Source organism: Lygodium microphyllum, chromosome 23, assembly GCF_053477565.2.
Source record: "Lygodium microphyllum isolate KBCC chromosome 23, Lygodium_microphyllum_v1.1.10, whole genome shotgun sequence".
In the NCBI taxonomy this organism is placed as follows: domain Eukaryota; kingdom Viridiplantae; phylum Streptophyta; class Polypodiopsida; order Schizaeales; family Lygodiaceae; genus Lygodium; species Lygodium microphyllum.
The window spans coordinates 22,551,523-22,695,701 of NC_141157.1; the positions used below are offsets into that span (position 1 = coordinate 22,551,523).

General features: G+C 41.3%; 1 protein-coding gene and 1 pseudogene across 3 annotated transcripts; one reads left to right on the forward strand and one right to left on the reverse strand.

Moving 5' to 3' along the window:
• Positions 1–12,129: 12,129 nt before the first annotated feature.
• LOC148015965 (uncharacterized) lies at positions 12,130–12,643 on the forward strand (annotated as a pseudogene).
• Positions 12,644–16,018: 3,375 nt separating this feature from the next.
• LOC148015966 (uncharacterized) lies at positions 16,019–98,593 on the reverse strand. 3 transcript variants are annotated; one of them, XM_087664299.1, is made up of 23 exons: positions 98,039–98,592; positions 97,611–97,673; positions 97,453–97,516; positions 97,280–97,370; positions 84,964–85,051; positions 84,640–84,768; positions 84,430–84,500; positions 84,144–84,236; positions 83,502–83,567; positions 83,320–83,415; positions 81,774–81,824; positions 81,614–81,682; positions 81,425–81,473; positions 63,454–63,545; positions 63,239–63,298; positions 63,079–63,138; positions 62,830–62,892; positions 62,679–62,723; positions 62,492–62,593; positions 62,287–62,400; positions 26,706–26,789; positions 26,444–26,626; positions 16,019–16,460 (listed from the first exon to the last, which is right to left on the reverse strand). In XM_087664299.1, the coding sequence occupies exons 1-22, from the start codon at positions 98,196–98,198 to the stop codon at positions 26,480–26,482; spliced, it is 1,857 nt and encodes a 618-aa protein (XP_087520425.1). In that variant the 5' UTR covers positions 98,199–98,592; the 3' UTR covers positions 16,019–16,460; positions 26,444–26,479. The 3 variants fall into 3 exon arrangements, with proteins under 3 accessions (XP_087520425.1, XP_087520427.1, XP_087520426.1); XM_087664300.1 differs by lacking the exon at positions 16,019–16,460 and adding an exon at positions 16,494–16,997 and having other exon boundaries at positions 98,039–98,593; XM_087664301.1 differs by lacking the exon at positions 62,830–62,892.
• Positions 98,594–144,179: the final 45,586 nt, after the last annotated feature.

Consider the following 144,179-nt stretch of genomic DNA (forward strand, 5'->3'; position numbering starts at 1 on the left):
TATCATTTTAAAAAAATTATGATTTTTCAAGATTTTTTATGATTATTTTTTTCAGGTTACTAAATTAGCATATATTACCACTTGTAAATACCATGCCCAAGTCTCGTAATGATGCGCAACATGTTTTACAAAAGCTTGACATGGACTACAACAGCATTCATGTATGTATCAACGATTGCGTACTGTTTGGAGGAGAATACGACGAGACTATGGAGACATGTTCAAAGTGTGGTGCTCACAGGTATCTACAAGACTTGCAAGGAAAAACCATTTCTCAAATATTTCTTAGACACTTTTCTCTTATACCCCATATGCATCACATGTTTCATATGTCCAGCATGGCGAGCTTGACAACATGGCATGTGCAAAATAGATCCACAAATGGAGTCCAACTAATATCAGCAGATTCACGTGCATGGAGCCACATTGACTCTACCTTTCCAGGCTTTGCCCAAGAGCTAAGAAATCTTCGACTTGGTCTTGCTATGGATGGTGTGAACCCATTCACTCTACGCTCAACTTCTTACAGTATGTGGCATGTAGTCCTTGTTAACTACAACATCCCTCCATGGATTTCTACGAAGAAAGGACACCTCATCCTTAGCTTGCTCGTTCCCGGCCGCTACAAAGTCAAGAATATGGACGTGTATCTTCGTCCATTAGTTGATGAGCTTAGGATTCTGTGGGAGGAGGGGGTTGCGGTGGAAGATATGAGCAAGCGTAATGGTCGACACTCCCCCAATATTCGAGCCATTCTCATGTGGACCATGCATGACTTTCCGGGATTCGGTGAGTGCTCAGATAAGTAGGCTTCCATTTTTGTTGGTAATATCTATCATAGCTCATTCAAGTTTGTATTCACTAGATAGAGGTATTGGGGCAGATCTGGTTACCTCAAGTTATTATGCATGTCCATTGTATGGGCCACAGTTACACTCCCGAAGATCAAAACCATGAAGAAGATGGTATACCAAGGACAGGCCACTTTCTTGCCAGAGGGTCATGAACTGAGGGAAGGTTTTCTTGGACGACCTCCAGCATGAATGAACGCCCAAAGCTAGTATGAGCAAAAAATGATCTACATGGAGTCACATCCAAACGAAATGTGACAGTTCTCAGTTGTCTACAAGTTATTGTATTGGATCCACTTACTACAGATCAACCGCCTGTTGGATCCCATGCATATTTTCAAGAATGTGGGCAACTTACTATGGGACCACATCACAGGAAAGAGAGACACTCAAGGGCACGAATGGATTTGAAGGAGGTAGGCAAGATGGAGGCGCTTTGGCCACAGTCGAGTGCTGATGGTCGCTTGCAGCTACCTCGTGCTCCTTGGGTCTTGTCCACTAAAGAAGAGTACCTTGTAAAGCAAATTATCAAGTCTATACACACTCCGATGGGTATGATGCGTTCTCTTAGGTCCAAAATTTCTAAAGACGATCAATTATCAGGGCTAAAATCCCATGATTAGCATAAGATATGTCAGGTTTGTACTATGAATGGATTGTAAGTGGCCTACGTATTTTGTTATTTGGAGTATAGTCGTTATTCGTAATGCTTCTTCATTTGTGGCAGTTTGTACTATCGATTGTGATCGCAGAATGCCTTACTCCAAAAATACGCGGGGTGATTTACAAGTTGTCAAATTTAGTGCAATGGATCTCACAGAAGGAGATCAATACATTCTCTATTGAATCTGCAAGGTGGGGAGTAGTGGAGTCGGTTTGTCTATTTGAGAAGTACCTACCCACCAGCATGCTCACAATACAAACCCACCTTCTGGTGCATCTTGTAGATGAAGTGGAGATTACTGGACCTGTCCATACGCGATGGATGTTCTTCTTCGAGCACTTCATGAAAACCCTAAAAGGCTTTGTGTGACAACAAGCTCGGCCACAAGGTAGCATAACTGAAGGTTAGTTGATGTCTGAGGTATTAGTATATATTTCACAATGGCTACCAACGGTGGATTCAGACAACAGTATGCTATGGTCACTGAAGGACGATGATAGACTGATCAGAGATGTGGTGGTTGGAAATGGAGTGGAAAAAAGAATGGATACTGCAATGGAGGAGAAAGTGAATCGTTTTTGTATGTTGCACCATGTCTCCATGAAGACGTGGCTCGCTAGGTACGAGCAAACGAGGAAAGATCGAAAAGAAGCGCGATCGGAATTTCGATGTAGTACGCGCCATCGATCGATTCGATATCCCAAGGACATGGAGGAGATGTCACGGTTTATATCAATACGATGGTTGCATGGAGCATTGACCGCAGCGTCTCGTGAAGGGGCGGTCTCAACTGAGGAGTGGGAATTCTCGAGGGGATGTAGTCCAAAGGTGACAACGTGTTTAGCGTTTGTCGTACCTAAATTTTATATGCAACAACTAATTGCATGTTTTAATGTATAGTATAAAATACACAATGCAGTGTGATTGCGCGGATGGCATTTTCGCATGGAGCGTATTGGTAAAATGCGCTCCACAATAGATTGTGATATCATGGCAAAGTTCGAGCAAAAGAGCTGACGATGAGCAATGGATCCAAACACCATTATAGATGAGATGGAGTATTTTGGAAACTTGCAAAGTATTATCACGATGAATTACCATAACTTCTCCATAATCCTATTCGATGTGCAGTGGTTCAAAGTGATACTTGAAAAAGTTGAGACAATAGTTCGACGAGGTCCATCTGGATTTCTTAAAATAGATTCGAAAAAAGATGGACGAATTTACGCGATAAGTTTGTATTGCCAACCCATTGTGAACAAGTGCATAACCTCATTTTTTTTATAATTTTATTATAATATGGTACATGTCACAAAAGTTAAATCTCTCTTGTTCATGATTTTGAACATGTAATTTTCTATACAAACCCTCGACAACCTCGATGGTGATATATTGTACCTTCAGCTCCCTGAAGTGCGAGAGTATATGATCAAAGCAATGTTCCCAGCATAGATGAAGACAGTATACAAATAGAGGGGTTGATATTGCAAAGGGTGGAGACCACCGAAAGCTTAGAGCATATAGAGGATCCAGAATCAGGTAACAATGATGGAAATACAAGAGTCCAAGAATTCTTTGAGGACGAGGTCAACTCATCCTTTTGTGGTGATATGTCTATTGATCTTCCAGTGTATGCGGAGTTGTGTCAAGAGATTGATATGAGACCATAGGGTACTTCATACTTGGAGCATCTACCTACTCAATTCGTTGACGAATCCCTTAGAGAATGTGTTTTGAGTAAGATCATTTTTTGAAGATCTATATTACCGTACTTTGCTTGATTTATATTGATTATGCTAATATCAATTTTTGTCTGTGCAGGTAACCTTTGTGGATATTTGGATCCGCACAATGAGTCGAGGGATGAGCGACGAGGAGCTATAGGAGATCTTCACATGTATGTCTCCAAATCAAATGGCTCGATTTAGAGATATGGCGAACAAAGCTATCTTGGACACCATCATGCAGTTCTGCTAGATCTACTTCGCTACGCTTTGATGCTTCAATTTCCAGTAGACGAGGTCCATGCTCCAAACTTGGGCCGGACGGAGGGAGTGGTTCTGGGGGATGCTACGGAGACATGGATGTAGTGAGCCCGCAGTCGGCTGGGGATATAGGTGCTACTCGCTTTCGTACAGGTTCAAGAGAGAGTGGCTCAGATAGTGGTTGTGGAGGTACCGATGTAGTATCTCCATCTCGTCATTCTGCTAGAGTTGTGTCACCTATGGGATTTGTCACACCTTTGGGGACGTCTACTCCAGTCACTCTAACTTTTTCTCAGCCGTCCGCAGGTGGCACCCCTATGGGTTCTACTCCGAGAGATACTATCCCTATTGGGTACACCAAATGTATAGGGGTCTCCTAGATATGCCTAGGAGCATGGTCGCAAGTGGGAGAGGACACATCTTAGGCATACCCCAAAGGGGTATGAATACCTTGTAGATGATAGGACAGGAGCCATCATCATGAATGATAAGGAAAAAAGGGTGATGGCTCGTATAAGAGAGTTGTGCCAAGAAGTTTTTTGGCACATCTTGGATCATTGAAAGAATATATCGGAGGGGAGCAATGACTACATAGTAGCATCTTTGCATGAGGAGTTTCCGATACCCGCCACAGCAGATAGGTTTTCCATAGGCTGGATGATCAAGTGTATACATGTATACATATCACACAGATGATCGGACACACGCAAGGCACTTAAGAGTGGGGCCTCAAAGCCCGAGCAGCTAGACGCAAATGACTGGCGTCGACTCAGGGAGGAGGCTACACATGCTCTAGAATGTTGGAGATAAGAGCGCGAGACGGCGAGGGCACAATTGGAGGCAAGAGTGGTCCATCATCTTGGAAGTGGCAGTCACAGGACTTATTTGGAGGACTTTGTAAGTTTTTCTTTTGTTCTGCTTGCTTATTTTTTTGCAATATCCCTTGTACTGACAATCATGTTTCTAACAGTTGTATTTTGTTTTCTTTGCAGCACTCCATTACAAAGTGTGATCCCATCGACCTAGAGACTCAATATGTAGAGAGACACGGTCTCACTGCATTGATCGATCGATTGTATGGATGTGGCGGCCTAATAAGTCACTCATCCTTCTTGTCCGTAGTTACTAATTTTAATTAAAATGTATTATTGTATGGTGGACTGATGTATAGTTTTTTTTTTTTTGCACAATCCGTTCGATGCTCCTTTGCGATGGAATGAGGTTTCGAATAGCAAGGAACTATAGCTCACCCTTGGATCCGTGGAGCCCACATCCTCTTCTTTTCTAGTCATGTGATTTATGTAGGTATTTTTTATGCACTATCTTATTATCATCCTTTGTATCTTACCATGATTATATCGTCGCTTTCATTATGCGATCTTATATTTATTTTATGTATCAGTCTTATGGATTTAAATACACTTTGCCTTCATGGAGATGAGCATTGTACACTTTACTGTAACTCTTTTGTATGGCCCAAATAAAGCACATAGTTCTATTTGTGGCCCTGCCACCAAAAAAAAATCCCTGTAACTGTCGCTATAGCGTCGTAAATTTTATTGCACACATCACTATTAGCATCGCAGTTAGCATCACAAATCGTCGCTATATGCGTCGCTATCAACGTCACATATGCGATGCTAATAGCAATGCATATAGCGACGATAATAGTGCATATTCTATTGCGTTGCTAATACCTATGTTTTTTGCGATGACAAGGGTAAATTTTTTTATGACCATTTTCGTCAATTTGAACGTCGGTATGAGGCCTGTATCTTATAACACAATATTAGTGAGTTTGGGAATCTCCCAATTCCCATTTTTTATTAATACTAAAAAGGTGACACCCGAATAACATGCTCAAAAGTTTCTCAAAATCATATGATGTGACGTATCATTGGAAAGCGCTTGAAAAATGGAATCTATTGAGCTATAGAGCGCTCGATTTGGAGTTATAGTGTTCAAGTTATGACAAATCCAAAGATTTGACTACGTGTCCCAAACTTATGGAAAATTCCCATATTCCCTAATATGGTGTTTTATAGTGTTTGTACATATTAGAGATTTACTTCACACTTCAAAATGGGATATTAAGATTAGTCATTTATATTATTTTATATTGTGCTAGATGGTTACGCTCATACTCATAATGTAAGAATAATATTTGCTTAGATTTGCTAGTACTAGTACTTGAAGCTTTAAATCAAACTTCAATTGTAAGTCCAAGTAACAAAATATTTGTTGCTACATGTATTAGAGGCTTGTCTCACACTCTAGGAACATATTTAAACTTTGTGATCCTTATACTTTTGTTTTGTTTTGTAAGAGACTAGTACTCACACTCATAATACAAATGCAAAGTTTGCTTCACCTTTGCTATTGGTTGTGTTTTGAGAATTGTAGTAACACTCAAATAGTACGTATGGACAATAAAAGGTCTGTTGATATGAGTGTTGAGGCTTGCCTTACACTCTAATGATAGATTAAATTGTGGTGCTTAAACTTATGTGTGGGGTTAGAGGCCAATACTCACACTCACACTCATGGATTTGCTATTACTAGTACTTGAAGCTTTAAATCAAACTTCAATTGTAAATCCAAGTAACAAAACATTTGTTGCTACATGTATTAGAGGCCTGTCTCACACTCTAGGAACATATTTAAACTTTGTGATCCTTGTACTTTTGTTTTGTTTTGTAAGAGACTAGTACTCACACTCATAATACAAATGCAAAGTTTACTTCACCTTTGCTATTGGTTGTGTTTTGAGAATTGTAGTAACACTCGAATAGTATGTATGGACAATAAAAGGTCTGTTGATATGAGTGTTTAGGCTTGCCTTACACTCTAATGATAGATTAAATTGTGGTGCTTAAACTTATGTGTGGTGTTAGAGGCCAGTACTCACACTCACACTCATAATTCAAACATAAGATTTTGCTTACTCTTTGCTATTGGATACCTTTTAGCCTCGCACTCATACTCCCAATACTAAATTCGGGTGATAAGGACCTCCACTTTTGTATATGTTGAGGCTTGCCTCATGCTATAAGAATGGAATTACGTGTTAGAGTAGGATGTCCTTTGTGCATGTGTTAAAGGCTTGCCTTAGACTCCAAAAACAGAATTCCATTTTGGATTACTTATATGTGTATTGTGTTAGAGGCTAGTACTCACATACATAGTATAACTTTGTTATCATAGTCCTCGTTATCATTTTTATCTTATTTGAGTCCTATTATAGCTCACTCTATTTATACCCATACATGTGGTTTCACACATATTGACAATATGGTGCACATTTTGAGTTTGCAATGTTTTATACATGTATATGCATGCATATTCAAATATAAGACTAAATAAGATTTGTTTGTTATTTTTCAAATCTTATTCAATAAAACTTTTTCTTGAATGTCCTAGAAATAGCAAGTGGTGAGCCCACCATCTCTAAGAGCCAAAGAAGATATTTAAGCAACATTCTTTATCAATATTAGTACCAACACAACAAAAATTAGCTTCACACCATCTTTGATAATGATGACAAGGGTGTATACAACCAATTTATTGATTGTCAACTTTACTTTTATGATCTTATCTTAGACAAGGGTACAAATAAGAATGTTCACTTTACTTTCATGAGTGTATCTTAGAGTATGGGAAAGTCTCTAGCACATTAAAGTCAACACCTAACTATGACAATTATTTTAAAGCATGAGAAATTCTCTAACACCATATGATAATCAAATCCTCCATATTTTCATAAATTTTAATTGATAGATCTCTAAATATCTAATTAATACTCAAAATCTTAAACTACTTTAAAATTTAAAATTTAATTTTACTAAATATATATAATTATGAAACTCATGTCAAAACTTTTTAGGGTAAATAATCATAAAATAAATAAATTTAATTTCATTTTTTTTCATATTTATGCTTCATCCATTTACATATTTTTTATTAAACATATCATCAATAAATCAAAATTTTTAATTAAACATATCATCAATATATTAATATAAAAGTAATATTAAACTTATATGTATATATATAATGTTTTTAATAATTATTAAATTCAATGTGTTTAATATTTTATATATTTATATTAACTAATTTTTTAATTATAATCTTAAAGTGAGAAAATCTCAAACACAATAAAATGGTATTTAAATATCATGCAAGTGATGCTTGTGTTTCTCTTGACTCTCATTAAAAACCAATATATCATCTAGATAAATCACCACAAGGTCATTTACATATTCACGAAAGATATCATTCATCAAGTGCTAAAAATTTGTTGAAGAAGAGCCAAAAGACACAACAATATACTTGAAGTGACAATACCTTATGTGAAATGTTGTCTTCCATTCATCGCCTTCTCTTATCCTAACAAGGTTGTAAGCTCTATGAAGGTCAATCTTGGTGAATAGCTTTACTTTTCCAAGTCACTCAAGGAGTTTTGGAATCAATAGAGGGTAACGATTCTTGATAGTTATCTGGTTGAGATCTATGTAGTCCACACGCATAGAAAGAAAGCCATCCTTCTTGTTGACAAATAATATTAGAGCACCTATTGGATATTTTGAGAGATGTTCGAAACCCTTGGTGAGATTCTCATAAACATACTTCCATAACTTTACTAATTTGTTCTAAGATAACATATATATTGAGCCAAAAGGAGGCTAAGTTCCTTCTTGGATCTCTATGGCACAATCATAAGGTGAGTTATTTGGTAAAAATTATGTGCTTAAATTCCTTTCTTAATGCATGAAGACTTTAGTTCCAATATATATTGGTAATATGCTTCCCTTTATCACACTAGCCTTGGCACGACCTTTCAAGCTCTCCAATCAACACGAAATTACTCAAGCTAAGGTAACCTCATAACAAAAAAGTAATGTTTAGACAAGCGATGATATTGAACCTAGTCCTCAATGTAAGGTCCTTAAGTGTTACTTCCATATGTTGAGTTTCATACCTAATATGGACAAAACTATTGGTCAACCACAAGTTATATGCCTTGTTATCTTGCAAATTCTTTAGCGAATAAGCATACCACTACACTGGTTGGATGTTAATGTTTGCCAAAGTCAATGAAGCTATCATTCCTTGCACCCTCATCTTTTCCTTGATAGAGCAATATGCCTAAGCTCTCCAAATTACATGTGCAATCCATTGATACATCTTTTTTGTCTTTCTTCTGATAAGAGGAGAGCTTACATCTCCCAAAAATACTGAGTAAGCTGAACTAATTTTGGCCCCCAAAAAGACCTTTTATCACTTTGACCTCCAAGAAAGTAGATTTCATAATCTCAAAAGGTCACCAATCATATTATTGATTAAATTAACTTTTATTGTACTCTATTTTATACTATAGAGCCTTCAAAACCAATATTGCTCTTGAAAATCAATATATACCACCAACTCTTCTACATTTACTAATGGAATCAATAAATACCATCAACTCATTTCCTGATGGAATCACTTATAGACATAACCAATCATACAAGGAAAGTGAACTTGTGTGTTTGTGTGGATGAGGACTATGTTATAATAAAGACCCTTTTCACTAAGTGTTTCTTAGATGCTACAACTTCCCAATGTCACTTTAACGGTGTGAGATGGACTTTGTAAAGCTAAAAGCACATCAACATGGCCTCAACGACTTATATTCATGAATAGGAAACCAAAGATCCACGCAAGTCAAAGTGGTAAACACCATATCACAACAAATTGGACACCTTAGTGTTGTAACTTATACATACTCTCACTTGGGAGTTGACTTTTTGTAAATTGCAAACATAACCACGAGATTCAAAATCATAGTGCTAGAGGGTGTTAAACATCAAACATGCTCGATTACAAAAATGTATTCATGCACAAGCTTATATCGATGGTATCTAGATAAGGCTTGTGTAGAATGACTTCTAAAATAGTAAAAAGAATTATTGCTTAAGCTTTGCTTTTCTCCAACACCATCTTGATGGTCCGGGCTCCATGACGCTCTCCTCTATGCTCTCCAAACCTATTACTATGAAAAGTGCTAGACATTTGCAATTCTATATGACCAAGTTGAATATCACCCTAGTAATCGATCTCTTCATCAATTTTTTGGGTCACTATCCCACTTCCACATGCCTATAGACCCTTGTGTGCACCGTGAAAGTCCACAAATCATTGCAATGAATCCTATGGCTAGCACACATGTCCTTAACGCCATGTAATAAGCCACAAGATTGATGTTATCCTTCCTTTCTCCTACTTGCATCCACCAAATGTCATAGCCACGTGATAGTCAACATCTACATCATTGTCTCATGCTAAAACATCACCACATCTATACTACTTTAGAATTGAAAGAAATACCAAACTTGCCTTCTATCCTATATGGCAATAAAGCATGCACTCCAACCCTATGTAACTAGAATAGCCAAAAGAAAGGACATGTATTTCAACTTAAAATACCTTTTTGAAAGGGACAAACAAAACATTTATATGAAATTTTCATTACAAAAATTTTAAAAATCAATTGTAGAGTGCTCTCAAAGCTGAAAGAAGGAAACATTTATCATATACTTTTTTGCTCATATGTTGCCATTAAATAGCCTCTCTCTCTCTCTCTCTCTCTCTCTCTCTCTCTCTCTCTCTCTCTCTCTCTCTCTCTCTCTCTCTCTCTCTCTCTCTCTCTCTCTCTCTCTCTCTCTCTCTCTCTCTCTCTCTCTCTCTCTCTCTCTCTCTCTCTCTCTCTCTCTCTCTCTCTCTCTCTCTCTCTCTCTCTCTCTCTCTCACATACACAGGTGGAAAAAGGAGATACACATTGTGAATGTCACATTAGAAGAAGAGAGGATGAGATAAGTAAGGTGACTAAACATATGGGTAAACGACACACTCAACAAAGAAGGCTCATTGGCCAAGGAGGATGGTAAGACCTTGTGCACATGCCTTAGATACAAAGAGGAAGAAGCATTCTTGTTTACAAAAACTGGGAGAGTTGGAAAGAAACAACACAAGCACACATTCATCTTGAGGTTTCGAGATGAAATGGAGAGGATGGCCTTCATGAGGAAGAAATTCGTACTACACAAACTCCCAGAGGATCCTATCTACCGTGACGATGACCTTACCGAGATGCAGGTGGAACATAGGGGCGCCAACATGCCCAAATTAAACCAAGATAGGAAGGAGGGCAAGAAGGCAATCTATAAAGATGATCGAGTCATCATTGATAGCAACGCATTTGAATAGGGACACACAACCTATGAGACGGACACCTCAAAGATACGGATGACAGTATGGAACTATAACGACTCATTATGGACACACACAAGGATGATGAAGGAGGTGATGGAGAATCATTAGTTGATTTTGATCACAAAGGCACACTAGAGTCCCGAGAGGCGACTGCCCAGAGCACAAGGATGTGTGTGGCAATCCACATACAAGAGCTACACAAGACATCAAGGCACTATTTGAGGATCAAGAGTGGTGGAAATACTAATCAAGCAAGAGCTACCATCATGGCACAAGATCCTAATGTGCAATACATGCGGATCAAAGTGGAGATCTCCCATGGCCAAATGCTATATATTTCCCTCTACTCCTTTTTCCCACAGGGGTCGATACGTGCTATCGAGGAGCCAAAGCATTAGGAGGGAGAGGGGGATGGAGGAGAAGGGTCCCCTTTCATTGACTTGTTAGATGAGATTGTGCGCTATTCCAAATAGGGATGCTATTAGATGAGATGTTATCAAGGAGCCAAAGCATTAGCAAGAAGAGGGGGATGGAGGAGAAGAGTCCCCTCTCACAAACTTATCAAATGAGAGTGTACATTATTACAAATAGGGAGAGATTCTCCTAGTATGAGATTTTAAGCCAGGACACACAGTAGACAATGTGACACGTGATTTTGAGGATTTAGGGAGACACCAAGTAATGGATATAGAGGAGGCATGCACATGTAGGATATCCAATGGTTTTGGAGGAGATAGTACTCGCTATGGCCTGTACCTACTAGAGCTAGGGTTGTGACACCATGTCGCCACTTACAATGAGATGAAAAAACAGCCTAGAGAAGATAGTACTCACTACGACCAGTACCTACTAGAGCGAGGGTCATAGCACCATCTCGTCATTTACAATAAGATCAAGAAATGGCATGGATTTGAAGCACTAACCTACTTCCAACCCACCAGTTCCAACACAATGGACTATGTACTAGGCTCCATCAAGACGATTGGACTAGTAAAATCTTTCACCATCCCCTCCGTCCGATTGAAGCAAAGCATACCTACTTATCCCTCACCCTATCCTCCTCACCACACCCACTTATCCCAGCTACCATCCATACTGCACCCACCACTTTCTATTTCAAACGCAAGCTAGCAAACATATATAGCCACCACATATGTGATGGGCTCACACAGTTTGAGCATAACAGATCCACCCGATCGGGCACCATGCCTCAAAATAGATCGTGCAATGATGAATGCAAAGCTATACAGACATCTTCAAATTCAAACAAGATTGGGGATCATTACAAGAGAGAATCATGTAGGCGAATGTTGAGCCTAACTCGTGTAAATGGCGAGCATATGAGGTAGCATAATATAAGAATCTATACCGTTTATTCATGAGCAAAGATGTAGCCACAATATGGCATAGATTGCAGGAGCCTCCTCACCCCACACCCATTAGTGACCCAGAGACATGGCACTCCTATGAAGAGGGGCTACATGATGTACCACAATATTTATAGATTCCCCATCCACCAAAGCCCCGCCCTACCACATCCACCCTCTTCACTCGTGATATGGTGAGGAGAGTGATGGAGTGTCTACAACATGGATGATCGATGGACCACACATACATACAAGGTGAACTTCATTTATGCAATAGACATTTTGGCTCCTCTCCTTGCTTTTATGTTCAATAGGGCTCTAGCAAAGGGCTTCCCAAATGAGTGGACCATGCATACCATCATGCCCATCCACAAATTTGGAGACCCACTAGATCCAAGTAGCTATAGAACCATCATGGTAGGCCACACATTGGCAAAGATATATGGAGCAATGATAGAGTCAGAGCTCAGTGCACACATAAAGAGAGGGATATTGAGAGCAATAGAACAAGCTGGTTTCCGATGATTCTCCACACTCGACCATATTTTCACCTTAATGAGCATGATTGAGCATGCAAAAATGAGAAAGAAGAGACTTTATTGCTACTTTGTGGATTTTTGGAAAGCCTTTAATACATTCCAATGAGAGACTATTACAAAGGGTGTAGACACTGGGGATCCCATCAAACATGATTTGGGGCATCTATACACTGTATGAGAGGGTGGTAGGCCAAGTGAAATGCCCACAATGACTTTTAGACAGTGTGTCTAGGACCATTGGAGTGAGCAAGGATGTCCCCTCCCCCCCACACTATTTGGTCTCTCTACATCAACAAGATAGAAAATCACATCACACAAGGAAGCGGCAATGGGGTGGAGATAGCAGGTATACTTGTCTCCATTATGCTTTATGTTGACAATGTTGTTCTAGTCTCTGAATCACAAGAGGGTCTACAAGAACATCTCCACTCCCTTCATGACTTTTGTACACAGCGCGGATTAACATTTAATCTTGGGAAAACCAAGATCTTAATCTTCCACACATTAGCCCCAATGAGGAGATTAATCTTCACTCTAGGAACCGGACAGGTGGAGGTTGTGGACTCATATGTCTACTTAGGGATCACTTTCACTACATCCGCTGGAAGATTCACCATGGCATAGGCAACTAGAGACCCGACTCACATGAGGATATACAGCATTGGCCATGATGAAGACAATGCTACCAGACACACTTACAAGATCCTTGCACACAGAGATGGATATTGAACACACTAGTCACACCAACCATGATGTATGTTGCACCTGTTTGGACTCTTGGCCTAGCTACATACCTATGGACATAGATCAAGAGACCATAGATCGTTATGCTCTCACAGATGATCTACAGCAAACCATTAGTACCACATGAAATTATTAGAGCACAGTTTGCTGCACCCCCCATGATGATGGAGGCCCTCTTTCAAACCATCTATTTCATACACAAATTATGTGGCATGCATCCGGACAAACTACCTAGGAGGACCTTTGAGGTCTCTAGCCAACTAGCTTAGGCAAGACAGGAGACTTCATGGTATGCAGAAGTTGAGTAGTGGCTTACTTGATATGGAATCTACATTGACCATCTCTCCCCCTTTCAGTATGATCCTAACTCCCCCTTTATACACCTCCTACACAAAGAGAAACTTGGCCATGCAAAAGGATCTCTACCAATTGTACATATAGCACACATGGCTATCACCCAAATAGCCCTTCCCCATAAAGATGTCTTACTACAAACATCACTTTATGAAGACTACCATGGATGGCTTCATTGACAAACCTGGATACCTAGATATATAAATGCCACATGAAAAGTAACTAGCCATTGGTCAACTTAGGGTATGCTCCCACCAGCTCAAGATCAAAGCTAGGAGAACAACTGACATCCCTAGGGTGATGCGGATCTATAGATTATGCTAGGAGATAGAGAGCGAGGCGCACTACATTTGCAAATGCAGAGCCTACATCACATATCGAGCTAGATACCCCACACTATTTGGTGACATCCCACTCAAACTAATTATGGAGTCTCCACACCAACCCCACTTGGGGGGCTAGTTTCTAGTTGAGATCCATAAGCTATGCACATTGCTACTACAAGTTGGCACTACACAGAGAGAGAAGCATCAATCATAGCTTACTAATTTCTTCTAGATGTTGACCACACACACGACACCTACATAAAAGAGGGGTGACATCCCAGAGAGCAGAGGAGATCAAAGTAGCACATTGCACATGGATACATTCCAAACATAGATGATACATCAAAGAGAGATGAGGGAGATCCACCACCACCGATATGAGCAATAGCTAACAATTGAGGGCCAATGCTAAATGCTACACTTATACTATTTCATCCTAAAAGTATGACATACACTAACCTCCACCAATCCTACTGGTTGAAACTAGAGATATGAATTTCATTTAGCTAGACGTGTACTACCTCATCGTCTCATTGAATCCCTACATGAGCACTGTTTTGTCTTGTACACCACCTTAGCTTCTTTTATAGTACATCACAAACCATACTCCAACACATCGCATTTTGATGTATAGTGATGATCAACATTGTACATGATTTCATCTCATACGCTGATTTTGGTCTCAAAAGATGTTCACACACACACACACACACACACACCCACACGCACACACGCACACGCACACGCACACACACACACGCACGCACACGCACACATGCACGCACCCACCCACCCACACACATACATATACATATATATATATCTCCCCCCCCAATTATCTTTGTGTAGAACTTGGGGTTCAATAGACTTCTAGCCACAATCCAAAGGTAAGGGCTAAACACAATGTGTGCCCAAAGCTAAATTTTTACAGATCCATGTTGTGCAGAAGTTGAGCAATCTATTTGTATGGGTGGAGCATGTGCAAGGATCAACATCAAGGGATGTGATTGGCGAGAAAGGAAGGGGGCTATCCTCGCCCTATTAAACGTACTACCAAATATTTTCAAACTCACTCTTCCACAAGAAAGCACTTTCCAAAGGAGTCAATGCAAAAATTAGCAAATAACGAGAAGATATCATTATATCTAAATAACTTGCTCCAACATGAGAGCATGTGCACATGCACATAGAGAGACGAGTATAATTTTATTGCACGTGCATGTCACAAAACACTCACACATGTACACACCTTTTATGACATCATGCAACTAGAGACGATTCTAAGAGTGTGAGTACACAATTTTTTAAGCTTTCATTCTTTTCTCGTCATCCATTGTCTAGTTTTTTCTTCTTACAATAAGCCTTTGTTATTATGACTAACTTTACGTGATACAAAACATAAGTATTCAAAGAGCAAGTTCAAACATATCATTCTAACGGCTAGCAGTGGCACATATCCTCTCTCTCTCTCTCTCTCTCTCTCTCTCTCTCTCTCTCTCTCTCTCTCTCTCTCTCTCTCTCTCTCTCTCTCTCTCATATATTAACAAAATACAATCATGTAACTTTTGCATATTGCCTTATATTTATCACTAGAAATGCCATGTTACAACCAAGATGATGACTACTCTGGGATGAACCTCAACGTCTTAAACTAGTTTAGGATTTTAATTCAAGTCACTACATTTCCGTGTTTTTCAAATTCTAATATGCTCAAAATTGTATGGGCATGATGTATCATGATAGGTGTTATTGGTCCTTTGATATATTTTTTAGTTTTCAACACAAAATACATTATAAGGACATGATGTACTTGTGTGTGCGTGCGTGCGTGTGTGGGTGTGTGAAGATAAGCAAACATCTTGCTTTGTCACGCTTACTTGAAACAATAACAATGAAGTTTTTCATAAACACAATAATTACATTATAACAATGCCATTTGATTTACTCATTCTCATGATATATGAGCAACAACAAATACTTCTAAGGCTTCAACATATATACGGAGGCCATCTTTATTATCAAATGCACAAGGAAGCCCTTGGATCATCACCTTCTTTCTAACATCCGGTAGGCTTTTGAGAAAAACCTATTCTACATTATACATATTTTTACATAAATATTAAATCACAAGGGACATGTTGAATGCCATTATGACCATCTAGTTGTGTGATATTATGACCACCTCCTTGATTAAACAATTGTGCCATCATATGCAAATTGGTCCCTCTCTCTCTCTCTCTCTCTCTCTCTCTCTCTCTCTCTCTACCCTAGATCTACCCCTACCCCAGAAATGCCATGCACTGCTCCAAATCCTGATTTGCCAAAGTCTCCTTTGAAGATGGAAGGAGAAGCATCCTTCTTGTAAACTTGGTCATTTAGCTGTGCATAATACAAAAGTGAACATCAGCTGACATTCAAACTAACATGAAGTTAACAAATTGGGCAACAATATAATTTGATGCATGCGATTTAAGTATAATGGGGTGAGCTTATTTAGAAATAGAGTAGTTTGATTATTGTGTGGCTTGGATAAGCTAATGATGGCGAACTCCACGAGTAAATGGCTATTTTCGGCCAACTTAACACATCATCCCCTTAACGAAAAAGATCTTTGAGTTAATGATTGAAATTGATATTTTGGGTACAAATAGAGCCTCTTGTCTTGAAGATGACATTAATTGATACTAGCTTGGGTCTCCATGGTAACCTACAACCATTTTTTACATAACGGAAGGAGCAACAAGTAAATGTTTTGGCTCATATAATTCAAACAGATTATGCAAACTTGCCTTTGGGACTGGTTGAGATGAAGGCATTGGATCACCAATTGTCTCGAAAGTGGTTTGTCTTGTCCCAGCTGAGAGGTAGCCATCCTCTTGAACTAGTTGTCATGATTAGTAAGCGCCATCCTCCAACCTAGCTTTAGGTGAGTTGATGGTATCGTGTATCAAAGTAGACAAAGGAATATGTTAAAGGAGTGGAGTGGAGCTCCATAGAGAGGAATCTCCAAAAAGAGATTACATTACAATAAGAGGAAAAGCAAATCTCCCCTCACCCCCCTCCTTCCCCTTTTTTACGATTTTATTGAAACAAGCCATGTAATAAAGTGCCTAAACCATATACAATGGGATTGATTTGCCGCAAATTTGAAAATTAGGGTATTGAGATTCCAATTTCTACATTCTCCATTCAATAAGTTTATCTTCTTCTTTTTGCTTTGCTTTGATTAGGTTGAGTAGAGAATCCGCCTTGGATGAGTATTAGATAGGTATATATGTAGCATATGGATGAAATTTCAGCAATAGAGCTTGTGAAAGTGAAGAGAGATCTCCAATATATAGGTGTGAGGCTTGGGTGTTAAAAATGGAAAGTGAAGCCTACAAAAGATAACTGTCTATTGAAAATGACAAGTGTTAAGCAAAGTGATAAGTATAGGGATACTTATCACTTTCAAATGACACATGTTCTATTCTAGATGCTACATGTCAATTTTGTAGGGAAAGAAGTTTTTAAAGCTTCTAGTGTAAAAATATCTTAGCTGGTTGAGAACTTGATATAGTTACTAAAGACAAAATTATTCCTTGCAAAATTTAGAGTTTTTGCCATGAACAAAATTTTCATTGGAGTAACTTTCCAAAATAGTAACTTCTCAAAATAGTAACTTCCTAAACTTTAGGAGTCACCAAATTTGGATCTAAAAGAGCTTCATTATAAAGGTTTAATGGTTCATGGTTTGTTTCTTTGATCATGAGCATCTAGTTTGAAACACTCATTATGTAGACTTTACTACCAGAGTGAAAAAGTTTGTCATCTCAGCTTTTGGGTTAATTTGACCACTCAACTATACTTCTAGTCCTCTTGGACATCTCGTATAGGACAATCTAATTGTAGTAGAGGGTGATGTGGCCATTGACCATCCTTGAATTAAAAAATAAGTATCTAATTGTATTTTAAATACTCAAAGAATAGAGAGCTCATATTTCAAGCTCTATGAGCATCAAATGAATGTGAATCATTGAGCCAATACATCTTAAAAATATGTGATATATAAATGGTTGGTTACATTTCCTCCCCCCTGAAATCTGTCCTCAAGATGTTTCTTGAAATACTTTTTTTCCTAGAGCTTCTTCATAAGATACAAGTGTTTTTGGATTGTCTTTGAAATACTACCATCCATTAATAATCTAAATAAGTAAATTTTAAATTTCCACAAAAGTTTTCTGTAAGCGTTCCTTCCTCATTTCTTGGCTATGTGGAAAACTATTTATTCATCTGCTTTAGGTGGATCCTCTAACTAAGGGTTTAGATGGGACATCCAATAATTTGGAAGTTGTGACCTGTAACAAGTATCATTAACCTTTTCACTGGCTTGAAATATCACATAATGTCTTGTTGTAGCTTAATGACTTGCGATGATGGCTTGTTAGAGTTTTTTAGACAAGCTTTGCCAAATATCAACCACACCCAATCTCCTTGAAAAGCAAAGGGTCTTCTATGCTCATCTACTACTTTCTTTTGTTTTTCTCGAGATCTTTGAATAACTCATCTGTCTTGGTAAAAAGATGTATCCATGTCACACGGACTCTTTGGCATGAAATATCTATTGTCATGTGAACTACGTAAGAATGTTGATCCCAAAAATATTGTCACTATAGAAAAGTTGTTACAAGGAAGTTCTTGCTCTGATATCAATGTATAACACTGGAAAGAATGCAAGAGTGATAATCTTTTGAGCTATCAATTTGATCAGCTATCACTATGAAACTAAATTGTAGAGACAGATAGACAGAGAGAGTACTAACAATATTAACGTCTCTAAAAGGCCAATGTGGCCTATGAGACTACACCAAAATATACAAAGAAATGTCTTTCTCATCTTAAAAATAAAAGGTATGCCTATGGGACTAGATTTTAGGCATATACTCCTAAGAACATATTTGTGATGTTGATGTAAGTGATACAAGTAAGAAGGAAGAAAAAGAAAGATATGGATGTTCTTTTTCTCAATGAGGTACCTTACTCACGAATAAATATAGCATTTTGTGATTGAGGTGCCTCGACATTTGTCTTCTATGGTGCTCAATGATAACTCTAATCTGTCTATGATAAGGGTGTCTAGGCTTCCTTCTAAGGGGGCGTGGGTGTCTACTAGATAGATAGTTGCTTCATTATTATAAAAATCTTGTGGTGTGTAGATTAGAATTCTAGAAAGTGGATTTCTTTGTAGAGAAATCTCATATCATGATTTCGGAATTTGTTTTGAAAATTTACTTAGAAAGATATTTCATATGATACTCATATTGGGGAGTCCTACAACTGTAAGAGTCTTCGATGCTCTAAAAGTTCTACCCCTTAAGAGTTTATCCAACTATATTTTTGCAAACACTAAAAAGGAGAAGTAGAAATGCTTCAAATGAAGTGTTTAGGGTTTGTTTACACCTTGTATCCTAAAAAGCAACAATGAGATGAGAGGGAAATTGGATGATTCAGTGCTAATGAGAAATATGGCTACATGACAAACTATGGAAATTTGATCTTCCTTTATTGCTCTAGATAAGACAATAACAAAGAAACTTGATATCAATGAGAAAACTAGACACTAGTTTCTAGGAAAAGGTACTCTAGAGTAAAAAGGGTAAGTCAAGTAGCGTAGGCCAAGGGTCCCAACCAACTATCACGAAGGGCGACAAGTGGAGAAACACTTGGAAGCTTGACAAGGCATGTCTAAGTCCAGGTTCATGTGAGAAATTATGGCCCCTCTCACCCTTCTTTTCTTTTATCTATCCTTTCATTTCCGTACTACCTTGCTGCCCACGGAGGCGCGTAGATATCATGGGACCATCCTTGGCCGTGAACAATGTATCCAAGGATGCAAACGTAACCCAAGAAGTCTACGTTTTTTCCACATAATTTTGTTTAAAGTTATTTGAAACTTTTAGAGAAATATTGTTGCTAAAAGGTTAAATGAAGAAAGAATTAAAGAACTAGGCCAATATATAAGGGCTAGACTAAGATGATGTCACTTCCTAGGGAAACAATAAAAGACCAACTAATGACATTATGAGGAGACTAAAAATACATATATATACTCATAGGATGACCATAGGAGGTAATTGACCGTTTTTCAAAATCTCTTTAAGACTAAGGCTTTGAGATTATCTCACGTAGCTCACCAATACAAGGGGAAGAGACTTAAGGATAGTAATAGACCATGAGCATTCATGTTGAGAACTATTGTCCTATTAGAGAAGTTGATTGTTTAGTAAATAGTGGTTTAAGAGTTGTGCTCAATCCCCAAGTTGAGAGGAATATACTGAATAGAAAGATATAAGATATGTGTGTCTTCTTGAACCACAACTTATGCTTGTATGGATGCATTGTTATTGAAGATATAGATCATGCAATGGTATCAACTTGAAATGTTTGTAAATACAAGTGGATTGTTTAATTAGAATTACTATTTAGGAGATGCATGTGCCTCCATATGGTTGTTCATGGATGCAATTGAAGAGGACTATCATGGATTTGGAATATATAAACTAGGAAGATTTTTTTGGGGGCATCGGATCCCCACCCCTAATCTTGCTAGGGTTGGCTTTATTACCCAACCACATTTATTACCACCTAGAGTGTGAGATCACCACCTAGAACAATGAGCTCAAACGTTTGCGGAAGGTTTTCTCCTATGGTGACGTGGGGAAAGATAGGAGCATTGGTCATGTTAATGTTTGCCTAAGATGAGAAAAGAAATCCTTAGTAAGCATGGTGTATGGGCACTGGAGAGAGCCCAATTCTAGAAAGGGGTAAGGATTAGAGATCCGGAAAGGGGTCACAATATCTAATGAAGGGATATCAACCTCAGATTGAGATTAGCTAACTAAATCAAATAAAGATTAATTGTTTTGAAAGGACTATTTTCAACTATTTTTATGTTGTGCCTAAAGGACATTCAACAAACCTCGTGTAACAAGATAATTAATGAAGTTGTTTATATGTGTCCTCATAGCATGGTAGGATCCTTAATTATATAACTAAAATGTCAAATGCATGGGTGGATAGTTGGTGGATAGCTGTCATTATGACACTATCCTACAAACAGAGGAATCTATTAGTCGGGAATTCTACAAGCATTTGGCCCCTCCTAACTAGATTATAGGAGGGGTCAAATGTTTGACTAGCTAGGGTCAAGTTGTAGAACCTGACTAGCATCGTTTTATGAGGTAAGAGTGACATTATACTAAGGCAAAGGAGTGGAGGCTGAGCTCCCTCTCATCTCTCACTTTGTTTGAACCAAGTGAAGTGTTAGACCACTCTTGGTCTTGATTGGTTGCAAAGTAATCTTTCTTGACCAAGTCCTACATTACTAATTAAGACAAAGAAGTCATAGGTTCCTCGGGTTGATTCCAGTGGATCGAGGCTATGACATTTTACTGCAAGGTAGACTCAGAAGTCACCTAACCAGCTAAGTCCATGAATCCTAAGGGGCCCAAACAATGCTGCTCAAAAAAGGAATTCCAGCAACTACCAAATGTCACCCTCCTTGGCTTTTGGCTAGAGCTGGGTATGTCGCATACACAATGGATGCTCAAGGAGTGGAAGGCTGTCCAATAGCCACCAAGGTTGATGACTAATAGAGGAGAAGGCAAGAGAGGCCAACATGCAGCAGGCTGGATCGTGCTGCAGGTGGTAGGCAGCAGGCTGAGAAGAGAAGGTAGTATGGCAATGACTACAAAAAGGGCAAGCAATGGCTGAGAAGGTGAGTGATGGCTGCAAGGTGCCAAAGGATAGCACCACAGCAACTCCTAAACTGATGGGACAGTAGGGCTGCAGCTGGAGATGAGAAACATGACTATAATAATGGCAATGATGAGAGAGGCAGCAAGGAGTAGTTGGGGAGCTGGGACTGAAGTAAGGATAAACAGGGATAAAAGTGCCAATGACAATGATTCCCCTGATAGAGCTTTCTCATTCAATTATCCTACCAAAGTTCTAGAAATTTGTAATTAATTCGAAAATTCCTTTTGTCACCTTCCATGGGTTTGGCTATGGAAGGCTGCCCAATAGCCAGTAAGGTCAACAACTACTAGAGGAGAAGGCAAGAGAGGCCAACATGCAGCAGGCTGGATCGTGCCGCAGGTGGTAGGCAGCAGGCTGAGAAGAGAAGGCAGCATGGCAATGACTACAAAAAGGGCAAGTAATGGCTGAGAAGGCGAGTGATGGATGATGGCTGCAAGGTGCCAAAGGATAGCACCGCAGCAACTCCTACACTGATGGGACAGAAGGGCTGCAGCTGGAGACCAGAAACATGACTATAATAATGGCGATGATGAGAGAGGCAGCAAGGAGTAGTAGAGGAGCTGGGACTTCAGTAGGGATAAACAGGGATAAAAGTGCCAATGACAATGATTCCCTGGATAGAGCTTTCTCATTCAATCATCCTATCAAAGTACTAGAAATTTGTAATTAATTCGAAAATTTCTTTTGTCACCTTCCATGGCTTGTGCTAGGGGTGGATACATCACAAACACAATGGGTGCTCAACAAGTGGACGGCTTTGTTGAGAAACCCTTCACCCGCAGTTTTGCATTTAGGGTTGTGTTTTGCATTTAAGGTTTCACAGTGGATAGCCTCAAAAAGGGGCTAGGCGCCCATAGTGGGGCGCCACCCTAGACAGCTGATGCCCTCCCTCTGGGTGCCATCCTATAGTCTCTTGCCTATTTATAGGCTGCCTCTATCACTCATTAGACACAGTTGATTCATTCAATCTGTCACCTCCTCTCTCCAACCTCTCCACTACCATCACACCCCTTCAAGAGGACATTGCGGTTCGTGGTTCGTGGCTGTCTTCATAGTCTTCCTTGTGCTATAGCGCCCTTGTTCCCTCGTATCACATTCACTCCATGATTCAGATCTTCATCATTCCATTCATTAGAGTTTCTTCTCTCTTCTCAATGTTGTCACAGTGGACAGCCCCAAAAAGGGGCTAGATGCCCACAGTGGGGCACCACCCTAGACAACTGACTCCCTCCCTCTGGGCGCCACCCTACACAATCTCTTGCCTATTTATAGGCTGCCTCTGTCACTCATTAGACACGGATGATTCATTCAGTTAGTCACCTCTTCTCTCCAACCTCTCCACTACCCTCACATCCCTTCAGGACATTGCAATTCGTGGTTCATGGTTATCTTCATCATCTTTCTTGTGCTATGGCACCTTGTTCCCTTGTATCACATTCACTTCATGATTCAGATCTTCATCATTCCATTCATCAGAGTTTCTTCTCTCTTCTCCACATTTGCTGAGTTCACTCTGTGTTCCTCCCCGCAAAACCTATTATCTCGCTGGTGCGTCATCTTTTGACATGGTATTAGAGCTAGATCTACTCAAACAGTAGCAAAGATCCTCCACTCCAGTGAAGGCAAAACCGGTGGCGAGTTCAGCATCCACTTCTCTTCTTCTTCCGCTACATCAACATCCTAACTAGCGGTTGCTCCCTCCTGCTTTTGTTGTTTTCCAGCTTGCGTTCAAGGCTGTTGTTGCCACCTCCACCTCCCAAACTGCTAGTGGCTCCTCCCTCTTGCAGGCGGTTGTTCTCTATTGTTGGCGGCTCCTCCTTGATGCTGGCAGATGTTCTCTGCAACTTGGCGGCTATTCTCTTTAACTCAACAGCTCCACCATACTACTATACCCTGTGTTTTTCTATTGGTTGCAACCTCTTACCACTAATAGCATCCTCCTCCCACTGGCAGTTCACTTCCAACCCTTGCACTACCCTCACATCCCTTGAGGCGAACATTGTAGTTCATGGTCCGTGGCTGACCTCTTCCTTCTTCAGCAAGGCATACTAGTACCCATGGCTTCTTTACCAACAGATGACCAGACTACTGGGTGCTCCTACTGTGGTGTCACCTAACTCACCACCAATGCTTGCTACCTTCGACCTTTGCTCCCCACCCCCTCCGAGTATATGCATCTCGCACTAAGTCATTTCAAGCACACGGCAGCTCTAAGACCTTACAAGGTGATAAGCCCTCCTGGAGACCACCCCACTGCGTGGAGGTTTCCCCCACCCACTTTCGGGTACAGTGGCTCCCACGGCCCACATCTCCTCCACAATCCACTCTCCTGAGAGCCCGCGATTGTTCCCCACCCTTGGCTCATCCTGAGCCTCCTTCTTCCCCACCCTCTTCCACTCAGGTTCGAGAGGCCACTTCTAGGTGCTTTCCGGCTTCTTCTTCCAAGCCCCAGATACCTTCTTCGGCACAACCGGCAACACTTCCTTCATCATCAGATGCTTTGCAATCCATGAGCCATAAGTGGTTGGATCCCCTTTCTCTCTCCTCAAACTCGGATTCAAAGGGGGATTTTCTTATTTCACCCTCAGAGGGGGCTTCCAGTTCTTCTTCGACTTCAAAGGGGGACTCCTACTTCTACTCCTTCAGATTCAGAGAGGGACCCTATGTGCCATGAAGTTCTTTACACACCACCACCTTTCACTTTCGAGGAGTGGCTCACCTTTGAGCAATCATTTCCTCTCCTCATACCTAGGATCTAGAGGATCTACCTAGATTGAGGCCCTTGGGTCTTTAGCAACGCCTTGGTGGCTAGGCCTTCATATTCCTTCCAGTATGGAGTCAGGAGCTAGTAGCTTCTCTCCCGAGGTTGAGTTTCAGGTTCTACAACTCATCCAATCTCCTGCCTATCTTCAAAGGTCTCCTTCAAGTGGTATTCTCAAATTACACGGTGGATTTTCTTCGTCCCTTGGTCAGCATGGAGCCAACTCCCGAGATCGAGTACGGGCGTATCCTTATGCTTCTCAGCACCACACAAAGTCCGACATTCCTCCTATGCATTGCATGTTTTCATCATCTTTGTACTAGGGCACTTGGGTAAGTGAACAATTTCTGCACGAGGGACACTGTCCAAGTGGCACCTGCTACATGAGCATTCTTCAGCATGTAGCATTCCATCACCTCACTCTTCTCGTTCCCCTTTTTGGGCCTGAGAGGGGGTGTTGAGAAACCCTTCACCCGTAGTTTTGCGTTCTACATTTTGCGTTTAGGGTTGTGTTTTGCATTTAGGGTTTCACATTTTGCGTTTAGGGTTTCACAGTGAACAACCCCAAAAAGGGGCTAGGCACCCACAGTGGGGCGCCACCCTAGACAGCTGACACCCTTCCTCCGGACGCCACCCTACACAGTCTCTTGCCTATTTATAGGCTGCCTCTGTCACTCATTAGACATGGCTGATTCATTCAGTCCGTCACCTCTTCTCTCCAACCTCTCCACTACCCTCACACCTCTTCACGAGGACATTGCAATTCGTGGTTCGTGGTTGTCTTCATCGTCTTCCTTGTGTTACGGCACCCTTGTTTCCTTGTATCACATTCACTCCATGATTTAGATCATCATTGCATTCATCAGAGTTTCTTCTCTCTTCTCTTCTCTTCTCCATGTTTGCCGAGTTCACTCCGTGTTCCTCCCCGCAAACCCTACTGTCTCGCTGGTACGTCATTTTTTGACAGGCTTTCCCCCATGGTTGAAGTGAGTGGTTTAAACGGCAATTGTCATTCTAAATTTACAAGGGCAATGCTAGAGAGGCAGTCCAAAGTTATTGCTGATTTCATGACTTCGTACAGCAAGTATGCACCTTCACAGTCTAGAGAATCCATATGCATAATTGATGTTCCCTTGACACTGGAAATGTCCTTGTGTAGACTTAGTTGAATTCTCACCTTTGCCTTGTTCAACAGCCTTGAGGTCTATTCGTTGAGATTTTACAACTGCTCATCATGTGGTTGAAGATCATTGTAGAGCTATGGACCTCTAGCCTGCTTAAACTATCTTGGACATTGATGAGCTACTATTTACGAGAGTACTAATTGTTTCTCCATCATGCACTTCTTTAAGGAATATTTTTGTGCTATCTCCGCCAACCCAAGCCTCTGTGGTTCTTTTCACTTTGATTATTTACTCTCTTTCATGTTCATACTTCGTTAAAATCAAGCGGGTGTGTTAGAAACATGTGATGCTGCCCAATAAATGTAACCAGGGGATTCCTTGGCCAAGCTCTTGGAAGATTGTGTCACGCCTTGGGGGAGACATTCATACTCAAATCTAACGTGGGAACAAGTACAACCCTCTAGGGACTAGTATTATTTATGGATTTATCGAATAATATCAGTAACCTCCCCTTCCAAGAAAAATCTCTGACCAATCACTAATGACAATATATTCCAGAATCTTCTACCAGTTGTCAGACATTCTCAACATAAACTTTCAAGGTTACCATTGAAAAACAACCTAATGTTTAAATGATACAATGTAAAAAATGCTTTAAATAAGCACTGATGAAATCCAACCTTGGAATGTCCGTCTTCTTTATAGTTGCCTGTTTATCAGTACTTTGGGAATTTTGACAATTGTGTGCCAGTTATTGCTCTCAGATTTCCAAACTGCTGGTGTACAATATCAGAGATAGCAGCTTCTGCTTCATGCAGCTTACGCTCACTTTCAAATTTCTTCTGTTCTTGCCCAGCTTGTATCTGTTCTTACAGCACAACACAATACTAATTTTATCCAAGCAAAGTGCCAAAAACCATTGTGAAAATGCAAGTTAATCACCTCTTCTAATTGTTTCTGACTTAGCTCTGCTAGACTCCTTGCATTGCTCACTTCTTTCTCCAAACTCTTTCTTTCTTCTTTATGCTGCAGCCCAATGAAAAATTAGGAGACAACTGATGAGAAGAATATTATTTTACATACTTGGTGTTCTGCATTCCAATGCACACCATATTATTTTTGTTACTTCATGAATTCTGCACTCAAATATGTGCCTATTTAAGGACGTTTTGGCCTTCAATGACATTGCAAATGACCACTATCAGGCATGCAAAGTCACCACCTTAAGCAAGAATTTGGGACAGCAAGAAGAGATAACTGTGATAACAAAACTGACTTCGGGTTTTTAATTCTCTGAGTAGAATTCAAAACATGCACCAAGAGGCCTGAATATGCATATATTGCCATGAGAAATCCGCACCTCCTCAATAAAAGCTTTTGCAATATCCACCCAAGGGTGCTGCTCCAAAAAAATGCCTTGTTAGAGAGCTAATTGAAGAGCTACAATGTATTTCTTGATACATGAAAGGGCAGCCCCCCCCATATGCTTTGGATCACTGACATGGTCCCAAGACACCCAAGTCTAACCTGAACGATTTCCTTGTTTCTTCCAAAGTATAGATCAAATTCGTTGCACCAATTCATCCAAACCTTTTTGAGTCCAAGGTAGCAACAATAGGAAGAAGGAAATCATACTAATCATAACACTCTGTCCTTTGAGACGAACATGCAAAGGCTAGCCTTGAGATTTCCAGGATACAAATGTATCCCTTATGCAACCAGACATCTAGTCCAACAAATTCTTGGGTCTTTTTGACTTCGTTTGTGAACCCAATTTTGTTGAAGCAGTTTGTAGGCTGTTACTGTGTGGCTCACAGATCATGACAACATTCTTGATGAGTATATGGTATGAAAAAAAGTATATGAATATTGATGATTGTGCCCTAATTTTATCTAAATAACCCACATGTCTAGTTATCATCCCTTTAAGAACAATCTTGCTCTGCCATCCCAAATCTTTGCATATTACTATGCAAACCTGATGCTAACTCCCAAACAAAGCCCAAGCAACCATAGCTCAGGCCACATTATTTTTCTCAGTCCTTAGAAACATGCAAGAGTCATCAGCCAATGATTGACCAACAAATCTTTGCACCACTTAAAAGGGTAAGACCCATAATATCTCCATTCGAGGCAATCTTATCTAGTAAACTCAACATGGGCCAAAGCAAACGATCAAGGGCTGAGAGGGCAACTGTGCCTCAAAAATAAGAAAGAGCAATCTCTTCAAAGAACCCTCTATTGAGCAAAAATCTTGCAGCCCCACCATGACTGATAATATTTGTGATATTAACCATCCGAAGACCAAAACCTATAAGAGCCATCAGTTCTTGTAAAAAAGACCAACTAACATGATCATAAGCTTTCTCTGTGGCAAGTTGGACCATTACCACTTTCTGTCCAGATGCTTGCTCATCACAGGGAGTACTTTTTGCAACCTGTTTGCAAAAACCTTCATAAAGATTGTATACAGTGACTCCACATAATTTGCCTCTAGTGATTTAACTCCATAGGTGTAGGTACTTTAGGCAGCAAACAAAGCAAGGGCAACTTCCAATCAGAAGACATCACACCCAACCTCCATACCTCCTAATACATAAGAGTGAGGGGAGCCGAGAGATGTTCCAAATAAGCTCCAAATAGTTTATTTGGCAAGTCATCCCAACCTAGACTTTCTCTATGAGGAAGATGCAACAAAACATACTCCACTTCATCCTCTGAAATCCAAAGTTGTTGCTCACTCATAAGTGACTTGATCACATACAAATCTATTACATACCTTTGGGCTACATTGATAGAATCCGAAACAATCTCTACCAAGCCCAAAAGAGATGAATAATAATCCATGTACATACTGAGAATATCTATGGCTACATAACCATGAGACCCAAAGAATCTAGTAAGCACATAGTATTCTCTGGTACATATGTTTGATGCAATCTCTCTCTCTCTCTCTCTCTCTCTCTCTCTCTCTCTCTCTCTCTCTGTGGCCACAGCATTGCACAGAATACAGGAGCCATGCTGCCCAACACCCATCGAAGATCCAAAGATATGGCACTCCTATGTAGAGAGACTATATGATATACCACACCAGCCACTATTTCCTCACCCTACCACATCCACTTTCTTCACACATGATGTGGTGAAGAGAGTGATAAGCGCACCCACAACATGGACAGTTGATGGATCACACAAGTATATTTGGTGAGCACTTCATTTACTTAGTGGATGTTTTGGCTCCTCTCCTTGCTCTCATGTTTAACAGGGCTGCGGGCACTAGTTTAAGGCTTCCCAAACAAGTGGACTATGCATACCATCGTGTCTATCCACAAGTCTAGAGATTCCCTAGATCCTGGTAACTACAAGACCATCATGGTGGGACACACATTGGCCAAGTTATATGGAGCAATAAAGGAGGTGGAGCTTGGCACCTGTGCAGAGAGAGGGAGGAAGATTGAGAATAACAAGACAATCTAGATTTAGAAGCTCTTTGAACATGACTACATCTTCACCCACAAAGGCATGATCAAGTAAGTGAAAGCAAGGAAGAAGAGACTCTATTGCCGCTTTGTGGATTCCACAAAGCTTTTGATATAGTCCCACGAGATAGACTAATACAGAGGCTACAAACACGAGGGATCCTATGGGGGAACGAAAAAAACAAGAATGAGACCATGATAGCATCATAGTTGCATTTGTACTACGTATGGACTAGTTCGTTCCATATGGTTCATACCGTACAGTGCGTATCTGTACCAATTCGTACCAAAAAACAGGCTATTTTTTGGCCTATGAAGACTAGACCAAACAATATCTTTTAACTCCTTCAGAATTTCAAGTCTCTCTCACTCACTCTCTCCCCCAACTTCCAAGATGAGTGTGCAATTCCAAGAGCACCCCTCCCCTCTCTCTCTCTCTCTCTCTCTCTCTCTCTCTCTCTCTCACAAAAGAATAAAGAGCCTCTGTATCCATCCACCCTACACTTTGCTTTGTTGTATGATGTTACATATACACTCCCATCTGTCTTCTAGTAGCGCGTTTCGCATGTTGTGCATGAGGTTTTACCTTGTTACCCTCATGTATTCATCCTATTAACTCAAGTGACATTGCTATTTTAGCTCTAAACATGTGTTCTATTATATATAAACCAAAATAACTAAGTTTTTGATTTTTTTTCGTACTAATATCGTACCGTACCTTATAAAATCATAAGGTACCAATTAGTACCGTATTTTATCGTACCATACTGTATCATACCTTTTGTACTTGACAACCTTAGATAGCATCAAAGAGACTTAACTAATTGATAATGAAGCAAGTTTATTATTTTATAGCTTTCTAGCTTGGATATACACCTCGCTCTTGGCTTATAGGATTCAATTACATATGCCTCTAGCACTTGTGCCTCTAACACCACATACATTTTAACACCCTCCCTTCGTGCCAACTTACCCTCTAGATAATTGTACCTAAGGATGTAAATCTCCCCTTAATTCCTACAAGGCCTCTAGCTCATGCAATGTCAAACAAAGTGTAGGCAATTTAGAAGAGAGTTTCAAGACATTCTTCAAAGTTTGTTTCCTTTATAAATTTTTCTTCTGGCCCCATCATTCTTTCTTGGTGTGTCCAAACTTGTTGTAGCTTTTGCACCTTGGTTTTTCTTTATTCCAATAGTCTTGCTATTTGTGTCCATTTCTCCTAAAGTGTAGTTGATACGGGGCTCGGTATAGAGTCTTTGGCTTTCTCCTTAAGTTTACCTTGTTGCTCATATAAAGCGGCTTCAATTGCATTGAATTTTCTATCACATGCATTCCTTAGTGTTGCTACCACCTGCTCATAACCTTTGTTAGGTTTATCAACACCATTGAGCAGCATGGCAATGGCTTCATCTTCTTCAATAACTTTGCCTATTAAAGATTGCTATGCGTTCAAGCTTTTAAATTTGTTTATCAATGATGTTAGGAAATCATATTGGTTTAGATCAAGTGAAACCAGTCTTCCTCCTCGAATAGGGTAGTAAATATAACCTAATTAATTACTAATTACAACAAGTATAAAATTCACATAAACTGAAAATGCACACTTTTACCACTTTAATCTTCGACATTGGACACCTGCTTGGCCCCAAAATTGACACCTCTTGCGGTATTTCTTTATCTTATATTGCAAATGGAAGGAGTACAATTGAGATCCTCTAAGCTTCTCCACTAATCCAAGTGTCTCTTGCTGTCAAAACTGACCAGCAAGCTTCCAAATCAATTTGCCTGTTGGTTTGCTTGGGAATTGGTCTTCACCATGATCATTGAAAAACAAAATTCAGCCCCAAATTTGACATTGGCTTGCTGGCCTCTTGAATCTCCCTGCCCTCAATTTTAAGCACGCATCCCGATGCGGTTATCAAAACCTTGATTTTTTCTGCAAATTAGGATTTACAATAGAGATTGACTAAAATCTCTTCCTCTGATGGCTCAAATTGCTAGAAAATGCTAAGATAACTTGAGAGATGACTGGGAAGAAGAGAGAATGCTATAGAGAGAGAAATTTTAGGGTTTCATCGCAAGAAATATTGAAAAGCTAATGTTGCCCTGCTCAAACAGCCATAGAAGTTGTCGTCTACAGCGTAGGACCACTAGAAAGACTGTTGTAGCCTGCCCTATCTTGTATGCTGTCATTTGCACCAAAAGGACCTTGGGCTACTGTTACTACTCCTAGAGAGCTCCAAACTACTGTCACATGCTGTAGGACTGATCTCTGGAGGCCGCAAAATCACATCAGCAGCCTATCCTTGATCTCTAGCAACTTCCTTCTCTCTCACAATGGCTATAATAGACTCCACCAGCCCCTAAAAATGTTTTTCCTACTTACATGGGCAATTTTTTCCAAGTGGCAACCTTCTAATCCCATTTTTCAACATTATCTAGCTTTTTAAATTAGTTTTCAAAATTAATCTTAATTTTGAAAATTAATTTTCAGAATTATTATAGTGCTCAAAAAGTTAATTTCACCAACCAATAATTAAATTAGCTAGGCCAATTTGTCATCCAAGTATCCTTAAGCAATTATTAGCCCTTAGACGGGCATTAATCAATTAATTAATGCCTAGTCTCTAATGTCACCACTGACATTAGTGACCTATAAATTGGTCTAGGCCAAAATTTGACACCGAGTACTACCTAGTACATGTAAGGCATAACTTATTACAACTTTTCCTTTGACAATTAAGCTTGAAAATTTCCATTAACAAATTAATTGTAGAGTTTTTTTCTTGAGAGTTGAATATCTTATTGAGCTCCTCCTGCGACTCTTTTACATTTTTAATTCATGAAATGTGATGTAGGAGAGTATATGAAGGCTTCCCTATCAACTAGTCAAATAATACTATAATTTCACTATTTAAGAGTGGTGATCGTCTGATCCCTAGCAACTACAAGACTATCATGATCGGCTAAGCTTTGGCCAAGATACATGGATCTATACTGGAGTATAAACTCAGTTAGTGGGCTAAGATGCAATGCAAGAGAGCACAAGGACAAGCATGTTTCAAACACGAATATACCACACTAGACCATATCCTCACGCTCAGCCATTATTGAGGAGAGTCGAGCTTGAGACAAAAGGATCTATTCTTGCTTAATAGACTTCCGCAAAGCTTTTGATACAGTGTTGATCCGAGAAAATCACAAAAAAATATTTGTCTAACACTTTGTTGATTTTTTCTACATTTGGAGGTTTGAAATAAAGAAGAGGATGGGAACAACCTCTTGGAAAATCCAAGAAATCACTGGATGGAAATATTTCATGGACCGGTTTACCAAGGGGGGGTGAAGAGTAAAGATCAATGCAGGAAGGTGAAGGGAAAATATGTAATGTGAAAAGAAAAGACACGAAATGGATTTGGAGCCATCCAAAGGGCATATGAGACTCATAATGTCATAGCTTTGGAGCCTTATGATAATTCAAACAAATGGGATCCTTCTTAGAAGCATTAATGGAAGAAAAATCAGGCACATGATTTTGTAAGTTTTTTTAAAAATACTTCCACTCCAATCCAAAAAAACTTTTCGAATGAAAGTTGTAGCGCGTGAACTAAAGTTTCGGCTGGTATTTTTTTATAATTTTTTGGAGCTACCAGTGGGGAGATATGGCCAAAATGATGGACGCCAACTTTTTTCAACTGCGGTGGAGACCACCTCCCAATTTTATACACACCCACACTTTCTTCCCCACACTTAACACTTCCATAAAACATCATTCATTACACTCCCAACCCTTTCCCCTCTCTTCTCCTCTCTCTCAAGCTAATAAATCATTAGAATTTCCCTCCTAAATCACCCTCAAATCATCCTTAATTGTAGTAGTAATGTATGAATTCTCACCACTCTCTCTCCATTATTGCTAGATATGATCTTATTTTATGAAGATTCTCTATATTTTTTTATAGGAGAGCTCTTGGACTCAAGCTATGGAGGGGAGAATGGAGACAACTGACCTATGATGAAACTTGATTAAGTACAAAATTAGTCAACAAAACATCTAGATGGAGCTTTTACATTGATGAAACCGCTTTAATGCAGCTTTGGTGGTGTTAATTCTTATTCTATATTAACCTCCTCCCTAAACACCCTCAAGGCCTATATAAAGAGGCATTCTCCTTTCTAATTTGCAAGAGAGAGCCAAGAGGCATTCTTCAACCCTATTGAGTCATCCACATTCTCTCTCATGAGCTTATGTAGTTCATTCCCTTACTATAGCTTATGCATACTCTACAGTGTAACAAGCTTATGCTATTGGTGTCCATATTATGTATATTGATTATGTCTTGAGAATTCTCCATCTCTTGTGCCCTCTTAAGTTTTATTGATTCATCTATTTTTTGTAGTTCTCTCTCTCTCTCTCTCTCTCTCTCTCTCTCTAGTGATGAGATGTTCAGAGATATTGCTTTCTTTGACACTAGTGATGAGATGTTCAGAGATATTGCATTAGATGAAGTGGGATTAGTTAGATCAGCCCAAGATAGAGAGATAACAGAATATGGAACACACCTACTGGCACTAGGAAGTGCACATGGTTTGGCCATCCTTAACGGGCTACCACAGTGGCCAAGATCTAATGGCTTCACATGTTGGAATAACAAGAAGGGGTCAAGCACAGTGGACTATTTGATTGGATCACCCAACTTGCTACCTGACATAAAAAGTTTTGAAATCTCGGACAGACCAATTGGATTAGTAGCAGACCATGCTATTCTAGCTTTCACAATGCAATATGGGCATATACATGAAGCACAGTCACATATACCAAAATTACCACGCTATGATTTTGTGGAAGCGACCTCACACATATACAGCATTACTGTGCGAGATGCATTGAGGGAGCTAGACACATAGGCCTCTCTGGATGAGTTTACAGGACAGTTGGCCGAGATAATACACACTTCAGCAGCATACGCTTTCCCACACACTACACCGTCAGATAAACCTCCACGAGGTAATGCTCCACAGAATGGCTGGTATGATGATGAGTGCAGAGAGACACGAGCACGTTTTCAGCGAGAGCTGGCACTTGGTATATGCACCCATAAGCATGCTCGAACACTCTTCAGACGGTTGGTACGCAAAAAGAAGCAGGAATACCTGAGCAGACTAGAAACAGAAATGTATTCCATGTTCTTGGGGCAGGACAGCAAGAGAGCGTGGAAAAAGATGCATGAGAGCCAGCCACCCCTACAAATTACTAGACCGGATGATTGGCATGGATATGCTTGCACACTCTATGATATCCCTGGCCAAGAGCCTATGCCACTCCCCTCAACCTCAAGACCAGCAAATTGCAGATTTTTCACAGAAAAAAAAGTGAGGAATGCCATATGGAAGCTGAAAAATGGAAGAGCCCAAGACCATGAGGGTTTAGTGGCTGAACACTTCACGCATGCCTGTGATATTCTGGCACCAACGCTGGCTCACATCTTTAATAGGGCAGTTTGTGAGGGATTTCCAACCTGTTGGTCAGACCATATTATTGTGCCGCTCTTTAAGAGTGGAGACCCCGCGCTACCTAGTAACTACCGAACTATCATGATTGGACACATGCTGGCCAAGATATATGGCTCTATCGTGGAACAAGCGTTGAGTGAATGGGCCGAGATGCATGGCCTGAGGTCAAAAGGCCAGGCTGGCTTCAGGAGGGGACATACAACTCTAGACCATATCTTTACGTTGAGGGCAATCATTGAAGAAGGCAAGGCATTCAAGAAAAAGATCTACTGCTGTTTTGTGGACTTTCGCAAGGCCTTTGACACAGTGCCACGTGCTAGACTCATGAAAAGAATGCAAAACATTGATGTGCCCGTAGAGATACAGTGGAGTATCTATGCCCTATATGAGACAGTGACAGGCAGAGTACGAACACCTGAGGGCATCTCAGATACAGTCAATAGCACCATTGGGGTGAAACAAGGCTGTCCACTTTCACCGACACTTTTTGGGCTGTATATAGATGAAATTTCAGAATATGTGGATAGGACAGGTGGGGCCGGAGCCAGCCTAGCTGGAGTGCTGATACCATTACTGCTTTATGCCGATGATATTGTACTTATATCTGACTCACCTGAGGGACTAAATAGACACTTGGATGCATTATCAGCTTTTTGCAGAGATAGAGATCTTAAGGTGAACCTTGGGAAAACTAAAGTTATGGTATTTAACACTTCAGCTGCTTGGGTGACAAGAGCTGAGCACCAGTTTACTTTTGACGGAGAGCCAATGGAGATGGTTAGGCAGTATGTTTATTTGGGGGTCACATTGAAGGGACCACAGTTCTCTTGGAGAGAGACATCAGAGGCTCGTTTGGCAAAAGCATATGCAGCCTTAGGGGCATTGGAGAGGCAATGTGCTCACATACAATTCCATGAGCCGCGCACCAAACTGTGGCTTTTTGACACCTTGGTTACACCCACACTCCTATATGGGGCAGCTATTTGGGGTCCGAGTCTGTTTCACACGAGGAGACAGCCTTTGGGAGACCAGGATGGACCAGAGAAGGAATACTATGATGGATGGGAGCATATGGAAAGACCACTGGTCATGATGATCTCACGCATGATACGAGCGAAGAGCTCGACCCCACATGAGATTATCAGAGCTGAGTTGGGGGCATCACCCATGGTGGCTGAGGCCTTGGTTCAGGCAGTGACTTTCATACATAGACTATGGGAGCTCCCCCAAGATAGATACCCACGGCTAGCCCTGGCCTCTTCTAGACAACTAGCAGCAGACGGTGACAGACACTGTTGGTATGCTCAGATGAGCACATGGATGCGTCTACATGGTCTGCAGATTGACAGACTACCCCCCTTTGACTATAGCCTGGATTGCCCTACACTTGACCTAAGCCGATCAGAGCTAAACCATGTGATCAGAGCAGACATACTGAAGTTAGATACGGAGAAGACCTGGATCCAACCCCCCTCGCCCCATGGCACGAGGATGGCACACTACCAGACCCACTTCCTCCAGGTATCTGAGGATGGTTTCATCACCCGACCCAATTACATGGACACACAGCTGCCTCATGGACTACGCACAGCTATTGGTCAGATCCGCACCTCATCCCACCACCTGAGGATTGAGACAGGCAGATGGGAGGGTATACAGACAGAAGAACGCATATGCCCACTATGCGACAGAGAGCCAGAGACAGAGGAACACTACATCTGCCGATGCACTGTATATTACGACATACGAGGTAGATACCACTGTCTGTTTCGAGAGGGTTTTGGACCCCTGAGACGGATCATGCAGTATGAGGATCAGAGATGCTTGGGATTTTTCCTCTTGGAGCTCCAGAGGCGCAGAGCAACAATTCTACGGAGTAGGAGGCCCCCACAGCTCGGCTCACATAGACAGAGAGCAGTCACTGACTTTTTCATGGATACACGACAGAATATGGCAGATACCACTACTACTGCCACACAGCCTACAGGAATACATCATCATTGGACCTCATCTTCTGTAGGTGTCCCTTTGGATAGAGCAGTGGCACTTAGCCGGTCTAGGCGCCCACGTCCACCCGGACGAAGGCCTAGACATCCACATTACAGACAAATTAAAGCCATCATTGAGCGCCACAGGAGACAGATGCCAAGACGCCTTAGCTATGCAGAGATACACTTCCCTAGAGAACAGACATATCATTGATGGAGGGTTTTCCTTTCTCTACTCTCACTTTCAGATCACTGACATGTTTCCCTTTATGGGACACTATTTCATTTCATTTCATTTCCTTTTCAGTCTTATAGGCATGTTCTTCATCTTTCTTCTCGTTCTAGATGAGAAACACATCATCATCATTGTATGTACTGTTTTGGTCTCATAGGCCACATTGGCCTTTTAGAGATGTTAATATACTCTCTCTCTCTCTCTCTCTCTCTCTCTCTCTCTCTCTCTCTCTGTGTCTTAGTTTTCCTCTTTTCTCCCTCACAAGCTCCTCTCCCTCTTGCATAGCGTCCTAGTCCACTCTTCCATGACTAGGTGGTGCCCTTAGCTCATTCACTTTGTGGTAGAAGGGAGTTTGGCATAGTATAGAGGCTGCCATACCGAATTTCCTTCGTCAAGTGCCTCATACACGTATCATACAAAGATTGCAGAATATTGGAGTACCAAAGGGTATACGATGGGGTATCTATACATTATATAAGACAGTGGCACGTCATGTACAAGCACCTGGGGGGCTAGCAGAGAGAATTGACAGTACCATAGGAGTAAAACAAGGATGCTCGCTTTCACCCACATTGTTTGGTTTATACATAGATAAAGTGCTTGATTACATTGACCAAGGAGGAGGAGCCGGAGCTAGCCTAGCAGGGATGCTGATACCGATATTATTGTATGCAAATGCTATTGTTTTGTTTTCATTTCAGATTTATTCGAGATTACAATGTCACCTAGATGCTTTGCACATCTATTATAAAGATAGAGACCTCACAATGAACCTTGGGACGACCAAAACCATGGTCTTCAATACTTCAACACCATGGTCTTCAACACTTCCAAACCATGGTCTTCAATACTTCAACACCATGGGTGAATAGATTTGGTCTACGTTTTTCATTGAGAGGGGTATCAAAAACACATTTGGCACAAGAATATGCAACACTAGTGGTACTCAAGAGCCAACGTGCTCATATACAATTCCAGGAGCCTCACACCAAACTATGGTTATTTGACACCCTAGTCGTATCTACACTACTATATGGAGCAACAGACATCTTAGCCTACTCATTGATCAAATTGAAGCAAAGAGAGATTATTATGATGGCTGGACTAGCATGGAAAGGCCATTGATCATGATGATAGCACATATGATTAGGAGTAAGCCCTCCAACCCACATCCCATTGTTAGAGCAAAGCTAGGGGCAGCATCTACAATTACACATGCACTCTTCAAGGCAATGGTCTTTTGGCATAGATTATGGAAGCTTCCATGTCATAGATACTTGAGATTGGCACTAACTTCATCTAGACGACTAGTAGCAAGAGAAGAGAAGAACTGTTGGTTTTCACAAACGACTATTTGGATGAGCCTACATTGTTTAAATATTGATAGCCTTTCACCTTTTGACTACAACCTTAACTGCCCTACATTGAATTAGGTGATAAGAGCTAATATATTGAGAACTAAGACAGCGAAGACATGGACCCACCCACCACTCCCTCAAGGATCAAGGATGGAGTTCTAAAGGAGTCACTTCTTGTGTCTCTCTAATGATGGTTTCACTATTTGGCCAGTATACATGTGTGAAGACGCAATGAATAATGAAGTGAATGAATAATGAATATACAATGCTCATGCAACAAACACGCTACGCAGTGAATACTGAACCTCGAACTCTCATATCTTTGGGATCAAGACAGAGGTTATGAGACGTTAAGTCTATCGTACTCCGAAAGAATCCCGAATCGCAACAAGGTAGCCTTTGTGTGTCAAACACTAGCAAACTCAACCAAGGAAGGTTGGATCTGATATAGACGGCAATACAAAAGAGAGAAAGGCTAAAAACGCAGGTACCTGAGAGGAGAGAAAAACAAGGTGACAACTGTTAGGTGCAAATGCAGCCTATGGAGAAGAGAGAATATCAGGGCGGTAGCTAGAAACTGTAAACGCAGCCTATGGAGGAGAGAGAAGGTCAAGGCAACAGCTCAAGACTGTTGGTGACAGCACCAGATGCTGTCATCAGCATTAAATGCAATAGACAAACTGTAGGCGACAACTCCAAGATACCAAGCAATAGCTACAGATAGCAGGCGAAGGCTAGAATCAAGTGCCAAATGGTAGTAGATGGTTGGGAGAAGCTTTGACCATGATGTCCTCTGCGAACGAGGTGTGGACAACAAAGATACCGCTCCTAAAACCTGCAAAAACAAAATTAAGAAAGAGTGGTGGGCTACATGCCTATTTATAGAAGGGCACCCAAATTAGGGTTTTGCATGTGGGACACACTAACTCTCTAGAATCGCATTTCATTTTAAAATAAAAAGGTTTCTTCATTGATTAAGCATGTTTTGGGGCTATTTAAGTTAGGCCAACGCATTTTTAGCTCAACATCCCCTTCTCAGACCCAAGACTAAGTTAGGAGAAATAAGCCCTTGCTATGGATTGTGCTTTTACCCCAAGGCGTCCCACCCCAAAGTAGCCAGGCCATCGGACTAAGGGTACACATCGGTTGCCCAATGACTTACCAAGACTACAAAGGCGATGGTTATCTTACCAAGGGAATCTAAGTAATCACTCCCAACTTCGATGTCTCTAAGGATTCTGCAAACCAGTCAAACAAAACCTCTTGAGTTGAGTAGTTTGCTAACTATGATGACTGACCGGTAGCAGTGTGGGTTTGGTCTTGCCACTGCCCCTACTGAGGGTTGCTACCACCCTACTTCTCCTGCTGGGGATTACCCAACTCGGGTGCATGGGTCTAATTCTTGGAGTTTGGTTGTGTGCCTCTTGCCTTAGATTGCCACTTGTCACCATAATGGCCAGCCTTTTGACAATGTTAACAATACTTATTCTTCTTAGGTACATTCTGTCATCCAGATTTAAGAGTGGATTGAGTGATTCCTTGGGATTCACTAGCCTTTTTTTTATTTTGATTTTGATTTGAGTTTTGTTTGCCCTTGCCTTATTGCCCCCTCTATTGAGGACGTATTATGAAATCGATCGAACAACCGTGTGTAATGCAACAACTGACACTCCAACTCATAAAATGTAGGTATCTAAGGCTATTACATAAAATGAAAATATTTTCTTGCCAGCTTGTTAAGAAACAAGGTAACCTAATCATCAGAGGACTTAGGAGCCCCAATGGTTGAGAACACAATGAGGAGACACCAATACTCAAACCAACTTGACTATCAAGTCATCCTTGTCTATGATTTTGAAGTTTTGGAGCTGATAATCCAAATTCATGCGAGGAGTCCTATCCCAAGCCGTGTAGCAGTCAATCAAGTGTGCCCAACGCTTAGATGCTAAGTCAAAATATTGAAGCTCAGAGTGAAACTCAAGCAATAAGCCCTGCATAAGCTCGACAATAGTAGAGGCGTTACGAGCCTTCCATGAGTGAACAACCTCATATGGAACAAGGGCAGGATCTGGTTGGGATTCCAACCCCTATACTAAATCCCAGAGGCTCTAAGAGTCTAAGACATACCTCATCAAATTTGACCAAGTGGTGTAGTTTGACCCGTTGAAATGAGCCTTGTCATTAAGAGCATACTTGGCGGATGAGGAGCTAGAACCATGAGGTGTCTGTGAAGATGGATAGATGGGATAAGATGGAAGAATAAGATGGTGGTAGTGTTGATGGATAAGGAGGAGGCAGTAAAGATGGATAGGCAAAAATGGGTTGCTGATGTCCAATGAGTGTCGATTGCTGCAAAGGTACTGAAACGGACATAGATCCAATAATTTATAGGTGTAACTAGAGGCACTGGGACACGATAGCCCTGTCCAAATGTCGGCTGGGGCACAACATAATAATTAGATCGTCCACTGGGTTGTGCTATAGAGGCAAACTGTGATACCAAAGGATCCACAGTCAAGTATATCTGGGATGCACTCCTAGAGAAATAACCCGAAACTGTGTGCGTAGGAGATCGAGCCTCCGTCATTGGTATACCACCCGGAAATGGGTATGTAGAGGTCCTAAAGGCTATGTCTAAATGTAAAAAAATCCCCGGTGTGGTGTGTGGTGAATAATGTGCCACTCTTAATGGAAGCGGAAAGGAAGGTGCAACGGAAGATGCGGGAGAGATGGATGGGCGCCCAAATGGATTTGTGATGGATGTTGTTGTGGGAAGTATGATTGGTTCTTTTTTTTCCATTAAATACATTAGATGAAGATGCACCTACTTCATATTGACCATGAGAAATAAAGTCGTTTGAAGGAAAAAAATAGGGCAAAATACTTACAAGTTCTTCTTTTAGTTTTTTACCTAGTTTTGAGTTCATAAAGAAATACCTATCTTCCTTGCTACTCACAAACCAAAGTTTGTTTTGAAGAGTCCCTTCTTGATGGGCATCCCCAAATCCAATAGAAAATATAGAATCAATTGGCATAGAATTTGAAATAATAGGGTTCATACTTGGCATTGGAGAAAAGAAGTATTGTGAAAGTGATGTGTAATCCGAGCCAGATTCCACTTGCGGATGGCTAGTCCATAGTGGAGATTCCTAAGGTCTTGCAAGATCATTAGTTCCGTGCACCAAATCTAAAGGAGAAAATTCAAGCTTCCCTTCAACCTCTTGCTCAGCCCTATACAAAAGGATGAGATCATATTCAGCGGCAGATATTTGATATAGTCTGTGGACTCCATGGTAGTCCGACGGTTCTCCGCCTATGTCAAATCAGATAGTAGCAAGCTAGAGGCCCACTCCTAATCATTTCTGTTCATGTTTGATTGTGGAGACTAGGGCGGTGTTGTGAATGCGTTCGAAGTCTTCTGACCCTTCTATTGCTCATATTTTTGCAAATAAGCTTTCCAATCAAAGGCCAAGGTTTCTCAGACAGTACCTAGCTCTCATACCATGAGAAGAAATGCTCTAAATGTGGAAAAGACAAAACCAATCATACGATAAAGCACAGACTAATAAACACAAAACATAGTTAGGGTTAGGATTAGGATAACTCAGAGACAATGAACACAATGAATGGTGAAGTAAATGAATAATGAATATGGAATGCTCATGTACCAAACACACTCTGCAGTGAATACTGAAACTCGAACTCTCGCATCTCTGGGATCAAGGTAGAGGTTATGAGCTATAGAGTGTGTCAAACTCCAAACGGATCCCGAATCGCAACAAAGGCAACCTCCGTGTGTCGAACACCAATAAACGCAGCCAAGGAAGGCTGGATCTAATGCAGATAGTAGTGCAAGAGAGAGAGAAAAAAAACGCAGGTACTTGAGAAGAGAGAAAAACAAGCGACAGCTATTAGTTGCAAACGCAACCTCTAGAGCAGAGAGAATATCAAGGTGGCAGCCAAAAACTGTAAACGCAGCCTATGGAGGAGAGAAAAGATCAAGGCAACAGCTCCACACTGCTGGTGGTGACAGCACCAAATGCTAACGTCAGCATCAAATGCAACAAACAAATTGCAAGCGATAGCTCCAAGGTACTAGGCGGTAGCTACATACAGGTGAAAAAGTCGAAAAAGGCTGGAATCAAGCGCCAATTGGTAGCAAATGACTAGAGGAAGTTTAAACCGCGATGTCCTCTGCGAACGGGATGTGGGCAGTAGAGATACGGCTCCTGAAACCTACAAAAACGAAATTAAGGGAGAGTGGTAGGCTGCATGCTTATTTATAAAAAGTTTGGAACACCTAAATTAGGGTTTTGCATGTGGGACACAGTACCTCTCTAGGATTGCGTTTCTTTTTAAAGTAAGAAAGTTTCTTTATTAATTAAGCGTGTTTTGGGGTTGTTTAAGTCATGCTAATGCATTTTTAGCTCAACAACATGGACACCCATCTCTCCCACAATATACGGGCTACTACTATCGAATAGATTCGCACCTCCTCTCATAGGCTACAAATAGAGACCAACAGATGGACAGATACCCTAGTAGAGAATAGGACTTGCTAGCTTTGTGGTTGAGAGCCTGAGATGAAGCACTACATATGCAGATGTACAGTATACTATGACATACAAGGACGGTACCATTGCCTCTTCTGTAATGGTTTTGGACCTCTATCACATCATGGAGTAGGACCAAAGATGCCTAGGTCTTTTCTTCTTGGAGCTGCAAAGGCACCACACAAAACTACTGCAAGACAGGAGGCTGGCTCACCCAAAGGGACCCACACAGAGAGTAGTGACAAACTTTTTCCACAGACCTGACCCTACTGACACTACTAGCCTAGCAAAGACAAAACCATCCCGCCAGACACCTTACATTCCACACCGTGGAGTCACATTGGATAAAGCCATTTCACTTCGTCAAGCATGACGACCCCATCTACCAAAACCACATCCGAGGAGGCTGCACCACAATCGGATCAAAGCCATTATCACCAAACATTGAAGACTCACCACCAGACATATTAGTGGAGCAATTATGGACCGCTTCATAGCTAAGATCATGTGTAAATCTTGAGATTAGCTAACAACCTATAGTCTCCACCACATTTTCTGTACATGTTTCTATCAAATTTGGTTTTCCTTTTCTTTTCTTTTCCACCGATGAGACAACACTAGACATGGTTCAACCCTAGCATAGTTCCATCATTTTTTGTACATGTTTCTATCAAATTTGGTTTTTCTTTTCTTTTATTTTCTACCGATGGGACAACACTAGACATGGTTCAACCCTAGCTTAGTCCCATCATACAATTATTCTCAGCATTGTTTCACAGGCCACTTGCTTATTTTAATGTTATCTTTACCTTACTGATGAGACAACATTAGACATGGATGTACTCTAGATTTTTTCTCATAGGCCACATTGACCTGATGTAGACATTAATCTATCTCTCTCTTTTTTTTTTTCGTAAAAGGTAATTGTATTAATTACGAAAAAAGTACAAGATTACATTGTTACATGAGTACAAGAGACACGAGGGCCCTAGGCCAACGTGTGGGAAATCCCCGGACTAGTATACTAAAAAGGTTACACCAATCATGGCAAGGACCCAGAGGCAATTGCCAAATGCCCGGAATGCAAATCCTCCCGAGGGAGCAAGCCAGAGTGCCTGATGAGATCTAGTTGCCAATGCAAGAGCCCTTTAAGCCTTGCAATATGTCGCGGTACATTAGAGGCCGAATCAAAGAGAAAAGCATTTCCCGGTACATTAATCTCTCTCTCTCTCTCTCTCTCTCTCTCTCTCTCTCTCTCTCTCTCTCTCTCCCTCTTTTCGTAAAACTCTCTCTCTCTCTCTCTCTCTCTCTCTCTCTCTCTCTCTCTCTCTCTCTTTTCGTAATGGATGTTATATTTATAAAGTACTAAACGAAAAAAGAGTTACAAAGTCATGGCAAAGACGCAGAGGAAATTGCCATATGCCAGGGAGTTAAGTCCTCCCGAGGGAGTAAGTCAAAGTGCCGAATGAGATCTATTTGCCAATGCAAGAGACCTTTAAGCCTAGCAATATGTCCTAGAACATTAGAGGCTGAATCAAAAAGAAAAGCATTCCGAATGGTCCAATTGTGCCAACAGCCCCAGTATCTAAGAAAGTGAAACAAGATCTTCATATGCGACTGTGCCGGTGTGGGGATTTGGGCCGCACAAAAACCCAATCAAAAGGGCTTAGCGAGAAACCAACCACTGCTCGCCAAACTGCTAACAAGAGTGACCAAATTTTCTTAGCGAGAGGGCGGCCATGTACATCATTTTTAATAAGAGCCGGCTGATATTTCTCATGTACAACCATAAGCACACCAGAATAGTACCCGGCGTGTGTCCCCGCATAAAACAAGCGAAACCCATGGCAATCCACAACTTTTCCAGCTTCACTGTGACTCTTGTGCTCTACCGCACACAAGACATCCCACTGATTCTCATGCAATATAGTCCACATGGCGTGTTGTTTATGGCCAGAACAAATGCCTCACACATTCCACATGGCTATCTTCATGTGTATTCAAAGAGAAGATCAGGAACGAAGCACCACTTGCCTCGATTTAACCTTCTCTGCTAGAATATCAAGGACACCCTCATCCAAAAAATCAGCTAACACAACAAAAGAGTTCTGGCGGCCAGCTTTAGAGGTAGACGGAATATCCACAGTCTTGGGGATGGAACGGGGATAACGACGATCCCATGGTGTAATCACATTCCCTCGAGAATCAAAAGCCAACTTAGCGGGTGGGCCCTTTGAACCGTCGGTATAGACTGTCCTAGTAGACTGATTACGGGGAGCAGAAGAAACCATAGTACGTGCAGCGTGCTCGGAAGACAATATTTCTTTCCTGCGTATATACATGCACATGGAATCTTGTGAAACATTAGGCCCAATAGCCGCCAGGCCAGCATCAACCTTTTTTCCTTTTTTGGGACGTGCCTCTACCCAGTCAGTGCCACGGGAATCCAAACCCGAAACCGGTTGTTTACCTTTATCCAGAACTTTAGGTGGCTGAGTTGCATCCTGTGACCGTTCATAAGAACGTTCCTGATGCATAAGAACGTTCCTGATGACCCATGGTCTCTTCGAGCGTATGCTTGGAGCGTTTGCCCGCAGGCTAAAAGTCAGGAGTAGGAGGTATCTCCTCTGTGCAAGGAACCATATCCTCCGGTTCCTCTGTATCAGAATCCGGACCAAGGGCTGCCACCGTTTGGTCGATAAAAGCCATATCCAGGCCAGCCATGCTTCTCTCTCCTGTCACGAACTACTGATTCGCGCTGAGGCGAAGAAGAAATCTGTTTGCCCTGCTCTGTCACACTTGATCTGTTACCTGAGCTGAGATGGGACGACAACAAAGGTGAAGGCGCAGTTCAGGAACTGGTCTTCTCTCTCTCTCTCTCTCTCTCTCTCTCTCTCTCTCTCTCTCTCTCTCTCTCTCTCTCTCTCTCTCTCTCTCTCTGTGCAGGTCCCGTAGACCTGCAAAATCAGGAAACCACCCGACTGCAGCAACAGGACTGCAACGGGGCTCCTGTGCAGAACAGGACGGACGCGCGCAAGAGAACCCTTGACCAACAAGGCGTGTAAAAGCAAGCGAGTAGCTAAGGGCGCAGATCCAAGCGACTGTGCAGCGTCCGAGGGGAGACATCAGGCAGGACTCCGCGCAGTAGGGCATAGTCGCACAGTAGAGGGAGACCGGGTCACGACCTGATGGCCACGGCAAACGACGCTCGCAGGCAGGAAACGACGACGCAAGCGATTTAGGGTTTCCTCTGGCGACGCAGGGATAGGACGCGATCGACCGCCATTCTCTCTCTCTCTCTCTCTCTCTCTCTCTCTCTCTCTCTCTCTATTAAAGCCATCATTGAGCGCCACAGGAGACAGATGCCGAGATGCCTCAGCCATGCAGAGATACACCTCCCTAGAGAACAGGCATATCATTGATGGAGAGTTTTCCTTTCTCTACTCTCACTTTCAGATCACTGACATGTTTCCCCTTTTATAGGACACTACTTCATTTCTTTTTCAGTCTTATAGGCATGTTTTTCATCTTTTTTCTCATTCCAGATGAGAAACACACCATCATTGTATGTACTGCTTTGGTCTCATAGGCCACATTGGCCTTTTAGAGACGTTAATATACTCTCTCTCTCTCTCTCTCTCTCTCTCTGCTGAAAATTCTAGCCATGGATCCTAAGAGGGTTGTGCTATATATATGTATGTACATACACGCACACGCGCACACACACACATATATAGAGAGAGAGAGAGACGCATACACCTCTCTCTCTCTCTCTCTCTTTCTCTCTCTCTCTCTCTCTCTCTATATATATATATATATATATATATATATCTGTGTGTGTGTGTGTGTGTGTGTGTGTGTGTGGTACATAAGAAGCCAATATTAGTCCCATCTCCTTTCTATGTCAAGTAGGAAGCTCTTGCATGGTACCTATACTTAGATCTGGCTTTCTCAATGGCATCTATCTCTACTTTGGCAGCACTGATCCTCTCTATCAACCTTCTACACCCAAGGCTCTCCTCCAAGTCTTTTGATGCTCACAGCTCAACCATCCAAGAATGGCCCAGCCTCCCAAATCTATGCAATGCACTTCCTAAGATCATTGTGATAGAACCACTTGGAGATCTTAACAATTGAAGCATAGTTGTTAGGTACGAAAGGTACAATACGGTATAGTACGATAAAATACGGTACTAAATGGTACCTTAAGATTTTATAAGGTACGGTACGATATTAGTACCAAAAGAAAAATTACTTGATTATTTTGGACTAAAGATATTTGAATAGATGTAAGTCTAAATAACTGAACTAAAGATAATAGAATAGATTTTAAAGTCTAAATAGCAATGCTATGAGAGTATATAAGATGAATATTTAAGGATAACATGCCAAAACCTCATGCCGCATGCTCAACATGCACTACTGTTACCTACAAGTTACAAGTACATAGATGAGAGTGCATACACCATACACGAAGGATCATACAAATAGGAGTAGGTTTGAGAGAGAAGATTGAGTATAAGATTGCCTGTACTCCATCAACGATACCATACAGTGACCACGCTCATAGCACAAGAGATGTCGTTCATTTCTCCACCCAACCTCACCTAGATGAGTGCTGGCTCCTCTCCCCCCGTTTCCTTTGCCAGCCGTCCGCTTCAGGTGAGTCCTACTATTCTTAGACTCGCTTACTCTCTAGACTCCCCGCGCCTGTCTCCCATAAGTTACATTTATTAATGTAACATTTCCTTCCCCTTAAGAATCGGTTTCATCCTCGAAAACAATACTTGGAAGGTCCAATTGTAAATTGGGAAACTTTTTTCTTAAGGTACTTACTCGCTCCCATGTTGAGCTTTCTTCTGAACAATCTTTCCATTTGACCAAATATTCTTGATAAATTGTATTTCTTCTTCGTCTGCTACGAACATTTCATATTCTTTCTAGTTCATGTGGATTAGATTGGTCATCTAATAGCTCCTCAATGTTATCATTTAAGATTAGATTATCCAAATCACCCAGCTTCTTCCTTAGCTTACTTACATGAAAAAATAGATGTATTTTACTACCAGCAGGTAGTTGGAGCTTGTAATTCTGTTCTCCCACCCTTTTAAGTATTGTGAAAGGACCACAATACCTGGGTGAAAGCTTTGGACATCGTCCCATTTTCATGGTTTTGGTTTGTTCAGGCACCTTAAGATAGACCAATTCTTCTTCTTTAAAGGAGATGTCTTTTCGGTGAGGATCTGGATAAGCTCTAGCTCGATTTTGAGCTTTCTTAATGTTTTATTGAGCAAATTTTAACATACTATTCATATCCTCCAAAAAGTCCTTGGCTGCCTGAACCTTTTCCTTATGCAGTCCTACTGCATGAGGAGCTCTAGGCTGAAACCCATACATTAGCATAAATGGACTATATCCAGTGGAAGAGTGCTTGGCACTATTATATGCAAACTCTGCTATCGATAGATACTCTTCCCAATTAGTTTGCCTTTTACTTACATATGCCCTGAGCATATCTTCAAGGATTTGATTAACCCTTTCAGTTTGCCCATCAGTTTGCGGGTAGTCCATCATACTCATGCTAAGTTTAGTATCCAACTTCCTAAATACAGCACACCAAAATTTACTATCAAATTTTCTATCTCGATCAGAAACTATATTTGCCAGAAGGCCATACAATCGGTATACGTTCTCTATGAACAATCTAGCCAATTCTGGTGTTTTAACATCAGTCGAAGTTGGAATAAACCTAGTCATTTTGGTTAACCTATCCAGAATCACCCACACAGAGTCATGCCCCCTCTGTGTTCTGGGTAACGCAACAATAAAGTCCATGGAGATACTCTCCCATTTTCCCGAAGGAATCTCTAATGGGTGGAGAAGTTCTCCCATTTTCAATCTTTCAGCTTTATTAACCTAACATTTATTACATTTGACCACATAATCAAGGACGTCCTTATTCATTCCAGGCCAATAGAACTGCCTTTTAATAAGACTGTAAGTCTTATTAACTCCTGGATGTCCCACACTAGGGGTATCATGACACTCAAAAGAGTATCTAGTGCCTTATTTCTTCATCTTTCAGGACACATACTCTACCCTTGTAGAGTAAATAACCATTATCAATGGTAAAATTCTTCCACTTGAATCTCATTTGAGCAACCCCTGATGCTCCATTTCCTTGATGAATATCCTCAAATATTCCTTCCTCTGTGGAGGCTCTTCCATTTGGATCCCCATTATTTATTGCTTCCCATATATTGGAATATGCCGGATCAACCTGGCATTTCCATTTCAAAGATTCAAGTAAATCGAAAGTGAACTGAGTGAAACTCAATTCATTTATGATGGACATTCTGCTGAGTGCATCATCCACTATATTGTACTTCCCCTTTCTATATCTTATTTCGTAGTCGAACTCTTGAAGGAGTTCGGCCCATCTGGCTTTACGCCCTTGTAGATCCGGTTGGTCATTAAGCCACTTAATGCTTTCATGATTCGACAAGATCAAAAGTTTGGCACCGTACAGATAGTGCCTCCATTTCTTCATTGCATATACTATTGCATACAGCTCCCTCTCATAAACAGAATAATTCCGTTTTGCACGGTCTAATTTTTTGCTTTCAAAAGCAAGTGGTCGACCTTCTTGTAATAAGACTGCGCCTATCGCTTTATCATTGGCATCAGCTTCAACCACAAATGTTATCTTATTAAGTGCTCTATAATCAACACAAAGTCGCATAGAACCATCTTTTTTCTTTACCAATAAAATTGGCGAAGCCCAAGGTGAATTGTTGGGTTGTATAAACCCTTTATCAAGGTAATCCTTAATTTGTCTTTCAACTTCTTGGTGATGTGTTTCACTTAACTTATAAGGTGGTTTAGAAATAGAGTGCATATCCCTATCTGTGTCAATTGGGTGATTTACATCACCCCTATCTGGTGGATGGCCACTTGGTAAATCAGAAGGAAACGCATCTTTAAATTCATCTAACAAACCACTTAATTCATTACTTACATTCAACTCACAAACATAAGAAAATAGTTGCTTTATATTATAGAAAGTAAAAGTATTTTGTACAAGAAGAGACCATAACATATATACCTCACAAGCTTCCTTCTTTATCAGCTTCTTGTAAACGCCCCAAACAACGTAGTATGCTTAACAATTATGATATTTGCTTGTTTTCGAGATTTAATAGAAAAGAGAATGAACACTTAAAGCTGAAAATGAAAATTACTCACAAAATTACAGCCATAAAAATGTAAAAGTAATGGAGACAAGATTGAGGGTTGAAGATGGGCAACCCCCCCCGAAGGAATGTATTTCTGCTCAACCCAAGTCCCTTAGGGAAGAGCTCAGTTACAATCAACCTGAGAGTGAGAAGAAGTAATTCTCACTCTCACAAGATCATGCAAAGATGTACAAACACACATGCATTATCTATTATGCAATGATAAGAACTGATTTCTTTACAGTATGAGAGAAGAAAAAGGGGAATTCAGCCTTTCTCCATCGTTGATCAGCAGTACAGGGATAGAGCTTACTTCTTGTAGCTAAAATGGAAGAAAGAGCTCAAGAAGGAGGTGCTGTAATGAATTTACAGGCTTACTGTCTTGTAAAACAGCAATGATAGAAGAGGGAATATGGAGGAATTTGATAATGGAGAAGTGGGGGATGATGATGGGGATGGATGGGGCCAGTTTCTGGCTATGTGTGGGTGCTGTACATGAGTTTACAGCAAAGAAAAATGATGCTCAATGAAAAAAAACGAGCTCTTATTTATAGGAGAGGGGAGAGCTAGTACAAAAGGGGAAAGTGGAGTAGCACAAGACAAGTGTCCAGCCACATGTCATGAGATGTGACAAGTGGTGGGACACTTGGAAACTTGTGTGACAAGTGTCTTGACACTTGTCTCTTCTCTATGGCCTTCCTTTTTGGGTTAAATACTGTCAAGAATAGAAACAACCAAATTTAGTAAGCACAGTCAGAGTACAGAACTTACTATTTTTAGAATGGCATCCCTATTTTTTAGGACTAGCATTTTTAGGCTAATTCGAGGCTCCTAAAATTTAGGGACCTCCTAAAATTTAGGGATCTCCTAGAATGTAGAGACCCCCCCAATATGGGTATCATATGAAAGCTTTTTCCGTGTACATCGCAAAAATGGTATCCGAATCTTCATGTGACTTTCCTATGCAAAGAAATGTGCATTTCAAGCTTTCAGCCCACACATGCACATTATACAAGCATTTCATGATCATGCCATCTTGTTGATTGTAACTGTCTGTTTTGGTGGATCTAGCCCACACTTCAAGGCATCAATCCTTTCTGTGTGCGAGTCTAACCCTGATATGCGTGAGTTCTAGTCACAGGCGCCCAATCGGGTCATATAGGTGGAAGTGTGAACTATCTTTTCTCTAACCCACCGTGTGGATCCACCATAACCTGTGACCACTCATCAGTGGCCAGCTTCAATGCACTTTTCTTTATATCTAATTAGTGCAAAGGAAATAAATTTAATAAATCATTATATAGATAAATTAATGAAAAAGGATACAAATTCTGTTTCTATAGAGTTGTGACAGCCCTCTGGCTTTTATTCAGCTGTCCTCAACTGAAAATCTTCTTGATATTGTTGTAGAATATTTGGGTAATCCTTCATGAATTTTTCATCTACCCATTGTGCATCTGTGGTGGGTAGATTCTTGAATTTTAGCAAGAATTTTCGTGTCACAAGGCCACTTCTCGTGGTTCGATCCTTGAGAAACAAAATCTTTTCAGGTTCCAAGAGTTGCTCTGTTTCTTCAACTTCTGGGGGATCTTCAGTAATGGGTTCCTTTGGTTCTGGTCCTATATAAGGTTTTAGCAAACTTACATGAAAAGCATTGTGTATTTTCCAATGAGTAGGAAGCTCAAGTCGATAAGAAACTTAATTTATTTTCTCAATCACTTTGAAGGGTCCAAAGTATCTACTGGAGAGCTTTGGAAAAGATGAATTTTGACGAGAACCTTGTTTGAGCCTGCTTTTATCAAACTTTAGCAAGACATATTGACCTTTTTCAAAAGCCAAAGGTCTTCTTCGTTTATTTGCTTGCTTCTTTTGTCGCTCTTGGGCAACTTTGATAGTGGCTCGAACTTGATCCATTGCGGTTTTTAAATCTGAAGCAAACTCATCAGCAGCAAAAATCTTATCTTTAGTGCGAATAATTGGAGGAGGAATCACTTTACCCTGTACTATTTCATTTGGAGCTTTCCCTGTGGATGAGTGCACTGTATTGTTGTAAGCAAACTCCAATAATGGAAGATATTTCTCCCATTGTGACTTATGTTCACTAACATAAGCTTTCAACATATCCAAAAGAGTGAGATTCATCACCTCTGTTTGGCCGTCAGTTTGAGGATGAAAAGCTGAGGAGAACTTTAAAGTGGTTCCCAAATTCTCAAATAAAGCACGCCAAAAGTTACTTGTGAATTTGGAGTCTCTATCTGAAATGATCTCAGAAGGCATACCATGTAATCTGAAGATATGTTGAATGAAAAGTCTTGCAGCTTGTGCGGATTTCAATGTTTTATGACATGGAATAAAATGTGATTGTTTGCTGAATCTATCAATTATGACCCAAATCATATCATGACCTTGAGGTGTTCTTGGAATACCTGAGATGAAATCCATTGTGATAGATTCCCATAGATCTTTGGGCACTAGAAGAGGTTGCAACAATCCTGGAATCTTCTGCCTATCATATTTGGATTTTTGGCATACCAGACAAGCCTCAATGAAGTTATGTGTATCTTTTCGTAATGTTGGCCAATAAAAGTAGCGCTCAATTGCACTTAGAGTGGCTGCCCTCCCTCTATGCCCTGCATAAGGGGGTTCATGACTTTCTTTAAGCACCTTTTGTCGAACAGGAAGAGTGACACAAAGGCGATTGTTCATGAGAAGGTAACCATCTTTGATGGAATAATCTGGATGAGAACCTCCTTGCTGTAAATTTGACCAAATTACTACAAAATCAGTATCTTCATCATAAGTATTCTTCATCGTTTGAAAATCTTCATGATGAGCCACTGTAATAGTTGCAATGCGAGGCACTCTAGAAAGTGCATCAGCAACTACATTTTGTTTCCCTGGAGTGTACATAATTTGAAAATGAAACATAGACAAGAAATTTTCTCATCTTGCATGTTTCTCCTACAAATGCTTTTGAGTCTTGAAATACTTCAAGCTTTGATGATCGGTTTTAATAAGGAATTCATTGCCTAAAAGATAATGTTTCCATATCTTTAAAGCATGAACCACTGCTAAGAGCTCCTTTTCATAAATGTCATACCTTTTCTCCACATCATTTAGACGGCGGCTTTCAAAGGCTACGGCATGGCCTTCTTGATTTAGCACTGCACCAATACAATCACCGCAAGCATCTGCTTCCACCACAAATGGTTTTACCAGATCTGGAATGATAAGAACAGGTCCAGAAGTAAGAGCTGTTTTCAGCCTTGTGAAGGCTACCTTCTCTTTTTCCTTCCATTGGAAAGAGATCTTCTTCTTTGTAAGGTCATGAAGTGGAGAAGCCATATGTGCAAAATGCTTGATGAAGTGGCGGTAATAAGAACATAAGCCAAGAAACGATCGCACCTCATATACATCACGAAGATGAGGCCATTCTTGGATTATCCTGATCTTTTCAGGATCCATCTGAATCCCTTCAAAAGAGATGACATGCCCAAGGTAATTTATTTTATGCATGAAAAATTCACTCTTTTTACCATTTACCAAGAGTTGATTTTGTTGTAGTAATTGTAGAACAATTTCCAAGTGTTGATGATGCTCCTCTTCATTCTTGCTAAAGACAAGAATATCATCAAAGAAAGTACCGACATATTGTCGATGCTCTCTAAAGATGCACTCCATCATTCGATTAAAGGTGGCTGGTGCATTGGTTAATCCGAAAGGAACCACCAAGAATTCATAAAGACCGTATGAAGTGCGGAAAGCAGTTTTGTGTACATCTTGTGGTATTACCCTAATTTGATGATAACCACTCTTTAGATCAATGCGGCTGAAAACCTTTGAGCCTCCTAGACGATCCAAAATGTCGTCAATTCTGGGAATAGGAAATCGATTCTTCACAGTGATTTTGTTGAGGGCTCGATAATCAATGCACATCCTGAATGTGCCATCTTTCTTTTGAACGAGAAGAACCGGTGAACAAAATGGTGAGCTACTTGGCCTAATTAGCCCACGGTTGAGTAGGTCTTCAACTTGCTTTCTGATTTCTTCTTGTTGAGGACGGCTCACACGGTATGGCGCTATATTAGGAGGAGAACTACCCGGAATAATATCAATATGATGGTCTTCTTGCCTTTCTGGGGGAAGCTAATAAGGAAGATCTTCCAAAAAACAATCTTTATACTTTTCCAAGAGCTGAAGTTGCTCTTGGTTTTCAGCATTCATATTATCTTTTACATCAGTGACATAAAGCAGACAACATTGAACACAATCCTTAATTGCTCTAGAGACTTGCATATGGCTTACCATAGGTATGGTGTCTCCAGAAACTCCAGCTTGGATCTCATACTTCTTGCCTTTGTTGGTGAGTTCTACCTTCTTTTTCTGAGAGAAGATGGTTGAATCTATTCTATGATTCCAGGGCATGCCAAGAATCACATCGCAACCATCAAGGTCTCCGATACAGAAGGTATATTCGTCACTATAGCCTTGAATTTGAAACTTGAGCTTGCCAATGTAGGGTATCACAGTCTTCATTATGTCACCTTGCAACTGTCCCCAAGCTTTTAATAATTTGCGCATCTCTGGAGTGTGAGTTGTGTTTGCAACTACATCACTGATAGCATTGATTTTCACTGGCGACTTAGGCTTGTTGTCAGAAACCTTGCTTTGTCCCTTGTTTGGACATTGCTTCGCTATGTGGCCTGTTTGTCCACATTTAAAGCACTTCCCTTCTTTCATGAAGCGTTGCTTTTCTTCTTTGGAAAATTGCTTTGCTTGTGGGTATAGATTGGAGCGAAATTGAGGAGCATTAGGAGGTGCATAGGGCTTCATCTTCTTTTGATTTGATGGCTGCTTTTGCCACTGTTTTTGTCCTTCATTTGAGGCTGAATACTCCTCATCATTAGCTACTCTCTTCTTATCATTCTTTTGGAATAATTTGTTGCCATTGTGCTCCATTTCCCATGTCTCAGCATGGTCAATGAGTTCCCTGAGACTAGAACAATGATAATGATTAAGAGCAGTACGAAGTTTAAAATGCAAACCTCCTTGAAACTTCCTAAGCTTTTCCGAACTGCTGATCTTCTTGAAATGTTGGACCTTCAAAAATAGCTCCCAAAATCTCTTGGTATAGTCACCAAGTGACTCTTTTCCTTTGCCAAAGCCGATCCCATTCCATTTTTACATCTCTTTTGAAATGAACAGGAAGAAATTGGCTTTGTATCAGGCGAACAAAGGACCGCCATGATTTTGGGGCAGCATGATCATATTCCAACCCCGTCCACCAAGTATGGGCTAAGTCGGTTAAATGTAAAGCTGCAAACTTAATCTTTTCTTTTTCTTTATACTTGTCACGACCATACAAAATTTGAAATTGACGAATAAACTTCAGAAGAAGATCAGGATTTCGGGAACCATCATACATACTGAACTTGATCTTCTTTTCAAGTTGAGATAGTGACTTAGTCTTCTTCTTCTTCTTATGCCTTCGTCCATGCTCGGATATTGAGGTTGAAGATGATGAAGTGCTTGATGGGGATGAAGATGGAGACAAGGGTGAAGAATGTCGACGCCTTTGACGATGATGAGGTCTTCCACGAGAAGGGTGTGACTCTTCATTACTAGAAGAGGATCCATCAGAATAGGCGCCAAATGACTTTGAAGAAGAGGATGAGCTTCGACGCGATCTCTTTCTTTGTCTTGAAGTAGAATGGGACTGCCTCTTAGAAGTAGTTGGACTTCTTGATCGGCTCCTTTCATTGGTATGGCTTTGTCTCCTTGAAGTAGATGGGCTTCTTTCCTTGAATTCTTTGGGATTCTCAACTTTTTCTAGTTTGAGAAGTTGCTCACGAATTTGCTGATTCTCCTCTCTAGGACTTTGAATGGCTTGAAGGATAGCACTCGATTGATCCATTGAGACTAAAGAAAAAAAAATATGCTCACGCACTCAATGCAAGGCTGAAAACAAACAAACTTATAGTTGTAAGCACTACCAGTGTTGGGGGTGAGGACCGAGCCAAAGCTCTGATACCACTGTAAACGCCCCGAACAACGTAGTATGCTTAACAATTATGATATTTGCTTGTTTTCGAGATTTAATAGAAAAGAGAATGAACACTTAAAGCTGAAAATGAAAATTACTCACAAAATTACAGCCATAAAAATGTAAAAGTAATGGAGACAAGATTGAGGGTTGAAGATGGGCAACCCTCCCCGAAGGAATGTATTTCTGCTCAACCCAAGTCCCTTAGGGAAGAGCTCAGTTACAATCAACCTGAGAGTGAGAAGAAGTAATTCTCACTCTCACAAGATCATGCAAAGATGTACATATTGGGGGGGTCCCTACATTCTAGGAGATCCCTAAATTTTAGGAGGTCCCTAAATTTTAGGAGCCTCGAATTAGCCTAAAAATGCTAGTCCTAAAAAATAGGGATGTCATTCTAAAAATAGTAAGTTCTATACTCTGACTGTACTTACTAAATTTGGTTGTTTCTATTCTTGACAGTATTTAACCCAAAAAGGAAGGCCATAGAGAAGAGACAAGTGTCAAGACACTTGTCACACAAGTTTCCAAGTGTCCCACCACTTGTCACATCTCATGACATGTGGCTGGACACTTGTCTTGTGCTACTCCACTTTCCCCTTTTGTACTAGCTCTCCCCTCTCCTATAAATAAGAGCTCGTTTTTCTTCATTGAGCATCATTTTTCTTTGCTGTAAACTCATGTACAGCACCCACAGATAGCCAGAAACTGGCCCCATCCATCCCCATCATCATCCCCCACTTCTCCATTATCAAATTCCTCCATATTCCCTCTTCTATCACTGCTGTTTTACAAGACAGCAAGCCTGTAAATTTATTACAGCACCTCCTTCTTGAGCTCTTTCTTCCATTTTAGCTACAAGAAGCAAGCTCTATCCCTGTACTGCTGATCAACGATGGAGAAAGGCTGAATTCCCCTTTTTCTTCTCTCATACTGTAAAGAAATCAGTTCTTATCATTGCATAATAGATAATGCATGAAAGCTTTTTCCGTGTACATCGCAAAAATGGTATCCGAATCTTCATGTGACTTTCCTATGCAAAGAAATGTGCATTTCAAGCTTTCAGCCCACACATGCACATTATACAAGCATTTCATGATCATGCCATCTTGTTGATTGTAACTGTCTGTTTTGGTGGATCTAGCCCACACTTCAAGGCATCAATCCTTTCTGTGTGCGAGTCTAACCCTGATATGCGTAAGTTCTAGTCACAGGCGCCCAATCGGGTCATATAGGTGGAAGTGTGAACTATCTTTTCTCTAACCCACCGTGTGGGTCCACCATAACCTGTGACCACTCATCAGTGGCCAGCTCCAATGCACTTTTCTTTATATCTAATTAGTGCAAAGGAAATAAATTTAATAAATCATTATATAGATAAATTAATGAAAAAGGATACAAATTCTGTTTCTATAGAGTTGTGACACTTCTGAACTTCAGTGGAACACAACAAAGGGTTATCAGATACTTCATGTTCACCTTGAATCACAAAAGTCTTACCATCCCTTTCAAATTCCAATGTATTATGATAATAACTACGTTTTAAGGATGGTTCCAATCCCCATAGCCACTCTCTCTCTAAAGCAATATCGGCTCTTTCCATATTCATAATTTGGAAATCAAGTTTGTCTTTATATCCTTGGATCTCAATTTCCAAATTGGATACCATTGTATCCCATATTTTATTATCCTGACCTTGCATCATACGAACAACATATTGATGCCCACTCTTTTGTTGGGAAAGTTTCAATTTTTTGACAAGTGCATAATTTATGAAATTGTGGGTGGCAGAGTCATCAATCATGACTCTAACCCTCTTTCTACCTATCAATCCATGTACTCTAACTAAAGCATGTGGCCCAAAAGTAGGTTGCCACATAGAAGTTGACATACAACACCTGTGTTGTACATCCTTGTGCAAGACCTCTAAAGATTTATACTTTCCATGCCCCTTTAATTCCAGGGTCTACACTACATGGATTTGTTTTTCTTTTCCCTTGCCCTTGTCCTAATCCTTTCCTTTTTCTTTCCCCTTTTTCCTTTGAGGGCAATTCCAGGCAACATGGTTAGGGGATAGCCAATTGAAACACAGCCTTTCTTTTTTGGCCTTATCAAAGTCATCTTGACTTAACTTTGGCCTTACATATTTTTTATTTTCAAGGGGTTGTTTCTTGCCCTTAAGAAATGGCATTTTCCTTTTAAATTTGCCTACAAATTTTTAGGTTTCAAATTCCTTAGTCTTGAGCTCCGTATCAGTGAGACTAGTGAGTGTACCTGGACACGTATTATCTTCATTGATTAATGCAAATTTAATTGCCTCTTCAAGCGTCTTAGGTGAACTCCTTTTCACTTCCTTTTTACAGGCCTTATCTAGTCCCCTAATGAATCCTCTTGTCTTTTGAAATTCATCTATTCCTTCCAATTTGAGGATTGTCTCACGATACTCCTCCAGATATGTCAGCAGGGGTCTTCCCTTTTGTCTGACGTAATCCCAATCTTCCTAATTTCATTCCATTTCATTTTCAGGAATGAATTCTTTCAAAAAGACCGATTCAAATTGAGCCCGAGTTTCAGGTATTTTATTTGCCTCTTTTAAAGTTCGCCACCATTTATATGCCTTTGGTCCCAAAGTTAAATTGGCCTCCAGCGCTTGGAGATGTGGTGGAGTATTTTTAAGTTTGTGCAAATCCTCCCATTTTTGGAGAAAATTAAAGATAGTGTCTTTATTTCTATCTTTTTCCTCCCCGAGAAACTGAGGGGATTTCATATCTTTTAACACTGGGTTATCTCTTAACTTTTGGTGGGGTTCTCTAGGATCTCGCATAGTCACATCTAAATCTTTCGATGAAGATGAAAAATCCGAGGTTTCTACCTTATTTTTATCCCTTTCTAATAACAGGGCTAATTGAGATTTTATTTCTGTGAGTGTTTGAGTTAGAAACTCCATTTGAACCCCCGGTGCTTGCACACGAGCAATTAAATCATCAAATTGTTCTCGTGTAGCAAAAAATTCTTCCCATTGTTCTTCTTGAATTTCTGTTTCATGGGGATCCGCCATAGGATGGTTCCCAGAACTAGAATCTTCCGTCACCCCCTTTTTCTCTTTACCTTCCATTAATACACTGGAATTAGAAAGCAAATATAAGAAGTTTGCATACAAAACGAAGTACTTTCCTGATTATAGTGACATGGCAGCTATTGATGGCTTTAACAGTTTAGTGATAACCAAAAGAGTGAGGAACAATTCGACTTTCCTCCAAACCGAGCCAGTCGCGTTGAAATGAAGCCTGTCGGGCAGGAACATAGAATAAGGAGGGGATTAAACACACCCCCCCCCCCTCAGGTCACATGTAAACTAGTTGTACCCACAACTGTATCTCAAATGGGACTTCGCCCGACTAGCTCCATACTGCCGTCCACTTCCGGTACATAAAAACTAGCGACGACGCCAATACTGTCAGGCGACGGTGGCCAATCCGAGGAGGGGGACATTTACGGTTGTGACGGATGTTACCAGTCACGTGTGTTGTACTGACGTAATTCGTCAAGTACTCGAGCTTAGATTCGCGTCTGTGTGAGTGCCGTCTACTCAAGCTTGGATTCGCGTCCGTGTGGGCGCCGTTGTCAAAGTTCGAATTGAAGATTAGAAGGGTGGGAGACTAGCGTGCCAACACGAAAGCATTTGCCTCAATTAAAACGGAATCCGATGGCTTTGGTACCAATATAAGATTGTCTGTACTCCATCAACGATACCATACAGTGACCACGCTCATAGCACAAGAGATGTCGTTCGTTTCTCCACCCAACCTTGCCTAGATGAGTGCTGGCTCCTCTCTCCCCGTTTCCTCTACCAGCCATCCGCTTCAGGTGAGTCCTACTATTCTTAGACTCACTTACTCTCTAGGATCCCCTTGACCCCGTTCGGGTGCCCAAGGCCCCCGGACGGTCATCCCTCGCGCCTATCTCCCATTAGTTACATTTATTAATGTAACATTGAGAAAGAGAGAGGTTAGAGAGAGAGAGAGAGAGAGAAGAAAGAAAGAAAGAAATATGTATGCTTTGGGGAGAGTGGCCAAAAAGGGCCAATTCTTTCATACCAAATCATATGAATACGTACAGTATAGTACATAGATGGGAGTGGATATATCATATATGAAGGATCATACAAATAAGAGTAGCCTTGAGAGACAGAAGGTGGTGAGAGAGAGAGAGAGAGAGAGAGAGAGAGAGGCTTGAGAGAAAAAGAGGGTGTGAGAGGCTTGAGAAAGGCTTGGGGAAGAGAGAAAGAAGAAAGAAAGAAAAAAAAAAAGAAAGGAGAAAGAAAGAAAGAAAGTTATACCCTTGGGGAAGAGTGGCCAAAAAGTGCCAGTTTTTCACGAATACGTACGGTACAGTACCGTACAAATCAGTCCGTACTACGTACAAAGACAACCTTGAATTGAAGAGATTGATATGATCTCAAAAAGAACCAAATGAACAAGAAAATGAGCAGAAAGAGTGATACAAGAAATATTGTCGACTAACTGACTAAGCCTCCTCTAACACAAGCCCGTTTGTCTACATTTATCCTTAGAGAAGAACCTTTTAGGTATGCCCTTATTAATGGTCAAATGAGTTTTGTTTTGTCCTTTAATGCCAAAGGGAGATTGGTGACCCCTTTCTCAAGGAATATAGCATGGGTGTTTTATAGGAGGCTGATCTTACACATGCTGTCATAGATTGTACATGTTGTTTCAAGCAATAAAAGCAAGGTCTTGCAAGTTTTCATCGATATGGATATACAAATATGAAGATTCAGCAGTGGAAAGTCATATTGTCTAATATGGCGCATTGATTTGGCAAGCAATTGGGATGTGTTCTATGCATTCAACATAAGCAAGAAAGAGTTGGGGGCTCTTCCGAAATTTATAAGGATTCCCTTGTATTTTATAGTGGTTAAGTTTCCTAAAGGTTGGGGTTTCTCCTCCCCCACCTTTCTTCTTCTTCTCCTCCCCCTCCTCCCTCTCCCTTTAGTTGTCTGCCCTTCTTTGGTTCTGCAAGATGCCTTCTTTTTCTTCTTCTTCTTCTTCTTTCCCTTCCCCTTTCCCCTCCCCGCCCCCCCCCCCCCCCCCCTTCCTCCTCCTCCTCCTCTTCCTCTTCCTCTTCCCCTTCTTCCTCTTTGTCTTCGTCTTCTTCTTCTTCTTTCTCCTCTTCCTCTTCCTCTTCCTCCTCCTCCTCCTCCTCCTCCTCCTCCTCCTCCTCCTCCTCCTCCTCCTCCTCCTCCTCCTCCTCCTCCTCCTCCTCCTCCTCCTCCTCCTCCTCCTCCTCCTCCTCCTCCTCCTCCTCCTCCTCCTCCTCCTCCTCCTCCTCCTCCTCCTCCTCCTCCTCCTCCTCCTCCTCCTCCTCCTCCTCCTCCTCCTCTTCTTCTTCTTCTTCTTCTTCTTCTTCTTCTTCTTCTTCTTCTTCCTCTAGCTCCCTCACCCCACAGCATCAAGTCGTGCTTGGATGCGTGTTGACAGGGCCAACCCTCACTTGCGAACCATGATGCTCTGTGCCTTCAGCTTGTCTTGTACATAGTCTCCCTCCATGAATATGAGCTTTGCCCTCAAGATAGGCCATTCTGCAAACGTTGGTGCCATGTCATGTTGAGGTGTGCATGTCGATTGCGTGTCGAGTTAGGAAGCCATGCTGTGACACAACGCGTCACAGTCGTACGGGATGCCTCCTAGGGGTCAAAAATGTGCCTCGCAGGGGATTCCAAGAGCCGGACCGTCACACTTGGGTTCTTCTTCTTCTTCTTCTTCTTCTTCTTCTTCTAGCCAGTCTAGTCATACTTGGAAGTCAGTCTATCTATTCTGGCCAATACCAGTTACATCCCTAATAATCTAATCTAATCTCTTTGCCCATCAACATGGCAAGGCATGAATGTGGATTCTCATCGCATATACGTCTTTGTAGATGTTTAGTACCCTGCCAGAGGCCTTGTGATAGAATTCTCTCTCCTTTGGGAGAGTCGGAGTTGGCTGGTTGGGGGAAGGAACATGCATGAATCTTATTATCAAAAATTAGCAGCACAAACAAAATCAACAGAAATGAATATTTGATATGCTCTGGAAATTCTATTTTGATGTTCCTGTACCTTGGTAAGCTCATTTTGCAATGCTTCAGCATGCTGCAATCTCTCCAACTCAAGCTTTTTCTCCAATACTTTACCCTTGTCTTCTAGGAGCCTGATGTTTTCTAATAATTGGGCCTGGAAAGTTGATATAAGTTTCCCAATTTATATCTATGAAACATCTTTTTGAAAAGGTATATAAGTATTGTGAGCCTTCAGAAAAGCATACTCGTTCTGCTGAAAGTTCAGATTTTGCTTGTTCAGCCCTGGCTCCAATCTGCTTCTGATAAGCTATATTTCTCTCATATTCTTCTACTTCAGCTGCATGTGCCTGAAAAAAAAATGGACAGTGAGTGTTGGCCTTCATAAATAAGATCGTCCAAATAACACACAATATATACAATAATTCCAAGCACCTTTTTGACTTTAGATAGTTGCTTCATCAACTTATCTGCTTCAGTCTGTATTAGGCATCACTTGTCAGGCATAAAATATGTGAATTGTGCCCAGCCTAAATCTATGACTGAGAGTGCATTTAACATGCAAATTTGGTCTCATAAAAAGAACCTGCAGAGATTTTAATTCAGAATTCACTGCAGCCAAATTAGCCAAAGCTTGATCATGTGCATCCTACATGATAAGACGAAACCGTTTTTATTCAAACAGTTGGTAGCAAAACCCTATCAAACAGTTGGTAGCAAAACCCTATTTTATATTCTGTAACTTCTGGTATGTATATAATGTATGAATACCCATTGTGGCCAAGATTTTTGAAGATTTCCCTAGTCATTATTGTGATTTGACATCTGCCAATACCTTTTCCTGCAGCCAATTCTGCTCAGCAGTTAATGCCAAAGATCTATGCTTTTCCATTTCCTGCATCTCTGGAGTACTAACAGTGAGGAAAATGTGTATGTAGTATTAGGATAATCTGAAAACAGAAAATAGTATCAACTTTTTGACCAGTTTTTTTTACCCTTAGTGCCACCTCTCTTGCTTGACTTTCTGCTGAAAATCGTGAACGGAGTTTGTTAATCTGCAGAAAATGGCATGAACCATCTGATACTTAAGAGTATTGATATTTTCCACGAATTATTTTTCCCAGCTATCTTGCCACACAGTTGAAAACTATCCATTAAGGGTATTTCTCTACTATCTTTCATGCTGAAGGGACCAGTTATGCCTTTTTACCTCATCTATGTACAACTGGTCATGCTCACGAAGTGTTGCATCCATTCTGTTTATTAAACTAAGATTGTAATCTGCCTCCTTTCCAGCTCTTTCTGCACAAAATCTTGTGACTGACTGACTCTCTCTCTCTCTCTCTCTCTCTCTCTCTCTCTCAAAAGAAGAAAAAGAGGATTGAATTAATGAATTGAAATATTTACAAGGGCCTTTTGGCCAACCAAGCGGACTTAAAGACATGTAGAAAACAACACATGGATCCAAGAGGCTACAAAAACAAAATGCTACAGTAACAAAAGAAGGGGATGATGTATCAGGCACATATCCATCCACAAAGCAGCCACTTCTCTGAGGATCACACCTTCCTCGAAGAAGAAGAAGAAGAAGAAGTTTGAATTGATGAAAAGAAGTATTTATAAAGGTCCTTATGGCCAACCAAGCAGCCACAAAGACAAGTAGAAAACATCATAGGAGCCAGAAGGCTACAAAAAACACAGGGCTACAATGGCATGAGAAGAAAATCATGAAGAGGCCACAACCAGGATGGTACAGATGATATCCAGCCATCAAGTAGCCACCTCTCTGTCAGAAAAAACCATGGAAGTAACTTACCACAGTAACAATCCTTGAATATCTGTATGACCAACAAGGGAATCAAAGAATCTGCAATGTGCCAAGAAAGGAGATCCTGTGAAGGGCAAATATATGCTCCCTCAATGCTGTCAAGTTGCCAATAAGCCTCTCAAACAGGCAATATCACTCTGCACTCCAAAGCCAGAATCAAAAATGAATGCATAGCACATAGTCCATGCTTGCAAACAGCCCCAAGAGTGCAAAACGTGAAAGAGAACTCTCATATGTGGTTGCACAAGATCCGAAAACTCGGGCTGTCCAAAAACCTAGTCCTTGTTGCCAATGAAGAAGGCCTCTCAAACAGGTAATATCACTCCGGACTTCAAAAGCGGAATCAAAAATGAATGCCTTCTTCTGCATATTTCATATGTGCAAACAGCTCTAGAGTGCAAAAAGTGAAAGAGAACTCTCATATGCAGTTGCACAAGATCTGCGAATTCGGGCTGTCCAAAAACCCAGCCTTTTGGGGACATTGACCACCCTACCATTCGAGACCACATAGTAGACAGCAGAGACCAAACTTTCCTCACCACCAGACAAGAAAGAAATCCATAATGAGAAGTCTCTCAACATGTTGTAAAAAAGAAACAGCAACCATTGGAGCTATGACATCTCGAGAGTGGCTCTTTTCTTTTTTCATAAGAGATAATTGTATTAATTACAAAAAAGTACAAGATTACAAGATCACAGGATGCAAGATGGCACCATGCCATCATGCATGAGATCTCTCTCTCTCTCTCTCTCTCTTCGTAATGGATATTATATTTATAAAGTACTAAACGACAAAAGAGTTACAAAAGTCATGGCAAAGACGCAGAGGAAATTGCCATATGCCAGGGAAGTAAGTCCTCCCGAGGGAGTAAGTTAGAGTGCCGAATGAGATCTATCTGCCAATGCAAGAGACCTTTAAGCTTAGCAATATGTCCCCGAACATTAGAGGCTGAATCAAAAAGAAAAGCATTCTGAATGGTCCAATTGTGACAACAGCCCCAGTATCTAAGAAAGTGAAACAAGATCTTCATATGCGACTATGCCGGTGTGGGGTATTTGGGCCGCGCAAAAACCCAATCAAAAGGGCTTCGCAAGAAACCAACCATTGCTCGCTAAACTACTGACAAGAGTGACCAGATTTTCTTAGCGAGAGGGCAAGAAATAAATCGATGACGGGTCGATTCCACACTCGTGGTACAAAAGAAACAATTGCCGTTGGAGATTCGACGCTTGGAAAGGGCTGAAGCAAGAGGAAGACCCCCAATCATCACCCTCCAAAGAAAGACCTTACATTTGAAAGGGGTCTTGTTCAACCAGCCCTCCATCACAATTACCTTCCACCATGACTGAGATTTACGCAATCCCCATACAGTATTAGCTCTAGCAACCAGCCATTGATGATCTTTAATCAGAAAATGATACACCTGGTTAACTGAGGCCTTTTCCGAATTCAGCTGGCCTGCAAGGTCCAAGTCTTGCCAAGGACGATCCGAAGCAAGGGCAGGAAAGGGTTGTCTGCTCTGGAGCACCATCAAAAGCTGTCCCCATAAATCACGGTATCCACGAGAGATCTTGAAAATCCTCCTAGCTGTACAAAACGATATCAACACATTGTGACTGGCAAGGGTGGCATCTGCAACTGAAGTGAAGCCCAAACGTGCCATGCGGTTAAATTTTGGTCTGAGCTCATGTTTGCCTTCCCAAGAAAGTAATTGCGAGGCTAGCAAAAATTCCAGTTGAAAAGAGTTAGTAGCTAAGCGGTCCTCCGATGGATGCCATTGAGCCTTCTAGAGAACCAATTTCCAGGAACATACCAAATAAGCAAGCAAGGATAATGAAGGACTAGAAAACCGAGAGTCTACATTAAGAACATGCCACCAGGAGCTCGGAATTTGGGTATTACCATGCACAAGCCCGTGATCCTCAAGAAAATAACGGGCTATAAAGACCCACGGGTGATGATCCGAGCACATGGCACGAAAAAGAAACCAACGGAGTGCCAGCATATGAGCTTCGGCATCCAAAATAGCCCCACCACCCATGCGTTTGGGGGTACATGCATGCAACCAAGAAATCCATGAAATGCCTGCCTGCAAGGAGTCCTTCTTCCATAGCATGAAACGAATGTACTGAGTAAGAGCATTCAATGTAGTAGTAGTCCAAGGCAGCAATGGCAAGAAATATGTGAGCATTGGCAACATAATTGTCTGAGCCACTTTGAGGCGAACATGGAAGGGCCAAGCCTGTGACTTCCAATACAAAAACTTAGCTGCCAGTTTCTCTGAAATCCACTCTAGTAGTTGCTTTGGCCAGACATCAACACCCAAAGGGTACCCAAGATGCCTGACAATGGAACCACGGGGAACAACCATTCCCTGCCAGTCCAATGACTACAAATCTGACTCCGTGCAACTGAGCATGGCTGATTTCAAAGCATTGATATGAAGACCAGAAGCATAACCAAAGAGAGTCCAAACATCTAATGCTTTGCGAAGATTATCCTTGTCCGCACGCAAAATCATAAAGCTGTCATCAGCCAAGGATTGACTAATGAAGTGCTGTCCAAAAGAAAGAGACAATCCAACCAACTGAGTAGAAGCTGCCATATGAGATAACATCGAAAGAACCGGATGAGTCGCAAGGGCAAAAAAGAGAGGACACAAAGGGCAACCCTGTCTCACAGAGCCTGCAAGGAGAAATGGCGCGGTAACACCACCATTCAGCATAACTCGCGAAGAAGCCCCAACACTAATGGTGTAGATCAAACGAGACATCCGAGTACCAAAGCCCATAGTAGACATAAGTTCTGCAATGAAAGACCAGTCTAAATAATCAAATGCCTTTTCTAGGTCCAATTGAATCAATACCACCTCCTGATTAGAGTGCCTTGCATAGTCAATAGCCATTTGCACATTTAAGACATTATGCAGAATGTTTCGGTCCTTAATGAAACCATATTGAAGAGGATGCACAATGGCAGAAAGATGCTTATGGAGCCGATTCGCCATCACTTTGGAAAAGATTTTATACATAGAACCCATCAAAGAAATTGGTCGCCAATGTTTCAACATAGACGGCGAAGGAACTTTTGGAAGCAGTTTGATAAGTCCTCCTTTCCATGAGGAAGGCATGAACCCCGTTTCCCAAACCTACTGAAACATAGCCGTCAATGGTTTCACCAATTGGGCAGCAAAAACCTCGAAGAATTCATTGGTGAGATCATCCCAACCAGGACTTTTATCCTTGGGCAAGTGTAACAAAACATCCATAACCTCTGCCTCACTAATATCTGTCTCCAAAGTAGTTTGCATATAATGTGGAACCTGATTGCGGACCAAATCATAGAAAACTGAGCGGGCATGAGTAATTTGGTCAGAAGGTGAAGAAGTAGAACCAAGAAGGTCTAGAAAATAATTCCTACACATATTCACAATAGTCTGAGGATCAATGACCATTTGACCTTCTGCATCCTGGAGTCTAGTCATATTCTCTCGAGCAGGAGACGCATGGAGAGCTCGAAAGAACTTATATGAGTCTGATAAGCACTATCTTGCAAATTCTCAATCAAATTTTGCAATTTGGCCTGCTGATAACATTTCAACTGAAACTCTTTAATAAGATCAGCCAAACGCATAGCCAATGGCAACAGAAATACATCATCTGGAGTCTCCACCAGTAGAGAACGAACCAAAGGTAGTATTTTCTCCGCTGCTTGTCGACGCCGCCGACAAAGAGAGGCATGATGGATCCCATACTGCCGAACGACCCGCTGCACATTAGAGAGCAATCGTTCAAGAGAAGCATTGCCCTCAGAGGAGAAGTCCAATAGAAATCTATCAATCAATTGCTGCATATAACCCTGAAAGATTGAATGCTTCAAATAAGACGAGTTGAAACACAAAGGGAGTCTATCCAGAAATTGCTTAAAAGGTGCAATGGGTTGAACAAGCATCTCAAGCTGTAGAGGAAAATGGTCCGACAAGGCATATTGCTGCAACACTTTCATTTCCAGTATCTTAGGAAGAAAAGCATCATCCTACATGATGTACATGCGGTCCAACTACGACCATGTAGTTGTATACTGTGCAGAATGAAAAATAAACCCTATAGAAGAAGGGTGTAGCCATGACCAGAGATCTTGCTTAAGGACGGCAAGAGCAAACGCATTCCACACACGGCAATCCGAAGCGTCCATCATCGAATGCTCTAATGTGGACTGTGAAGGATCAACACACATATTAAAATCCCCCATCAAAAAACCCCGTCTGCCAAGTGACAAGGAGGTCTGCAAAGTATTCCAAAGATCCCGACGGGATAAAGGGTCATTTGGAGCATAGAGCCCAAGTATTCATAAGATCTCTCCTTCAAATAAAACTTCAATTACCACAAAATGACCATGTACATCGTTTTTAATAAGAACAGGCTGATATTTCTCATGTACAATCATAAGCACACTAGAATAATGCATGGCATGTGTCCCTGCATAAAACAAGCGAAACCCATGGCAATCCACAACTTTTCCAGCTTCATCGTGACTCTTGTGCTCAACAGCACACAAGACATCCCACTGATTCTCATGCAATAAACTCCACATGGCATGTTGCTTATTGCGAGAACATATGCCTCGCACATTCCATGTGGCTATCTTCATGTGTATTCAAAAAAGAAAATCAGGAACGAGGCAAGAATGTCAAGGACTCCCTCATCCAAAAAATCAGCTAACACGGCAAAAGAGTTCTGATGGCCAGATTTAGAGGTAGACAGTGTATCCATTGTCTTGGGGATGGAACGAGGATGACGACGATCCCATAGGGTAATCACGTTACCTCTAGCATCAAAAGCCAACTTAGAAGGTGGCCCCTTCGGACCATCCGTATATACTTTCCTAGTGGGCCGATTGCGAGGAGCAGAAGAAACCATAGCATGAGTAGTGTGCTCTGAAGACAACATGTCTTTCTTGCGCATATAAGTATGCAAGGAATCTTGTGAAGCATTAGGCACAATATCCGCCATGCCAGCATCAAACCTTTTACCTTTTTTGGCACGTATATCTACCCAGCCATTGTCACGGGAATCCAAACCCGAAACATGTTGTTTGCCTTTATCCAGAACTTTAGGTGGCTGGGTCACATCCTGCGACGAAGCATCAAGCACCATATCTTCCATGGGAGGGAAAACATGCTCAGCATCTGAAGTCTGTTGCTTCGCTGGACATTTGGCCCTAAAATGCCCCAATTTTCCACACAAAAAACAATGCCCTACAAAGTTACCCCATTTCAAACGAAAGTGCAAAGGATGCATGCTAGAGCAATTAAGACGTAACCAAGCAGTCCTTTTCCGAGGAGTGTCCCATAACATACACAAACGGTTACGATTCGTGGCCCTTAGGCTCGGGGGAACCAAAACAGTGCCCACAACGGCCATGGCATCCTTTAACAGTGGCCAATAGACAGCCGGACAGTTTTCCACAACTTTCCACTGCAACCCACACCGGGCATTCGCGTTGAAGCAAGCACTGAAAATTTGCCATTGGGCGCCATGGCACAACATGGACCAAACAGCGATCAAAGAACAATGGCAGTTTAGTCAGCAGATCGGCACGATGCTTCTTGGATTTCAACAGCACCTCATAAAATCCTCGGGACCCAACAAAAATCTCTTCAACACACTCCCCTTGTAGCAGACTTTGCAGCCACTGGTGAATATAGGAAAGCATTGGGATCCTACCAGTGAAGAAGAGTATAACAGCACGTTCATAAAACACTGAGAATGAGCGCAAAACATTTTTAGGATCCACAGTGGCTTCCAGAACATCTTCAGTTGCAGAGTTAGAAAACGCTTCATGATTATGTTGAACATAATCACCAAGTAGAGTGTTGGCAAACTCCAACAAATGCTCCCAGTCAACATCCTGAGAATCCACAGAATCAGAAGCAACCTGAGCATAAGAACGTTCCTGATGATCCATTGTATCTTCCGAAGTATGCTTGGTGCGTTTGCCCGCATGCTGGAAGTCAGGTCCAGGTGGCATCTCCTCTGTACAAGGAACCATATCCTCTGGTTCCTCTGTTTCAGAATCCGGACCAAGGGCTGCCACCGTTTGGTCAATAAAGGCCATGTCTAGACCAGCCATGTTGTATCACCACTTTAATAAGAGATTTGAAGCTATTTGCAAGGCGCTCTCTCTCTCTCTGCACTTGACCTGTGTGATCAGGCACTCTCTTTCTTAGACAATGTCACTTGCTGGCTAGCATTTACTGCAGGGCGAAACATTATAGGGCAGGAGATCAGTGCTTCAAGTCGCAGCTCTGGCCACCAGCTCTGCACTAGTCTGAGGGGAGAACTCAAGCAGGGCGCAAGGCAAGTAAGCACGTCCGCACGTCAGAGGGAGTCAGGATTCCGACCAGGGCAGAAGACGGATGGACAAGGCAGAAGACGGGAAGGCAAGAGGCGAATAGGGTAACGAGGCGCTACGTGTAGACACGGCCGTCCGCAGCAAGTCTCGACCATCCATAGGTAGGCGTCTGCTTGAAGGTAGACGTCCGCCGATAGGGAGTGAGAACGTCCACAGGCGGCTCAGGGACAGGGCTTCCGCAGGTAGGTCACGGACAGGGCATGATCGTCCGCCATCTCTCTCTCTCTCTCTCTCTCTCTCTCTCTCTCTCTCTCTCTCTCTCTCTCATGCATTTGATATAGTACCTCAAGCGTGCTTCATGCGAAGATTGCAAGAGATTGGAGTGCCTAAGGGTATGCAGCGGGGCATTTGTGCATTATACGAGAGAGTGACAGACCATATGTGCACACCTAGAGGGATGTCTAAGAGGATTGACAACACCATAAGATTAAAACAAGGATGCTGACTTTCGCCCACACTATTTGGACATAGACAAGGTGTTTGACTACGTTGATAGGGGAGGTGGAGCTAGAGCAAGCCTAGCTGGAGTGTTAATACCAATAATACTATATGCCGATGATTTTGTACTCATTTGAGACAGAGAGACCATTATGATGGCTAGGACTGCATAGAGAGGCCATTGATGATCACGCATGATCAAGAGTAAGCCCTCCACCCCACTCCCTATCATCAGAGCAAAGTTAGGTGCAACATTTGTGGTTGTGGGACACTCTTTTAGAGCAATGACTTTCTTACTTAGGATATGGGAGCTTCTGTGCCACAAACACCCCAGATTTGCATTGACTTCCTTCAAACAGCTAGCAAAGGCGGGTGAGAAGGAATGGCAGTACTGACAGATGGCAACTTGGATGGGCTTACATGGGCTGGGCATCAACCAGCTCCCACCCTTTGACTATAGCTTGGATTGTCCTACACTCCCCCTCAATGGATCTGAACTGAATTCTGTCATTAGGGCTGATATTCTAAGAGTTGAGATAGAGAGGACTTTGATCTGGTCACCTCTCCCTCTAGGACCAAAGAAAAACTTTTACCAAAGCCACTTCCTACATCATTTTGAGGATGGATTTATTGTCCAACCATAGAATACGCATAGACAGCTCTCCCACAGTAATGCGGGCTGCTATTGGACAAATGTGCACCTCCTCCCATCAGCTAAGGATAGATATAGGTAGATGGACACATATTCCAACAAACGATAGGATATGCCAACTTTGTGATACAAAGCCCAAGACAAAGGAACACTACATACGCAGAGATACCATTGCCTCTTCTATGAGGGCTTTGGACCACTCCGCCGTGTCAAAGAATACGAGGACCAGAGATGTCTAGGGCTTTCCCTCCTAAAGCTTCAATGGTGCCACACAATATTGCTACTAGACAGGAGACCAATTTGGCCTAGCATGAAAAAGGCTATGTTCTAAGCCTTTCGGAGTAGATCTAAGTTTTTATCGCCTTCGAGAGTAAAGGTTTCTCATTGTACATGCAAAGAAAGTCCTAGCCGATTGCGTTTTTGAGAGCTAGAAGGGGGCTACCTAGCATGTGCAAAGTCATTCAAAGGCCAAATAGGATGTCTTCTATAGTGGACATGGAATTTTAGGCCCTTATGGACTACAAGGTCCCTATCCTACCAGCTTTACCTCACAATAAGAAGCTTGATGGTGAGAACCTTAGTATCTTGAAAGTGATGATGGAGGCCATCTTGGAGTCATAAGCTCATGACCAAAGCCATTGACCATCCAGCAATCAAGGAGTCTTCAACCCTTTCTCAAGCCAAGAAATTAATGTTGAGGAAGGCCCAAGCGCATTGGGACAAGCTAAATGCTCGCATTCGCTCATTCATATTCCTCTCATGTACACTGGCAATCATTGCTCACATCAAGCATATGATGGTTGCTAGGCAAATATCGCTACATCTTGATCAGCTGTATTATGAGATGACACCTTTGCAAAGTCTATTTCATGCTCCTTTGTATTGGGACAAGCTTTGTGATGATGAGGATCTTAGCTTGCTTGGATTCGTGGAGCACACACTCTCTTGTTTTTTGGTCTTGTGATCTGTGCAGGCATCTTTCATGTACTATTCCTTAGATGTACTTATCATCCTTTGTATAAAATCATATTTACACATAGAATTTCATGTTTGTTTTGACTCTCCTCTCTCTCCATGGTTCGATGTAATGTCATGAGTTTTCATTACTAGTCTTGCACTTATTCTAGAGGGCCCCCTTGGAGATGCACATGTGAATCATGGATCTGAACAAGTCTACGTTTATGAGGGATCGTATCAACAAATTCAAGCAACCACAAACAAAGATCATGAATGCAGAGGACTAGTTTAAGGTCCGCGATTATTTGAACGGAAATTCTGAGGCTCTTACAAGTAAAAATGCAAAAGGCCAAAACAAGGCAAAGGAGAAGAAAAAAGACAAGAAATCCAAGAAGGAGAAGGATACTACTTGCCATAAATGTGGCAAGACAGGACATTGGAAGAAAAATCGCGCAGACAAGGACAAGACAGAAGATAAGAAGGAGAAGCCCAAGAAGGACTCTGAGTCATCAAGAGTAGTCACTACTCCATTCTCATCTATGTTTCTTCGTCTAGAGGTGATGGAGACACCTTCTACATCCAAAGTAGCATTGATGGCCCCTCAAGTTTGAGAGTGGATCATGGACATTGGTGCTTCCCACCACATGACTCAATCCAAGGAAGGCATTGCCCACTTGCGATTGATGCAAGGGCATATTCTTATTGAAGACAGCTTTTTGGTCACTATTCAAGGGCCATCGCAAGTGATTCTTAATGGGAAAGGTGAAGCCTTCACATTGAGGTCTTATATGTCCCCTGTCTTGGCTACCATTTACTTGTCAGAGTGAAGCAATGCAAAAGCAAATGACCAAGACAAAGAGTGAACAGAGAGAGAAGAGAGAGAGAGAAAGAGATAGTGAAACGCAGAAAATCTGCAGTGAAGAATGCTGTATAAGGTACAGAAATATACACGAGTGTAGAGAGAATATGTGCTTATGTCTCCACCTCGAAATCTCAATCTCTGTCAGCCCCAAGGGCAATCTCCACTGTCTGCAGCCTGAAATCTGCAAAAACAACTGTTGGAGACTGCTGAAATCAGGGCCAATAAATAGGCCAGGACAAATGCCAAAAATGATGCACTGGACAGCAGCTTCCGACCTGCACTGGCCGACTGCAACAAACCTGGCCAACTGTGCCACGTGGCACCTGCACTCCCTACCACCTAATGTACAGACTGACTGCCACATAGACTACCCGGAGAAACTGCTGCGAAACTGCTCAGATCCGAATCTGTGTGTCCAAGGAAGGCTAATCTCTAACATTACTGTCAATGAGTAAGATATGTGGACTAGGCCTCATTGTAAAGTCTAATGCTAACTCCTTCAAAATTCTAAATCTCTAGACTCGACAAGTGGTGTGTCAAGGGGAGGACAATGGTGTATACAAGCTTCAAAGCACTACAGCCCTCAGTTCTTATCTCCTTTCTTCTCAATCACAAACCAAGCTGTGGCATATCCTAAACAAATAGCCCACATGGTCTATTCCAAGCATGTACAAGAGCTTTTGACCGCCTTCAAGATGGCCATTCACTGGCTATCGATGCTTCCAGCTACCAACGTTGGATCCTTGATTTGGTTGCTCAATACCAAGAGTGATCGGAGTGGTGCAAGACAAGACAACTTGGCAGATTTAGTCAACAAAGCTCTTCCTCGGGTCGTTCTTTGACAACATTCCAAATCCTTAAGCCTCATCCCACATCTAGGATCTGGAGGGGGTGTAAGCGTTGCCTCTTGGACAGGCAAAATGGGCAGGCAGAGCAGCGCGAGCAGGACCAGTTTCAGGCAGTTCCAGGTTGGGCAGGGCAGCACATGTGGGCAGGTAGGCAAGCATCATCACCAGGCAACAAGGCAGGCGGGCAGGTCTGACCAGGTAAGGTCAGACTACCACGTGGCAGTCAGCTGACCTGTCGGCCCATTTTGGGCAGGCCAACCTGCTCTCTTTTCATGCCCCACTTCTGCCCATTTATAGGCGGCCTGCTGATCACTATCGTTCAGTCAATCTGTACAGTGTGTGAGGTATTCGGCTGTTTGTATATGCACACAGCTTCTGTACAGATTCTGCCCTGATTTATTTACCTTTCAGTGTGCGGCATCCTCAGCATTCTTCTCTCTCTCTCTCTCTCTCTCTCTCTCTCTCTCTCTCTCTCTCTCTCTCTCTCTCTCCTCTCCGTGTTCAGCATCTATGATCAGTCCATGCATACACTTCTGCATTGCTGCACTCTGACATCAACACCATGCCTGCTAGTAGCAAGAGTGCTAGCACTTCTCAGGCATCCCCATCGTGGAGTAGTTGTGGAGGATCAAAACACAACAAGCAGAAGCATTCACCTACCCCTACTCATGTTTCAGCTTCTCTCAATTTTTTCTCCACTTGAGCATCCCCATACACCTTCCTACGACCCTAACCTTGAGGGGGAATTGTTTCCTCTATGCCTATCCTTGAAACACACTCTACCCATTTATTGGTGCTCTATATCTCTTTGATCGAAAAGGAAGAGGCAGCAATGGCAAAGAAATTGACCATTCAAAGGTTCAATGGCAAGCAAGACCAAAAAGGCAGAGATGGCAATGGCAAAGAAATTGACCATTCAAGAGTTCAATGGCAAGCAAGACATTGAGCTTGTCTACACTTGGGTGGAGGTGGTGGCTATTGGCAACTACTCTTTCCTCCATGTGGCCAAAAGAGGATTTTAAGATTCTTCATGTAAAAAAGAGTCTTCAGGATGGAGGGAGTCATACCTCAAGACTCACACAGTGAGCACTTGGGCCGAGATATGCTTAGTTATTTTGCAACATTTTACTCCGAGAGACTACAAGTTGCAAGAAAGGAAAGAGTGAGATTCCTTTCAGAAAAAGTAAGAGGATGTGGATACATCCTTCACCAAATTTCTAATTGTGTATTCTTAGTCTCTTTCTAACAATGCAGTTATCTCTAAGTTTGTGGACAGCCTGTTAACATTGTCTAGATTCCTTGGAGTAGGCCATGCAATTGGCTATGACATTTGCAAGGCAATACAAGTGCAGGAAAGCTGGACAAACTAAAGGTTCTACTATGCAAAAGCCAAAGTGAAGGCCAAGCCCAAGAGTAGCAAAGGAAATTCTTCCATGGGGACAACTTCTCATGATGCAACACAACATTTGCGTGAAGAGAACAAGTGTTTCAAGGTGCAAGAGAAAAGATCATAGACAACACAAGTGTCCTTGATGGAGACAATCGGACATAAGTTCCAAGGATGGGTCATTTCACAACATTGGTAGCTACTCAACATCGAATTCTAGTAGTGACTAGGATGGAGATAGACATGATGAAGGCAAAGGGAAACTACAAGATAATGATAAGATATCCAATGATTATCAAATTGCTAAATCCACTATCAAGATTGAGGAGATTAATACATTTGAGTATACAGATGATTATATCTTGGCTACTTCTTCACTTGGTGCCACGTAGTTGACTAATGGTTAGTCTTCATTCTCTCAATGTTGGTTACTTGATTTGGGGGCTTCCTTTCATGTGAACTTGCATCGCAATAGATTCTATGCTTACTGTATCATTTCTAGTTCAACATACCTATGAGATGATCATGTATGTGATATTGTTGGCATGAGTGATGTACATTTGTAATTTTCTATTGACACCGCTTTAGTTCTACATGATGTATGTCTTGTCCTGACTTTGACCAAAAGCCTTATCTCTATTGGACACTTGGATGGTGGTAGCTATCATGTTTCTTTTGGTGATTCTACATGGAAAACCACTCATGGAAATCTCATTTTTTGTAGAGGTGCCAAAGTTAGTGGTCTTTATCTTTTGCTTGTTTCTAGATCCAACCAATTCGAGATCCCGGCAACTCTCGCATCATTATATTTAGGTCAAAACCCAAACTTGTCGCATTTGCGAGCAACAATCCTGAGCTTTGGTCCAAGTTGTGGCTTTACATAAGGACACACGTGAGGAGCAAGAATAGCGACATGGTGTAGCAAGGCTCCTATTCAACAGAGATTGCTCTTAGGAAGAATTTATTGTTCCTAGCAACACCAAAGGAATAATGATCTTTGCCAAGACATAGGTGTTGATTTTGCATCTCTTGCAAGTGTACAGGTGGTTGATGATTGCCCTTCAAAAGATTTTCTTAGCCCGAGTGGGGGAGACAACTAGAATTTGGTTGTTCCAACCATGGAGAAGTGTCAACAGGAGGATCAAGTGTGTGCCTTGGAGGTTCAAAGAATCCTTTCTAGCATCTAGATATCAATGTCACATGGATAGAGTTCTAGCCTTACAATTGCTTAGACAAGGTATGTATATTGGTTTTTTACTTGGTGTGACAGGACAATACGGCCGATCATCTAATCATGGGGGTTAAAGATTATGGTATTAACAAGTACAAACCACGACACATTCATAGAGAAGAAAATGGTGAGAAGTTCAAGTATCAATTCCATATGTTAGTTGTAGCCATCTTAAAAGAGGCTAGTTGCACATTCATGGACTTGGACCGGTGTAGCACAACTTAGGACAATTGCAATTCCAATGGGGAAGAATTTAGTGCACCTGATTGTGAAGTGATGCTAGGGTATCCACTAAGAAAACACAAAATGTACAAACATGACTAAAACACTAGAACTTAGACAATAACGCAATAAATGCAAAAACACAAAACACAAACAAAGAAGAGAGAGAAATCTAAAGTGAATGAATTAGTGTGGTAAATGAATGTAAGAATACACAAAATGCTCAAAGGTAGAGCAATGGGGAGTAGCCGGAGTGTGACATCCACCGAAGACAGATCCCGAGGTCTATAACCACTAGCCAATGCTAAGATGCTAAATGTTGAAGGGCAGCACGTTGGAAACCAAAATGCAGTAGTCTCTAGGGCTAGAACTAGTAAATGCAATAGTGTACCACCCAAAGAAAGACAGAGGCAACTCATCACTGGAGGTTGAAGATAGCTAGGCAGCAGCAGTATGAGTATGTGCTGATGTAGGGCAGCCTTTGATGGCTGAAAATGCAACCAACAGTGGTGGTGGATTGACAACAGCTAACGACGACAGCAAATCTGCAGCAAATGAAACCTCGTCAAGAGGCACCAAGTGGCTGGAAGCAGCTGGAAACAAGTCACCAATGTGGCAGCAGTCAGCAAGGGCTGGACAGCTGGTAGAAACAAAGCTGATGGGTGAAATTTACGAGCAAGGATAATGACTTGCAAGACAAAGGATAGAATCAAGGGCGGGCAGTCTATCCATTTATAGATGATTGGATCCTCCCAAATTAGGGTTTGGCTTATGGAACACAAACGCTCTCCAAGACTGCACACCAGTTAAGAGAATCTCAGCCATAGTGCTATAATAACCTGTTTTGCGAAGAATTAGGTCAAAAACAGCAGCATACCCTACTGTAAATGGAATTACAAAGCTGTCCAATGGATTCTGCATTCCGAGAGGAGAAGATTGACTACTATCCTGCCAAATTCATGTTCCATGGCTGAAAACTGCAATTTCTACAACAAAGAAAAGAAGAATGGCTATCTCTAAACTTGGGCTGCTCAAAATGTGAGACAGGGCACTCCAAATAGCCAAGATAAGCTTTCCAAATAAGTAACCAGCTGCTCCTTAATCCAATCTCATTTTTTATTAGGGGCTAATTAATGACTTGATCATTAATCATAAGTGAGCTATTCATAGGACCAAACTTAAGCTCACGGCCTACTTTGTAACTTAAGTGAGCTACTTATCGGGCAAAACTTTCAAGTGATCATAACCTAAGATGCAAACTCTCAACTAATAAAGCTTTCACATTGCACCTTGTTTCTTTTGCCTTGTCCTCGTACCGCATAGCTTGTACACTTGTCCACTACATGCCAAGGTGTCAAATCCTTCACTGCCGGTGCAATGGTCACCGTGCCAAGAGCTAGGGGTGCCAGAATTAGAGCTCATTTTAATTAATATATTAAACCCATTTCTCATTCTGGTGACACTCCACTTCTTTATCATCAAATCTCTGGAAATCCCTCTTCTCTTACCACTATTTTTCAGGACAGCAACTTGTAAATTCACTTCAGTATCTCTTTTGAAGCTCATGTTCCACTCTAGGATTACTAAAGAAGCAATACCAATGTACTATTAGACAACCATGAAGAAAGGCTAGTTTACATCTTTTCCTACTTTTTGAAGCTCTTCTTCCACTTCAGGATCATTAAGCCAACCGTGCCAATGGACCGCTAGACAATCTTGAACAAAGGCTAGTTTTCCATTCTTTCCTGCTCTAAATTTGTAAAGAAATCATCTGATTGGTTGATAGTAAACATATGCATGTCAACCTATGTAGATCTATATATAATTGCATCACCTATGATGATGAGTCATACTTTTCTTATTCTCAAGTTGACGGTGATTGATCTCATCCATAAGGAACTTGGGTTGAACATGGATATATTCCTTCAAAGGGGTTGCCCATCTTCAACCCTCAATTGCTCTCCATCACTTTTATGTGCCTATAGTTGTATTTGGATGATTGTTATTTTCAAACTACTATTGTTCTTACAATATCTTGTCACATGGAACTAAACGAATATTTTACTAGTTAAGCATACTCTGATGTATGGGCTGCTTTCATCCCTACAACCCATTTTGTATTCCAATGCCAAAGCTTCCTTGCATGCCTATGCCAACCTAGGATATACCTCCATGAGACCACACTCTGACCGACAACCTAACAATCAAAGCCTCCACCAAAGTAAACTAGATGTTTTGGATTTGAAGCCTATCACTAAAAAGGATCCTATGACCTTGGTTGAACAAAAGCCCCGTCAGACATTGCACTCTTCTTCTTCCAGCATTCAGTTAAGCCTTAAAGGTGACAAGAAACGTTTCATTTTGGAACAAGCCTACAAGCACATCTGAAACACTGCCGTACACATGAGCTTTAAATACATCATCATGATCTCTTGCAATGGCATCCATAAATTATGCCATGTCGTCTTGTCTTTTTACCTCAAATAAAAGTGGCTGCCCTTCGCTTTTACCTATGGATGACCTGCATGGTGAATCAAGATAATTCACCTTCTCTTCACTTTCTGACATGCTAAATTTGTTTGGTCTACAGTTAACCTACGCAAGCACACCTCCTTGAGAAAGTTGATAAGATTTTGGCAAAGGAACCAATTAAATTGACCTTTGATAATTACAGAGAAGTAGAACTTAACACCTTCATGTAAATCCACCAATCAGAACCAAATCAGAAAAAAGCATAATACAAGTGGAGCTAGATTGTTCCTACCCAATTGCTCAATTCACCCCTTACACCAACAATAGATTGGCCCGAAGCTTTGCACCCCTAGCAACTCTTTGATCTTTATTCCAAAATCCCCAAATACATAAAGAACTTGGAATCCTTTGATACCAACAACATGCTCCTACACCCTACATGAGCAATCCTCAATCCCTACATCACATTCTCAAAATGTGAGCACGAATGTGCAAAACCAGGGCTGTATCTCGGTTCAGCCAGCAGTGTGCAGCAGATCTCTTACAATGTGACTTACAGCAATGAGCTGGCAACCAGCCACTGCCATGTTCCATGTGACAACCACACGACTGAAAGATCGGCCTCCACAATTGAGTAGAAACCAGTACAACTCTGGGATGAGTTGCACACAACTACAGATTTCAGCCACACCGGTGCAGGCCACACCCACACTAAGTACACAACAACCATGCCTAAGCAGGCAGTAGCCACAACTACCTAAACCACCTACGCAGGTCCTATTAAAGTCTTCTGGCACACCAAATTTAAAACGTAACATTTTCCTACCAGAAAAGCTAAAAATTAAAATTAAAAACACAACTTTTTAACATTAAAAAGTCAAAAACTAACTTTTCAGATCTTAAAATTTCGTAAATCTCTTCCCTAATTAGATAAATCTGATGCCATGTCAGTATGCCACATCAGCACTGCCATGTCATCATGCCACATCATCATCACCACAGAACATGGTCATGTTTACAATCAAATGGATCGTCTCAAAGTCTTCTTTTAAATGTAACTTTTACATATAAATTACATCTCCAACAAGAACCTTAATTCCTGATCCATCACTGACCAAACTGGTAGGCAGTAACATCTTATTTGGGAGAACAAAAACTGGTTGTCCGTTCCATAACCCACGTACCTCTGCATGGTAGATAGTCATGACGGGGATAAAGTTACTGCAAATGAAATAAAATCGGTATGGCTTGTGTAGCTCCAAAATCCTCCATGCATCCAATGGCATCAAACTCCTAAGAGGTATCAACGCTTGCAAGCTCATTATGCTCACAAGGATACTTTAGGTGAACATAATTTAGGAAGCCCCTTTACAATCATAAGAATGAGAAGCAGACAAGAATGAAAACGTAGTATGCATATTCAGATGCATTGATCAATTGAAATTGCGGGATGTCACATTTAGGACTCTCATCTCCATTCAACAATGATAAGGGGATGTCACATTTATGACTCTCATCTCCATTCAACAATGATAAGCTATCTTTGAGAGGGTCATCTTCACTCGTTTAAGTGATAGGCACGTCATTAAATAAAAAGAACCACACAAGTTAGAGTGTAGTTGCTGTCATAATTTTTCGGTGGTATGTTGACAACAGACTATTATATCCCATAATACTCTCCACTTTCAAGAATATGTTCAGTTAATGAACTTGCTTGTGATACAAGCATCACAATAACCTTCAATTCCAAAAATGTGCTTAGTGTAATCATACATTTCAGACAGGTGAGACCTATTTCTCTTAGATGCAATCAAAAACAGACACCTTGTGTAACTTTAATAGCCCAAGAGCATCAGCTACAATGGATACCTGCTAGAACTCGCAACTCTGTGGAGTGCTCTTCCCTCAGTCGTAAGATCTGCAATAATTGCTACAAAACGTTCCTCAAGCATCCAATTACTTTATTTTAGCAGCCAGCAGGTTTACTCAAGGAAATTTTAGAGCTTACTTGTACAAGGAACGTAGTTTTAGATATAGCAATAAAGAAATGTCATGCACCTCATCTTGAAGGGCTTGACACTGTGACATGGCTGCCGCATGCATCTCTTGAGCCTCCCTCAAAACAGACTGTTAAGATTTGGTCTCATAAATATGCTGTTCCAATGTTCCTTATATTACTACACAAAATATTTTATACAATAATCCTGCATTGACTCACACTTTGTGATTTGTTATCATTGTATAATCTTTCCTCAAGAGCCACTATATCCTGCTTGACAAAAAGTTGCAGAACCAGGTGAAATCTCTATCAGATAGCACATGTTCTTCTTGAATGAATTAGAGTTTAAATTTGCAGTTTCTCCTTTTAGAGACCAACTTTTGTAGAAATTTGTAATCTTAGATTTCCCTGACTGTCCCCCTGCCCCCACCCACCTCATTTCTTCCATCTCGCTTGGCAGTCTTTCATGAGTGTAGAAAAGGCTAGTTTCTCATGTGCAGTGTGAGCCATGGATAGACCCCAGATGGTCTGATGAGGGGATGAGAAGACCATAGACTCCGCTTATCAATTCAGATATAAAAAGTTGAACTGAAAAGCAGTAGCCATATAATGGGTAGGTCCAACGAGCAATGAGAAGGCCATAGACTCAGCTTGTCAATTCACATGTAAACTGTGGACTAACAGAGGCTATGCTTTCAGATCACCACCCCTCTCATGGATCCTTACAGTGTGACATGCAAATGAATGTTACATCTTTGCCACATACCATATTGTTACTGGCCAAAATGTTTATTTTCAACACAAAAGTTTACGTTATCAAGGCTAATGCTGCAGTAAGACCACCGAAATCATATGCAGGTACTAACTTAGATTCCAATTTGTGTTCAGAATGCTAATGTTCCTGCAAAATATGATAGCTAGTGTCTTGCAGATGCCCGCAGAAAGTGCAGCAACTATTACATAGTTGGTATGGTCCATTCTCTCTAGCCTCCTCATGAATGTGCATAATGATAAAAGGCAGGGAACAATTAAAAGGTGAGGGCACATAATGGAAAGTGGACAGCCAAGAAAGCACAGTTGCATTTCCATTCATGCATGTATGACACTTCCAACAGATCTTTGCTCCACCTCACGAAGTCAATGATAACGAAAACTAAGCCAAGCATAGATACAGATTTGAAGGAATGATGGCTTGAAACATGGAATGGTTAAATTTTAGAAAGCCCTGTGTGAAACTTGAAAGTTCTCAATGACTGGTGCCTCATCTCTTTGATGCTCATAGTTTATAAGCTCGTTTTTAAAAATGCTGATACATCCAAACAACATGCAAACACATTTTAAGGCTGCGGACTTTGCATACCGATATGCATGCATCTAACACAACTGAGACTGCCTATTTCTAAACTTGGGTACTTCTTCACACTGCCAAGCACTTTAAAAAGTTTTGTAGGGCTTCTCCAAACTATCTAAAAGGCCTACATATATGGAAACAAGACGATAACCAAAGTGACTCTTGTTGTTTCCAAGATGCATCAAAAAGTGCAGGAGTTAACTTGCAAAACCTTAACTAGACATTAATTCCACTGGGTATTACTTGGGTCTCTATTATAATGCCATATTGACTCAGGTGTCAGTAAATTAATATGACAGTTTGCACTTTTGATCTTTGCAGGGATGATAACATAGTAAATACTAATAGAACCTACTAGCGAGTTTACAGATTTCACGGAAAGTGACATGAAACCTTTAAGCTTAAGAGAAAAACCTCTTTAGCTTTCAAAGCTTGCTCTTTGAATTCAAGTCCTTCTTTTTCCACATATTTTCTTAGAAGACTCTCCTCTTTGAGCTCATTCTTGACAGTCTGCATACCAAAATATGCAGTCTCTCTATCAAAACTGTTGTGCATAAATCCATGGATATTTGAGCATGAAACTGCAGAAATTTTACCTCTAATTGAGTGTCTGTTACTTCTTTTTGCAATCGGAGACTTTGACACTCTTCCTTAAGTGTTTCCTGCATCGACAACAAAATAGATTCATTTAGTTTCACAATCTTCCCCCGTATATCCTAACAAAGATCCTTCACGATAATTATTCTCTAATACTACCCTGTTCCCCAGGGTGCATACTTGGATATGCATGGAAACAAAAATGCAATAACTGTGTTTCTCTATTGAATGTGTATTTGCACATTCACATACATGTCCAAACACGTCATATCATGAACTCGGATTCACATATAGCAAACTTGAGTTCGTGTTTGTCTGGGCAGTCATTTAAGATGAACCTGTTGCCCTGACTATGCTGCTTTGACCATCTATAGTCCACACACCAGGAGAAGGCAACCGGTTTGCTAAACTATCTGTATGTGCATGTGCAGACAAATGGCATACCAGAGTACCAAGTTGTAAAGAATAACCACTGAATACTCATACAGTACTCATCATCATACAAAGAAAACTACAGAACTAGAGAACCAAGTTATGACAAATGATTGTAAAAGCATAAACTGGCATGGCCCATATCCTCAATCATGCCCGTCAAATGAAGAACTATAGGTTAAACTTATCGATTAGAATTTAATAAGTACCAGATTATTTCTGAGCTTAAGCAGCTCAGATTGCAGGTTAGCCCGCCTTTCTACATGATCAAGGCCATCTCCTTGTCTATCAAAACCAAAGCGCTGAAGAACAAACCAATTGTCAGGTGGCCCCTTGCAGGAATAAAAGAGAAGTTTCACGTAAGATGATTATTTTTGTTGACAAAAAACAAGGAATCAGTGATCTTCACATGCACTCTGAGGGCATCTTGTTTGAATCAAAAATAGATTAACTCTCACTTTCCCACGAAATAAATTGGAACGTTGTTAGTCTTACTTGCCGAGGAGAAAAAGGATGAAGGTAGTCTTCTTTCAATGAACTAGTTCGATTTCGCTCCAATAACCTATCTGCAGATTGACAAGTTCTAAATTACCATCTCAAGAACCTTGCATCAATAACAAATGGCCAAAGTAATAAACAATAATAGATACTCCTACCACAAGACCAGTAAAATACCTTTTGATATCACAAATGTCCAAATTTTACCTATCTCTGCCTGTAAACTTGAGGGAATGCTATTTCCAGCCAGCTGTAACTCTACAAGGTTTCTGTTCCTTTCAAGCATCCCAATCAAGGCTGTAGCTCCAGATGGTCCAATTTCATTCCATCTCAAATCTGTCAATACAATAGAGCAGCCAAAACACAATTTTTTGAAATGAATGTGTAAGCCTCATTCAAATAGCTAGTATGGACAACAATGTCTATTGCAAAGCACACTGAGGCATTGAAGAGTAGCAAACAATATAGTCAGAAAAAGTATTACGTATATCCCAGAATTGGTGAAAGGGGAAACTATGGAACCTTAAGTACCGAGGGAAGTCAAGGAACAATTGTTTCGAAGTGTGTGTGCAAGTGCTGCAACTGTAGTCGGGCCAATACGGTTACTGCGAAGATCCACCTGAAATGAACAATAAAATTTACATTTTACACACACAAAAGTTAAAACATATTATGCTTCCATTCTCTACACCGATCACACATTTAGATTGCTATGTAAACTAATTACATGAGCTGAATTGTGCTCCTGCTTTTGGTTGCCCCCAAAACACTTTCTTTGGAAGAGACAGACTCAAAAAAAAAAAAGGAACTTATTAATGCTATCACAGATCAATTGGTAAGCCAGCATCACCATCCCACCCTAGTGCTGAAGTAAAAAACCATGTACACAACCTGCAAGGCTGATCCTGCCCATCATGTCCTCACTGCCTGGTATCAATCCATGTTACAACCACATATTTTTAGAGCCCAACTTATGAGCAATGTGAATGCACAACAGTTTACTATATGTGGATTAGGGCTTTTTGTATATGTCATCATTATTCAATAACCCCAACCCTAATGTGAATCAATTACGCTAACCCTATTACGTAGTGACCTAAATGGTTGAAAACCTGCAGAAAAGGAATGAATTGAGTAGCTCCTCCCAAAGTTTGGGTGTTTGCTTACGGGACAAAAACTTTGGTAAAATTTGAGTTTTGGGGCTGTCTTAATGAGCTAATGAAGATTTAATGTGTAATGCATCTTTTTTAGCTTAACACTACTACATTTCCAAGGGGAAATTCAATGTCCCTAACCAAGATCTGTCCTAGATACCCCACTAGCACCTGCCCACAACAAAATTTGCCAATGTCCCCTACTGCCCAAGCTAGGATAATCTGTCACGGTGACACATATCTAACTTTATCTCACATGTGCACAACTTAAGTGTCCCAATTTAAGTGTCCAAAAAGCATTAAGTTGAAAATTTGCGGCCTTGTAACAATTTCCTAGGCTGAGGTGTTCATGTGCATTTTTTAATACTTCAAAGTTAGTTGAAAACCAGCATCGAAGGTGACAAGGTAATTAAGCACATGGGATTAGTTGTGTCATATGAAGTCGTTGAGATACAGCCATCCATACTAATTTGGGACATACAGAAGTGAGATTGCAATCGTCATGGGAAATGCATGGAAAATTTGAGGAAATGCAAGGCCATACCTAATGGAACACATATAGCAGGGATCAAAGCAATTGCCCTTGGCTTTCAGCCATGAATTGAATGCTGGTTTGTTGTGGCAATAATGAGGTCCTAAGCACAAGTCTGAACTTACTCGATTTAACAGTGAATTGGATGTACAAAGATTAGGGCAAAGCATGGGATGATGCATGAACAGGACGAAGGCTCCTAAAGAAAATTGGATGAGTTTGGAGCTGAAATTTGCATGTATTACACATTGTTTGCAATGTTCAACAATATGGAACCAGGTTTGCACCTTCAATATTACTGGTTTTTCTTCTGGTGCAGCTCGTAGGAGAAGAATTTCTTGGAGATATTCTATGGGGAGAGAGCTTGGATATGGAGCTTTAAAAGCCCTATAGTTGTAGACTAAATCGTTGTGTGTAGGAGGACGAGAATTGACAGTACGAATCACGACAGGCACAAACAGGACGGTGATGTCAAATTTCAACAATGTTGGGCTACAGAGGGGCTAATGTCTCACTGTGATGTGCTAGGAGAAGCGCAAGGAGTCAAGGGAGAGAACTCCAAAAGGATGCTTAGAGAGATAAAGCTTTTCGAGAGAGATATAAGAGCTCAAAGTGTTGCAGGTCCAGTCTGCTGGCTTTGGTTGCCAAAAAGTGAGTGTGAAATTCAAGTGAGAAATTGAAGTCATGCATTCAAATTGAGTTGACTTGAGGTTGAGCAAAGCTGAGAGGAGTGAGAGGAGAGTTGAGCCATGCTCGACTGAGCTTTGATACCATGTTGAGAAGCATATCAAAAAATCAATTCTGAAGGTCAATTGGACTAAGGACAGCATGCATTCTTAAATGTTAGAGTGCGAATGAATAGCTTTGTCATGCATTTGGTCAAAGTTGGTGAGAGCAATTGGAAACACTACATTGGAGACAAATCTGGGCTGATTTAAGATCAAGTCAAATGAGAATCACTGGCATTGAGAGACTACTTGTTCGAGTACCTCTAATTCATGCAATGAACAATCATAAAGAAATACCGTAAGATGTGCCAACCTTTGGAGTCTATTACATGTAGTCTATTATGCAAGAGCATTCTAGCTCGCCCATTTAGTGAGTCTTTTGTTTATTTGCTGATTTAATTCATGTGTGCAAGTTAGTTTATATTCACTGCCCTTCCAATTGTTTTCAAAGTTTAGTTTAACGGTTCCATCACTTGGACATAACCATCTTTTTCAAGGAGGTAAGCTTATGGTTGTCTCAAGTGCAAGTCAAGTTGTTATAGTTAGATTTTCAGGAAAGGATTCTGGGACATCACCATCTTCTTCAAAAAGATGAGCTTGTGGTTGTCTCATGGTAAGCACACATTTTTTGAAGTGCAAAAAGTAATTTGAGAAATGATTGTCCTCAACAAAGAGACACAGGACATAGTGCAAGGTCTATGAAAGATGGACAGCAAGACATATATGCAATTGCAACTTATACTACTAAAAAGTTGTTGTAGCTTTACCTTGTGGCTTTTCAATGTTTGTCCAAGGTATTGTTTGCTGACTGTATATCTACTTTGGGACCTACTAAGATTAGTGCACTAGTCACTATATTGTTGTACAATTAAGTATGGATAATTACTCAAGCATTGAGTATCATACTTTTTGGACAACTACACACTAGGGTACATGTAAGGATATGTTTATGGCAGCAACAGGTGCACATCTTGCTTCAAGTTATTTGTGTTACATACTAGTGTATTTTATTCGGCATGCAAAGCGTAGGACACCAAATGCATTTTTGTTTACTATGAACGCTTTCTCATGGTTAACATGTGTCACCGGTGTGGTCTCTCTTAGGGTGGCCATAAGCATAAGTCTTGTAAAGCAAGATGGATCTCTTGGGATAGCTAAGGGCATTAGTCTTGTGAAGCACCCATTATGCGTGACTTAGGCATTTAGTGAAGCTTAGTGTTTATGAAAGCATATTATAATGTGGCATGTGGATTCATGCAAAGTGTAGGGCACCAAATGCACTTTTGTTTACTATGAATGCTTTGTCATGCTTAAGATGTATCATTAGTGTGTGATCTCTTGGGATGGCCATGAGCACAAGTCTTGTAAAGCAATGTGGATCTTTTCGGATGGCTATAGGCATAAGTCTTGTGAGGCATCCATTATGCATAAATGAGGCATTTAGTGGAGCATTGTATTAGTGAAAGCATTATAATGTGGTATATGGATTCATGCATGGTCCTCTTTATTGAGCTAAAACTGCACTAGCCTGACTTAAACAGCCCCAAAACACCCTTAATTAATGAACAAACCTTATTATTTTAAAAAGAAATGCAATCCTAGAGAGTGAGTGTCCCACATGCAAAACCCTAATTTGGGTGCCCCAAACTTTCTATAAATAGGCATGCAGCCCACCACTCTCCCTTAATCTCATTTTTCCAAGTTTCAAGAGCCATGTCTCTAGTGCCCACTCCCCGTTCACAAAGGGCATCAAAGTCAAGGCTTCCATGTGAGCTGTCACCTACATCCTGGAGCTATCGCCTGCATCTAGGAGTTGTTTGCTAGAGCTATCACCATCAATCTGATACTCTCGCCATCATCCAAAAACTACGCTTGCTGAGTTTCTCTCTCCTTCAACTATCGCCTACACTTCTTGCACATTCATCTACTGTTTCCAGCTGTCGCCCAATTTTTCTCTCTCCTCAAGTACCTACGTTTTTGGTCTTTCACTCTCCTCAATGCCTGCCTATATCAGATCCAACCTCTCTAGCAGCATTTGCTATTGTTTGACACACAAAGACTGCTTTGCTACATTTCGAGATCCATTCAGAGTATGACACACTCTCCAGCTCATAACCTCTCCCTTGATCCTAGAGATACGAGAGTTCGAGGTTCATTATTCACTGCATAGTGTGTTTGCTGCATGAGCATTGTATATTCAGTAGTCATTCACTTCATTATTCATTGTGTTCACTATCTCTGAGTTACCCTAACCCTAACTGTGTTCTCTATTTATCAGTTTGTGCTTTGTCGTACGATTGGTTTTGTGTTTTCTACATTTAGAGCATTTCTTCACATGGTATTAGAGCCAAGTTCTCTTTAACATACCAAGGACTTTGATCGGAAAGCTCATCCACAAAAGCAAGAACAACAGAAGGGTCGAATGACTTCGAACAATTTCACACCGCTTCAGTCTCCACAACCAAACATATCCAAAAACAATCAATCATGGGCCTCCCAACTTGCCTCTGGTAGATCTGGCATGGTTGGAGAGACTTCAAACTACCATGGAGTCCACTGACCATACGAGATTTCAACTACAAAGTACAATCTTATCCTTATGCATAGGGCTCACCAGCAAATTGAAGGTAAGACTGAGTTTTCTCCTTTAGATTTGATGCATAGAACTTATGACCATGCAAGAAAGACGGAATCTCTACCAGGGACTAGCCATCCACAAGTGGAAACTGGCATGGACTATACACCACTTCCATCATTCATCTTTACTCCAGTGAGTATGAACACATATATTCATGTTAATTCCTCTTTTTCTCAAGTGTTGGGAGATCCTCTTGATGAGGGACTATCCATAATAATTTTTTGTTTATGAGCAATGAAGAATAAATATATTTCTTTTTGAACTCAAAAGAAGGTATTCAATTGAAAGCACAAGCTATAAGTATCCCTTCACCTCCTTTTCCTTCAAATGACTTTATTTCTCATGGTCAAACTAAAGTACTGGCATCCACATCCTCATCACAATCATCTTTTCAATTTCATGCATTTAATGGACAAAAGGAACCCACTTTATTTCCCATTTCCACACCCATCACAAATCCTTTTGGGCTCCCAGCCATCCCACCCTCACATTTTGCTACACCTTCCTTTCAGCCCCCATTAAGGACATCACATGTTCCACCACACATCCCCTTGGGGGGTTCCGCACACTTAGGCACACCCTTTACGACACCTTCCCCCTATCCAGACAACATCCCCATGATGGAGGCTCAACTTCCCTCCCACCCACTTTCTAAGTATCCCTTTGGGAGTACATTCCAAACATATCTGAGTGTCCCCCAGTTGATACCACAATTTTCCTCCATGGCCTTACCTAGTGGCATGAGTGGTCATTCTTCCATTCCCCAACCAACATTTGGACAAGGCTTATGTGTCCCAGTGCCTCCACCTCCCCCATCAACACCTTATGGAAACATTCAAGTTTCCATGCCTCTGCATCACTCAATAACCATTGGACACTCAGCCTATTTCTATCTACTCACCAAATCCATCCACATCCATATTCTACATTGCCCATCTACCCCCCTAGCTTCCCATTCATCCTCATCTGCCAAGCATGCTTTCTCAAATAAGACTCTTTTTAATGGGTCGAATTTTACCACTTAGTCCAATTTGATGAGACATGTATTGGATTCCCAAGGTTTGTGGAAACTTGACCTCGAACAAGAACCTCAACCTAACCCCCATTGGTATCCATATGATGTTTGTCACTCTTGGAAAAGTAAAATGTCATAGCCATCATCGAGTTGATGCAAGGTCTCCTTCTTGAATTTCACTCACAGCTCCAGTATTTTGACCTTGCCTTTGAGCGTTGGGCCCATCTCGTTGACCATTATGCAGTGCAAGATTGGACTCATCACATCAACTTAGTTCATGAGCTTTAAAACTTCATCATCACTGAGATAAGGAGGACTTGAAAGTCAAGCTGGCTAAGTACCAATGTTTAATCGCTTAGTTCTCAACCACTTGGGTCCCCAAATCCCCTAACAGTCAGGTTACACTGTTCCTTAATAAGCTGCCGCAGAAATTTTTCCATTTTGTACAGCAAGCGATCTCACAACCTCAGATGCCGACATTCTATGAATTTGAGTGTCAATTAGTGCGTTAAGCTTGTCTATTCAATCAATTTCATAGGACATTCTCCACAGAGGGGACCTTTGTTACATCTTCTCCAAAGGGGCAGTAAGAAAAGGGCAAGTAGACTCAACCTGCCAATCAACATCCAAATCCAAACCAAGCTTGTGAGTCACAAGGAACTTCCCCATCAAAACTCAAACTTGGGTGGCAAAATGTACCTAAGAAAAATCGGTATTGTCAACATTGTCAAAAGGCTAGTCACTTTGACAATGAGTGTCATTTAAATGCTAAGGGCAGTCCGCCCAAGACTCGCGTCTCGAGCCCATCTGGTGCGGGCACTCCCGTCCCCCCTCCACAGCCGAGACAGCAAGGTAGACTCATTGCTCACATGGCAGCTAGTTCTTTTGCTCCCTCTTCACCCAAGGAGTTGTTAGAAATGTCTACCCATCCTACTCTTGTGGACTTCAGTTATCTTGGGCATGTGTTGCCTCTCTTGAGGACCCCAACTTGTTGAGCCCCCTTCCTGCTCTAAGTTGCCCTCTCCTTCGAGTTCGCAACCAAAAGCACTTGGGCCCCCTTTCTCTAGAGACCATTTGGCCCAGCAAATTGTGGAGCCTTCCTCTAGTTCAGGTCTCGCTGACATTGACTATGATTCCTTTCCACTCCCCGCCTATATATCACTTGATCCTTATAGGACACACTCTAGTTCGTCTTCTCTTTTCCGCTGCACATTTCTCCTTTTACTTTCTTACATTCTTAGCTTGTCTATCTTTTGGTAGTGGGAATCCCATTCACATTTATCCATAGCACTCACTAACACTTCACATAGATTTGCATGTTTTATGATCTTATATAGTTGTTTTTGCTTTCTTTTGCAAGTTGACATTTGCTTCTAGAGGATCTTCCACCTAGCAAAGCCTTGGATCGTTCGGCACTCTTTCCCATGCTTGCATCTTTTGGTGGCACTTATTTCCCAATATTCATCATTGCCTCTTTGAAGGCCACCTTGGTGGCTATTCATTTCACAAATTTTCAATCGGACATGTATCTCACTCTTCTTCTTGGGGTGCTACTCCTTTTTCCCATTGACATCAACATTTTGGGGACAAAGGGGGTGCTTACTTCTCCTTCCACTATCCAATGGTAAGAGGGACCTACAGTTTTCCCTTCCACTTTGAGAAGGGACAGCTTCTTCTCTTGATAGTGACAATGATGATGCTTCCAAATTTTGTTTCAGACATTTTGTATTGTACATTATGGACATTTGTACGTTCATCCACACTGTCAAGATGACATAATTGTAAAAGGGTGCTTGGGCAAGTGAACAGTTCCCCTACGAGGGCACTATCCAGGTGGCAGCATTGCATCGCATTTTCTATGAGCATGCAATCTTGCATCTTCCTTCGCATTACCCCATGCATTGGCATTCTGTTCATGTAAATATGTGCGCATTTATCCCTTTTCGGTCACCCTTGGAGTGGTCGACTCTAGATCCACCATACTCGTGGCATAGCACCTGGTAGTCTCCAAAGACAATTTATGCTTGTATGCTAGCTTTGATTGTCTTGCTTGCTCCCACGTCATCGTGCTTGTCTCTCCACATATTCTCCATATGATTGGCACACATAACCCACACCCCTTAGTAATCCCTAGGCATTTATCCTAGTGGTGTATGGGATTGTTTTGCTTGTTTTATGAAGATAGTGGGGCTATCCATCCTTGTTTCCCATGCTTCGACGCACACTGACTCAATGGAACGAACACTAATTTGAAACCCTCACTTAATGCTGAAACTTGTGACAAACTAAAACCAAGCCCTTTTTTTTTTACTTGGTAGGCCCTTGGGCAACAATTGCCTTGGCCTCTCTAGGGTGACCACTTGGGCTGCCTTGGTAAGATAACCATCACCTTTGTAGGCTTGGTAGATCAGTGCACGCAGCAAATGTGCACCCTTTGCTCAATACCCTTACTGCTTTGGGGTGAGACACCTTGGAATAAAATAAACTAAACACAAGGGCTTCTTTCTTATGGCTCAATTTTGGGCTTGAGAGGGAGTCTTGAGCTAAAACTACATTAGCCTGACTTAAACAACCCCAAAACACACTTAGCAATGAAGAAACCTTAGTATTTTGAAAAAAAATGTGATCCTAGAGAGTTACTGTCTCCCACATGCAAAACCCAAATTTAGGTACCCCAAACTTTCCATAAATAGGCATGTAGTCCACCACTCTCCTTCAATCTCGTTTTTGCAAGTTTTAGGAGCCATATCTCTGTTGCCCACACCCCGTTTGCAGAGAACATCGTAATCAGAGCTTTCCATTGTTGTCTACTACTATATGGTATCTAATTTCAGTCTCTGACTCCACCTATGAGCTCTTGCCTGCATCCTGGAGCTATCGCTTGAATCTAGGAGTTATCACGCAATACCCTAGAGCTATCACCTGCAATCTGCACCCTACATTTGCTGCTAACATCATCATTTGGAACTCTCACCACCAGTCTAACACTCTTGCCATCATCTAAAATCTGTTTGTTGAATTTCTCTCTCCTCTAATTGTCGCATACACTTCCTGCACAATCTTCTACTGTTTCTATCATCCAATTTTTCTCTCCTTACGTACTTGCGTTTTGTGTCTTTCTCTCTCCTCATTGCCTATCTACATCAAATCTAGCCTCTCTGGCTGTGTTTACTATTTCAACACACGGAGACTTCCTTGCTACATTTTGGGATCCGTTTAGAGTACGACACGCTCTCCAGTCCATAGCCTCTCCCTTGATCCCAAAGATACGAGAGTTCGAGGTTCAATATTCACTGCATAGTGTGTTTGCTACATGAGCATTGTATATTCAATAGTAATTCACTTCGTTATTCATTGTGTTCACTATCTCTGAGTTAAGCTAACCCTAACTGTGTTCTGTGTTTTTCAGCTTGTGTATTGTCGCACAATTGGTTTTGTGTTTTTTGTGTTTAGGGCATTTCTCTTCACTCCCTTCAAATTTGCATTGCCTGGATGAAGTCGTTGGGTTTGTTGCACTCTTTTGTCTTTTGTAGACAATGAGCTTAAGACTTAATATAATCAATCTAGTAGACACTTGTATTTCTATAGCTCTTCTTGATTATTCATTAGTGCAATTATTACCACTTTGATAGCCATGGATTTGTACAATTGTGATTAGCTATTACTAGTGGAGTGAATACCATCTTGCACAATTGTACATTGGCAGTACATGGAGTAACAGTAGCACCGCCGGTTACTTTGAAACACATATGAACAATTCTACATTGACATTACAAGCAATAACAATAATATGCTTAGTTATTGGGAAACATACATTGGTCATTCAATATACCATGTTGGATCTTAACTACATGCAATCAGGGTTGCTTGCAATGTTTCAAGAGGGGGATATGTCACTAGAATGAGAAATAAAATATTAATGTAATTAAATTCACTCTAATTTCAATACCCCTAGCTCTTAGCACAATGATCATTGCACCGGTAGTGAAGGAGTTGACACCATGTATATAGTGGACAATTGTACAAGCTATGTGGTACAAGCATAGGGAAAAAGAAACAAGGTGCAATGTGAAACTTCCATTGAATTGGAAGTTCGCGCCTTAGAATTAATGATCATTTGAAAGTTTCACACAAAAAGCAACTCACTTAAGTTGTAAAGAAATCCCGGTGCTTAAACTTCATCCAATTTATAGCTTACTTATGATAATCATCTATTGATTGATTAGCCTCTAATCAAAATTGAATTTTGATTAAGAAGCGGTTAGTGACTCATTTAGAAAGTTGATTTGGCTATTTGGAATCTCTTTTTTTCTCATTTGAACAACCCAAGTTTTAAGACAAACATTCTTCTCTTCTTTGCTACAAAAATTACAAGTTTTGACCATAAAGCACGAGCTGACAATGTATATAGAGTTAGTACAAGAGCCAATCCTCTCATCTTGGCATGGGGAATCTATTGTTTGGCAGCTATATAACTTCATTTACAACAAAGCATAATGTTGGCTTTTGTCTAATTCTCATAAAAACAGGTTATTATATCACTACAAGCTAAGATCCTCTCTTCTTCGTTGAGATCTTGAGCCTTCTATACTTTCTCAACAACTCTGTCGCGAAGAAATTGATTTTCTCACAGACTCATCACAAGAGATTCCTTTGTTTGTGAGAGGAACAATGTGGATTGCAGATGGACTATGTAGGATAGTTGTCAAAGCAAATGTTTTCCAAAATTAGGCTTAAGTGTTCATTGTCATTTTTAGGGTTTCACAAGCTGACATGTTCATTTGCAATCTTGAACACTGTAAAGTTGGTTGGAGACCAACATGGAAGGTGACAAGGTAATCTAGTCACATCAAATCAGTTGTGTCACATGAAAATGTTGAAATACAACCTTTTGTACTCCAGAACAAAAACAGAATGTAGAGCCTTGCTTGGCCCTCCCTCTTGGGATCCCCCTTTTTGAGCTTAAGAGAGGTATTGAGCTATAAAAAAATGGACCATAATTATTCCTCTAGTATTGGCCAATTCATTCACCTCTTGTACAAGCCCACAAAAGAAAAACTCACTAAATTAAATTAAAACTAAAACTCAAAGTTATTGGTAGGACAAAGGTCTATAAAAGGGACTTAAGTAGCCGCCACTTTCATTCCCAAATTTACCAGCTTTCATCACGATTATGCCCCAGCCTTCCATCGCCATCACTCTACCTCTCACATCTCCCAACTTTTCTCACTATCCCTGCTGCTGCTGCCCCAACTGTCGTCATCATCCTTCAACAGAGGTGCTGCTGCTTGCTGCCTTGGAAATTATCACGCTGCTGCCATGTTTTCGATCTTGCTGTCCCTGCGCTACTGCTGCCGCAACTTTCCCAAAAACCTATGTTTTTCTGTCCACGAGACCACGCTGCTGCTGAAGTTGTCAAATATAGCCTGCCATATTATCATTCTAGCAAGATAGTGTTGTGTTTTCATGTCACACCCTGCTGTGCAGCTGATCAGCTTATCAAATGCAGATTTTTTGCTCGGACTGACTCCTTCAGCACCCCACAACCCTAGACCGTGACTCATGGAGGCATGTGTGGAATTCCCCCACCTCTATTTCGAGCCTTCACTACAATCTAGCTACACTGCAGTTGGCCCCTCCACTCCTTCAACATTCATTCTTCTATACCTTGCTTGTTTATATATTTCATTATCCTTTCATTCTCATTTTTTCAGCATGCATTTGTTAGTAACGTTCTTCATACATTTATGTGTGCTCAAATGTAGCCCTTGTGTTCTCGCATCATCTAGGAGCTCCATCATTTGGGGAAATGGACCACAACCCTAGACTGTGACTCATGGAAGCCTGTGTGGGATTCCCCCACCTCTATTTCGAGCCTTCACTATGCTCTAGCTACACTGCAGTTGGCCCCTCCACTCCTTCAACATTCATTCTTCTATACCTTGCTTGTTTATATATTTCATTATCCTTTCATTCTCATTTTTTGAGCATGCATTTGTTAGTAATGTTCTTCATACATTTATGTGTGCTCAAATGTAGCCCTTGTGTTCTCACATCATCTACGAGCTCCATCATTCGGGGAAATGGCCCAAAACCGTCTTGAAAAACAAAGTAGAATCTGCCACAAATCTCACAATAAACTGAGCCATCTCAACAGCCTCTAGATGACATACGTGACTTGTTGAGATTTCGCTCTTGGTCCATATCTAGCTATCTTCACACACCTCTTGTGGGATAAGGTGAAACCAACCTTTCTTCTCAGATAGGGTGGTAAACCTAATAAACCAGTATACAGTCTAATGATGTCTACTCAAATCACCCTATTAATCAACATGGCTTTGAATCAAAGGAAATGGCATCCATGATGTACCAATAGGGAAAGTGGATCTACCTATATGCTACGTATGTCAAACTACATGCTTACATGCATATTGACATTTTGTGTCATAATTGTGATGACTCTAAACTGCAAAGCGAGTCAAAGGTATTTAGTGTAGAAGTCCACTCACAACCTCAATCTATGCAGGACAAGCAAAACAAGGTAAAATCGCCAAGTATTTTGGTCCACACTAACATAAATAAACCAACAAAGAAAATACCTAAACCTCAATAACTCAGATAATAGGATATGAACCAGTCAATGATAATACTAGAGCTCAAAAATACTCAGACACAGAATACAAATAGACCAAACAAAATATTGCACAAAACAAACAACGACATATCTTTTTTTTTTGTAAACACAGAACTGCATGAGAGAGAGAGAGAGAGAGAGAGGACCTCTTGAAGTGTTCTACTGGAGGCAATTGCAGAAGAAAGAGTTGATATACCAGTTTTTGCCAAACCCAAACTATTCCACTCCAATACCAATCTACAACGGCAAAGAATATTCAGAAAATGTTGAAGCTTGCACCAAATTTCATGGTTCATACCAGCTACAAATAATTTCCAACCTTCTAAGATTTGGAGCATTTCTGACAATCTCTGCAAGCTCATCTCCTTTACTAATGCTGCAACCTGCCAATTGGTGAGTTCAATCAGTTCTCAAGTATGATACGTATTGGAAGCCTTCAGGAACAAGGTCACATAAAGTAATGTGAATCAAGTTTACCACTGAGATCAAGCACTGTGAGTTGAGGATTGTCTCTAGCAACACGCAGAAGAGCACTGGCACCTAGAGTGAACAAGACAAGGATCTTGAGTTGCTTTTCCATACAAAGCTTTCAAGAAGAAACCAAGACCAAAAAATGAGCATTACTTAAAAAAGCGACTCATGGAGGCTGTTCAAATATCAAAAAAGGTTTCCTGTTTAGGGTAGAAGCTCATGCCAAATATATGAACATTGATATGCTTTGATGATAGATATGAAGACATGTTGATGGCCTTATACACAAGGCACATGAGGCATGGAAATTCATAGTTAAACCTCAACATAATTGTGTTATAAAGTCTGCTATAACCAAGGCATGCCTTGCAGGTCAAATCCCAAACACTTTAAAGATTCGGTCATCTAAGGAACTTAGAAGCACTTGTCAACACCTGAAATTCCCAAATGATCTGAGATTTTGAGGACGCCATCAATGATGATGTAGTCGGTTGAAGGCGAATGAACTTGAGATTTCCCGGATGACGACCAGCGACGAGGCGAGTACGAAGTGGATGCTGTATATCGCTGGTCATCATCCGTGCTGACCACCATGATCCCAACCGTCAGAATGTGTTGGTCCACTCATGATCTTACCCTCTGCTATTATGAATATCCCATCTTTTTTATATTGCGGATAGCCTTTTTCTCTGCAAGTGAAGATGTTGAAGAATTTTGCGCCTATTGATCACCCTTGATCGGCCGGTTACTTCTTTATAACTTCTTCTTCTTCTTCTTCTTCTTCTTCGTCTTCTTCTTCTTCTTTCTGTCTTACTTGCCGTCTTGCTTCTTCTTTGCAATCCCTGAGTCTCCTCTCAGGATTGCCTGTGTCGCCTCATCGCCTGCATGGTGTCCATTTCCTGTCGTGTCTTCGTTAATGGGAAGCTTCACTCAAAATGTTTTACCAAACGGTTTTAAACTGTCATCGTTTTCCCTTGGAAACATCACGTGTAGAAAAACATTAACACTGACATGCGAAAAGATTGTATTGTTATAATAATCAAAAGAATTTCCTAGGAATCTATTCTATTTTATATATTATTGAGGGCCTTAGTCAGACATGCAAGGGTAGGTAGGCGTGGTAAAAACCTTAACAATCTTTAGGCAGACATGCAAGGGCCATGCTGTTGTTCCCCATCTAAGAGACTTTCTCTTAATTTTTTTAAAAATATTAACATGTGCAACAATGTGCTTGCAAGTAAGCATTGCTATTGGGTAAAGAGGAGGACCAATAGACTCTCGTCTAAAAGTCCCCCATTATTTATTTTTTCGAGCAAGTTATATTAATAATAACTTTTAAATACTAGACAAAACATATGGACCCAACCATTTTGGGAATTTTGATATTTTATTAAATAGACCTAGTTATAAATGAAGGGTTCACAAAGGAGCGATCATGAGGGGGTCAAAATAGTGATACTCAAGGATGCACTATGTTTAACAAAATCCAAAATATAAGAAACTCAGCATGGCTCAATTGTTTGGCTCACGTTAAGGCTATATGTAACACATAAATATTTGTAGCATAGCCTTGGGTGGCTAAAGAAGTTGCAGTTTTGTGCAAAATTGTCACTAAATTGGATTGGGGTGCACTTTTATTGGTAATGCAAGTGAGATGGAATTAATGAACTATATGTAGCCTTACAAGAATAAAATCGCAAGTTCTTAATGAGTTGTGTAGTTTAATTAAACAACAAGCTTCCAACTATCATCTTTGGACTTGACCCACAAAAGTGTTAAGACCCACATATTAAACTTGTCAAAATGATCGAAGGATCAAACAAAAGCCAAGGTTTGCCAATCCCTTCCCACATCTTCAATAAGATGGTGCTTCTAATTCTCTACTAGGGCTTAAAAATTGCAATGGATATTTTGTCTTTTTGACCAACAGGGCCATCCTCCAATTAATTACATCATGTAGCTACACTCTTCTCAACCACTCTTGGACTTTGCTCCAAATCTTGTGCATACACGTACGTGGCCAAAAGCGATGAAAAGCACTTTTCTAAAAGCTCTTGCAAAGAAAGTAGTGATCATCCAAGGGTTTCCATTTTCTAATATTGCCTCTTGTGGGAATTTTGTTCATCAATGCTCTCCATAGCATCATATTATGTCTTGAGAGAGGCAAGGTTTTCTAGAACATCACACTAATTTCTTGACCTTTTGGATAGCTAAAGTGTAATGGTATTTCACCCAATAGGCATGTGCTTTTGGATTCCATTCATCCTTTGGATCATCATGGATGGATTTAATCGTAGAAACTAGAATATAAATAATATAGAATGGTATCCATTTGAACCCTATCATAATCCCTATAGACAAAAACCACTCCTCAAATTTGGAACAAATCAAAACTAACCAAACTTTCTTCTTTCTTATGAATTGAAACTTGTGACCGACCTCATCAATTGAGATCCAATTCACCTACCTTAGATCCAATAAGTCACACCATGACATGAATACCTTTACTATGCAAAATTCTTGCTTTCTTAAGACTTAGCTAAAAGAATGCTCTACTATCAATAGCATCCTCTGTGCATAACCACACAAACATGCTAGGTGAGTGATCATGTTTTTTAGGAGGGGACCAAGACAATAGAGACAAGGGCTTCCTCCAAGCATCCATGATTAGCCAAGTAGAGTTAGTGTCCCTAATTTTAAATTTTAAGTCACCAAACAATATCCTCTAGAACCACATAAGGTAGAGCTAGACTTCTTTTGAATAAACACTAGTGCAATCTAGTAGAACCACATAAGGCAGAGCTAGACTTCTTTTGAATAAACACTTGTGCAATCTAGTTCTTAAGTAAAACAACCTAGGGTTGAGGTGAGGACTCCACTTTTTGAAGCCATTTTAGATCAAATTTGTTCTCTATCAAATAATGATTTGATACCTAGACCATCCACCTCCTTTTTGGAAACCACTTGTTGCCACGAGACAAAATGCAAGTTAATTTGATCATTTGAGCAACAAAAGAATTCTCTGAACGTTTTTTCAATCTAATCCCATGCCATTTTACCAAAGGAAAGACCATGGATAAAAATATTGTGAAGGGTTGTAGAATATGCTTGAGAACAACCACTTTACTTGAAAAGAAGAGAGGTTGTTGAGACCAATTTGCCATGTTTTGCTTGATTGTTTGCAGCTGCCAATTGAGTCATTGATTAAGAAAAACCCCCAAACCAATGGGGCAACTTAGCTGTCTTATATTTTTCCCATGCCAATATCCTTTAGGCCAAAACCACTGAGTACCTCAGGATCATCCCTCATAGAGATCCTCAAGACTTCTATCTTTCTTTACTAGTCTTAGAGGATGATACTTGGGCAAATGCATCATAAATATCAAAGAGAGCCTACATGCTTATTGGGTCCTCTTTAATTTTGGTATGCATTATCATCCACAAACATTTTCCCGACAGAATAAGTACCATCAAGAGGGGAAGGCCTCAATCTTCTTAGAAAATACAAGCATTGGGAGGGGATGGGGCCCTCAATCTTCTTAGAAAATATAAGTAGACGTAAATTGCATAGAAGTTTATCTAAGATCATTGCAAACAACAACAAGGAAAATGGACAACCCTTGCACACAAATCTGGCCAACATAAAAGGATCTTTGAGGTAGCCATTAAGGCATAATCTTAAGGTAGCATTGGAGAACAAGCCACTGACCATTTTGCACAAGACTAAGCCAAATCCCATTTTTTCAAGAGTTAACATAATGGAGTCCCATCTAACCCTGTCATGGCCTCTATTAAGGTCAAGATTAATCATAATAACATCCCTATTAAGAACTAATGAATAATCTAGAGACACAACTAGATTCAAAACAGCTTTTCTTTTAAAGGCAAAACCAAATTGCATTTGATGGACACCATCAACAAGAATATATTTGATTCTTTGAGCATAAGCCTTTGCTAAAATCTTGTATGAATCATTCAACAAAGTGATAGGTCTCCAATCCTTGTATGTAACCCTCTCAGGGTTCTTCAAAATCAAGGTGATTACACCTTCATTAATTGTCAATGAAAGGGGAGATCCATTTCCCACCCATTCAAGATTGCTCAAATATCCTTCTTACACATGTCCCAAAATGATTGAAATATTTCTATAGGAAGGCCATCACTATCAAGAATCTTTTCTTTCCTCATTTTGAAGACCACCTTCTCAATTTCTTCCATCAAGAAAAGGGGGGGTTCAATTTCAAGGCTTTATTAGGTGAAATCTGCTCTACACTTTATCCCCTTCAAATCAAGTACATATAATCTCATCTCTCTAATTATATCCAAGATTGCCTACGTATTCCAAGATAAACTATTGAGCCCGTATATAAATGATTTAGGAATTAGGGTCAAGTTTTCCTAGAGGGGAATAAACATTGATGAATTCTTGGGTTTTGTGAGCCAACTTCTTAGAGCTTCCATTTTCATTATTTGATTTAGGAATTGTTCCTTGGCTAGGTAATATATCAATACTCTTGCCTTGATTAGGTTATTTTTTTCTTTTCCATTTTTTCGTGCTCCAAATCTCTTTGATGAAAATCTCTCACCTTATTTTCTCAATACTTCTCTAACTAACCATGCATCCTTCTCTCCAACCCAAGAAAACAAGAACACATGACTAGCTTTGAGGTGTAGTGAACTAACTAACTTACCCTCCCATATTGTAGTCGCAAAGCTTGAAGGCTTGAAGATGGTTCCATGACCCAAATAACATGATCCCATGCCATCACTCCTTTACATCCACCATCGAGCACACCAATGATAGAGAAAACAATAGAAAAGAAGAAGAAAAAGAAAAAGAAAAAGAAGACAATGCAGAGTTCCTCTAATCCGGTCCTTTGCTCAAATACACATCTGTGTGTGTGTGTGTGTGTGTGTGTGTGTGTGTGTGTGTGTGTGTGTGTGTGTGTGTGTGTGTGTGTGTGTGTGTGTGTGTGTGTGTGTGTGTGTGTGTGTGTGTGTGTGTGTGTGTGTGTGTGTGTGTGTCTCTCTCTCTCTCTCTCTCTCATGCACATACACACAAAACAATGGAAGTAAGATGATAGAATAGAAGAAGTGAATAGAAAGCTTCAATAGTTGCATTGACAAAGCTTATGTGTAGTATGGATGCACCAAAAGACTAAATACAATTGAGATCTCCCACCCTTATATAGACTAAGATCAAGGTTAGGGTTAGGCTCCTTCTCTAGGATGGTCCCCCATCCGTGTTTAAGGGTTTGCATCCCTTTTGCATTTTAGGGTTTCACAACTATGAATTAAGGTTCGCACCCTCTCTTAGGTATTCTACCCACTTTATGGGATCTAGGCTAGATCCCAGTTTATGGGATCTAGGCTAGCCATTCCATGAAGCATGCTTCCACCTTAGCCTAAGTACACCTAACCTACACTATTGCAAGTACAAATTCATATGCTCAACCCTCATAACAATTGCAAAAAATACACTTGTGGGTCATAATTAAATGTGTAAAGGAGTGAGCCTGCCTCTTGCAAAATAACACAAACATAATGATAATGTATCCCTCAAGTACCACAAATAATACAAGCGACTGAAAATAATACACTGTAGCTCTAAAGCACTTGTGCTTTGACTTTAGTTTCCTCTTGGCCTTCCACATTTGCTGTCAACATTATCCCCCTCCAAGAAGAGTTCCAATCCCATGGCACTTATGTCAAAGGTTGACACAGAATTCTGGGATGGTCAATGAAGTAGCTTTGAAGAAATGGTGGACTTGATGGAGGAGGAGTACCAATGATTGTTGATGAAGGACTCTACCTTGTGTACATGACATATTATGTTGTTGGTTTGGGAGATGAGTGAACTCTAAGCAAGCTTGCAGTATTGTTCCATGCTTAAGGACCCAAAGTTGTGAATAGGCTATATGGTGCAAATTCTATGTGAGTGCGCATGCTTACTTATTGAAAACTACTCCATTGTTGAAGATGGAAAGAAGTAGCATAGTTGAGGGAAAAGGGAGTTGTTGAGGAAGATCAAGGAGAACACCTTCAAGGTATGGTGGATACAAATTGGAGTCCAAGCCAAGAAGATCTTGAAGCTAAAGATTCTTTGTTGAATGAAACACGTGTGGTGGTTAATGTAAGTGATCACTTTCTTCTTAAAGTACATGTTGCTTCTTACTTTTGAAGTTGATTTGTTGGCACTTGGATAAATGAAGTGGAAAGGAAAAACATACAAGTTACTTAGGGATATGGGCCTAACCAAGGTGAGTAGAGACTTCCTAGGTCTGTCCCGACCTTGATGTGCCCTAGGTAAAAGTTGGGGATGTGGGGAAAAAGGCTTGGGTTTTAGAGACAAAGCTAGGTGACCAAGATCACTACACACATCCAACTTGAGGACCCCTAGGTCTTTTCTTTTCTTTCTCTCTCTCACTCTTTTTCCTTTTTCTTGAATAATAACAATGTGATACAACTAGGCTTGCAGCCTTATAAAGATGAATGGAGTATGAGAAATTTGAAGGTTGACAGGGAGATAGTAAAAGTGGCTTGTGAGAATGGAGATATGGATAGGAGTGTGCACAATGAAGATTAAGAATTGGGCTTGAACATTGAAAGCCCATTTCCTTGTTGTTGATGCATGTTTTATTGAAGAACATGTACTTGGTGAGAAATTTTATGTGCTCGCTAATGAAGCAATTAACAACTTCTCCTAAGAAAGTAGATGACCATTGGATGTTGAAGTCAAGGTATGATTTAGTCAAGGAGTTTTGGGACGTTTTTGTTAATGGCTCTTTGATTCTTTGGTGAGCATTCAAGGCTCTAGGACACATGTTGTATGGATGTTTTGGGATGTTTTTGTTAATCTCTCTTTGATGTCTTTGGTAAGAATTCAAGGCTCTAGGACACATGTTGTATGGATGTTGTTGTAGCCTTGAATCTTCAAATATCTTCTATCATGAAGGATGTTGTTAAAAGTTTGGTATTGTGCTTCTCTGTCACCATTTGTCACATGGTGTTATTATGCATTCACTTGGTGAAACTTAAAGAGGACCATGGGGTGAAAAAATAGAATGAAGTGATGACAACATTACTGTTTTGTGCCACATTACCTAAAATAAAAGTTTAGAGCTCATACCTTTGATCTAACCCTCATATAAGATCCAACATTATTTCAAAACTTGGAGGGGATTTGGATGTTGCTAGTGCAGAGATTTGAGGTAAGAATAAAATATGTACAAGGTTAACGAGCATTAATTATATGCAAGAGTTAGTGTTTTACCATTTTGAGAATTTGGGTTATACTCCAATTCAACAAGAGCATCCAAGGCAATTGGTTTGATATACAATCCACAAAGCTATGTAAATAGATCATAAAGCAAGGAAGGTCCTATATAGCAACTAGTCATATGTAATTCCTCTTCAGTCAAAATCTTGTCAATCGATGGGGTGATATGTCAACTCTCATGGCAAGTCTAGATTTCAAGCTAGGATGATAGACCATAATGAAGTGGTCTCATAGTAAGCTAGGTAGGTAGGAGGCAAAAACAAAGAAGTCACTTTCTATTGATGCTACTCAAAGTAAAAGAGAAAATCTAAGGAAGGACATGGTAGTGCTACCAGGTGTTGACAAGCAACAGCCCCATGGTTGTTGATCCATCCGCATAGCCAAAGTCTCCCAAAAATAAAGAACCTTTATCACCCAAGCTTAGATAAAAGAGATCCCACAATAGCAATAGACTAACATAGCTACTCAATCCACTAAAAAGGATCCACAATGGGTAGGCAAGAAACCATCTAATGATCGATGACCTTCCTCTACAAGTGTTGTCAAGAACACCATGAATTTCTAAGATCGAGACTACTTCCACTCATTTCATGGGTCCAAGTGCACAATCGTATTTGACTACCAAGATTGACCAATCCATCAAATCAAAATTTTTTGTTTCTAATTCTGAAGTGGAATCCACATAGTCATAGCCATCAGTAGTGTTATTTCAATTTAGGAACAAGGATTTGGTACTTCTACCTCACAACATAATACAAACTCTAGCCCAAATAGCATAATGAATCAATTGATTCACAAGTCCTATTCTTCTCGGCCAAAAGATCTAAAGCATTTGAAGCCTAAGCTAGTTAAGCAACCTATAAAGGAGGAGCTAGAAAATATAGGGAAACAAGAAGATCAAGTAATGGCTAAGGGCCTTGAGGAACTTGAGGATACACCAACATCACTTGTGCATGCATATATTCATGCTGACATTGGAGTCCCTATTAAAGAACATTAGTACCTCTTAGAGAAACCATTGACACGGGCAGAGCAAGAATCCATCTACTTGTGTTATTCAATAGTCATAGCAAACATCATCAAGCCCATGTCTAAAGCTAAACAGAAGGAGCTTCACTTGATTCTCACATTCTACACTAGCCATTGTGAAACCAACAAGAAGAAACTTCAAGCCTTGGCACAAAAGGGAGAAGAAGAAAGCATATTTGACTAGAACTGGTATTATAGTTGTTGTCTAGTAGCTAGAATCAGATATTGAATAATGTTGATAGTAGCTAAGGAGAGAAGGATGCTCTACACTTCAATGCATGATCCTACATATTTAGCTCCTACTTCTCTCAGAGTGCTTGCAATTGTACAAAATTTTGTCTACTTGAATTGGTCCAGGGCCACCTTCTACTAGATAAACTCCTCATGGAGGAAGAATTGCATGTTGTAGCAAAATAGGGCAAGATCATGTTGTACTTGGTGTGATTGTGCATGTATTTTTACTACTCAAAACGCCACCACTCATTGATGAGTCTACTCCACTCCAATATAATCCTGATTTCTTTGACTGGTTTATTCAAAGGCTAAGTGACACAAACCTAAATCTTTTCTTTGCTTCTATGATCTCAAAGAATGGATCTTCATCAAATGACATGCAACAAAATGATGTACATAATACTTCTCCTAACAAGTATGTAGTAGTAGAAATCAATGTGCTTGACTTCTTAGATACTACTAGTTCCTTATGTGGATTAGCAATTGCCTCAAGTAGTGGCTCTTCCAAAATTGTGGGCTCAAGTATCATAAGGACTAGCTTTTCAGGTACTACCTTGTCTATTTTTTCCTTATTGGGTTTGGACTATAGTTAATGGAGGTGGTTGTGTGGGGGAGTTTGGTGACCAGATCCAATGATTTCCCAGCATACAATAATAGTTTGGGAACCCATCACAACTTTATGATAACTCTTTGTCGATGCTTCCAACTGTATGCTTTAGGTCTTATCTTTATTTGGGATGCAATTCTATTCTTGAAAGCTTGTAAAGCTAGTGTATGGCTTCTAGTAGCTTGGGTTTTTGTTGCGGTTCCAAGAGGATTCCTACTAAGCAGTTCCCTCTTGTCCTCATATGCCTTGAGTAGTTCTTTCATAATGTTCTGGCCGTCCTCATGAATTTATTTTTTACTTGGAGACACGTGGCTTTCCCTTCCCTTGAGAAGAGACAAGGATGCATTTATTGAAAGCAATGATTGACTTGATGCTTTGGCAAACTCAAGTGTACCTAGTGTGCTATGTAGTTCACTTCACATTGGATTGTGTGCTTGAAAGTTCTTCCAAGCAAAACCTCCTTCCCCATATCCTCTCGATTTGGAAGCACATAAAAAATGATGGGAAGGCTTTCAATCTCTATGGTTAGGAGAATTTTGCATCTTTCTAGGAGAGAATGTGATGATCCTTCATATGGTCTAATATCTACATTTGTTGGAATCTAATAACTACATTTGTTGGACAAGATCAGGTTGACCAATCTCAATCCATATATTATAAGTTAGGATGTTGTAATTTGAACCTTCATTTATGAGAGGGTCAACGATGAACTCTCACTTAGTAGTAAGTTTGACCTAGAGATATGTAGGAGGTATAAGCTCTTTGTCTTTCGAGTCATTGTTTATGGCTTTTGACCTTTCAAATGTTAGGCTAAGTAGACTAGGTTAGGGTGCTACTGGATGCCTTTCCTGTCAAAAAATCATGATGCATGTGAGTGGTGCCGCACTTTATGTATATTAGGTTAGCCTTTGTGGATTTATCTATGTCCATTTGGTCTGCTAGTTGTGGTCTTAGTGCTTATGTCACTAGCTCGGTCATTTTGTGATCAGATAGTTGGATGGAAATGTATGCTCTTTGTTGACTTATTAGGTCTTGACAATTTTAGACTTGTCAGTCTAGACCACTATTAAGCATGTCAATGGAGTATCACACTCTCAATAGCCAGTTGAAACTCATGACTTCCTGCTATGACTAGTTCTTATGCAATCTTGTGTGTGCGTGTCTTCTTTTTGAATCTCAAGGCTTGTGAATTATTCATGGATCTCTCAAATTTGTTTATTGGAGTACCTACCCTTCAAATTGTCTCTCTTGGTCAAGCTTCCTTGTGAGTTTACACTAAGTGCAAGTGTTCTTGGCATTTTTATGATATACCAATGTTTTGGGACATTGAAACTTCTTTGGACCTTGCTTACAATAGTTGTGGATCCTTTGTCTTGTGATCAAATTGAAAGGTGAGAAGGATCAAAGCTTGGTTGGAAGAGCTATGGCGGGAGAGGAAGAGCAAGAAAGAGAGAGAGACAAAATGGGAACTCCAATAGTCACAATGTGTGACCAGGCCTTCCTTTATTCAAATTGTCACTAAAAGAATAAAGAATAAAGTGACGGTGACGACTGCCCGCCACCTGCAGTGTATAGTGGCAGGTACTATCGGTGTAGTAATACACGGGCGGCTAAGTGGAGGTGCCTTTACCCCCAACAACCCTAACCATATGGCTTCCTTGCAAGACTCGGTGGCTGCAACATACTTGGCCTTAGTGGTAGATAGAGCCGTACACTTATGAACCCTGGACATCCAAGAGACAACACCTCCAGCATAGGTGAATACATAGCCAGTGGACTTCCTATTATCTGCATGTCCTACATAATCGGAGTCTGTGTACCCCATAACTCATGTATCATTGCTGCCATAGCAAATACACATATCTGTTGTGCCCTTCAAGTATCGCATGATACCCTTCACGGCATCCCAATGCTTCCTGCCAGGTGTAGCCATATAGTGTGCCACAACACTAATTGCAAAGGCAATATAGGGTCGAGTGGCTATCATGGCATACATCAAACTGCCCATGGCTTATGCATAAGGGATCTTGGCCATCTTGACCCTCTGCTCATCTGTCTGTGGACAATTGGCCTATGAGACCTTCACATAAGAAGGTAATGGACAGCTAATAGGCTTCATGTCTTGCATGTAGAAACACTCAAGGACTTTATGAATGTACTCCCTCTGTGAGAGGTAGAGTAGTCCCTGATGCCTGTCGTGCTTAATGCGCATACCAAGAATGTGAGAGGCCTGTCCCAAATCCTTCATCTCAAAGCTCTTCTTCAGCTAAGATTTAAGAGCATCCAGCTCATCATGAGCTTTCCCTGGTATCAACATATCATCCACATAAAGTAGCAAAATAAGCAATGAGCCATCATGGGCTTTCTTCTGTAAAGACATGGATCCATAGCACTCCTACTGTAGCCCTATGACTGCATAAAGGCATCAAACTTATGATACCACTCCCTAGGTGCCTGCTTCAAGCCATAAAGACTTTTCTTCAACTTGTACACTAGGTGCTCCTTGCCAGGTTTTGCAAAGCCCTTAGGCTACTCCATGTAAATCTCGTCATTGAAAGTAATGCCCTATGAAGTCAAGCTCTTGAGGATAGCATGGAATTGGCTCAAATGAGCAGACATCATCAGAGTCTCCTTCATGCGCAAATCCATAAGTTGCTTCAGTCAATACATCAAACTTGCTAGACTTTTCTTGTCATAGAGGTTCTTCATCTTATCCCAAAGCTGCCAAGCACTCTGTGCTTCCTCAACCACATTGTAGTGCACTTGTTCAGTGAGAGACAAGATGAGGGTGGACTCACATAACTCATCAAGCTCCATCCATTCGTCATCAATCCCGGTTTCACGTTGCTCTCCATGCAACATTAGTGGTTTTATCTACGATTTCTGCACCAATACCTGCCAAACTTGGCTCTTTCAATAGGCATAATTCATACCATCAAGCTTAGTGATGTTGAAGATAGCACTATCAATTGAAGAAGATGCCATATTGCAAGCTGAAACAATGCAGACAGTTCAAAATTTGCTTGTTGTTTTTTGCTGTAAATAGCCAAAATACCACCAAAACCAAGGCAAAATGACCACGAACTAATAGCTAATGATGATGCCCACCAAGCACCATCAAAAGTACATAAAATCAGGATGATTCAGCATGAAATTCCACATCAGTCCATGCATTATTGCTTGTTGTAATAAATTACAACCCGGTACAATGAGAGCGAACTATAGGCAAAATGAATGCACCAAGTCAACCACTGACTGTCAAAGCATAACCACCATCAAGCGGGCATAAATCAGCATGTGACAGCCATACGAGCATCGAGCAAACACCCAAGCATGTCAAATGAATATGTCATTAAGTCGGTACACCCCCTCTGTTATAGGGCAAAATGTCACAACACTAGCAAGACCTAACACAAATAGGTGTATGCTCAAGGAGTGCAAAGCCCAAATCAACCCAAGTACATCTATGAGGACCACGGCATATCAACCATGCAACATCCAAGTGAAGATCCCAGTCTCAAGTATCCAAATGCTCAAGTAGCATAAACCCACCTGATCAATATCTGTCAAGCATCCAAAGGTGCTCCCACTGGCACAAAAGCTGTAAATATCAAGCAAAGAAGGTCAACAAGGGCATATGATAGCACCAGTACTAGAAGATCCAAGATCAAGCATCAATAAGACCTCATGAGCAAATAGGCCGTGTAGCATCCATACATAGCATCCATAGACATCAAGTACATCCAAACTATAACTCTGGCAAGCCAAGAGACAACCAAAGTAAGCTCCGGGCAATCAAATGTCAAGCCCAAGTAAGCCGCAATAGCAATCAACTCCAAGACAATGTAACTAGCATGTACAAGTGGCATAAGCTAAGCATGTCAAGACCTGCCAGAAATAAGCAAAGTACATGCCATAAGTACATCAAAGATGGAGATTCAAATGCTATGTGAAGCGAGCTCAAGCTCAACCAATGATCCGAGAGCAAATCCAAGCTCTATGTCGATCCCCGAGAGTCACTACATCAATGTATACATCCAAGATAGCCCAAATCCAATAGGCATATCAAATATAAGCAAATAAGCTTCAACCTTGAATATTACAGTAGCAAATAAATGTCCAAAACTGAGCAAATAGTGGCTCAATCCAAGCTCAAAACCATAGGCATACTTTCCCATATGTAAAGGCACCAATCAGGCATAATCGGGCATCAAATGACCATGTAGCATAAGCATAAAATGTAATGACAAGGGGCTACACTATTTTGGGCTGCTTGTGGACTGTGTAAAATAGTCAATGACTGAGCAAATCCAGCCCCAAAAGTATCTCACATCAAAGGCATACATTCCCCTAGCATTCGGGACTAACCAGGCAACCAATGTCAATGACAAAGTGGTCTAGACATAAAATGCTAATGTAGCACTGCTGTGGGCTACCTTGTAAACTGTGTATAATAGTTCCAAACCTAAACTAATTCACATCAATGCTCAATGCCAAGGTTCGGGATCAAATGCAAGTGTATAGTGCCCAAATGAGGTTGCTAATGATTGGGATGAGCTGTCTAGGGGTTGCCATAAACAAGCACAAATTCACACTGATTGTTACTCACATTTTTGTGCTGTCAAGATGATAGGAAGCTCAAGGGGGTGCCAAAGAAGGCATACAACAAGCCTAAGGTGCCCCACCAAGGCCTATATCAAGATACGGAGCCAGCAAGATACTGGAGCCCCAAGAGGAACACCAAGGAAAAGGGAATTCTCTTGCAAGAAAATCTATCTTGTAACATCAACAAGCTTTTTTATTAGGCTTTATATGATCACAATGAAGAAAAGAACACCAGGCAAGCACAACAAATCTTCATGCAATATCATGTAGATCTCCCACGGATTTATCTTTAACAAACTTGATCATGTTCTTCATATTCTTCATTAATAGACAAAGAGAACACAACTTTTGATGGAAATAAATCACATAGTATTCATCTTCATTGTCTTCATAGTCTTCTCCCCCATAGAAAGATACAATGTTTCACATATAATCAACTATCTCTTGCATATGATCTCTCTCACAATAGTATGCTCTCAATACTACATCATATCCTCACTATAATCACTCAATAATCACTCACAATAATCCTCATTAGGTCGTGGATACACCTTCCAAAAGGTATGTCAGATATGAAAGGTCACCAGAGACTTCATAGTGTCCTGTGAGATCTGTCTTCTGTCACTATCTTCTGTAACCTTCTGTGAATCTTCTGTAAATCTTCAGAAGGTACTTCTTCACTTCTTTTACCTTGGATAGAGCTTCCATTCATCCTTTTCCTAAGACAAGAACACCTCCCAAAACATCCATACATCCATCATAACACTCAACAGAAACAACAGAACAGACCACAGAACAACAGGACTATAGAGCTATAGAAGCACAGAAGCTACACAACTTTACAGAAGATCAACAGAACCCATAAAAACCAAAACAAAACCAATTTGATCTCTCATAAACCTTTTCACACATCCTCAATCATCTCTCAAAACATCCATTCAACCATCTCAACTACCAATACAGAAATAAAACAGAAGAAAATCAGGCCTTACAGAACTATACAGAGAGAATTACAGAACTCTTCAGAACAACATATTTCATCAAAAACCAACATAAACCCCTTTCAAACATACTCAAACCACTCCAAACACTTCAAAACATCTTCAAACTCAAACAATCAACCACCAAAAACAACCATTCAGCAACAAAAACAACAAAAAATCAACCCAAAAACCAATCATTTCCACACTCAACATATCCCCACACTTAATAAGGAAGCGTCCTCGTGACCTAAGAAAATAGAAGAAAAAAAGCTCTATGATCTGCTAAAAAGAATCTTCAATTCAGCATAAATCACCCACTTTGATCACAACCCCAACATATCAGCTTCATAACCTGGATCTGAAACACATATGAAAGGAAAACCAATAACACAAAAAAAAAACCATTCCAATATTATAAAACCAAAATAACTCAAACTATTAAAGGATATAAGAGTTCTGCATCCAAATCTGCAACTGCAACAAGGTGGTAGCCAACTGCATCAATCTTCATAGCTTCATCTTCATCAGCTCCACACAATTGAAAAAAACATCACCCAATACAAAAAATACCCATATACAAATATAGTCTGAATGGCATGGATCCCCAAAAATTGGAGAGCAAAAAGAAAATTTCCATTAATAAAGGAGGAATGATACATTGAGGAAAAAGCTCCATTACTAAGTAGGATGAAGGTATTTCTTCTTAAACTGCATACTAAGCTTTAAACGCTCCAAAGCTTTACTCTCATCAACAAAATGCTGAGGCACATTCTGGAGGAACTGTAAGCAACACATCCTTTCCAGTAAGATGAGGAACCTGGTAGGGAAGGCATGTGCAAAGGAGTACAGAACATCCATCTGAGCAACAGTCACATCTACATTTGGATTGATGAGCAACTGGGGGATACTCTTTCGAGTATTCAGCTTTGACTACTGATGCATGAAAGCAAGATACCAACAAAAATGAGCTGTAAGGCGAATAGTGGTATCCTCAGAAGTACCATGCACTTTGGCAAAATGAAGGTAAGAGTTCGAACATGCTGCAGATGTATCCCAAGACCCTAGAATGAGAGGCCAGTTAAATACCAGTCCTGTCACACAATCATGTAGCGTCCATTGTCTTCGACGGAGTATGTCACTGTCATATCCTGGAGTATCCAGCACTGACTGGGGAGGAAGATTGATATAATCAGATGAAGGGGGCAATGGAATAAGAGGAGAACATTGTAAAGGAGGATAAGATAAATCATAAAAGGAAGGCAAATGAAGGGATAAGGAAGATGGCAAAGATGGAGAATTCAACAAAAAGGTACGAAGGGAATCCACTGACAAAACATAAGGAATAGGAGGAACAGAAGGTGGAGGGTCAGAAGGGGTAGGTGATGATGTAGGATCAGCAATAAAAGGATATGTAGTAAAAACAGGGATATGAGGAAATCCAAAAGGGGTAAAAGATAAAAGCGAAATGGTATCAGGACTTGAGAAAAGAAGGGAAATATAAAAAGGGAAATGATACGCCATAAGAGAATAAGAAAGGAGATCACCAGGATCCAAAGGATAGATAGAACAACGGAAATTAAGGTCTTGGAAAAAGGAATCAGTAAATAACGGATGCTCAACAATAAAGCTCAACAACTGAGATTGTAACGGCTGGACATCAGATTTATGGAAAACACTCCGAAGACGACGAGGTTCCAAAGCATCAGCCTCCAAAGGTGGATGCCAAGCATGTCCCTTACACCAAGACGTCTGCTCATGACAATACTTCAAACTATTTGCTAGCAGGAGCTCAACTGAGTGCACATACATGACTGCCTGTAAGATGACATCCCCCACATAAACATTCAAGTCCTCTTCATCAGGAATTTGTAGATGTCCGACAAGATACATGAAAGATAATAACTGAACCTCATGGGAAACCAACTCATCCACAAATCTATCAAAAACTGCTCTCAAGAGACCCCCAAACCAAAGATTTGACCACCCAACCTCTAGAGGTTCCAAATCCACATTGCTTAAGGAGATATATAAGGCAAACCTCTACTGATTATATTTGATCCAAAAGGATGGAGGAGGTGACACCAATTCAATATAGCGGGTAAAATCTTCCTACACACAGTTCATCCTTTGCTGAAGGCGTTCCACTTTAGCGGAGAACCCATCACATAATTTAGCTTTATGGTGCAATTGATCAAGCTCTCCTTTGGAAGATATGACTGAAGAGACAATAGGAGTTGGAGGAGGAACAGAAAGAACAACCACTTTTTGGTTAAGTTCTTCAATAACTTTCTGTTGGGACTCTATAGTTGCCTGAAAGTGCTGCCAACTGACCTTCACTAGTACCAAGTTTACTAGCCAAAATGACCATTTCCTCAAGGGAAGAATTTTTCTCAAGCTACAAGGATGCATTATCCTCTTCCAACTTAGCAACCTTAGATTCTAACTCTTGGATAGTTGCCTTCTGGGAATCCATTAAGGATGTGGCAGGAGTCATTTGAGTATTAATATCACCGAGTGTAGCCCTTTCTGCAGACAAATCCTCCAGTGCCTTAGTCAACTGACTAGTCAAGGAATCCACCTTGTCTTGCAAGGAAGTATAAACATTGGTATACATTGTCTGAAGACAAGAGATAAGGGAGGTTTCCAGAGTGGACTGGACATTTGAAACTAGTTGTGAAAGCATAGGTCCAGATAATATAGTATGTAAGGATGAAGGCATCTGCTGAATTTGTCCTTTCTTTTAGGCTGAAAATAAATTAGGATAGGAGAGGAAAGAAGGAATGGCACTACCAGACACAGCAGGAACAGGTGTGGGTACAGGGGAAGCAAGTACAAGAGGGTTGGAAGGACCCTTTGTATGAAGGCGTTTCTTGCGAGAAAATATAACAGGGGACTCTTCATCTTCTGAATTTGGTTGCATAGGTGGAGGGGAAGGAACTGATGGTGGAGGCTGTGGCGGTAAAGGAACAAAATCAGGCACTGGCACACCACCAGGAGGAGGTGCAAAAGTGATAATGTGCTATAAGAAAGCACCATAGGAAACATTAATGATCTGACCCTTCCGTACATGCTGGAAATGTTGATCCATCTTGGAGAGTAAGAAGCTTGCCCAGTTGAACTTAACACCCTCTAGGATCTTCACAGAAGCTGTGAACAGTTCCTTGGAAAGATACTTAGAAGCTAACTTACTCATCATAAATCGGTCCTGGAGGAACTGACATAACTGCTTCCATACTGGAGAAGAGATAGGAGCAATAGAGACCCTTGAACTGTTAATAAGTTGATTGAGAAGCAAGGGGGTAGAAGTTTCCTTCTTCAAGAGTGTAACTATCTCTTCAGCAGTAAGTAACTGGTTACTGCTGGGCACAAAGGAAGCAGAAAGGGGCAAGCACAGCGCTTCATGGATATTAGCTGTAGATAAGCAGAAGGTACGGTTATAAACCAGGCCAGACTGGTTTTTATAAGAAGCCAAGAAGGAGTAACAAAGCTTCTCATCTACCGATGGCAATGTGAGGGCAACAAATGGTCTGAGGCCTGCACGTCGGATGCAATCCACCTCTAGAAGGAGAGAATAATCATGGACTACGAGGGGAACATGCTGTACCACAATCGGAGGGGAAGAAGAAGAAGATGATGCCATTCAGATTATGGCAAAAACCACACTCACAAACCAGGAATCAAAGAGAAAACGTGCAAACCCACAAACAAAACCACCACTGAGACCATCGACATGAGAAAGATTTAGGACAAGACTGATTGGACTAAACCACCCCAAGCAAACCACGTCCTACCGAAAATTCGACATGACCTAGGCACATATGCGACCGAAAGCTTGGTGAATATGCAGTACAAACAGGCACATATGCGACCGAAAGCTTGGTGAATATGCAGTACAAACCACGTCCTACCGAAAATTCGACATGACCTACGCACATATGCGACCGAAAGCTTGGTGAATATGCAGTACAAACAGGCACCCAAAACCCCGTAATCAAGCACACAAAATAAAACAAAAGTGTCACATATACCGTAACCCAGACACTGACCAGACTCCAAATAGAATCACAGACTCGGACTAGTAAAATAGACATGAACATATATGACTGACATCTTTGACCAAGAAAACCCAATCCTCGTAAACGTTCAGGGTCCTACAGTGCGGTGAAGTGGATGGGTAAAACTAACGACTCATTTTGTTTAAATAATCAATTAAGCATAGTTCATTATTAATGTTTAATCCGTTAATGCATGGTGAGTCGGAAACGTAGCCCATCCCCTCTCAGACTTGACATGACTTTACTTAACTGGGTCTCTACTAATGTAGTTCATTGTTATAATTACATGATCTGTGGCACTTGAGTGCATGCATGCGTGACTTCGGGGGGTTCATTTTATTACAAGTTAAAGGTGTCTATAACGCGTGTGCGTGTGCATTGGTGAATGGGTTTTAATTTACAAAAAGTAAGTGGGTTATGGTGCAAAGGTGCTCGTGCAACGGCGGGGTTCCTTTTGCAATTAACGTTCGGGTTCATTTTATTACAATTTTATGAAGTGCAGTCTGTTAATTTTGTGTATATGCAACGGTCAATTGATTTTAATTACAATGTAAATGTGTGTTATGGTGCAACGTGAGAGAGGGAAAAAGAGAAAAAACCTGGCAATGTGTGGGTATGTCTGCAAAGTTTGAGATGACGGCCTCGAAAAGGGAAAGACGCAATCCACCGATAATCCACAAAAACTGACAAAAGGCGGACTAAGACTAGTCGTCCTGTCGTACAGGAAAACGGAAAAACAACTAACACATTGACCAAAAAGAAATAATAAAACAAATGCGACGTGTGACCAAAGAAAAAAATGGAGATGTTGGGGGTTTGGATGGATTGGGATTTAAGATTATGATTGTTTGGTTTTGTGGGTTGTTTTTGTTTTTGTTTTTTTTTAGTTTGGTTTGGTTGTACTGTTTGTTTGTTTTTTTTAAAAATAAAGTGACGTGGACATGAAATTTCAGCAACCAATCATGAGCATCAAGTGTAAAGAAGGTGATCCGATTTAATTCATTTTTTTCAGCTCATTTGTGGGATGAAAAATGATTTTTTCATTGAATTTTGTTTTTTGTTTTTTTTTTAAAATTAGGGTTTTGACTCCAATTAATACTTTTACCAATTAAGAAAAGCATTTTCAATGAGAAAATATTGGCAAAATGTACAAAAGAATTTGTAGAATTTTCAAAAAAAAATTCTGACATTATTTCGATATTTTTATGAATTTTAAAGGAAATTTTTTCATTTTTTTCATGGTTTTGAAAAATAATTTCAATTTTTGAATTTTTTTTGGTAAATTTTTTTCAATATTTTAGTTTGGAAAAATATGTCAATTGTTTGCAGAAATATTGGAATTTTTAAAGGATTTTTTTTGTAATTTTTTTATTTTTAATTGATTTTTAAGGAATTTTTAGATTTTTTTAAAAATGTGTTTTTAGGGTTTTTCGGGATTTTAAATTAAAAGGGCAGTACCCGACTGCGTGTGAACAGCTGATAAGGACTGCGTGTGAACGGCGGGCTTCAGCACACCACCGCACGGACAAAGCGGAATGCACGTCCCGCGCGTGAATAGTCGGTAAAAGACGCTCCTACACAAACAACGCACATGCAACTCCGCGCACGCGAACAACCGCTCGCACGCACACCCTGCGTGTGACAGGGGGCCTAGAAGGGGGTACGGGTGTTTGTGTTGTTGGGTAAATTAATGTTTTGTGGTTGCGCTTCGGGGGGGTGGGTGGGAAAAGGGGCTTAGGAGGGGGAGGTGTGGGGGTGTGGGAATAGGGGTAATGTGAACAGGGGTGTTGGGGTGAATGGGGTGTGTGTTGGGGGAGGGAAGTGTGTGTGTGAATGGGGGGCTAAGGGGGGTGGGTTGGAAGGGGTATGGCGGCCGGGCCCAGGGAAGGAGGAGGCGCGTGAACAGTCGGTAAAAGACGCTCCCACACAAACAACGCACATGCAACTCCGCGCATGCGAACAACCGCTCACACGCACACCCTGCGTGTGACAGGGGGCCTAGAAGGGGGTACGGGTGTTTGTGTTGTTGGGTAAATTAATGTTTTGTGGCTGCGCTTCGGGGGGTGGGTGGGAAAAGGGGCTTAGGAGGGAGAGGTGTGGGGGTGTGGGAATAGAGGTAATGTGAACAGGGGTGTTGGGGTGAATGGGGTGTGTGTTGGGGGAGGAAAGTTTGTGTGTGAATGGGGGGCTAAGGGGGGGTGGGTTGGAAGGGGTATGGCGGCCGGGCCCAGGGAAGGAGGAGGCGGCTGTGGATGTCAGGTGTGGCGGGCGGGGGCGGCAACAACTGTGTACTAGGGCGGTGGCGGAGGCGCAACGGCGAGGAGGCGGCGCCTACGAACTCTGCGGCGGGCGGCGTACCAGAGCCCGGCGGCGGGCAACGTCCACAAAATGGACGGGCGGCGTACCAGAGCCTGGCGGCGGCGGCGTCCACAAAACGAACGGGCGGCGTACCAGAGCCCGACGGCGGCGGCGTCCATAAAACGGGCCGGGAGAGGAAGAAGGTGGAAGAAGGAGGAGATAGAGGGTAGGGGGAGATGGTGGGGGGTCGGGGAGAGAGAAAGAAGGGAAGGAGAGAGAAGAAAGAAGAACAAGAAGAAGAGAGAGAGAGAGGAAGAAGGTGGAAAAAGGAGGAGATAGAGGGTAGGGGGAGATGGTGGGGGGTCGGGGAGAGAGAAAGAAGGGAAGGAGAGAGAAGAAAGAAGAACAAGAAGAAGAGAGAGAGAGGGGGATGTCAGAGAGAGAACCAGGGAGAGAGAAAGAGGAGAGAGAAAGACTGCAGGGAGAGAGAGAATAAGAGTGACGAGGAGAGAGAAAGACAGGAAAGATGAAGAAGCCATGGAAGCTTAGAGCAAGAAGGGAGAGAAAGATTGTAAATGTATTGATTTGTCAAAAAGATGTGGAAAATTACAACTTCTCTACTTATATACCAATGTCTATGTGACATGGTATATTATTAACATTCTAACTATTCCCAGCTTCTTACAATCCATCCCTTCCCAAAAGTTTTTGTCCTAAAAAACAAACCTAGAAAGAACTAAAGAAGAGATGGATAGAACAGAGTACTACTCTGTTTTACAGCTTTACAAATGGGAAATGAATGAAGAATTATCATTACAAGGGCTGAATTTGAAGAACGGAAAGAGGACCCAACTATATACATGATTTGAAGAACTTCAGAAGCAAATGGAGCCATAGAATCTTCAACAAATAGTTCCAGAAGAAAGTAGACAGCTTGCTGAATAAACAGTCCCTGTTAGACTAAATCTGCCATAACTTTTGATAGAAGTGTCCAAGTAAGATGTACCACATATCAAAACGAAGCTCTTGAAGAGTACTTTAAGCTCATGTAGATAGCTCAATTCTGAAAATGAAGTACGACAAAAACTGTTTTAAAACATCGTGCTGTCTTGAACCAGTTTGCATCAATACTAGCTCCATAAACAATAGACTTCAGCCACCACCAATGTATCCCTCAAGTATGGATACTCATCCAATATTAAATCAGGTCTCCAAGAAGCCTCTTCAGAGGGTAAACCTCTCCATTTAATTAAATATTCCACAATAGAACGTGATCGAAGCTTCTTTTCACGCTGACCTATAACAGCCTCTCGGATGTACTGAACAAGACCATCTTTATCAATAGGTGGCAGCTCATCAACTAAATCCACTGGATCACCATAATAGGACTTAAGCTGACTAACATGGAATACGTTATGAATCTTTGTAGAAGAGGGAAGCTCTAGTCCGTATGCCAAATCTCCAATCCGCTTAAGGATCCTGTAAGGGCCATAAAATCTGTGGGCAAGCTTATTACTGGATCCATCTTTCAATGTAGAGTACTTAGATTTGGGCACCTTCAACAAAACTAGCTCTCCTTCCTGGAACTCTAAAGGCCTCCTCCTCTGATCAGCATACATCTTCATCTGATCTTGAGTCTTCCTTAGATTCACCTTGCGTTGCTAAAGAAGGGTCTGCATTCTTTCCAACTCTTCCTTCCCATGAGGGTTGATCTTTTCATTAAAAATGACTGTGGGTAAGGGCACCTTGTAACCATACAAAGCCTCAAAGGGTGAAACTCCTATGCTCGCATGAGTGGAATTGTTATAAGCAAACTCAGCCAGGTGTAACCAAGAATCCCATGAGGTTTGGACATCATAGCAAAAATGGCGAAGATAAGTCTCCAACCATTTATTAACTCTCTCTGTCTGTCCATCAGTTTGGGGATGATAAGCCGTAGATGGAGCCAACTTAGTACCCATAGATGTAAATACCACTTACCAAAAGTTACTCATAAACTTTGAGTCCCTATCATGGACAATCACCTGTGGTAATCCATGTAATCTGAAAATATGCTCCATAAACTGGTTGGCCACTTGAGAAGTAGTAAACTGAATTTTTGTTGGGATAAAATGAGCTGCTTTGGTGAGTCTGTCAACCACCACATAAATACTATTCCACCCCTTCTTGGTAGTAGGTAAGCCAGTGATAAAGTCCATAGTAATATGAGTCCATTTACCCGTAGGAATAGGCAATGGCTGCAACAAACCTCCTGGCTTATGGCTGCTATCCTTATTTTGCTGACAAGGCATATACTTCATAACGAAGTCCTTGACATCTTTCCACAGTCCTTTCCAATAAAAGCTCTTGCTGATCCTGTCATAACTCTTGAAAAATCCCAAATGTCCAGCTAAAGGGGAAGAATGTAACTCCTCCATAATTTTCCGCTTGAAAGAAGAAGTAGAGGGAATAACAATCTTGCCCTTCCACCAAATAAGACCATTTTTAAGCTGGTAATGTGAGTTTTCTTCCATAAGACCTTGCTGTAATTTCTGAAAGATTTGGCTGAATTCCTCATCTAAGAGATATGCCTCTTGTAGCTCTTCAATCCAATCACTATGTAATTCTGTCATGGCTGACACTTTGCAGGCCCACATATGAGAGAGAGAATCAGCCACTATGTTATCTTTACCCCTTGTATGAGTGATGTCAAAGTCATAATTTTGTAATGTTGCTACCCATCGTCGTTGCTTTGGAGTGAGATTTGACTGAGTAAGGAAATACTTGAGTACCCGATGATCACTATGTACTTTGAATCGGCTGCCATATAAGTAATGGTGCCATTTCTTGATTGCATGCAGAATAGCCAACATTTCGTGGTCATAAACATTCATGGCCATCTCCTTATCAGTAAGCTTACGACTTTCAAATGCAATTACTCCATGCTCCTGAAGCAAAATAGCCCCAATGCCACGGCCACTAGCATCACACTGTATAGTAAACTCTTTAGAGAAATCCGGGCATACAAGAATAGGAGCAGAGGTAAGTAATTCCTTTAACTGGTTGAAGCTGCTATCTGCAAGAGCATCCCAAAAGAAAGCCTATTTCTTCAACCTGTCAGTTAAAGGGGCTACAATTGCCGCATAATGCTTTATAAATCTACGATAGAATGAAGATAGACCAAGAAATCCTCTAAGAGAGGTAGTAGTAGTAGGCATTGGCCAATCTTTTATGCATTGCACCTTCTTGGGATCAGCCTGTATTCCTTTTTCACTGACTATATGTCCCAAGTATTCCACTTCAGTCTGCATGAAAGAACACTTCTTCTCCTTAGCAAAAAGCCTATGATGTCTCAACACATCAAAAACCTTCCTCATATGCGACAAATGATCCTGTAAAGTCTTGCTATAGATCAAAATGTCGTCAAAGAACACCAGGACAAACTGAAAGAGGAAAGGTTGCAGAATCTTATTCATCAGGCTTTGAAAGGTAGCTGGAGTGTTTGTAAGGCCGAATGGCATCACCAAGAAATGGTAGAGTCCACGATCAGTTCTAAAAGCAGTCTTGACTTCATCACCCTCTCTCATGCGAATCTGATGATACCCTGATCTCAAATCAATCTTCGTGAAGAATCGAGCCCCCTTAAGCTCATCAAGCAAATCATCTATCCTGGGTATAGGATACCTGTTCTTCACTGTTATCTTATTGAGATCCCTGTAGTCAATGCACATTCTGAAAGATTCATCTTTCTTTTTGACTAACATGACTGGGGATGCATAAGGTGAAGAACTTGGTTCAATGAATCCCATTTTAAGAAGCTCTTTGATTTGCTTGGCTACTTCCTCTCGTTCACATTTTGATAGTTTGTAAGGTGGCTTATTGATTGTCTTTGAGTTGGGTTCCAAATCAATGGGGTGATCCACCGCTCTCTTAGGAGGCAATGAAGTAGGTACTTCAAATAAATCTCTATACTCCTCAAGAAGAGCTGTCAAGGCTGGATGGTTTGCTGAATTATTGGGCTGATCCTGTGTTTCTTTGTTCAAATGCAATACAAATATCTGTGAGCGCTTTTTGTACTCTTTCTTGAGTTGTTGAATGGTGATAAGCTGAAAATCAGATCTACTAGGGATTCCCTGTAAACGGATGAGCTGTCCATTGGAAAAAAACTCCATATATAACTGTGAGAAATCCATAGTAATCCTGCCTAAGGTCATCAACCAATCACAACCAAGTACAATATCTATGGGCCCCATTTCCAAAGTGATCAGGTTTACTTTGACTTCAAAATTTTCAGCCATCTGCAAAGAAACCTGTGGGCAAATTTGTGTGCTGGTTTCCTCTTCACCATTAGCCACTTGTACTCGAATGGGCTGTTGTAAGTCGGTGGGAACACAATTCAACTTGTACATAATAGATTTATTAACAAAACTGTGAGTACTGCCACTATCTATCAAGATGAACACTGGCTTTTCACATATGCTTCCCTTCATACGAAGTGTATTAGGGCTCTTAGATCCCGTCCAAGCATCCATAGAGATAGAACAATTAGTGGCAGCAGGCAACTCATTACAAAATCCACCAGGATCAAATGGAATATCACCGCCTGGATCAAAAGGAAAAGAGTCAGATGGATCATAAAAGTACTCCTGTCCACCATCATCCTCGAAATCTTCATTTTCAGCATTGATTGTGACTGCATTAACTTCATCTATGTCATTTTCAAAGTCCTCAAGAACTAGCATACTCTGAAACTTTCGCTTGGCATTTTTGTATACACACTTTGAAGCATGGTCAGGAGTATACTTTTCTCTACACTTGAAGCATAAGCCTTTGTCCTTTCTTTCCTTGTAAAGATCCATGGGAATATTTTTGGAATTTGTATTGGCTGAAGTGGACTTAGGCTTATTGTCACCTTGCTTAAATTCAATCTTTGGACTGTTTGTTGTCCTGAAATTGCTTTGAAGCCTAGAAGCATTAAATGGAGGATAAGTTGGTATCCGTAAGCTCCCACTAGGCATATGATTGCTGCCATAATTGTTACCAACTTGCCCTTGCTTTAAAACAGTCCTTGGCTATCCATAACTTGGCTGAAATGAAGACTCTTTCCTATACTTTCTTCCATAGCGCTCTGCAAGCTCAATAGCCTTGAAAAGTGAAGTAGGATTCTGCGCCATAACATCAGCTGACAAGGATGGTTCTAAACTATACATAAACTTGTGTAGCTTGGCCTCATCACTGATGTTTTCCACATACATAGTCAAGTTGAGGAATTGGTTTGTATATTCTCTTACACTTAGGCCCCTTTGTTCCAAACCATACCTTCTTCGTTCTAACTTCTCTTTTTCAAGAGGTGAAACAAAGACTTCAGCCATAAGTGCCTTGAAAGCTTTCCAATTCTCAATAAGTACATTCTCTTTTTTGATATACCTCTACCAAGTGTAGGCAAATCCTTCTAAGTGCAAGGAAGCAAAATGTATCTTCATATCATCAGTTTTAGGAAATATGTCAAAATAGGACTCCATCTTAGAGATCCATTCCTCTAATTCTGATGGTGAAGATGACTGGCCATTGAATTTGGATAAAATAATTTTGTCCTTGAATTCTCTATCATGAAAGGGTTGCTGTCCCAAAACTGGCTGATCAGGATTTCTAAGTACAGAACCCCTAAATTGAGACTGAAATCTTCCAACAGGTGGCTGAGAATTACCATGTAATCTTCCTGTTGGTAAGGCACCCCTGGAATTCTGAGTATGCAGTCCAAAAGTTTGAGTATTGGCTCCATTCAAACTGCCCAAATAGTCATCATATCTTTGTGAAGCTTCTCCTACTTCATACTGACTATTTGGTATGCCTCTTCTTCCAATGATCCCATCTCCATGACCATTTTGGTTGGATGGCTGAAGTGGGACTGAAGGGTCACTGTTTGAACAAGCCTTCTCATTGGCTTCTTTTGATCCCGTTTGTGACTGCATTAATTGAGAAAATTTTGCCATAAGTTGAGCATTAGATTCTACTAATTTATCAATGAAAGCCTTGGTTTGGGTAGTTGATTCCATCAACTTCTCAACAGTAGACTTCGTTTAACCATGAGATAGAATCATCTGCTCCATTGCTGTCAAAATGGCATCATGACGTTCCCTATGTCTTAGTTCATGGACACACAGAGTATCATTGAGTATACTGATCTCTCCTTGTTGTTGAAGCTCTTCAGGGTTCTCTTGAAGTGTGCTTTCCATCATGGAATCCCTGATTTGCTGTGCATAATCCTCCTGGACCTTATTTTTGCCTTTATGTCCTGCCATACTAGTGCAGTCTTGCAGTACCCCCTGTCAGTAAAACGGCTATAACTTTGGCTAGAAAACTCCGATTGCAGAACTTTTTTGTGCGAATCAAAGCTAACAATGCCCTCTTCGAGATGAGCTATAGCACGCTATAACAGGTTTAGGACAGAAAATTCTGTAACTGAATTTCAGAGTCTGAACTGTCAGTCCTGCACCCTGTTTAGACCTGTAAGTGCCCTGTTTTGACCCTGTAATGCAAGAGAGTAACCTCAAATGGCTACCAAACCCTGCAAAGGGGTATATAGGACCTGTGGGTACCTTGTAGTACCTGCACCTGTGCTTCAGTAATGAAGGGTGTACCTGTATCCACCTGTAAATACCCTATGGGTGACCTGTAAATTCCCTGTTTTACCCTGTTTTAGTCCAGTAGGTACTTGAGTCGTTGGAAAGTCTTCAATCTTCAATCCTCCACTCGCTGTACCTGTGTGAGGGATAAAACGGTAGGACAGGCTCCCTACACGGGCTCCGAATCACTGGGAGGTGGGTAAAGTTCCCCCCGGGTCGGTTGGTTGTACCCCTTCGGGATCTTCGATAGTGAGGGAGGGTCACCTCTCTTTTGTCCCACTATCTCCCCCGGCATCCACCTTTTTCCTCGGTGGGAATATTAACATGGCAGAGGCTAGTGTGCTAAGCAATCAGCATGATATGCAATTCAAAAATATCCATTCAGCCTTTCATGAGATGCAATTGATTGAGATAAGAAAACTTGAGATGGAAGAAGGGTTTTACCTATGCAATTCAGTGACTCACTGATTGCTAGTACTTACCCTTTTACAATTTTCCAATTTAGGCAAAAGAGAATCAACCAATCAATTGGATTAGAGTAAACAAAAGCACCAATCAATGTATTCAGTCAATAAGATTCAAATGTTATGCTGAAATCTTAGATTGAGACCTTTAATTCACTGATTGAAGCTAATATACATTAGGCAAGCATTGCATTCACGAATAGATGAATTCAAGCAAAGGTTGGCTGAGAATTTGATGAAAATGTTCAATTCTTTAATCTCTCAGTCAAATGGCTTAAGCTCAGCAATTGGATTAATGAGAGAGATTAAAAATTGAAGAGAAATACCTTGACATGGCTGAAAATGACTTGCCAAATGCTTGATAGGGCTCCCGGTTGTCCAATGTTAGCAAAATAATCCATAAGGCTTGCTTATCTGATGGTTGAGACCAATCTTGAAGCTTCAAATGCTTGAAATTGAAGCATTAAACCCGTTTCCCCCAAATTTTTGCTCCATAGAAGCTCTTGATCCTCAATCTTTAGCCATCCCGTGCTTAATCCTTGCAATTTGTTGAAGAATCCTTGCTAAAATGATTCCACGGGCCAAAAGGATGAAGAATCTTCAAGAAATTGTCAAGAAATGGAAGCTTGGGCTGAAGCTTTCATGGCTGCCCATGGACTGTTCACCTTGGGTTCAAGAGGAGCTGAGGAATCTTTAAATGTGGCTGAGAATCTCAATATGGCTAAAGATTTATGCTTGGAATAGATCAAGAAGAGTGCCAAGGCTGAGAAGAAGCAAGCTTGAAGCAGGGCAGGGCTAGAATCAGCCTGAAAATTGCGCCGCAATTTTCGGGGCTGTTTCTGGCCTGAATGCTGCCCAATCTTGAGCAATCTTGTGCTCAATCTGAAGCTCCTGATGAATAGGTTCTATTCCAGGTGGTTTTTGGTCAAGAAGATCAGAGATGAGAGAGATATGGACAGATCTTGGGGCTGAACCTCCATGGAACCTGCAGGAATTTCCAGGAAAGGGGAAAGAGAAACCCCTCTTTTCAAAGTAACCACAGTTTGTTCTCAAACTAAGCCCGGTTAACTATCCTTTACCCTAGTTACCTTCAATTTTGCATAAAATTTGGTGACATCCAACCATTTAAGCCCTTATCCACCATATCTGACCTTGGATATCTCCAGATGTAGTCATTTGCTAACTGTAGTTATCCTGCAGCACTCCACTAGTCACTGTCTTGTACCATTTTTGTCTGAAATTGGTTTTGAAATAGGAAAATAGGAGTGAAAATGGAAGAAAATAATGGATCAAATGATACTTGTCAGAGAGAGAACCAGGGAGAGAGAAAGAGGAGAGAGAAAGACTGCAGAGGAGAGAGAAAGACTGCAGGGAGAGAGAGAATAAGAGTGACGAGGAGAGAGAAAGACTAGAATTGGAGAGAGAAAGACAGGAAAGATGAAGAAGCCATGGAAGCTTAGAGCAAGAAGGGAGAGAAAGATTGTAAATGTATTGATTTGTCAAAAAGATGTGGAAAATTACAACTTCTCTCCTTATATACCAATGTCTATGTGACATGGCATATTATTAACATTCTAACTATTCCCAGCTTCTTACAGGGGGTGGTTTGGTTGGGACGCCGGGGGAGGGGGGGATAATAAGTTTTTAAATAAATAAATAAATAAATAAATTAATAAAGTAAGAAATAAAGAAAAAGACGAAAGGCGTGCGCCTGTCCCGCACGCGTGCGTGGGGCAGGATAAAAAAATTTATCGTGGCGGGATTGGAATGGTGTCGGGACGTCGGCACGGGGTACGCGTACACGACCGAGGTGTGTGGAGATGCGTAAAGTTGAAAACGGATGCGTTCACGCACGAGACGAGTCGCGCGAGACACGTCAAAACAAGGAAAAATTAATATCTCCCAATCTGGGCATCGAAACGAAATAGTGTAAAAAAAAAAATGGTGCAGGACGGCAGGGGAAAGACAAGGAAAAAGTGAAACGGGGATTTCGGGATGAAGACAGGGCGTTCACATGCAAAAAACGCAAAAAACGGGTCTAAAAACACAAATGAAAATTAATAGCGAAGGATCCGTGCATCGGAACGAAGTGCGGAAAAAAGGAAAAATGTGCAGAAGAACGTGCTTGACAACCTTATCATGAGAAAACACTGTTCCGATTGACATAAGACGCATTCACATGGGAAAAACTCGAAAAACAGACCCGAAAAGGGATTCGAAAATTAATACGGAACGATCCGTGCATCGGAACGAAGTGCAATAAAAGCGCAAAATGTGCGAGGGACAGAGTTTCACAGGCCTGTCACATTAAAACACAGTTCCGATAGGGTTAGGAGGCATTAACATGCAAAAAATACGAAAAAGACACTCAAAAATACTTTTAAAAATTAATAATTAAAAATCCAAAAGTCAAAATAGGGTGGAGAAAAAAGGAAAAAAGGTGGAAAAAGGCGGGTTGGACAGGACTGTCAAGTCAAACTTGAATTCTAATGCAAATAGGGTAGGTTCACATGGAAAAATATCAAAAAGACGCACGAAAAGGTCCCGAAAAACCGCAACATTAATAATGGACAAACCATGCATGGAAATGACACGAAGTAAAAAGAAAAAATGTCAGGGGAAAAGTGGTTGTTAGGGCTATGATATCAGATCACTATTCCGAAGCAAGAAAAGCGCGTTCACATGGAAAATCGTCTAATTTATGCAAAATACGTAAAAAATTAATAACTCGAGAACCGTGCATCGTAACAAGGGTGGGTAAAAAGAAAAATTGGACAGTCCGAAGGGATGAACAGGGCTATAAGTTTAGATTGGAATTTGGGGGAACGTAGGGTGCGTTCACATGGAAACACAGCAAAATAAGGAAAACAGAGAAATGGAGGAGGAACATCCCCAAGGGAGGGGTGATAGTGGATGGTTGGGTGGGGAAGGGACCCCAAGCGGGTAAAAGAAAGTCATGGCATACATGCATGAGCAAAGTGAGGCATATGCAAGGCAGTATGCAATGTAGACGCGCAGGGACGCGTCCCCACACTTAAAACCTTAACGAATAGGGTGGACCGAGCAACAAGGACCTAATACTACAAAACAGACCAACCGCTAACGTTCCCACAGTTAAAACATGAACATCACTGACAACACAAGGTGTAGGGTTAAAAAAACTTGGCCCATGTTGTCGAGAATCAAGGTTGACTGTCGATGGCACGTCCTGTGTCGTTGTCGGCTGTAGGAGGTACCAAGGTATCTTCACAACACACGTCCTTCGTGGCAGGGACCACGCAGCAGCACCCAGGGAGGTAGCTAGTTGAAGGAATCGCAGGAAATTTGTCGATGATGAGGAATGTTCCACTCAACGCACAATCACTCATATGGAATGAAAGAGCAGTCACTCGCCCCATTACTAATATCACTCGAGGAAATCAGAATGAAAACCCATATCTCACACCCGGTTTAGGAATTGACAAGAGGATGGTGCAGAGGGAGTACACTAGGGTGCACAGTTGATGGTGCATCAGTGCGTCCAACCCGTCTGGCATAGGTGCAAGGAGAAAGGCAAGGGAGCCTTACAGTGCAGTGTACAGAACAGGGTGACGTATCCGGTATTGCTGGCAAAGACCCACCCCGCGGGTGCATAGGGAAAAGAGAACATACCTTGCGCCAAAGGTCGTAACGTCCCTCAATCTCACCTCTCGAGAATTGATTGAAGAAACTCCAGTCACACTCAGCCCACCCTCTGTCTCACACTCTGCTGAAAGATACAGGAGGGCAGCCATGTCTTGAAACCCATTGATGTAATCCTCATGGTCACTTGTGCAAAGGTTATATGCCTTGTGCGCATTTGATGGTGCAACTATGCATCCCACCCTGTGCCGGCATACAGTGCAAGAAGGAACGCCAGGGAGCCTTATGGTGCAGTGCACAGAAACAGATCGTGCTTTGTGCATTGAGAGGTCCATCCCGTGCGTGCAACACTTCATTCACATGTCTCACCTCTCATTTGATTTGAAGGGAAAAGACTGGTCACTCGCCCCACCCTTTGTCTCACTCTTTGCTGATAGTTACAGAGGGAAATCATACTCATTTCCCCATCCGGTTAAGATGAAAGCTCGCGTCACTCGATTGTTTGTCGATGAAGATCGTGTCATCAGTTGTTGAAGAGGCATAACCAGGGAGGTAGCCATCAGATCGAACGTTGTGTTACATAGGATATGGCGTCGGCTAGAGGACTGTCAAACGCACTGCAGAAAGGCACAGGACACAGTGTACCAAGGGAGGCAGCTTCGGAACTGGATCCTGGGGATGGCAATTGATGAATCCACTTTTTGGACTGTTGGGTATTGCCACCTTTTCCACAGCCAGCTTCTCGCCCAAGGGTATTAACCACCTTTTCTTGGAACGAGGCCTGCTACGACATGGAATTTCTTCATTTTCTCCCATAACAGTTTTTTTTCTTTTCTTGTTTGCTTTGTTTTTTTTTTTCTTTTCTTTTTTCTTGTTTTCCCCTATTCCCGAGGGTGTCTCCACCTTTTCTCAAAGAAAAGGTCGGCATGACAGGGACCAAAGTCCTTTTCTCCCATGACCGATATGTATATATTTTTTTCTCTTTTTTTTCGAATTAAGCAGGGGAATGGTAGAAATACCATTTGTCAGAACCATCCTTGCCAAATAGAGGATAAGAGAGCAGGGCTGGAAGGTGGGGCTGAGGGGACAGAGGGTTGCGTCCACCTCATCAAGAGTGTCTGAAGAATGGCTATCAGAAGTAGCATCATAAGAGTTACAGTGCCACGCCAACGGGGGAAAGGATCAGGTGACCGTGATTGTCAAGATCCCCAAGGAGGGAAGTACTTCTTCAGGCGATATCCATTGATCAGGAAGGGATCATTAGAGGCATCAACGGTCTGCACTTGGACAGAGCCATTAGGGTTAACAGCAAGTACCTTATATGGGCCCATCCACCGTTGTTGAAGCTTGCCAGGAAACTTGCCAAATTGTGAATGATAGGCTAGGACCAAATCACCTTCTTTGAACTCCTTGTGCTTGATGAAGCTGTCATGGTAAGCCTTACGTCGAGCTTGCTTGGCTTCCATGCACTGTAGAGCCATCCTGCGAGTTTCGTCCAAACATTCCAAGTGTAGGAGATGGCGTTGCAGTGAATCATCGTCCCCCAAGCGCTCTTTGATAGCCACTCGCAAAGAGGGAAATTCCAGTTCAACAGGGAAAACAGCTTCTGTACCATACACTAGCTGAAAAGGGGTCTTTCCTGTTGCTGCTTTATGGGAGGTTCTGTATGCCCAGAGGGCCTCTGTAAGTCGATCATCCCAATCACGATGATGTGCGGCAATCGTCCTTGTCAAAATCGAGTAGAGGATGCAATTGGTGACTTCGACTTGGCTGTTGGCTTTGGGATAATAAGGAGTGGACTTGCGATGGCGGATCTTATACAGCTCTGTCAACTCTTCCATGACTTTATTAATGAAATGAGTGTCTCTGTCACTTACTAGCTCTAGGGGACTGCCAAAACGGGTGATGATATTCTTGTACATGAACAGGGCCACGCTGTTACCATCGTCCCGCTTTAGGGCTTTAGCTTCACACCACTTTGTGACATAATCTGTACATACCAAGATGTATCTGTTATGTTTTCTTCGGGTAGGAGGATCGATCGGGCCTACGAAGTCGATGCCCCACTTCTCAAACGATTTCAAGGGAAGGATAGGTTGCAGTGACATGGCACTGGTCTTGGTAGGTTTTCCCATTTGCTGACAGGCATCACATCACTTATAGTAATCATAGGCATCCTTGTGGAGGGTCAGCCCCACCAATATCCTACGAGCAGAGCCTTCCTGGCTGTGGCTTCTCCTGCAAATTGGCCTCCACATGGCTCGTCATGGAAAGCCTTCAAAACAATCCCAATCTCATCTCCTGCAACACATCTTCTGAGCACTTCATCTTTGCCTTTCTTGTATAGTGCACTGCCTAACAGGGTGTAGGGGGCTAATTCTAACAGAAGCTTCTTCCTTTCCCGACTAGAAATGCCAAGAGGGCACTGTTGGGTTGCCAACAGATTGGCAATGTCTGCATACCAGGGGGTTACAGTTTCTACCAGGAATAGGGAAGCATCAGGGAGGTCTGGATCATCTTGCTCTGCATCTGCAGTCTGTGGGATACGCGACAGATGATCATCCAGAACATGGAAACGACCAGGTTTGGTAATTACCTCAAAGTCGAACTCCTGGAATAGAAGGAGCCATCTCATCATTCGTCCTTTCACGTCTGCTTTGTTCATCAGGAAGGACAGGGCCTCATGATCCACATAAAATTTAAAGTGGGTAGACAATAGGTAGTGGCGAAACTTCTCTAGGGCAAACACCATTGCCAAGCACTCAAGCTCTGTCACTGTGTAGTTCCACTCCCGATCAGTGACTTTTCAGCTTGCATAATATATTGGTTGATCTAATTTAGAGGGGCCCTTTTGACATAGGACAACACCTAGCCCTTCAACTGATGCATTAGTGTGTACATGAAACTCCTTCGTCCAATCAGGAGGTTGCAGAATGGGTGCCTCAATCAGACATTGCTTCAGAGTGTTGAAGGCTTTGTCACATTCTTCCATCTAAATAAACTCTGTATCTTTCCTCAGAAGCTTGTGCAAGGAGGTTGCCTTTGTTGCAAAATGGGCTATGAACCTTCTGTAGTAATCCACATGGCCTAGGAATCCCTCAACTATTTGAGGTTGGTGGGTGCTGTCAGAGCTGCGATCTTTTCGATCTTTGCAGGGTCTGTTGATATCCCTTGTGCAGAGACAATGTGGCCCAACAGAACTCTTGAGGAGACACCAAAGATACATTTGTCGGGGTTGAGGGAGATCCCATACTCCCGGCATTGGTCAAAGCATTGTTCCAAATGTCCCCAGTGTTCACAGATCAAACTATAGACACAGAAGTCATCCAAATATACCTCAATAAAGTCGTATAGATGATTTTGGAATGCGGCCATCATGACTCGCTGGAAAGTAGCAGGGGCATTGCAGAGTCCAAACGACATCACTTGGTAAGCATAGGTCCCCCATTCTATGGTGAAGGTTGTTTTGGACTAATCTTCTTCTGCTATCTGCACTTGGTTGTCTCCACTGAATCCATCCAGAAGGGAATAAAGCTCATGTCCCACCACTGTGTCCAACAGTTGGTCTGTGAAAGGGATAGGAAAGTGATCCTTCTTGGTCTTGGAATTCAACTTGCGAAAATCCACACATATACGAAGCTTGCCATTCTTCTTGGGTACAACCACGATGGGTGAAACCCATTCACTATTTGCCATTGGATAGATGAACTCGGCTTCCAGAAGCTTCAGCAGCTCTGCTTTCACCAATGTGGAATAATTCGGGTTTATTCGCCTCTATCGTTGCCGTACTGGCTTGGCATCAGGCTCTAAATCAATATGATGCTGACATATTGTGGGATCAATCCCCTTTAGGTCTTTGTAGGACCAAGCAAACACGTCCAAATTCTCTTTCAACAAGTTGTACAAGGTTGACAACTCCTCTTCTGGTAGGCTGCTACCCATCTTCAAATGGCGTTCAGTGCCATCTGCATCCACAAAGGTTAACTACCTTTCACCTTCTACTTCACGGATGAAGGTCCCACGGAATGCTTCTGGATACAAATCTGACTCCTTCAAGGGAGTGGTGTCCTCATCTGATGTTCCACTAGAACCAACTTATTCTTTTGGTGGAGACTTAGGTTGCTCTTTGAGATGTTGAAATGGGATCGGCGCTGTCTCGGTTTTGGTTTGAATATTAATTACCTTAGAGCTTGAGGACTCCTCTTCGGAGGATGCATCTAGGAATGTTACAAAACAGGGGCTCTCGGAATTTTGTTGTGGCCTTGGGACTAGTACTTGTTGACAAGGAGCATCATCATCATCCTTTCTTTTGACAAGTGTGAATGGGTGCGACAAGAACCTAAAAGATAGCTTATTTTGCTTGATCCACTTCTTATATAGGCTTTGTCTATGGAAAGATCCATTTATCAATCCAAAGGCTACCATTGCCATTTTGTCCCAGAGCATGGAGTCTTCTGCTTCTGAAGCTTCTGGAACTCCCTCCTCATCTATGCCTTTTGTGGGTGGAGTGGTTTCTTCTATCTCGCTTTCAAAGTCTCATTCTTTAGATTCATCATCATCCTCTTTAGACTCCAGCTCTGCCTCTATGGGTGCTCTATAAGAGAAGAACAGGTCCTCTGCTTTGCCTTCTGCCTCTGTCCCTGGCTCTGCTATGGCCATGTAACAGGGAGAGCAGCACATCCATGCTTCTATCTCACTGTCAGAAGTGATTTCGAAAATCGTTCCTGGTTCAGGCAGGAAGTATTCACCCATTGATAATGGCTTTGCATCTTTTGGGAGTTGGCTTACAATACCCACTGTCAGGGACTGTGCCACTGTTTTCTTGGGAAGGATCTATTTGACAGCATCTTCGTTTGCTGATGTTCCATCTGTAGCCTCATTGGGGGAGTCAGAAGATAATTCCAAAGAGGTGGATCCATGTCCTTTTTGAGCACCATATAGCTTCAGCACCACTTTATTGGGCCCTCTGCCCAAGGTCAAGGTTCCTTTGAACCAATCCGTCCTTGCTCTGCCTTCAAAAAGCCATGGTTTGCCCAGTAACAGGGGGTAGGATGTACCATAAGAGTTTGGCTTCACCACCAGATAGGTTAGCCAATAATCTTTTCCAGCCACTGTAGTCTTCAGATATGGGAGAATGCCCAAAGGCTTGATTCTGCTCTGATTTGCCAGTCTGATGAGCCATTGGGTTGGTTGCACACCTTGTAGGCCTAGATCCTTCATTGTCACATCCGTCATAATGTTCACTGATGAGCCACCATCAATCAGTGCATTTGCAATAAAGCAGCCTTCTATCCACACACCACTCTCTGGGGTACCCAGATCTAGGAAGGTGTTAGCCACATCCACTTCTTTTACAGGCTCTGGAGCTTTGTTGGAATTTGTTGCTGTTGAGGGAGCAATCCTTAAGCCACATCTTCTTGTCAGTATACTTTTGAACCTTTTTCGGCAACTGGGAGACAACATCAATAATTGTCGGAATGTGAGGTTTGGTTTAAAGGTATCTAGATCTCTAACTAGATCGTATTCCTTAATAGGATCCATTGGCTTCTCTAACCGGTTAGGGAATGGGGCAACACCCATTTTCATTTTCCTCTTTTCTTCCAACAGAGGCATCATGGGCCTTCTTCTGCCACTTGTGGCACTTCCTCCTCTTCTATCTCCTGGACCTCTAGTCCTGTCTTTGGAATTGTCTCTGTGACTCTCTGTGGCACTGTAGTGCTCTGTACGGCACTGTAAGGCTCTGTTCTTCTGGTGGAAGATTGAACTTCACTATTCTGGCAGGAAGATTATTTTCTTTCTGGATAGGTGGTTCCTTCTTCTTTGCACGCGTAATGGCAGCCACTTCCAATTCCACTAAATTGGAGGTAGGCTCTTGGGCCTTGGACGGATTATCAATAGCACTATTTTTCACTGGGACTGGGCTTGGACAATCTTTTGCAGTGTGGCCTTCTCCTTTGCATTGACCACATAAGGGCTTGTAATCCACTGACCTTCTGGGATTTGGACAATTTGGTGAAATATGTCCCTTTTCTCCGCATCTGTAACACTCCACTTCTGATCTCTGACCACTGCCAGACTATCTTCCTCTGTAACTTTGGGATGGAAATCTTCTGGGTCCGAAATTAGGACCAAACTCCCTAGGCTTTGGTCCAATATCCTGTGTTGTCATTTTGGATTCTAGCAAGTTGAATCTTGCGTCTTCTTCCTTCCTTCTCCTATCATGCATCTCCTTCAGAGAGCAAATATCCTCTGTATGGTTCTTCCGCAAATAGTAGGAACAGAAAGCTCCAGGAATGGTTGCTTTTCGTGTACATTCAGTGGCTAAATGGCCTGCTTGATGACACTTACCACACCAAGTATTTGACCGCATCACATCTCTTCCTGCTCTTACAGAAGTGGATATGCTAGCGGTATTCACTTTTAGCGTCTATAGCTGCTCTGTAATCACATCCATCAACTCCTTTTTGATATTTGCAACTGAGTTGGATAAATAATCCTTCAAGATTTCTCCTCCTGAGGCACCGGCAGTAGGGTTTTGAGGAGTCTCTGTAATCACTACATAAACAGGTGGCTGGTGCAGAGGGGTCTCTGTTCTGATTCTGATTCAGAGCTCCTATTTGAACTGTTGGATGTTGGCTCCAATTGGTAGGGTTCCACTGTTGCTACTGATTGGCATGGGGAAAATTGGTTGGGACCATTGTTGTGGTTGAACCATCATTTGAGGCATTGATTGTGGCCACTGTGGATTTGGTGCACTGTATTGTGATACTCGGGGCATCTATTGGTAGGGGTAGGGGACAGTCCCTAGGATTGCATTTAGTGGGTACATCATTCCTGACATCAGAGGAGGTAGGACTCCTATTCCTGGATTCATCGCCAATCTAGCTTCCACTTCATCGTACAGTCTTGTACCTTCTGTTGCAGCTTGCAGTGTGGCTGGTCTTTGCAGCTCCACAAACTTACGGACTTCTAGTTGTAATCCTCTGAGAAACACTCCCTTCTGAATGCCATCATCGAGATTATGGTTAGTCCATCTCTTTAGGATGGATTCCATTCGTGAGACATAAGCTTCTACTCTTTCTCCAGAGGACTGACTTAAATTCATGAATTCCTCTCGCATCCGCTCTTCAAAACCTTCACACCTAAATTTAGTGAAAAATGCCAACTTCAGGTCGTCCCATGTGCCAAAAGTTCCTACTGCTTGTCTCTCATACCACTGAAACGCCGTGCCCTTGGAAGTGGCGGGGAATATTGCTAACCAATGCTCAGGGGTTCTGGCATTGTTAGCCACACATGCTATCATAAACTTTGCTACATTAAGATCAGGGTCTTCATTATACTCTCCCTTAAAAATTGGCAATGGGACTACATTCGCTGGCCTGTCATCAATATTTCCAAGACGGATCTGGCTTGGAAGTGGACCTCCAGCAGGAGGAGGAAGGGCTTGATGTGCCATTGGGACTTCTATAAAGAGTTCCGCAAGGGCGTCAAAGGAAGCTTCTGCTGCGAGCTCGTTCTCGGCTTTGATTTTTGCATTCTCTCTTCTCACGTACCTCTGGACTCGTTCTAATGCTTGCCTCTTTATTGCATCATTCATCAGGGGGTTGGCTCCACTATGTTGTTAGTGCTCCACAAAGGGATAACAGAAGGCTTCAGTCTCTGGAGGACTCTCTTGCCAACATTTCTTCTACTTCTTCCTTTTCAACGTCTCTGAATTCTGCTTCATGCCACTGCACAGAGGAAGGTATTCGGTTCTGAAGGTGTCAAAATGCATACGTCTAAGCATTGTGGTGGTGCCATCATCATAGTAATGCCAGCTTCTGATGGTTTCAACAGTGTATGTTGTAAAGAACACTCTGTCTATCAACTTCGAGTGGGTTGCCAATTGGACAAACAAAAGATTGTCAGAACACAAAGCATCCCATGTATCTTGCTGTTGAGCGTCTACAAACAAATTTCAACTCTGTTCCTTCTTATATTTATGAACCTCCACAGACCAAGACTGCTGAAGCTTCTTCACAATCTCCCACTTGATGATGTCTAAAAACTTCTCAATGAATGTCAAATCTTCCATGGATGGTCATTCTCTGTGTTTCCGCTCTTCAGTTTGTTCCGAAACAGTTTGCCACCAAGATGCAAGTCTCTGCTGCTTCAATAGGAAGAGGAAACAGTCCACCACATAGAGCATGCATCATGATGGTGATGTGTTTCTGCCATTTTGGGATGAACTTCTTGTGGAAAGTGGCTTTGATTATGAGAAATTCCAACTCTTCAGTGGAAGAAGGAACTTTACAAACATCCATTGAATTCTTCTCTTCTTGGCAATGCCATTTCCTTCATTTTCAGCCTTTTCTGGTGCTTGTTGATGGCAAGTTTCCCCGGCTGCGCACCAAAAACATGGAGCCCCAAGAGGAACACCAAGGAAAATAGAATTCTCTTGCAAGAAAATCTATCTTGTAACATCAACAAGCTTTTTTATTAGGTTTTATATGATCACAATGAAGAAAAGAACACTAGGCACAACAAATCTTCATGTAGCATCATGTAGATCTCCCACGGATTTATCTTTAACAAACTTGATCATGTTCTTCATATTCTTCATATTCTTCATTAATAGACAAAGAGAACACAACTTTTGATGGAAAGAAATCACATAGTATTCATCTTCATTGTCTTCATAGTCTTCTCCTCCATAGAAAGATACAATGTTTCACATATAATCAACTATCTCTTGCATATGATCTCTCTCACAATAGTATGCTCTCAATACTACATCATATCCTCACTACAATCACTCAATAATCACTCACAATAATCCTCATTAGGTCGTGGATACACCTTCCAAAAGGTATGTCAGATATGAAAGGTCACCAGAGACTTCATAGTGTCCTGTGAGATCTGTCTTCTGTCACTGTCTTCTGTAACCTTTTGTGAATCTTCTGTAAATCTTCAGAAGCTACTTCTTCACTTCTTTTACCTTGGATAGAGCTTCCATTCATCCTTTTCCTAAGACAAGAACACCTCCCAAAACATCCATACATCCATCATAACACTCAACAGAAACAACAGAACAGACCACAAAACAACAGGACTACAGAGCTACAGAAGCACATAAGCTACAGAACTTTATAGAAGATCAACAGAACCCATAAAAACCAAAACAAAACCAATTCAATCTCTCATAAACCTTTTCACACATCCTCAATCATCTCTCAAAACATCCATTCAACCATCTCAACTACCAAAATAGAAACAAAACAGAAAACAGAAGAAAATCAGGCTTTACAGAACCATACAGAGAGAATTACAGAACTCTTCAGAACAACATATTTCATCAAAAACCAACATAAACCCCTTTCAAACATACTCAAACCACTCCAAACACTTAAAAACAACTTCAAACTCAAACAATCAACCACCAAAAACAACCATTCAGCAACAAAAACAACAAAAAATCAGCCCAAAAACCAATCATTTCCACACTCAATAGATACAATGGTGTTGGCTTCTTCTTCTTCTGCTCAAACCTGTAGACTTGTAACCAGTATGAAAACCTGAATAAGATGAATGAATACCTTTATTGGAATGCCCTAAGAGTGCCTAAAGGGGCTGGGAAGATGCTCGGGAAGCCGGGGAGTGACGAAAGCTCAAGAGAATCGGCTATGGCTACCGGGAAGGAGACCCAATGAGTGTAGATAATCTATAGGAAGCTGAAGATGCCACAAACCAAGTTGGAATGCTCAAGGAACTCTACTTTGATACCAGTTGAAAGGTGAGAAGGATCGAAGCTTGCTTGAAAGAGCTATGGGAGGAGAGCAAGAGCAAGAAAGAGAGAGAGACAAAATGGGAACTCCAACAATCACAATGTGTGACTGGGCCTTCCTTTATTCAAACTATCACTAAAATAATAAAGAATAAAGTGACGGTGACAGGCACCCGTCATCTGCAGTGTACAGTGGCAGGTACTGTCAGTGTAGTAATACACGTGCGGCTAGGTGGAGGTGCCTTTACCCCCAACACAAATTGGTCTCGTGAGCTTGGATGTGGTTATATCAGGGTCCTTGTGGCAAAGCAATTGGCTTTCTAATCAAGAAAGTCAATTGGAAACAAAGTATTTTCTTGATGCCCTCTCAAGGTCAAGTAGTTGTGTCAAAAGGAGAACCACTTTGCAAGTTTTGGACAATGAAGCAATTGAATCTCACTCAAGTTTGGCACTAAGAAAACAAGGAAGAATCGATTGGCTATAAGCTTGGAATTATCAATGCAATAGTTGAGTCTTAAGATTCAAAATTGTGGGCTCTGTGGTTGGCTTCTCTTGTCAATCCCTTCCATCTTGGTGCACTCAAAATAAGGGGTGGGGAGGCATCGTGGGGCTTTGAAGTATGTAGCTTCATGGCCAAAATGTTCACAAGTTAGTGCACATCCTTGATGGTTCAGCGGAGGAAAGGTGGTTTCCACCCTAATGTATACACTACATGTTTTGGCGATATGGGTGCAAGATTTTTAGTGACTCAGCCATCTTGAGCAACTCTTAAGGTTGCTTCTTGACATCGGCAATAAATTCAAGCATTTCTGTACTCTTCATGTGAGATTGTCTTGCACGATTCTTTTGATGGGGTTCCATCATGCATTTCTCTATGCTTCATTCTCTCTAGAGGTCATCCACATAGATAGTTTCATTGAGGACATCATCTTTGACAATGAAGTGATTTAGCTAGGAGTTCCTAGCTAAGGTTTCATATTTTCTTTTGTTGTGGATTTCCCCTTGTATGAGGATTAAAAGTTCAATAAGCAAACAAGTCTCAACTAAGTGTTTTTAAGCGAGTAGTAACACCTTGGTAAGAAGAAGATATGGAAAAGATGTAGATAACCAAGAAACACTTGTGAAAAAGTGCCATGGATTGTAGAAAGTATGAAAGCTAGATCGATCAAATCACAGGGGATTAATATGTATATTGAGCAAATATTCATTAATAGAATTGATGACTTGTACTGAATATCGAGTGTGGAGGTGGGTTAACATTTCTATTGGCAAATAGGTTGCAAATGCTTGATGAAGGCTTTTGCGATTGCTATGGGTGTAGGTCTCTCTGCAAGAGGGATGCATTTAAATATGCTTTGGACCTTAGAGATATAGTCCCTTATGCTTTTCCCTTCTAGCTATTCTATATTCATGAGCCGTATGATGAGGTTATCCCCATCGCCGACTTCAACAAATCATTTTATAAACAAATCTTTCAGCAATAGAAAAGAGGCCTTCTCAATGGCATCCAACCTAGTAAACCAAGTTTAGTCTTTTTTGTCCAAGCAAAGTCCAAAGGCTTGCACTTGATTGGCATCACTGAGAAGATTGTTTTCCTTGTAGACTTGCTCAAACTATTCTATGAAACTATAGGGATCATCATCGTCTTGATATCTGTCTATCTAAGTATTTTGCTACTAAGGGAATTTTTGCTTAGCCTTGGTTTCTCGACATGTTGTCCATTCCTGTTAGAATAGACTATGCAAAATGGGTTCCTACTTGTAGCATGTTTGTGTGGTGAAACAAGTACCTTTGTAAGAGATCCAAGAGGGAGTCTAGTGGTGACCCTATAACTACGGTATTGTGCAACATCTGTTGGATGCTATCCATTTTCTCTTGCATATTTGCAAGTTGCTATCTGGTGTCATTGTTAATATCAACTAGTTGATTGACAATGATAGTTCCATGAGCTTGCAATTCAACAACTTTACATTCGATGGTGTTTGGAGCCATATTTCTGATGTCAAAGCTCATAGCTTGCTGGACGCTATCGACTATGATTTGAAAATCGTCTGTGTTGCCGATGGGATTTCTTGGTCTATCCATATTGCTAGCTAACCTTCTTGTGGTCTCTTGGTTGATTAGGTAAACCACTTAATCAATAAGGTACGTGAGGGGTGTATTCTCAAGGTCAAGCATCCAGTCAATACTAGCATCTCTACTCATGGTTGGAGTTCAAAGCTCATGTCCACTCCATAAGTGCATGCACTTCCTTTTTAGGTTGTGCTCTAGGCTTTGTTCCTTGATAGATAGTTCTTAGGATCTTTTTGCATTCGGTCCCTAGATAAGTTCCTTTTGTTATAGTTTGAACAGTGAGTGTCCATGTTTTGGTCTCTTGTTTTGTCTGTTATTAGAGGCTTATGTTTGCTTTTTTTGTTTTTGTTTGTAATTTTGTTTTTTTTTTGTCACATTTAAAAAAAAGACAACACAAAAAAGTGAAATAAACCCCTTATGTAGTGATATGCTATGTGTAGATGTGCATTGTGCAAGGCCACTAGACTAAGTCTATGTGTCCTAAGGTGTATTGTGAGCATGTGTGTGTTTGCAATAGGGGTTTCCATGATTACTACCCAAGATGAGTGAGTGTGTGTGGATGGATGCACAACATGTAGTGCAAGGATTATGTGTTTATGAGGATGCACAATGTGTGTACGAAAATGCACTACACGTGGTCCGTGGTGAACACACAATGTGTCTATAGGTGAGACGTGTGCAAAGAGGTGCTTATGTGCATATGTAATGTGAGTGTGTGTGCAATCGATTTATTGCACAAGTCTGAGGGTGTGTTCCCTAGATTTTAATTCAAGGATCGCACTAGTGAGGAAGGATGATGTCTTGTGAATAGAGATTGCATGCTAGAGACAATGGAGATGTTATGCACCTACATGTATTATACTAATGCAATGTGCATACGCAAGTGTGTAACCTATGATGCATGGTAAGTGCAAAGTATATATGATAATTGTGGTGTATAGTGGGGGTGGATGATAGTGCATGCTCTAGGTGTAGGTGCATGGATAGTGTTACAAGTGCATTGTGGGCATTAGAGGTGCACTAGTCCTCTTAGGTACATGAATGTATGCAAACTTATGCGCACCAACACTCTAGGTGCAATGTGTTCTAAGGAAGATGTGTACCAATTAAAGTGCAAGGGTTGGGGTGTATTTTGTGTGTGTGTGTGTGTGTGCACTAGGTGCTTTAAGATGTGCCTAAATGTTGATACACTTGGTTTGTGCCTAGTCTTTGCATAATGTACAGGCGAGCACAAGCTCAACCGCCAAGACCCATGGACCGCTTATTGTTCAAGCGTTTCAAGCGAGTACTAATGGCTACCTCTCACATAGCCAACGCGCTATCCTTCTCTACAAGAGTATTGAGCTTACCTTGATGCCTGATCGAGTTGCTTCCTCTCTCAAGCACTCCGATAGCTCCACGATTCTTGATGCAAGCTCAAGCATCCTCAAGCCTCTACCTCCAAGCTCCATCCTCCATAGCCACACGCAAGACAAAAGAAGAGAAGAGTAGAGGAGAGAAGAAGAAGAGAGGAGATGATGGAGAGCTTCACCTCCTTGATCCCTCACTCTCGCACACTCATTCCCTCACCCTCTCCCACTCCCTCCCTCAAGTACACACAAGCAAGCAAGAGAAGAGAAGAAGAGAAGTCTATTGTTGCCACACACCAAATTCAACTTTTGAACTTTATATACAAAGCCCTAAATCCCATTGACGGTCACTCCCTTTTTACATGGCTGGCCATAGCCTAGGCCCTTTTTCCCATTGCTCTCCTATCTTCTTAGCTTCCTTCCTACGGTCCATCCACCTTTACAATTTGCACCGGTGCTTTTAAAATAAATCAAGGTGCGCCTTGCGCTCTTTTATGAAAGTATTGATTTGTGCTTTTCCTTGTTCGCCTCTCTTTGATTTAGGGCTTTTTCATACTTCTTGTGTTTTCAGATTTTTCTTGGCGCGCCTTTGTCCTCCATCCCTCTTTTGCCTTGGCCTTGTCTTTTGCTTCGAATTTACTAATTTTCTAGATTTTTCACCTTGTTTATTTAAGGGTTAACATTACCCCCTCCTAGCTGAGTGCCAGTCCCATGGCACTTGTTGGTGGTGTTGAGTGGCTAGGGGCTTCTTGAGGTTGGGTGCATACCATGGGGGTGTGTTGGAGGGATTCACGGAACTAGAAGGTACTTGAGTTGGGTATGGGCCTTGGTATTGGAGGGATTTATGGACCTGTTAGAGGGATTTATGGGATTGGAAAGCCCTTGCATGAGATATGATCCTTGGTGTTGAAGGGATTTATGGACCTATTGGAGGGATTTATGGAATTGAAAGGCCCTTAGATGAGCCTTGGAGGGAGGTGTGTTGAAGGGATTTATGCCTTTGAAATTGAAGATATAGTTGGGCGAATCCCTGTGTGGAGAGAGGCTGATGGGCAGATCCATCTTTTAAAATTGAATATGGTGTGAGATGGATCCGTCACCTAGCCCTCCGCAGTTGCCTTCTCTTGTGCTGTTCAAATGAGCTTCTTCATTCACTTTTTGATTGGGGCCGCCTCAGTGTGCAGGGGCTTTGTTTTGTCAAAAAGGGAAGTTGTCGCATAAGATTGGGAGTGCATTGCATGGATGATGGGGTTTCCAGAGTTGGTGGTTGGGTCCTTTATGTGTACCTAAAAAGAAAAGAAGAGGCAGTACCTAGGGGTTTGTTCCGTTGTTGTGTGGTGCAGGGTGCTCGTGTATGTGGGGCAAGTAGCAAGTGTGGGCATGGTCCCTCACTCGAGGACTTAGTTTGGGCATATGGGAGGTGCAATGCGTGTAGCTTAGGGTGACAGGTCTAACCACATGTGAGTGTTACCTCCCTAGGTGTGTCCTGCCCTTGATGTGCCCTAAGCGTGAAGCAGGGAATAAAAAATGAGGCTAGGGGGTTAGGGATGGAGTTGGCCGAACGAAGCCATCGGATGCACCTAACTTGAGGACCCCTAGGTATAATGACT

Coding starts and splice junctions, on each gene's coding strand:
- LOC148015966 (XM_087664299.1), bottom strand. CDS start 98,198: ATGGTGGTCAGCACGGATGATGACCAGCGATATACAGCATCCACTTCG. Junction 97,517..97,610: donor CACAGTGCTTGATCTCAGTG/GTAAACTTGATT, acceptor ACCAATTGGCAG/GTTGCAGCATTAGTAAAGGA. Junction 63,139..63,238: donor CAAGAGAGGTGGCACTAAGG/GTAAAAAAAACT, acceptor CCAGAGATGCAG/GAAATGGAAAAGCATAGATC.